Genomic DNA, 139,979 nt, shown 5'->3' with positions numbered 1-139,979 from the left:
AAAAACCCAACAGAACAACCAAGAGACGAGTGGGAGACTGGCAGTCTAAACCATTACAAATATGGTGCAAATATACCTGCAAATGTTTTTTCTTTAATTAAATAAATATTTCATGGCAAAATAGTATCTTCAGAAAATCCCCACTCAGTCCTATAAATAACATTCCAAGTCAGGAGGACTTCTGAACGTATTTTCTCTACTCAAGGACTTCTTTCTCTCAGGTTATATCTGTTGGTTGAGGCAGCTACTGCACCTTTGAGACAGACTTAGATACAAGAAGAGTGAGGATGGCTACATAAAAGCAGCTGCATTCCAGTATAATCATGCAAATTGGGTTGGGTTTATGCCCTAAAAGTTCTGTACCAATATAGACTATTCCATACAATGCCTATATGACCCAAAATACCAGCTAAACTATAAGTTTTCCAAAATGCTGTGAGGTTTGGGGGATTTTCACCCTTGAAAAAAACACTCTATATAACACTCTAGTTACCCATCTAGAGAGGTGCGTGATCACCCACTGAAGTATAAAAATAAAGTGCACATTTTCAAAGTCATAAAATGGAAGCATTTGGAACAGAAGTAATTAAAAAGACAGCCAGTACACTTCCTGTGAGGAAATTAATTTCTCTTGGTTGTATCATTGACCTGTCCTCACTGTTCCCTGTAATAGGAACCAAAAGCCAGATGCCTAATAGTGTTACTCTTGCTAGGTTGCCTCATCAGAAACAAATCTTTCCCCACGTATTGTTTGGTTTGGTTTGGTTTTTTTAAGCAGGCTGGTCTTTCTTCACAGCCAGACTGACAGTTCCCAGTGGCTCTTTTATAGCTGATATACAGGTGGAGCTCTGGGAGAGCTTCACCTCTAACTTTGGATGGCAAGAGCAAGAGGTGTCTGCCAGACCAAGTCATCCTAACCTCCTTTCCTAATTCACTGAGAGGAAATAGAAACTTTCCAAGCATGGTCCAACTGTCCTGCTATAGCGATCATTGGATCTTTAGTGCTTAGAAAAGAGTCCAGATGACTAGCTCAGATGAAATCTTCTGAGTTGAAAAGAACACCCTCTTTTGAAATTAAAATCTCCCTGTCCTTTGCTATTCTATAGTTTTTAGTATCAATGTGCTTCTAAGCGTAAAAGCAAAGCTTTTAGAGAACTACAACCTCTCAAACTGAAAAGGAAAGGAGAGGGGAAGGGAGGGGAGAGGAAATGGGAAGGGGAAGGAAAATGGGGAGGGGAGGGGAAAAGGGAAGGGAAGGGAAGGGAAGGGAAGGGAAGGGAAGGGAAGGGAAGGGAAGGGAAGGGAAGGGAAGGGAAGGGAAGGGGAGATAGCAAGTTTCTTTGACATTAAAAGCAACTGCATTTCTTTAGAAAATCATAATAGTAAGGAATATATTTAGCTTCCAACACTTCCAAATGAAAAAAGAAAATAGATACATCTGAATAAACATATTTAAGAGAATAGATGTAATCTCTTGCAATGTTGATATTAGCTATGCTATAACAAGAGAAAGGAGTGACAGCAACTCATTATGGTGACATACCTTAATTTTCCAGATCCAGACATTCTTAAAATAATACTTGCAGAGTAAGTACTAGATGAACTCAGAAAATATATATGAAATTATAAATTTCATTATATGAAATATAAAGTATTATATGCTTCCCTGAACATTTATTTTCTATATCCAAAAAAAGGTAATAATGCGGGATGGAAACTCTGAAATTGCTTCAAAAATTCATTAAATGAGTGCCTAAATAATTGCTTTGACAACTAAAGAAAAAAGTTAAACTTACTTTTTTGGTATTTCTCTTTGGTACAGTTACCTTTTCCATTTCAACCAATGTCTTGAAAGTGGCAATTCACGGCAATAATCTAATATCAAGAAAGCACAATTTAATCTGGGAGCAGAAAAACTACTGAGCTTTATTATAAGCTATTAAAAAAATGTCAGTGATATGAAGAATAAGATATTCTGTTTTGTAAGAAACTAATGGTGAGCCCAGGTGAACAAATTTAACAATGATTTGGGATGAATTTTCCTTTACATTTTTTGCTTTTGTGATATTCATTATCCAACTAAGATTTAGAGAGACCACAAAAATATTTAGAATCATCAAAATTTCATCGCAATTTGTAAAATAAATGTAAGTTGAAGATGTGCTTCAGATGCTTGCGTTTTATCTCAGCTATCATCGCTTGATTATTCAGGTTCATTAGTTAGTCAAATTACAGAAATGTCATTGAAGTCACCTTGTAAATGTCAAGCTGAATGTCAGCTGACAGCTGAAATGGTGACATTACTGAAATGCTTCATATGAGGGTACTTTTTGTCACAATAAAAATGTTTTCTGTCCACTGAGACAGCTGTGACTCAATGGCACCTAATTTTACATTTCTGTACAGAAATACAGAGAGGATGGTTTCTGCTTTCGAAGGCTGCAGGGGAAACAATTTCATGAATCTCAGTATGAAAATCTATTGTAGAACCTCTTCAACATTTCAAGTTGCACACTTCAAAATAATTAATTCGTGTGTTATTTAATATTACGTTGGTGACTTTCAATGAAATTAAATCAATAAGTTTATGTTCCAACCTCAATGTTTCTTTTTATATGTTAGTACAACCCCTAATTTGGGGATGAGGGGGTTAATTCCACCCTATTTATCTAATTGTCTACCCATGCTGAAACAAGCAGAGCAGCAGCACTGCACTTGACTGTAAAGTGGTGGAGTTCTTGATTCTGCTGGCACACTGGAAGGCTTTTGGGCCATTGTGCAAATTACAGTATAATGCAATACCCTAGAAGAAATAATTATACCCAGCCTCTGTGAGCCAGGAATCACCCACAAAAAATTTGAGCCTTTTAATTTGGTTACATATAATGTATGAAATGCAGTTCTTCCAAAGCTAGTGGAACCAGGGGGAGCATTATGATTATGACTCTCTTAATACATTTTTCCATTTAAAAACTCAGATCAGACCTGAACAGAACAAAAGGACGAAGTACGATTTGAATGGTAGAGACTGTGTGCAGGATAATGTGAAGGGAAAACCACAGTTAGCATGTGAGTAACTGCTCAGTGCCTCTGCATGTCCTGAGTATCTGCTCCGTAAGCTGCCCTTTCAATAGCAGTTTATACATTACGAGTATGACAGGGAATACTGAATCATTCTCTGGTTTTTTTCCAAATCTTTAGAAAGGGTAAGAAATAAGGTTACTCTCTGTGTAGTGGGGGAAGGAGGTCTTTGCGGCTCTTTTTACTATCTCTTTAAAATAAAATGTGAAAAAGCTACTTTGCTTTGTTATGGCTAAGTCAGATTCTGATTAGTTATATACCAATATGGTTCTCATGTCTTTTGAGTATCTTTTTTTTGACAAGTTTGTAGCCAGCACTGTAGCAGGTTCCTATATTGCAAAAGATGAAGGATATATTCTCATTAATTAAGTGGTATTGAGTTGCACCTTATTTAGCCATTAGCATTCTTTGAATTTAAAAGCAATATTTGGAGAATGAGGTGTCCCAATTTGTCCGTTTGCAAGGGAAGAATGCATCCAAGCCTCTGAAAGTGCAAAGAAGCAGCAGTGTTTCAAAGAGTACAAATGGGACACAGAGGCAGTGTGCCACACTGGCCTCTGAAACCAAAACTGCACTATCATCATGGTGTGCATGATGTGTGTGAGATGCCAGTAATCTCAAAAGGCTGAAACTTCCACACACTAACAACATTTTTAATCTCAAAACGCTGAAACTTCCACACAATAACAACATTTTAATTACACGTGATTCTCAAAATTAGTGAAATTACAGTGAAATATGTTTAAATTTCTATTCCTAAGACAAAAGAGTGGAAGAAACAGAACTTTGCACATCACAGGAAGGGCGCTCTCAAGCAAATTTCAGGTTATTCCATTTCACTTTCACAGATGTTGAGCAATTAATCCACACCTTTAATTACAGTATAATCAAAGAGATACAGAGAGAGAGAAATACAGTGTCTGTAGAGAAACAGAAGGGTCTCAAAAAAAAAATTGTTGACTCTCTCTGCATATCCAGTGGCAAACAGAAAACCTCCACATTGAATATACATTTACTGGAAGGGAACATACTCCTAAAGATGGTGTTTTAGAGGTGTAGTGCTGATGAGATGGCTCCTGGCTATTGTGGCCAAAACTTGCCTCGGAGCATGCCTAAGGCTGTGATTCACTGATAAATTAACCCTGCCTGCCTCCTTGCCTCTCTCTTATGCGGGTGTTGGTGCTCCTCTGATCCACAGTTAACCAGTTCAGGGACTTAAACATAGTGCTGGTTTTATGAACTGGATCTCCTCAGTTTGAACCATGCAGCAGTGGTAGCACAGGGGAGGGAAGGGGGACAAGTGTGGGAGGGGTGAAGGGTGAAGAGTTGCTAAATTGTGATGGAACTGCAGCATAAGTGAAAGTTAAGCCAAAAGATTATTTAGTGACATATTTTATACTTGTTAAGGTTAGAAGGGACCTCTGGAGGTCATCTGGTCTAACCCGTCTGCTTAAGCAGGGACACCAACAGAGAGTTGCCCAGGAACATGTCCAGAAGGCTTCTGAATATTTCCAAGAGGGAAATTCTTCTGTAATTATGCCATGAATAATTTTTTTTTTATTCCGTATTAAGTTTTCTAGGAGTAAAGTGGATTCATGTGAAGCTGACAGATAGATGGTATGTTACTCCCCTGAAAGGAATGAGTACATAGCCAAGTGGTTTTATGAAAAATGTTTTGAATATTTGCAGGAATTTTCAGATTTGGGACTCACAGAAGTTGAGCTTCTCCTCACATGGAAATGTTCCAAGAATTGAGTAGTCCAACTTTAGCTTAGGAAAACTGTTACCAAGGATCTGGATTTTAATCCAGACAACAGTGCTTTGGAATCCCAAATCAAGTCCTTCTCTAACATCAGCAATTTTCCCTGTAGGTACAATTAGGCCTGCTGCTGGTCTGGCAGAAATCAAGCCTAAGGGGCTGAGCTTGCAACATGACATCCCTCCTAGGAGTAGGGTCAGTGTTGGTGTTGGCATCCCCAGATAGCAATGAAGTGAGCATCCTGTATGGAAAAAGGGAGAGCATCGGAGAGGTTTTTTTTAATGGTCTTTAAAGGCTGTGTGTCATCCAGAGACATGCAAAACAGATTCCAGCCTGAAAGGGGAAAACTTGATAGCTTTTAACAAAGCAGACCAAGCCATAGGTTATAGACTGTTTAAGACAATTGTATTGAACAGTTGTCCATCGTACCTGAAATGCATTAGCTGAAATTCAGAGATCTCAGGAAATTAAGATTTGAATCATGTAAATAATCTCCTAAACAAGATAACTTTTTAGAAAATGACTAAAAGGGTTGAGGATTAAAACGCGTTAGTTACTTTGGATCAGCTCTCTAAGGGTTTTGACATTGGTGTGAAGAAAGAAGCTTGAACTTAAGTATTGAAAAGTCAACAGTGAAGGCTTTTTTGTACATGAACAATAAAGTCCTTCACTGGGTAAAGAGGACTGGGGTAGAGCAGTGACTGTGGCCAGCCCATCCTGCATGCCAGGATGAGGGGCTCCCGGCAAGCATAAAGCACTGCCTCTTGGCAGGAGGCAAACAGGAGCGAGCAAGCACAGGGTACCAGATTAGCCATATTGTCACAGACTGGCAAAGACTTGGTGCCCCGTTTGCCAGAAGATACTGATTCATGTTCCTGACTGCTATTTACTTGTATGGCCAATTTATTCTAACCTCTCAATGTCTGTTTTCCCCATCTGCTGAGTATCAGTTAATTAAGAAATCAACTGTAATTTATTCCATGCTTTAGAAAGCTAATATGATACATAAATACTAAATAATACTAGTAACTTCCTTTGGGATACTTTATAAACTTTTCCTAAGGTAGCAACAGGTCCCATATGTCCTGTCAGCTAAAACTTCAGGTTTCTCTCAGCAGAAAAATGCTCAGCAGGGAAAATGTCCGTTCTGGAAATTTCCAGTGTTGGGAATTTCTCCCCATCAGGAAGATAACAATGCCCAAACTGGTTGTTTCTAGCCTTAGAGATGGGAGGTGCATGGTTTCATTTAATTTCAGACATGAAGGCTGCCTGCTACCTCTTTTTTCACTGCAGCAGCTTCCCATGCTGTAGTCACCTGCTATGCACTGAGACCCTGCTGTATCCAACTTCATACTGGCCCCAGGGCTTTCTTCCTTTTGGACTAGGGCCTTTCCTTTAAGCCATGAATTTTCATTGCCAAGGCAAAAATGGTTTTGCCAAGGCCAGTGTAAGTAAATCCCAAGGCACCCAATGGATCTCATGCTTCTTTGGGTAAAATTCTCCTCAATCAGAGTGATGTTCCTGAGTAAAAATCAAAAGAACCAGTCCTCAGATGCTGTTATTCACATTTTCTTCACTTTAGGTACCAGCTTGCAGTAGTTTTACCATAGGATAGCTATTTTTCAGGTAGCTCTTTTTATCGGAATGTTTTTCAAGTGCACTTCTGCTCAAGTGATAAATATGTAATCCATGACACTTCCTTACTCCTCAGATGCTTGCTTTGTGTATATTTGGTGAGATGACTATTTACTGAAGTGGTTAAAATATTGTTATAGTGCTTCACTACCTCCTACAACACAGAGGTCATCTTTCTGAAAGGACTTTGGGTGTGACCAGAACTCTTTACTGATGTCCAGCCCAGTCAGTTCACCAGGTGAAGTCAATGAGGGCACTATTTATGCTGCTGAACTTTTAGTGTCAGAGATAAGTGGGGAAAAAGAGAAATCTTCAAATTGGAGGCTGACTTTTGAGATTGATCATTACTTTTAAGCTTGAAAAATTTCACCTGGACATAAAAAATACGCCTGCCTATTTATGGACAGTTTTCAGGAATGAGATTTTAAATCTTAAAATTTTCTATTCATGTGAAAATCAGTTATGAAATTCTCCAGGACAGTGGTGGAGCCTTTAGAAACTGAAGCTTTTAACTGTTTCAGCCATCAACTTTAATCCCTTGTGCTCATGTTATTTACATGGCTGTAATTTTTCACATATATGCTACATTCATCTTACATTTGTATCTATCCACTTTGTTAGACTGTTGCCTAAAATTGTTACAGCATCGTTTTTGAAACATTTGGGAATAATCTCAGGGCTGCAGTACAGAGAAGTTACTTTCTCCTGTAAGTTTCATAGGAGAATATTTTTATCTTTCAGTGTTTAGTATTGCTATATTCATAATTACTACTTAGGTATTACTGCTATTATTACCTACCAAGTGGAGTGGTATTTGGAAGACTGTTAGGAATTTAGTATGTAATCTCCTTGTGTACCAGCTGGGATACTCTAAAGCTAGACAGGGAGTACTGTCAGGGAACGGTGCCTGTGATACTCCTAAAACGTAGTGAAGAGCTGACCCGTGTAGCTCTCCATGCATGGGACAGAGGAGGTCACATTTTCCACTCCAGCCAGTTAGGGTTAACCACAGCACAACCACTCCTGTACCATATATTGTGCTCCTTGTCATGCAATTACTATTTTCTTCATAGAAACCAAATTAAGATACAAAAGACTACATATCTTTTTAAATAGTTCCTCATCCAAAAGATATTCTGACTTGGCTTTTTTCCTACTTTTCCTTAGAGACTGTTGGAAGCAATAATATTTCAGGTTTATTAGAATGCTTAGAGAAATACATCTTTCTCCTTGAGAGATTTGTTTCAAGCTAATACTACTTTTTGCAAGTGAACATAATGAAGGACAGAGCCAAGAGGAACCTGGTAACTGACAGAAAACATCCCAGTAATGGATAAGAAAGCAAATTAGTAAAATACTGACATGATAAGTTATACAAATTGTTTCTCTTCTCTGAGCAAAAGGGGAAACACAACTTGCTATCTGACAGAGTAGGTCACTTTGATGACATACTTCATGACACCGGCTGTCCCAGCAGAAGCTATTTAATTTCATTTATAAGGTAATTCTTATTTCAAAAGAACAGTCTCATTCATGGTTTCTCTGCTCCTTTTTCTTTTAATATCTAATGCTTAAACCTCCGAAGTAATTTTCTCATCACAAAGAGCATGCAGAAGAGGAAAGAAAACACCCACAGCTTCCTCCCTCTTCATTATATTATGTACTTGTCTCTCCTCCGTTTCCCTTTTTGTGAGCTCTTCATTGCAGTAGTCTTTCTGACTCATGTATTTCTGTGTGCCTTTGTGCAAGCACTAAATTACAAGAAATAATATTTTTTTTAATTTTTAATGGTGTCTTAACACTATCCTTTGGTACTCAGATAATAATCTTGAAAAATAGATTCTGCCTGACAATTAGTGAAAAGAGCTGACCTGCTTGCCATGTATAAGAATAGCTAAAGCCTCTCCTTTGCAATGTTCAGCAGCCAAAATAATACAGAAAAAGACACAAAAATATCAGATTACATAGTTATATTTACTGGTGTTTACTCTGCTTTGGAAATAGAAGAGATTCCACAACCTGCCCCACATTTTCTTTCTTCCCCTTTCTTTCCCAGCAGGATCTGAACAGAAACCATGTGGTCTGCAAACAGTGAGTAGAATGGAAACAGTTTCTTGCCCCATCACAAATATTTAAGCATGTCTGATTCTTATTTTTTTGGAAAATTTTCTGTGAGTAAATATTGGTTCTATAAGTGTCTGCAACAGTAAGTGTAGTGTTGGTCCAGTGTCACCAATACCTTTATTCTGTACTCAGCACAGCCTTTAGGTCTTGGAGCCTTTTCCTTCCATGGGTAGCTTAAAACATTTCTTAAACTTGAGCTCAAACCAAACTATAGCTATTCAAGGAACTGAAAAACACACTGGAACATGTGAATATTTCATTTGTAGACAGCCTCTGTTTATCTTTGCTTCAAAGCAAAAACAAAGCCTCTTGGCTTCCTTGTTGTCTTCTTCAACACAGGATGGGAACTCTGCCTTAATTTCTGCAGGACTATGCAGTACCTAACATCAAAGAGCTGTCATTTACATCAGTATGAAAACTCCTGCAGCACTGCACTTAACTCTGCAGTTTGCAAGCTTCTCAGCTACCCTTTCTGCTTGCCTTGCAGAGGAAATGTGGCTGCAGCTTCATCTCCAAGTGCAGAAACAGCGACAGCATAAGAAAGCTGAGGGCCAAAGTAGCTGTGGTTTGCGGTATTTCTTCTTCTTCTTCCATTTTCTGCTCTCTAGTCCTACCCACCTCACACACGTAAACCCATTTACTTTAGACAGCGAGCTTTGGGAGTACATCATTTGTTCACCTGTGATTTCAGTCCTTCCCCCCTCAATACCCCCCATCCCCACAATGAATCAATCACCAAGTCTACTTTAATCACAGATAAGATGCTCTCCTGGTACTAATCATTGTAGCGTCTTTGATTTTAAAGGAGCTATGTTTTTTTTTTTCTTTTGTGAGAAAAGGAAGTAGCTGGGCTTAAAATATGTTCTGTGCTTAGAAAAGACATTCTTTTTTGCTTATAGTAACTCACATAGATAATTCTCTACCCTGACTTCCTCTGTGTTATGTCAATTGTCATCCCACTCTGCTGAATTTTGCTCTCATGCAAAATAAGTACAAACTGGATTCTTGACCATCAAAAGAAAAAAAGTAAGGAAAGTAGTTAAAAACAACACAGAATACACTAATAACCTATTTTAAGCTATTATAAATCACATGCTTATATTGTGTCAGTTTAAAATAAAACATGACTCATATTATTTGGCCATAATTTTACAATTTTTACAACTTGCCCCCAGTGAAAAATGGGGCAAGTCTACTTTCATTTACTTGTCAAAACAACATCTGCAACGTAAATGGTGGTGGTCCTTGCCCTGGCCATATCTAGCTTTCCAAGTCCTCTACTACATATTGGTAATGATGTAACATAATCAATTTAGAGCAAACAAACTGATCCAGCTCCTATGTACAGCTCTTTTCCTCATGGGACCACTGGCTTTCTCCAAAGCTGAATTTCTGGAAATCATCAAGCTTCCCTAGTAAAACTGACAGAACCTAAAACCTGTTAGCTCTGATAACAAACCTGGGAGATGTGCTGCTAAAAACTGCTATGCAGTTTTCTACGATGCTGTATAATGATCAAAGCTTTGTCTGCACACAGGTCACAGTGCTTGAACAACACTGATAATCCCTGCTAATTAATCCCATTCCAGGGCTCTGGTTACTGACACCAAGCCACACATGCAGACTGAGCACTATCTTATCATCCCCATGATCACAAAGAAGTGCCACCTCCACTGCTAAAGCTTACCAAGGAAGAAACCTTGGGCAAAGAGGCACCTCCTCAGCTCTAGATTAGCTGTAATTATTCTGTTTAGTGTACTTTTTAAAGCCAGAACAGGCAAAGCACTACAATATCTGAGGCTAGAAGATGTCATACATGTAAAAAGGTGCTCTTACAGTGTAGAACAGGAAATAGCCTACCTTTGCTAGTAAAATGGTTTAGTGTAAACAGCTGCAGTTACCTCTGCACCTGGATAACTCTTTACATTAAAACGCTACTCATCTAATGACAAAACATTAGCAAAGAAGAAATGTGTAGATCAGGCCTCATACACGTGTGCTTTCAAACACGTGCAAGAGCAAAGAGTTTTAGTAAACTGAACAAAACCATTACCGTGGCCTCACATAAAGCAGTGGTGGCCTTGTGGCTTGCAGTTGCTTAGACCTTTCAAAGGTGAGTCCAAGTACAGCCTTGCAGCATATTACCATGCTCTCAAACACTTTTCTCTTTATTCAGGCCTACAGCATTTTGTGCAGTTTCTTGGAGATGTCACTAGATTCTCTTTTGGTCTTGTGCCTAAGCAGCTCTTACACCGATCTTCCTTCTGGTCTCATGAGAAATCAGTTTATTCTTCTCTGAAATTTGAGCTTTATGTAGTAATTACAAAGTAGTTAGACTGACAAGTATATAATTTGTTTTCTCTCCTTTTGTATTCTGGTATTTACCAAGCTGATTGTTTGCATTTATTTTATAAAAAAGTAGTATTTTAAATATCTATTGGCATCAGGAAAGTTTTTTAGTAATGAAAAGTGATTTAAGGAAATTACTATGTCTGGTTTTCATTTTCTTACAGAATATTTATTGGAAAATACGTATTTTTCATGTAAATAAAAAGAGTTTGAGACAAGATTGCTAGTTAGGGTAAAATTTTCTCTAGCAGAACCACATCGCAATTTACTGAAATGAAAATATTGCAAGTTTTTTACATTAGAATAAAACATTCCCATAAAAGAGAGACCTGATCGATTTTAACCTTCTAATAGCATATTGGGATCCATTGTAGGTTTTTTTAATTGACTGAAATAATAATATTTTACAAAGAAGCCAGAAAGAAAAAAGGCAAATACATATCCGTCTTTGAGATGGACGAGGAGAATTTGAGGCCATGCAGGCCACTCAGCTGAGCTGCACTCCTTGGGAATCTCCTACAAGCATTTCCAAACACAGGAAAGATAAGAAGGTGATTGAGAACAGCCAGCACAGAATTATCAAGGGTAAATTATACCTGAACAACCTGATCGCTTTCTGTGATGAGATGACTCGCTCTGGGATGAAGGGAGGAGCAGTGAATGTTGTGTACTTTGATTCTACCAAGGCCTTTGATATGGTCTCCCATTATCTTCTTAGAGCCAAATTAGTGGGGTATGAATTCAGTAAGTGGATGACAGCAGGGGTAGAAAATCAGCTGGACCACCATGCTGGAAGAGTAGCAATCAACAACATGAAGCAGAACTGGTGACTGGTTGTACAAGTGGCCTCCGTCAGGGATTCATAGTGGGGATAACACTGTTTTATATCTTTATTCATGACCTGGGTGGTGGGATGGAGTGTGCTCTCAGCAAGTTTGTAGGCAATAAGACATTGGAGGGAGCGACTGTAGTTCAAAGAATCTGGACAGACTGGAGAATGATATGACAGAAACTCATGAAGTTCAAGCGCAAATGGGATCTGGGATCTTGCATCTGGGACAGATTATATAGGTTGTATTAACAACAATGTAGCCACTTGTCTGGAAAGCATTTATTGCCCTCTGTTCAGTACTTCTGAGGCTGTATCTGAAGTGTCTGTTTGGGGGTACTCAGGATGAGAAAGGCATTGACATACTGGAGCAGGTGCAGTGGAGAGCCACCAGGACAGCTATAGAGCTGCATGACGTGCTTGTGAGAGCAGACTGAGTCATCTGGGTGTGTTAAGCTGTGAGAAATGAAGGCAAAGAGAAGGTCCTACTGCTGGTTCCAAACACCTAATGGGAGAAGAGCACAGAGAAGACAGAGCCAGGCTCTTCGCAGAGAGCCCGGTGACAGGACAAGCAACAGCAGCCAAAAGTTGAACCAATTAGATTCTTATTAGACATACTGAAAAATGTTTCCCCTGTGCAGGTGGCCAAATAGTGGAAAGGTTGCAGGATTTCCTTCTTTGGAGATTTCAGAACTGGAATGGATCAAACTGATGGGTGGTGAAATGATGACCATGGGATTTCTTTAAATGTAGGTAGGGCAGATGTTAACTTGTTATTGTGTTTAGATACTGTACGGATACAAGTGACGCCTGATTTTCACAAGGTCTACTAGAGCTTCAGCATTCAGTTACTGTTGTCAGAACTCAGGGTCTTGGTATCTGAGGTTTTGAAAGGAGGCATTCAAAATTAAAGGATGTTTCTGTAAATTGAGCTTTGAAAACTCTGTATCTTACTTTTCCATGACTTTCAGGAGAATCTCCAGGGCTAACCTAATTGTTATCAGCGTAGCGTTTCAAGGTCTCCAGCGGAAGAATGCTAGAAAGTCCTAAAGCAACACTGAAAGAATGCACAAGCATAACCTTTTCTCAAAACAAAACCTGCAGTTCCAGGGACAACTGTCTAAATTAAAACACGTGGGAACAACTGTAGTTCTGCAACAACTCTTCAGCTATTGTAATTGCTGTGATTAACCACAGTAAGCACAAAACGCTAAAATGGCTTATGCTAAGGAGCCTGTAATTCTGGGCTATGAATTGAAAATACTTCTGAAATTTTAACAATTATAAAAATAACAGCTAGAGGAAAATGGAGCCTGCAGTGTTTGAGGGTTTTTTACTAAACAAGATAAACTCTCCACCAAGCATTTTTTCTTAAACGATGTGCAACTAAAGAATTAAATACTAAATCTTATTTCTCAATCTATTATTCAATTGTGTGTCCTTTTATGTTTTAAGAGTTATTAAAAGCAGACAGAGGAAGCTTAAAATCTTTTCAACAAGATAAAGATATTTTGGGAAAAAAATAAAGCTTTTATACAGGCAAGAGAGCAATTAATAGATTATTCAAAATGACATTTATTACCTGATGTTGAGCAAAATACCTTTTAAGCTGAAGAGTAAACAAGAAAATTTATATACAGAATGTCCTTATTAAGCTTATATTTAATACCTTTTGTAAAATATCATTATTTTAATAGTGAAATCTAGTAAGTTCAAGGAATTTGCTGGAGAAAAAAAAAGGTTTCAATATTGTATATACTGCCCTCTAACCCCCCAGCTGGAGTAACAATGTACAGGAACAATTCTGCAATTTCCTAGCTGATAACACATGATAAAACAGGAGTTGGATCAACAGAGAGACACTAGAAAATCCCAGTTGCTCTAGAAAGCTGCACACAAACAACTCCCAAGGTTGAACTGTAGGGTCTGTGAACCTAAAAAGGGTTAAAAGCCTTTTCTACAGAAAAAGGAAGAGGTTAGCCCTTAAAGACCATATAAGCTGCAAAACCTGGCAGTTGTGGCTTGTTAAACTGCTGGGAGGTGGAACTGGCAGCTGTGCTGCCAAAGTGGGGAAGTCATAAAAGGGAAGCAGAGGGCCCCAGAGGGAGCAGGACAGTTGGGTTTGCATTTCTCTGCCTCGGAGAATTGACTTTGAACTAAAATGGACACTGCTACTGCTGGATGCCGGTCATAGGACGGTCTTAGTCGGCTTGTTTATGGAGAGCCAAACAAGGTGAAAATCAGCTGTCCTGGCTTCCACTGTTTTTAGGATTGTGACTACAGGAGCTGCACCTGGCTGTACTAATTTCCCAAGCCCAGACTAAAGTGGGATGCTATTTTTTCTCCCTTAAAAAAACCAACCAAACAAAAAAAAAGCAAGCATTACTTATGTTAAATGTCTGATCTCAAATTGGAGCTGATAATCTCCTTGCAGGGCTTTGGTTTAGTACTGTGCTTCCTGTTGAGAAACAAAAATAAACTGGTAGTGCTTAAAATGAAATATCAGAATCCTTTTAGCATAAGAAATTATTACGTTTATCTTTGCAAATTAATTTTAACAATTTTGAATTTGTATTTTAAATTTTGTTCCATAGACCATTTGGAATCTTCTGTAATAATGTGAAATTCTGTGACTCCTGTAGCTCTTGATGGCCCATCTAAAAAGTGCAGGCAATGCTTTCTGCCTGTAAACATATGTATCCATGTAATCATTTCCCCATACAGATTGATTTGTTCTTCTGAATATGGAGCAATTAAGGAGTCTGCATTTTAAATAGTTGGTAGATACTGGTTTTCTATTTCTCCTTTTCTGTTTTACAAATGAAGCAAAGTACATGTCTTAAAAATATTTGGTCTGGTCTTTTCGTATTTCCAAAAAAATTGTAATGGTTAATAATTTGACATCCTTGTAGGTTTTGTGCTCTTGTAGAATACTAACCCACTTCAGACATTATTTATTTTCATTATGTCTTTAAGATGCGTTCTTTTTAAAAAGTGACAGCATTTTATAACTACAGGGTAGATTTAAAGTAACCCAGCTTGGCTTGAAGTGACATGTGCCCAGACCAATTTATGGAGTAATGGAACAATTTATGAGTCTGCCTTAGCTGAAATTAGTTTCTATGGCATTTGGCCCAGGGAAACTCTGTGAGCCTTCTGTTCTTTGCAGCTGCAGAAAATAATTGTGAAGGGAAATATTACCTTCCAGTAGCTAGGCAAAGCCCCTCAAACTATGTGATATCCCCGTCCTTCAAACTGGAGACCTCAACTCATCAGCAGAAATCTGCTGGGTGACCAGTGAGAGAAAAAGTAATTCATATAATTTTTCATACTGAAATAAAGTAACAAATGAGTTTTATGTTTAAACAATAATGCTAAACAAAACTCTGTGGCAAGCATCAAAAAGAGCACAGGTTTTAGAAGCAAGCTTGCTAAATCATGGCTAATCCCAGGCCTTTCTTAAAATCGAAGGTGAGAGCTCACACTCTTGTTTTAATTTATTCTAACCATTGATGAAGTCAGTCAAGGGCAGACATTCATTAGCACTGTCTTGCTAGATTGTTTACAATCCTTCTCTCTCCCTTGTCCACCAGCTTCCAGTTGGGAGTATCTTGCACCAAAAAATGGGACAAAGCAGAAATTTTAGTACTAATGGCAGAAAAAATGGAGCAGAATGGACAATGCAAAATAAATAGTTTACCCCAAGCCGACTTTGTTACATTTTACAAGCCTAGAGGCTCTTCCTTTTGGTCTCCATCAATGCTTCGACATACACTCTGTTCTATTAAGGATAGTAAACTACTTCATGAGAGGCAGAGTACGTTCTCTGCTTGCAGAAAGATCTGCTTAGTGATCTGGTGGTATCACACCTCTTTAATAAGGTTTCCAAGCACTGAGTTGTCCCTGGTTGTGCTCTCTTATATTCAGTCCTTGTGGAGTGCAAAAACTTTACATTCAGTTATCAAAAAACTGGACATTCCAAGTCTCAAATGCCTGTATATATTGAGGGGTGGGTTTTTTAGAGTAGGAAGTGCCAGTCAGGATTTGAAATGCACAGTAACCCAGAGAATTAATCTCCTCCTCTATTTTCCTAAGTGCTTTACGCGGGAACCAGATCCTGTCTAGATTTGTAAGAGGCAGCTAAGGACTCACTGAAACTTCAAAACAGGTTGTACTTTCACATCTTGGTCTTTCATTTCACTGTCAGTGCCTGGACCATCATCACAACATCTAGAGTTAGTTTGCTCACCAGTTATCAGTGAAGTGAAACAAGCAGTGTTGCCTGCAATGCAGCATGAATGCAGTTGTGGAAATATGTGACCCAAGAGACAGAATTATAGAGTCATTTAGGTTGAAAAAGACCTCTAAGAACTAGTCCAGCTATTAACCCAGCACTGCTAAGTCCATCACTAAAACATGTTCATAATGGAGATGTCTCTCTGTGGGCATTACAGGCAAAAAAGCGCCAGGTTAGTCTTAGCTCTGAAGTGTTTTAATACTGTCCCAGAAGGTCTTTCATCTCCCATTTCTGTATAGGCACCATGAATGCTAACTGCAACATATATTCACTGTGTCATGCTATAAAAAAACTGTTAATGGACTGAAATACAACTTCCATGTCATAACAGGCTGTATGAATGAAACTTCCCCCACACCTGCACAAAAATATCCCTAAGGCATAAAGGAACAAAGAAAAGACCTGGATTGTGTACTCTCTCTCTGTAGAGAGCCTATCTCCAAGGCTTAGCTTCCAGTAAGGATTAGGGTACAGTTAGAATTAGGGTTGAGAGAAGGACAGCCTGCTGCTGCAGTTGGAATAGGTTTACAAAGCAGCTTCAGAGAAAAACAGCGCAGAGAGAATTTGGAAGGGAAAGAGTTTTGGTGTGGGCATTGGGGGGGTGTCCTGGTCTAAGGCTCACCCTGCGGTCATAGGGCTGAGAAAAAGAGAAAGCCAAGGCAAGGGCTAGACAGTTGGAAGGGGCTTAGAGGAGGGTTCTCAAAGTGAAGGGTGGGCTGCAAAGAGAAATTGGCTTCAAGAACTTCCTTCTCTGGGCAGTGGCTGAGGGTCATGTCTGAAGCTCAGCCCCTGAGATTAAAGTCAGGGTTAGGCTTGAGAGAGGGAGCCACGAGCTTCTGCTGCAGTGGGACTGTGAAAGAATGGATAACTGGAAATGTTAGCAGCAAGGAGATTCCCAGAAGTTTTCTGTTTGACCTAGCCCAAGGTGAATTGTAGCGGAAGGCTCAGCCTTTGGCTGGGTTTATTGATATGGCTGAGATGGGTTTACCTTGGTTGGATGCCCATCAAGTTACACAATCACTCTCCTCCTCAACTGGACAGGGGGAGCCTCCTTCCCAGGTTCAACTTTGCTCCCAATTTTATCCACCTTTTCCCCCCACTGGGGGCATGGGGATCTGTGGCCAGTTCATCACACACTGTCTTTGCTGCTCTTTTTTCCTTCTTCCTCCCCTGCTCCAGTGTGATGCCTGAAAGATAGGCTGGAAATAAATCCCCACAGACTGATGTCTATAGAGCAGGTATTTGTTTATTGCAGTGCTGGTGGTGAGGGGGATTTTTCCTCCTAACTTACCCGCCTTTGTCAAGTGCTGTGGTATATTTATACAGTAAATTTTGCTTAATGTTGCTCTGTCATTACAGCATCATCACATACGTGCTGGAACTAATTTACATAGCATGATCTCATGGTTATTAGATAATTCATTGCACTGCGCATGCACTTCCCCAATTTTGGGTCTTTGGGGGTCTTTGATGAAGGATTCTAAAGTCTTCGCACTTGAACTTTTCAACTTTGTCTTCGGGGCATGTGCAGTTACAATGCTCTTCGGTCCATCTGGTCTTAAACAGCCTAAATTCTTTGTTTTGTGGCTAATTGGCTTTGGCTTGTCAATTTCTCATTAGTACTACACTTATCTATCTCTAAAAGTATACACCTGGTAAGTTTTTTTGGTTTTGTTTTTATTTTTTTTTCTCTTTTTCTCTATTCTGCACATAAGCAACTGGTTAACTATATACTAGCCATTATATTGTATAAAAAGTTATTAATATTAGATTATATGGGTATCAAAAGTTATGATTCAGGTTATATAAGCATCAGGTTATAAGTATAGAAGTTATGATTCAGGCTACATAAGTAAAAGCTACGATTCAGGCTATATAAGTATAGAAGGCTTTGCTTCAGGTTATATTGATATTCTTCAGGTTTTATTGATAAAAAAGTCATGATTTAGGTTATATTGATGTTAAGGTTACATAGATATCTTGTAACTCAAGCTATATAAGCACTTTGTTACTTTGACCGAAGTTATATAGGTATCAAGTGTGAGGTCCCTCCTACAAGAGACAGTTCTCCGTGAACTTCTGCAACATGAGTCCTTCCTGCAGGCTATAGTTCTTCATGAACTGCTTTAGCATGGGCCATTTCTGCAGGATGCACGTCCTTCAGGAGCAGACTGCTCCAGCTTGGGTTGACATCTTCTCACAGAAGCCACCCCTATAGCCCCCCACACTACCAAAACCTTGCCATGCAAAGAAAGAGAGCCTAGAGCTGCACTGAGAGTTGTCTTAGAAAGGAGGTGGGCTGCAAAGAGAAGTTAGCTGGGAGACTGCTTTGTCTTGGGAATTAAAAGGGGGGGTGGGAGGAGGGGCATGACAGCATTTGATTATGTTTACATCAGGATTAGAGTTAAGGCTGGGAGAAAGAGAGAGCCTAACAGTCCAGCAGGAGGGGAGTTAGAGAGGGGCTTTTAAGGGGAAGTCTAAGTTCAAGGAGAGCTTGGCAGGGCTGCCTGGTCTGAGGCTCAGCCTACTCTTGTGGCTGGAGTTACAGCTGGGGTTATTTCTGAAAACACGAGAGAGTGTAGTGCTGCAGTTAGAACAGGCCTAGGACACCTGGGGTGCAGGAAGAACTTTGTTGCAGGAACTTTTTGTTGTGACTGGTGCTCAGCAGTCCTGGTCTGAAGCCCACCATACAGCTTGTGTGAGGGTTAGGGCTGGTGCTGGGAGCCAAAGAGAGCCTAGAGCTCCAGGTGGAGGGAGGCTTGGTGAGAGCAGCTGATAGGGAAAAGCTTGGGCCACAGGGATAGCTTGCCTGCAAAAACTTGTAGGTAGAAGCAATGGCTGAGGGGCCTGGTCCAAGGCTCAACCTAACTTCTAGGTGTAGGGTGAGGTTTGAGGTTATGTTTGACAGAATGAAAGAGAGAACAGCTGCAGCCGGCTCAGGGCTAGAAAGTGACAGTCCCAGGAAAGTGTAAGCTACCAGAAGAACTTGGCAGCAAGAACTTCCTGGTGTGGGCACTGGCACCACATCCGAAGCCCAGCATATGGTTTGTTTGAGGCTTAAGGTTAGAGCTGAGAGACACGGAGGACCTGGAGCTGCAGCTGGAATGGAGCTAGAAAGGAGCTCTTAAAAAAAAAAAGGTGTGGGTTAGAGAAAATGGGGCAGGGACAATATCTTACTGAGGGTACTGGCTGGGGGTCCTGGTCTAAAGATCTGTGTTAATGTTAAGGTGGGCATTTGGACAGAGAGAGCCTAGAGCTGCAGATGGAGGGGGCTTAAAAGGGAATACGTCAAAGGAAGGGGTAGACTGTGAGAAGAATGTGGCTGTGACAATGTTTTGGTGTGGGCAATGGCTGGGGACCCTGCATTGTGACTCAGCATAAAATTACGTTTGCCCTCAGGGTTAGTGGTAGAACCGGGGGAGAGGGAGCCCTGGAGCTCCAGCTGAAGGTGAGTTAAATGGGGTTTGAAAGGGAAGTCTAGGCTGCAAGAAGTGGACTAGAAAAATTTTTACTTTGGGCACTGGCTGGAGTGCCTCAGCCTCTGTTCTATTTTAAGAGATAGGATTACAATTGAGGGAAAGAGACATCCCAAGAGGAGTGTAGGCTGCAAGTGCAAGCAAGTTTTGTCTCTTCAAGTGATCCCTGTTTCCAGCTGCATCTATGTCATGGATTCAGTGGAAAACCTGTGCCCACAGTGGTTCCTACAGGAAAGGCAAGCACAGGCAACCATCTTTGTTTATGGTACTTAAAACTGAAGAGGACAAATCTTTGCCTCAGACTTTGTCATGTAGATAGCCTAGACCCTGGAATTTTTAAAATTCTGCTGTAATTGTTATGGGCAACATCTTTTGTTCTTCTGATAAAACAACCTTCTTTAGTGAGAACTCATATTTGCAGGGAAGAGCTCTTTGGAATCTAGGCCAAGATGACAAGAAAGTCTTCTGGAAAAAAGAGCAACTTCTTTCCTCAGCCTTCCCTATAAAAAACCTACTAAAATGTTTGCTATTTATTATTTATAAACCAAAATGCTTCACTATTTACTCTGCAAAGATGATGAAAGACACATATGTGGCAGATGTTAGTCATGTTGATGTGTGCAGCATTGCACGATGCTCAGCTGTCATGTTCTGAGCATAATGTAAAGGATAAAGTGGGTACTGAACTCTTCCGAAAGTCTGACTTCAAATCTATATTTAGGCATCTAAGTGACCTGCTTTTATTCAAAGGTGCTGACTACTCAGCTGCTTCCATTGACTGCAGCAGAATATAACGGATTTTTTTGTTGTCGAATCTATTTTCGAGAAAAAAATTACAGTTTAGTATCTTTGTAACTCCAAAGTAATTCTGCTAAAAAAAAAAAAAGACAGAAAATTAAATACATCTCTCTTTTGTCCTACTCTCTGTAAGATGAAGGGACGATATAATAAATCCCAGTAACTGTTTCTATGCAGGAGGGAGATTAAACATTACTGGTTTAGATTCCAGCATGATAGATAACTTTGCCATTGAGATCACAATGACAAAAGAAAAATAGAGACGTGCAACACATTTTTAAATTTATGTAAGCCTGTGTTGGGGTCCCAGACTCATGTATTGACCTTAGTTGCCCTGAACAGCCACACCTGCGAACACCTTCTGCCCAGGACCTCCACTTAAGCTCAGGTAGGGCACAGTTTAGGTCTTTGCCTGAGCTATGTTGCAGGAATACCTTTCTCCAGCTCTGTATTCTGGCTATACCTTGGACCTCTCTTGTAGGTGGCTTGCCTGCACCTCCGTTTCTGGCCCTGGATAGACCCTGTGCCTACATTGTGCCTTCCTGGAGGGACCTGGTTCATCACCTCAGCTTCTCTGGGACTGCTGATAAGACGTGTGCTGTTGCCAGCACCCTGCTCACTGAGTGTGGGCCCTTTGGGACCATGCCTTGTCACTGAGGGCACTGGTAGCACTGGGATGACCCTCACTGCGGGTTTGTCCACCTCATGGAGCAGCCCTGCTCTTGTTTCTGCCTAAGGATCTGGTTACCTTGCTGAAGTATCAACTGATGAACAAAGCAAGATCTACAGCAGAGAGGTCAGTTGATATTATTCAGAAGCGGATGGATGACTTATTGTAAAGGCACAGGAGATATATGCTCTGTGTAAGCCGTGGGTACTGACCCTGAACAGTGACGGCAGGGGTGTCATGGGGGTTCCTCATTATACAGCGGAGCAAAGTGTATGTGGTGTTTGGTATTTCTGAGCTGAGCAGATATGCCTTTGCAGGATGTCGCCTGTCACTGCCCACATCCTCTGTGGCCGTGGAGGCTGTTAAGAAAGATTCTGCTGTGGGTATAACGGGACAGTGAGGTCACAGGGGTGCAATACTCCGGCATAGGACCAAGCTTTCTGTATTAACTGCACGCCGGCTGTGAGGAACCGCTCTGCTCGGGGAGCCGAGCTGGGGCGGGAGCAGCTGGTAAAGCCCTGCCGCAGAGATCCCACTCATTCCTACAGGTCCCTTTACAGAGAGGGAACTGGAAACCGGAGTAACTATCACACAAACCGCATGAAGTTACGGTGTGAGGGACTAGCTAGCTAAAGACTAGGGCGACGACAGGCCTGGTTTCCCAGAGAACTGGAGATGGGTGTGAGGAGCGGACGGCAGCGGACGAGAACCACCTTCTCCCCCGGGCGGCACTGAGCCGCAACCCATCTCCGCAGGCCGCTCTCCCTGAGGGGAGGGAGGCGCGGGCGGCCCCACTCCCTCACCGCCCGCGGCCGCGCAGGCGCCGCGCGCGGGGAACATGCGCAGTGGGGCGGCAGAGCCGACACTCCGCGGCTCCCGCGGGGGCGGGGCGGGCGCGTTGTGCGTGGCGGGCGGGCGGCGGCCGCTCCCCGCGGGGGGGGGCGGGGCGGGGCCGCCGCGCCGAGCGGGGCCATTTCAGCCGCCAGGCCGGGATGCGTTCGGCGTCCCGTGGCTGCCGGCTCGCTGACCGCCTGCCCGCGGGGCTGCGGCGCTGATCGCCGACCGCCCCTGTCCTTCGGTCCTGCCCGCCCGCCGCTCTGCCCCACACCAGCCCCTTCCACCTCTGCCGCCGGCAGCGCCATGGCGGCCCCCAGCAGCATCGTGCCCGTCATGGCGAGTAAAACCAAGACCAAGAAAAAGCACTTCGTGGCGCAAAAAGTGAAGTTGTTCCGGGCTAGCGACCCGCTGCTCAGCGTCCTCATGTGGGGGGTCAACCACTCGGTAAGCGCCGCGGTTCGACGCACACAAGACCGCCCGCCTCGCTGGGGCATCGCACCCGGGGGCTCTAGGGGCACGGGCGGCACCGCGGCAGGCACGTGCCGCCAGGAGCCCCCCGCCGGCTGCCGCCTCTCGCCACGGCGGGGCCGGAGCGCCTTACCGAGTGCGGCGGGGAGCGGCTGCAGTGCCCTGCTCGGGCGCGGGTGATGCGCGGGGCCGTGCCGAGTGCCTGCGGTAGCCCGTGTCCGCCCTTTCGCCCCGCGGTTCCGCTCGGTGGCAGCGAGCGGGAGGGGACGGTGCTGTGAGCGGAGCCCGAGCAGCTCCGCTCCTGCCGCCGGCCGCGCGCGGGCGGCGCATGGATGTGCTGTAGTTGGGAAAAATCCCGGTTATCGATGGGAACTGGCCAAGTTCGTCCAGTGTCCCTGCAGTTTGTTTCGGCAAGTGTCCGCTGCTCTGGTGTGCGCGGGGGAGGGGAGGAGGAAGGGCTTGGTGTGGTAAGGCGGCAGAACTGCACCATTTGCGAAGTGCTCCATCACCCTGCGGGGACGGGCGGCCCGGGCTCCGGGAGAACCCCCGGCCGGGCGCTGGTCTGCGTTAAAATTAGGAGCCTGGTAAAGATGTCACATGGTTTGAGCATTATGAGGCTCAGGTCGCAGCTTTGCATCTTTAAATAGCCACCGTGGCAGGTTAAAAGTGTAGAGCCCAAAGATCGCCAAAAATCGGGTATCAGGGCAGTTGAGCAAAAAACGTATTCCCTTCTGCTGGCGGAGCGAAGCCTGTACGCCTGTGTCGGGTTTGCACGGGTTACATCTGCTGCTGTGTAACGAGCCTGTAAGAAAGTCAATGTGCAATTTGAGATTAGACTACAAATTTTGTAACAGCCACATGAAACCGGCAGAGCAGCCTGTAGTATTAACTCGCTGCTCCTTTTGTTTCCTACACATCCATATCTCATGAGGTTTTTTCCCTCTGTGGATGTTTCAGTGGTTTTTGCCCAAAGCCTGGAGTCTGTACATCAAGACTGAGCTCTGTTAGAGCTGTGTTGAACAGGACAGTACCTGAAGTGAGGATCACGGGGAATTGCTTGGGCTATACATACAAGACAGAGGAGAAGCTCCAGTGAAGTTGAATAGTCTGCTTAAGGTAGCTCTCTGAGCCGTAGGAAATGGTAACAAAGGATTTCAAGTTTTCTGTAGGTCAGTTGTGAGCAGTGACATCCTATGTCATGAACTGATAAGACAATAGTTGTTTATCTACAAAGCAGGAATATCTTTAATTGTCGATATTATATATATAATATAATGTATTTATAATATATAAAAATGATATTCTGTTTGCCTGAATTGGGCATAAATACACAAATTTCTTTTGCTCCTTCTTTAGTGGCTAGTGTTATTCATAGAAAAATTCCCAAACAGGCCTCTTTAATGAAAGCAAGCAAGCTGGTAATTGCAGGGTGAGTGACTTGTACTGAATGGCAGCATGTGCTAGCTGTTCACTGTCTCCCTGAGGACAGAGGAAGATCACTGATGAAAACAGAGATCTTCCTGTTGCAACGGCTCATTGCTATGTGAGTTCACACTGGAAATACCATTACTTCTAGAGGAAAGACCTCTTCAGTACAAATAATAACCAAGTAAATAGTGACAAACACAACACTGTATGTGATCACCATCCTGCAAACCATCTGCTGTAGTGTGCATAGCTGTTCCCACTAGAAAATGTAATAAAGTGTGTTGGTTCGTGCGCAGAAGATTTAAAATTGTGAACTGAAATCCTTTCATTGGAGAGGCTTGAAAAACAATGCCAGCAACGCAACAGGCTCGGAGAAAAGAGGCTTCATTTTCACATGAAGGAGATGGTTGTAGGTGTGAATATCTGTTGTGTTCTGCAGATAGCATTCCATTTCCTTACCCCATGCAAAATGTGGTGATGAGTAATGCTTGGAGGCCCTGTGGAAGCGAAATCCCTCTGAATGAGAGAGCATGGAAAAAAAAGTTAATTTGATACATTCAAATTAAACATCTTTTCTTGGCCAAAAGGCAGCATTGAAGTGTTGCAGGCTCCTCTGTTAGATGCCTTTCCTGTCATTTTGTACTGCTTCATGTGGCACTGTCCAGCAAATGAAAATAAGTGTGCAGCATGGTTTAACTCTGTTATCACAAATAAGAGTTTCTCATGGGAGAAATACAAACAGTGTGTGGATTAATTAGGAACAGGAATTAAGGATCCTTAGGTTTCTCAGCAGAATAAACAGAAATCTATAAGCAAAGGCTAGACTAGGAACTGAGCATAGACCATAGTTCATGATGATACTAATTAAACTTAGAACATAGTAATAATCTGAAAAATTGTATTTAAGACTACCTGCAGTGCCTATCTATTAATGAGACAATAGAAGTCTCTGAGTCTTACGGTCTTGGGGAATACGTATATATCGAAACAGTGACGTGAGATGCAGTTCCTACATTTCTGACACTGCTGCATGTTTTGGAAAGAAACACTTAGTGAATATATGAAGGAAAAAGATTATTTTTCTGTGGGTTTATTAACTTTTTAATCTCAGGACTATATTTGGTTGTTGAGTTTTGGAGGATTTTCAGAGTTTGAAATTAAATGTGTGAAGAAGTTAAGGAAAAATATAAAAACTGTTCTCTTAACTCTCCTGTCCTAGGAGACAACATGAGTCTAAAGGGAAAACTTGACCATTGGTGCCACAAAGCTGAGGGCTGACAGCAGAGGTGTGAATACTTAATGAGGGAAAAAATTTACAGAGGCATGTCTGTTACCCAAGGTCCTTATCAATTACCTCCCCCCCCCGCCCCATTCAGGAAACTGTAAGCAACTCTCAGTTGCTGTTTACATAGAAGTAGAGAGATACCTAATGCAAAATCCTGCTTGGTAATGCAGTCAAATTCAGTAATATCTTCAAAGGGCATGTGAGAGGAAAACATGTGAACATTACCCAAATGTCTTACAAAGCAAGAAAAAATGTGTTCGCATTCAGAGCCATAAATTCACTTCTCAGTGTTCTGACATATGCTGTGGAATGAAGCTTGCTGCTAACTGAAAGGGAAAGCAACTGTGTCCCATTTTGTAGATCTGATTATAATACTGATGACTTGTAGCAGCAAAGACTAATTGTCAGTGCTTGGATCTCGCAGGCATCTGCATCATTAACAGTTGATTTTATCTCAGTCTTTTACCCTGTGTCAAAGATAATCTGGCTGTGCTACTGAAATAAATATTTAAACTCAGTGGTTAGTATGACTTAAAGCTATATTTTCAACAACCTAATGTAATTGTATTTCATTTACAACTGATGTGGTAAATAACATCCCTCTCTTACCTTTGTATTGTCACTGCTGCTGGATTTCCAATAACCGTAGGAAGGAGGAGAGGGAAGGAAGGTGGCTGGATGTAACTTGTTGCCTAGTGCTTTTGGAAGTAATTCTTCCATCCTTATTTCCTGTGCCTAAAAATGAAAGCCACAGATTCTGTGTTTTCTGCATCCTATGATAATCATCCCAGGCACAATGATGGTGCGTGTGTAATTAGAATTGGTTGCCTGCTTCTGTTAGGAGCTTGTTAGGAAAGCTGGGAATTTGTAGGTTTAGGCCCTTCAAAACATCACCCTGAAAGATGACAGAAAACTAATACAAGTGGGATTTTTTTGTAACTGATTTTGAGATAAAGAACAGACTGCTGGAGAGCTTGCCTACTGTGTCAACCATTAACTTAAATGTATTTAGTAGAAGAGCATGAATGCCTAATGAAGTTATTGAGCATACTGTACAAGTTTAAAAAAAAAAAAAAAAGTCAACCAAAAACAAACAGCCCCCCCCACCCCAGCCCCTGGAATCTGTAATCGCCATCTGTTTCTTGGAAGATTACAAGAGGATCCAAAAATTTAACAGTGCCTGACTTCTCACTAGCACTTGCTGCCTAATAAGCAAGCAGAGCAACAAGAATACATGGATAAAATTACTTCCCCCCAGCATTTTGAGGAGTACATCAGAAAGAGTGTACTTTCTGTGTCTAGAGAATTCAACACGTAATAAACTCCATGACCTTCTTCAACTGCTCACATGAGGCGCTGTGAGCTTGATGCTACTGTTGCACTCTCACTTGTAATCTTGCTTGATCTTTTTAACAGAAGTGGAGCAACACCAGGACAGAATAATGAAAAGAGAGGTGCGGGACTCCTATCTATCAGTGTACCTCCTGGATTCCTTCATCTTTAGAGTTAGAAACTGGGGGGGGTGGGGGGGGGGAGGAGAGGAGCATGACAAGTAAATGCATCTTTCCTCCCATCTCATGCAGTAAGGTATGTTTGATCACATTAAGAATGCTTCTGTATCTGCAGAAAGCTACAAAGTGTCTGTTCTAGTCAGTTTTCAGTTTGGGTTTTTTTTTTTTTTAGCTAGTATGCTGATCTTTTCTGTTACAAACTTTTATCCAGACAAATACACAAGTAGTTCACTTATTAATGGCTGTCCTTATGTTCTAACATGTCAATGGAGAGCTTGTTAGGTAAAGCGGAACCTCTTGGTTGTGGCATAGATGACTTCGTAGTCCTGACTTACCTAGCATCTCTCCTAAGAACTTTCTAGCCTGAAACATTGTAAATGTAGGAAAATTATACTGAAAAAATGTTACCGAATTGTTCCACAGAAAGATGAAACATAAATAATTGAAAACTAGGTTATGCCCTTTGGAATAAAAACTACATGTTTATGATTCGTTTTCATTAAACAAAGGGTGAGATCAGTTGATGAAAACAAGCCCACAGCACTTAGTACTGATGGTATGCCTTCATAAGTTAGAGGAGTTGGTAACTTCTGTGTCCATATTTTTAATACAGTCTTAAATGATGGTGTGACTGGTGGCACCCTGAGGATATGGGACCATAATGTTGACTCATGGCTCTGGCTGTCAGCACAACAGGTTGGTTGGAAACTGTCTTGGGGTGGAGAGGGCTGCTTGTCACTTGACAGCTGTGTTCTTACTATTTGTATTTAATGCAGGACATCGCTGCTGCAGCTGTGTTATAAGTGGCTTTTCAAAACTAAGGCTAAGTAAAACTAAAGGTACTAATCAGGATTTTAAACAGTGAGCTTGGAAAATAAGAACATCTTATGAATTGTTTAACGTTGGACTGTGGGAGAAGGCTCTTTCTAAGAAGCCGGAAGAAACAATGTATTAAAAAGCATTGATTACATTAGAGCAGATAATAAAGCAATTAAAACTATTTTAAAAGTCAGTTGGGCACTCAGCCCAGATGTTTGCATATAGAAGGAAGCAGAACAGGAAGAGCAATTTATTGAAAACTTGGTTCTTTTTTGGGTGTCAAGCTCTGTGTACTGCAGAAATTAATTTGATACTGCTTTTGCAACTTAGTGGATGGACTAGTAAAAATTAAAAATTGTAAATATTATGGTTAGGTTAAGGGTTGTAAACATGCCTCCATGAAATACAAATGGGAGTGATATTTCATGTCCTTCTGTAAACTATTGAAAGGGACACATACAATAGCTTCTGTTAGGGATGAGAGTGGAGGAGCTATGAAAGAGCTCTGACAGCAGTTTCAAAATTGCTTTCTGTAGTTTCTCCCAATCTACAAGATAAGGTGCTGCAAAGGCTAGGGTCATTTTTTTTCCCTGTGGGTTTTTGAAACTGAATTTCATTAACCCCAGCAGAGAGGGCTGGACAATGTTCTGTGAAGCAAATAGGCAGCGTGAATTTGTTTTGCTGGTTCAATTTAGTTGTCTTATTTGAGTATCCTGCACCAGATGCCTTAAGAGTCTCTAGGGTATTATTTTTGAATTCCTTGCTCATTAAAGCAGACACTTGCATTATGCCCATTGGCCAGGGCCCGGTAGATGTTTATTTTCCTTCTGTAGTTTCATGGTGGCAAACTTTATTTACAATAACTGACTCACCCCATTTCTCAGTTCCTGCTCTACAGTCCTGTTTTCTGTTCTTCCTTGAAAACATCTTGTGCCTTAGGGATCCATACACTAGCTGTACATTGTGCAACCTCATGACAACTTTCGCGTAAGGTGAAACTAGTCATTATTTACAGCTCTCCAGTGTAATCTTGCCAAAACTAAGCACTCGGGAGTTGTAGTCATTTTGGCTTAGGGATATCTTGACTTATTGAGAGGTTAGTCATCTTGGTTGTTAACTATGAGGTTTTAAAGGTTTGAAAGTAGTACATATTCATATTCCAGTATGAACTCATTATTTTATGTTTACTTCCAAGGCATATTTCCGTGTGTTTCCATTTCTTTTACGTGGTAGTTACTATACAAATGTCTAACACAAGTTCTGGCTTCTCTTCTTCATTTTTACTGTTGGTAAACCATGTGTTTGCACTTAACAAAATAGTTGAAGCAGTCCAAGAAATTGCTGCCTTGCTATGGGATGGTAATGGCAAACCTTGTTAGTTTTCATAGTCTGCATCCTGGTACGTGGTGAAATGGGTTAGCTTTGAATTGTTGAGATGGTGACTTCTTGCATGCAGTTTGCTACGTGATCATCTGTCTTATGATCTTCCTGTAAAGTCTGGGTTGTTCTATAATAAGTTAATTAGTTTTGTGTTGAGAGATTGCTTAATAAGGGTGTTGTGAAAATTGTTTGAAGTAGCTGAATGCTGTAGTGATGGATCTCAAACTGAGAAGAAAACATTAGCTTTATCTTCAAAGGATGGGGTTGAATAGTTTGCAGTAGAAGTACCTAATGACCATACATCTTCTAGAGTACTTGATTTTCCTCAGGCTTGGTGAACAGCTACCTTGTGTGCTGAGGCAAGGTAATTAGTCTAGTCCAACTCTTTTGTGTGCATTGTAAGCTCCCAAGGCAATCCTAATATTCACAGCTGTGAATATATGCATGATCCTTTTAGATTGTAAGACAAAACTGAAAAAATCACATTCCCTTATGTGCCATTATTGAAAGCCTGTGGAGCTCCTTGGTGAGACTGAGACTTGCAGAACCACCTTTCAGCTGCTTGAGCTAACTGTCTTTAGTCTTTTACTTTTCCTCATCTCACTCCTTATGTCTTAGTCATATGCTGTCACACAACTCTGCTATACCTGTGTTTGCATTTTATCAATCAAGTCTCTGCCATTCCAGTCTTCCTGGTTAACAAGTTCAGCCATATCTGTTTTCCTTATCAGTTATTACTCAGCTCCAAAGTAATAATTCAATAAAAGTAATGCATTTTGAGGAGTTTTTCAGATGGACCATAATTAATTGAAGTTCATGGCCCAGCTATGCAAACAGCTGTGCCAGCAGAAAGAATGTGGAGTTGATGCAAAAACAGAAGAGATGGAGGAAAATAACTTCTTTGTAAGGAAGTGCCAGTTTAAGCTAGCGTAGGATTAGACAAACTACAGCCTCCATAGTACTGAAGCCTATTAAAGCTGGGGCTGCTGGTTTCCATTCTCTGGTAGTGCTCTGATCCTGTGGCAAGTTCATTTGGGGAGATATGCTAACAGAAAAACGGGTGCTGAAAAGTGAATGGGCTAGGGGTTGTATACCACAGAAGGCCATATTCATAAGTGTCAGTCCCAGTTTAAAAGAGGAACTGCAAACACTGCAGGGAGCATAAAGGGAAGAGTCTGATGTACGTGTACTTTAAGGTGATTTTTTTATAGTAGCTTAGGACAGTTGGAGGGACTTGTATAGCTCTAGTGTGGGCTCTGACTGATCTCCTATCTATAGCTCAGTTTCATGTGTAGTGACCTCAAGTTAAACTGTTGTCCACAGTAAAAAAAACCACACTTGAGTAGAGAACTCACTGTGGATTCTGCACTTTCAATGAGGAGACCTTTCTCAACTATTTTAGCCTCTTGAAATAGTTGTGTATTTTGAAAAAGACAGAAGTGTCTATATTGTACCCATTGGTTTCTGGTCATCTCTACATCTTGGTTTTTAGAACCATCTGACTCCATAACTTGCATGTCCAGAGATTAGATGTCTTCAGAAAAGTAGTAATGGTTTCGTAGGGGCTGGAGTTTTTGAGGTTTCTTTTAGAGCTAAATGCTAACATCTGGCAGAACTTCTGAACAATATCAATTCTTGAAAATCCTGCCTTAAATAGTCTCTTGCAGGCTATCAAGTATGTGGCTGTAGCAGTCACTGACTTTTTGGGGTTTTTTTTGGAGGGGGGGAGAGAGGAAAATACCCAACTTGGTTAGCCTAAGACAAGTTAAAAGAAAGTGGCTTATTAATAGTTTTACTATACTGAACTGAAATTGAGAAATATCTGATTAGCTTGTGGTGCCAAGCCTCAATAATCATGTTGCCTACTGTTTTGTAGACCTTTGCTAGATCATGTGGGTACCAAAAGTGTTTTTGGTACAGCAGGCTATGATGTCAGTGCTGCTGGCTGTGCTTTTTATTTATTCGGTATGCTTCTTTTCTCTCTCAGAAATATAAGTTTTCTGTAGTTAGTGTTTATTGGTGTTATGGTGTGGTGTGGCCCTTTTGGGTTGGGTTCTGGGTGATGATAACAAAACTTTCTAGAGGAGCTAAGAGAGAAATACTTGTTAAAGTTTGTGGTTGCTGGGCCCTTTACAATGTGCAAATCTCATGTATTACGGTTTCCTGGAGCTGAGCAAAAGTCAGAAGATTGACATAATGAAAGCAAGGTTGCTAATCTCTGAGCTTCCCACTTTGGTCTTTCTGACTTTTTGTATTTTGAGCTGAATATAGGGCTAGTTTTGGGAGACCAAGTTGCAAAATACCAAAAATTGAGAAAACAGTTGAGTTGAGGAATGGGATATCTATTTTTACTTCTGGAAGAGGAAGGACGTATCAGCACATGCTGTCTCAGCTGGCTATTCAAAAGAGCTGGTTGTCTCTCTGGGAAGGACAGCAGTCTCAGACAAGCTGACTTTACTGGAAAGTCCGTACCAAACCGTCTCAGTCACTGCAAACTTGCAGGTAGAGGACTCAGAAATGACTCACTCAGACTGAAATGCAGTGTCAGATGCTCAACACCAACTTCCTGTGCAGTGCCTTGGGGTTGATGCAAATTAGGGTCTCCCTGCTGCTCTCAGTGTGTGTTCCCCCCTGCCCTCAGCAGCAGAGGAGAATTGAAAAGAAGTTTTCTTGTTTAATAATTCTTTTCGGTCTTAAGCAGAATTGTCAGATTAGTGTGCTTCCAGTCTGACTCATGATTCACTTTGCAGTGTGTGGTATGTTAACCAGCCTTATCCTATGATTACACAGTGGACAGGACCAAACAAGAAAAGGTTTCTGGATATTTGTCAGGCTCAGAGAAGACAGGTGGTAAAAGTCATTTACAGAAACAAAACCTTAATGCTTGTTAACAAACCCACATACCTACTTGCAGGCAAAAAGCACTGCAGCCACTGATTCTGGAACCTCTTGCCCATTCTGTTCCTGATACAGCAGCTTTACCAGCTGTTATTTTGGGCTTCAGCTGATTCAACAATGCTGCTTTCTCTTTCTACCTACAGCTGCAGGCAGTTGTGGCTGGTTATTTCATTTGAGTGAGCAATGTCCTTCAGGCTATGTTGGCTCAGGGATGTTAATAGGGTTCAGATGTCTCTGAGCTCACAGAATCCCAAACCCCTTGTCCCTCCTCTACTTGTTCTGTTGCAGTACATCAAAGCAAAACGGTATAGAAATATTGAGTATCTTGAGTATTGCTAGTGCACTATGCCTTTTTCTTGGTGTGACTGTGGTGGATTTCTCTTCCTTCTCCACAATCTCTCCCACCTTTTGAGGTTATTTTCCCCATGTTACAACAGTTACCTGGGGTTGGTATTGGTGCTTTTAGTCCACTTTACAAGCTAATTACTCTTCAGATGGTTTTTTTTGTACTTGTTGAATCTTTCAGAGAAGTGTATTGCAACTTTCTCCTTGGAAGATGTCATTCAATAGGATATTTTTAATATTCCTGTCTTGTTTAGGAAATCTCCCAGACTTTCATACTTAAGTCAAGTTTTTCATTTTCCTGTGAATGACTTGCTGAGGTTCCTGGCTGAATGTGACTGACTTCATAATTAAAGGTTAAGCACCTAAGAAGTTACTGGAAGAGCCTGAAAGTAGTGGTTGCTCCTCCATAATGTGCTGGTCACCTGAAAGCTGAAGATTCATTGGGTTCTGATGGGTGATGACTCCTTTACAATGGGCTGCTTCTTGCTAACTACTCTGGAGCAATGTGTCTGAGGTCTTCTTTACCCCATTATAAATGCCCTTCAAAACGTAGAGACTCCTTCCTGAAAAGCCACGTTTCTGTTTTACAGTAGAATGTACGTAATGATAGGTAGTTTGGAGGGTGTCTGTATTGCTGAAGTTGCTAAGCCATCCTTATAGTATTTGATGTGTAAAAATGCTTGTTTTATCCATGTGCCTTAAGACTTACTAGGGTCATGAAAACATTCTTCTTGTTTGATTTTGTCACAAGATAGCATACTGTTCTTGTGGCAGTGCAATGCTGAAAAGTTCAGAAATGAAAAACAGATGAGGGATATAGAGATATGTCTAGCTGGCAGACAGTAATTCAGTCACTGAAGTTGCTGTTGCTATGTGCATATGATTATCTCAATAGCAAGGCTAAAATTCACTTTAAAACTGCATTCATTGCTTAAGAGATCCTGTGGGTTTTTTTATTTACAAGGTGACATTGATATATTTTAATGTACTACTTTATGTAGTTGAGTTGGCAAAGATGTCAGCTGAAACCTGGACACAAGGGCATAGACATCCTTGTATTCAGATGGTGGAAAGTAACACCTGAAGTAACCTACTTGCTTTTGTTTGTGTTGCCATGGGACCCCTTTTGAATTGAAGACATCATCCAGGAGATAGATCCGTGTCACATATAAGCAGGTAACTGAGATTTCAGGATTGCTTGTTCTTCAGTTAGACTTGTATTCTGACCAATAGTGGCCTTTTGATAAGCAAAACTGAAAGGAATCTGGATCATCTGCATCTCGCTGGTAGTCTTGAAATATATATAGCCTATTCCTCAAAAAAATAAAAGTAATAAAAAAGTGGGGGAGTTTGAAATGTTCTGCGAACATTGGACTTGCTGGTCAAAGGCTTTGAAAAGAGTTAATTTGGGACACACTAATTTCTGACATGGAAAGCACTGTATTTAAAAAATAAAAAACCTAGGCCCTTCATTAAAGGAAGAACACAGATTTTGTTGTGTGGAGTTCTCAACATGAAGTTGTATAGCTACTCATAAAGACAAGTAGTTTTACTGCAAACGTTTCCCTGATTTTCTTCACCTGCTATTGCAAACAAACTCAAATAGTGGTGCAAGCTGGTGTGGATCATTTGGATGATGAAGTTTAATACTATTGCTTCAAGTAGGTGGAAGAAGCACCCGAGAGCCAAGATAGTAAAGCATGGTCCTTGAGCTACATTTTCTCTGCAACTTACCATTGCTTCCCTAGCTGGCAAGTCTGAGCTCAGAATTAGTTTGCCAGATTCATGCTTGCTGCTTTTCCCCTTGACTTGAATATAAGTTTTTCACAGAAGTTGCTGTGTAACCTCCCATGCTAGGCAGCTCTGCTGAGGGATGCAAGTACACAGCTTTCTGGGTACTATGGAGTGTATCTGGAGCTTGGCTCCATGCTTTTGATGCATCCTGATTTTCTGTACTGTGCAATATGGACTGATAGTAATTGTTTGGGAAGTAGTGTTTTTCTCTCTCCTCAAGTCATTGATATGTCAAATACTTGAAATATTATTCTGTGAGCTGTAACCATATAGGGTACTTAGTTTATGGAAATTATCTCTCAGTTGTTGAAGTTTTAGTCCAGGAATGCTAAAGTTTGTTACAGCATAGTTGTTGATGTAGTTATGCCATACATCAATCTCTACAATTTGTGCTAGACTTCTTAACCGCTCTTTGAAAAACATGCAGTTTTTCTAAGTTTTATTTAAGTTTTCAGATATATCTAGCGTCTCAGAGCTTGAGGTGGGGTGGACAAAAGGGGCGAGACAAACCAGCAGTGAAAATGCTCAGCTTTTGGACTCCTTGAACATAAAATAAACAGTGTGCAGTGAGTCACAGCACTGTCACTTCATAACTGAGGGGAGCTTGCAAGTTTTAAAATTTTTTTAAATGAACTATCCAAAGGATTGGTATTGTTGAATTTTACTGTATCTCCCAGGACAGATAAGCTGATTTCCTGCTTAATTAACTTACTGCTTTCTGAAGTGTTTTCTAAAGCCTTGAGATCCTGTGCATTTACATGTATTTGCATAAGTAATGCACAAGGGAAAGTGCTCAGGAGTATCTGACTGGGGCTTCTGGTGGAGTTGGCAGCGCTCACTGTTGCACAAGGTACCTGTTTCACAGCTCCCCCAGTGAGCAGACAGCTTTGCAGCCACCTTGGAGGGGCGTGGTAAATGGAACAGTGATAGAAGTGCAGTCAAACAAATCCAGCCTGCAGCTCTGCTTTTGGGCCAGTCAAGCTGGCACAGGTCATGGATGCTGAAATCTGCTCTTAAAGCATCCAGGGTGACTGATTAGAGAGAGGTGCCCATGCTGTGGATGTCTGAAGTTTTGGAATGATAACTGCCACCAAAAATTTGAATGAAATAAAAAATAGCGCAAGATTACTCCAAATCTGAGCTAAGCTAACCATCAGTGAAAACTCCACAACATTGTTAGTCATCTTCAGTTATCCAGGCCATGACTGCAAAATTGTTGCACGACTATTGTAAATATAAAATATATCCTATGTGAGTATAAACATCTTCTACCTAAGTGACACTTTCCTTGTCACTTAGCTCCAGCAGTATGAAACCAAAGACATTTAATCTTGTTAATTTTCCATGGTGGTTTACTAATGAACTATTTAAATTATTTATTGGTTTCCCCCCCTTCCAAGGTGTACTTAAGGTCAGGAAGTATGAAATAACTTAACCTGACACCAGTAATACGGCACTGTAATGCCTTCACTCCTAAAGATTTCCAAGGATCTAAAGCTGGCATTGCACCTTCACACTCCACAGGTGGAAGGGGAAGGGTGTTTTGCAGACTAGAGGGGAATTTTCTTTGGGGGATTACGTGGTTTTCGGTAAAAAACTAATTTTTCTGATTTCTGGCCAAGTTGTTAAATATAAAAGCGTGGCTTCATTGTGAGTGTGGGCCTCCCTAAAACCTGTCCTTTCCACAGGTGAGCCCAGCTGCCAGCAGTGTGTGTGTGTCTCTGGTCAGCCAGGTCTGCTGCTTGCCTGCTGAAAACTAACCCAGTGTGAAGGCAGGCAGGGAGGAGCAGAAGGGACAGGAATGGGATGCCAGCACTGCTGGGAACAGTGGGCAAGAGAGAGTGCTGGGAGTTGAGCTGTTTGATGCCTTGCTGCAGAGGTAAGGCTAAGCCTTGGGCTCTGCCAGCCGTGAAACAGATCCTTTTTGGTATGCTGTTGGTTTCTCTTCCCTGCATGGAGGGTAGTGATTTTGAAACTTGGAAGGTTGTAATGGTGATCCTCAAGAGGAGGAGCAATAGATGAAAAAGTGAAATCTCTCTCAGCTGCTACTTGAAGTTTCTGCTTCTGTAGGTTTTACCAACAGCATTGTCCTAATAAGCGCCTCTATTCTTGAGCTTGTTGTCCTCTAACAAGAGATACCAAGTCTCTTAACACTTAATCAATATTGTACTTTCTATGTCAAGAAAAGAAGCAGTAAAATAGGACAACTCTGATTTTGGCAGTTTAAATATCCGTCTTTTAGGGGAAATGTTTTTAGATGTATATGCAGCAAATTCTAGGCAACTAAAATGTAAGGGAAATGAAGGTATAGTCTCTGGCATGGGATTTTGTAAAAATCCCTTTGGAATACAGATAGTCCATATCCATGGTAGCTTTTGGTATCTTGGAAATGCTTCTGTTTCTCCCAATGGGAGACATTGACACCAGTTTTAGTCTATAGCTGAACCTAAAAATGTATGTGTTGGACTTAGTCCATCATAGTATTCTGTCTGTAATGTTGTGAGTTTTGTAGTAAGTGATAAGGAAGCTTGAGAAAACTGTTCCCCTGCCTCGTCATCAAGAAATGGGAAAATTATTCTACTTCTTTTGATTAGTCCTCTGATGAGACTCCTTTCTGACATTATATGAGACTATGAAAAGTCTTCTTTACAGAAATTATATCCTTTTCTCCATGCCTAGAGTCTCTTCCCTTCTATTTTTGAATGTACATCACTTATGCCTCCATCGCTGTGTCCCCTTCCAGTCTAGGGTTGTGTCTCTAGTAAATCTTTTCCCCTGAGGGACAATTTATTACTTACTCTGAATAACAATTTTCCAGATAGGTAGTGCTATATTAGCTTGCTTGCATCTGTATGTCTTTAGGGACTCTGACTATATGCTCCTAGTAGGAGTCTTGGAAGGGATAACTTGTGGTTCGTTTTGAGATGTTGCTTCACTTTTACCTCCTTTTAGCAGCAGTTGTTGGTCTTGATTCTATTCTTTCCTTTTTTTTCCCCCCCACTGTTCTAAGTATTGTGCCTTTGGCCAAACTGTTTTCTAGAATGGAGAAAATACTTTTAGGAAATTAAGTATTTAGTTTCTGGCGGGATCTGACAAGTACTGCAGTCAGTGCAAAAGGGACGGGCAGAGCTGCCTGGCAGGATGCAGGAACAATGAGTCTGTCCCATTGTGATAGGAGCAAACTCTTGGCTTTGGTGTCTTGCATCCCTTCAGTCTCATCCTTTCCAGTTTTAACTTCACTCGTGTTGGGTACACTTATAAGACTCTCACAGCAGTGCTACTCTACAAGTATCTTGGGCAAGCAGGTATAGTATTTACATGGGAAAAAAAGAGAACTGTAATTGAAATTACATATGTTTGTGCAGCCAATGTGCACTACTGTGTGTTTTACATCTAATAGTTAACTGGCTTACTAAAAACGACCTTCAGCATTTACTATTGGTCCAACACGCTGTTTTAATTTGCCTTTGTTCAGAGACTGAGGTCTCCTCTCTCTGCCGCTTCAATAAGAGACATGCTTCAGATTCAAGTGGTTTCTCTCCTGAGTGACCTATTTGTATTTTCTCATGTGGTCTTTCTATTAGGCTGTGTCCCAGCAGTATGAATTGCAGCAGAGCAGCAGTGCTACCTGTGGCTTAAGGTACAGGGATAAATAACTGATCAAGCCCTTCGCAGCTGTGTCTGTGGCTTTAATAAAAGGAGGCTGAGTTGCTATTGCTTAGTTTATGCTGGCTCTAGTATTTGTCTGATGATCCAGTAAATCAATTCAGCTTGCTAAAAGACCAGAGACTAATCTGGCAAAAAGTCTGTGTTTTGGGCTTTTGTTTTGTTCTTATTTTTGCTGGATTCATGGGCTGAATCAACTTGTTTTCTGATCGAAGGGGTTGTTCACAGAAAGGGGAAAAGGAGGCAGGACTATTCCCACTTGCCAAGTGGCAAATCATGTAATTGAGCTTAGCTGGGAAGCAGAAGGCTGGAAAAACCACAGCCTGAGCTGGTCTTGATGCTGGCTACTGTCTGGGTAGGTCACCAGCTGAGCTCAACAAAAGGCATGTTGAATGCCAGGAGGTGGGAGGCTAGATCTGGCTGACAAGCTGGGTTACTCTGGCATAGCTACATTGGAGAAGGCAATGAGCAAAGTTAGCGCTGTAGTGCTGCATCGTATTGTACAGTAGTTTTCTGAGTTTGAAAGAGTTATTCTGACAATGAGTAGTCTTCTGAGTTTGGAAGTTATTCTGACAATGAGTATTTTCCCTTTCTTATGCTGTTAGGCTTCTGTACATCAAACCTGGTACCTGGTGGTACTTAGATACTTGGACTGATGTGCTTTCAAGAGCAGCTTCCAGTCTGTGTGAGTTGTAATGCACACACTTTGTGCAAATATTCTAGCTCTTCCTTTAATGATGGTAGATCTTGATGTGGGCTTGAGGAATTCAGAGCTGAGTTGACTCCATGTATGACATGTGCATCAAATACTTCCAAAGTATTCTGGACCTGCAGCTGAACCAGTATTGTGCTTTGTGGGGTGTTTTCTGCTTCCCTTTCTACCACTGTTTCTGCAAGAGTTTAGTCATCACTACCTACCTTGATTTTTATCTATTTTTCATAACCTGGATGTTCTGATATCTTACCTGAGTAAAATACTCTATCATATGAAGGTCTCCAGAGAGAATTATGACTGCATGGCAGATGTTCTTGGGAGATATTATACACGTCAGATTTCTTGGTATGTGGCAAACTAACTTCTCATTTTGATATTAAAGACTTTCAGGTAGTGTGGTTAGTTTTAACACTTCCTCCTCTTTTCAGGATTCTCTCTACAACACTGTTGTAAGAGCTATGTATTAGTGCATGCCATGACTAATGAGCAGTAGACTTGAATGAAGCTTTTGGGACAAGAATTTTGATGCTTGTCTCTAACATACTAGTAGATAGCTCTGCTAAATGCTTGAAAGGTTTCATTTTTGTCTCAATAGATTAAATTTCATACTTGAATTAAAATCTTAGATGCTGCTTATGGTTTGTTGATGTTAGGCGTCACTAGTGCCTTTCCTACAGTTCATTTGTAAAATGTACCAGAGTTGCAATTTAGGTGGCATTAAGTATGTCTGACTGTGTACATCTGTAGCATGCAAGTGTACTGGTGGTGAGGTAGACAGCTACTTTTTATATGTGCCACAAAAGAAAATTGTAAATACAGTACCAAGAGTGGAGAATGGCATATTCTAGTAAATCCTTGTAATTTCAGGGGACTTAAAACACAATCCGTGGTCTTGGCAGATGGCCAAGGACCCAGGCTGCTTCTGGAACTCTTCCAGCTGTTAATGGCGTGTGGGTTCTGATTAAATTTACTGTGGCCACCGAGTCTTGGTCTGCTTGTCTCTTAATGCACGCTTTTCTAACAATTAATATTTAATTTTAAAATCTGTTTTAATACTCAAAAGTGGCTTTACAGTATCCTCATGACATAGATCTCTCCTTTATGTTAAGCACAATAAAGATTGAAACACCAGCACGTGAAAGGCCCTACCATAAAAACTAGCTGTTGTAAAAGCCTTGAAATATTTGTGCTGGCAGCCTTGCAGCCTCCTAAGAAACACTACTGCATTAGTTATGTGAAATCTGTTCTACAGTTGACATAATTAACTGGTTACAAAAAATAAAATCTAATATAGTAGAACTGTGGCATGGTCAATGGGGCCTTTGACAAGACTTCAGGGTGGTAGTTTGGACATGAGCCTGCTGGACTGACTGCTTTTACATTTTAGTATAGCTGAAAATGTTGCAAAGAAATGGAATGGTGGGACAATCCCTTATACTTCCAGATATGTCAGTGAAAGAAAGATCATGTTAAAGTAAGGTGGTTTTAGGATGAGGTTATTCTTTTAATTTGGAAGAAATGGGCAGTTTGTTAAACTTCAGACCCCACAGAATAAATATGTAAGAGTTGCTAGGCTCAAGTTCAGTTCTGCAAGAGCACGCCTGTTAAAAGGCTATAAATGCTTTTTACATCAATAACACAAGTAGTTTGAGACAAGGGGAGGAGTAGATTACTGTAACATTTGTGTGAGCACTGGTATGATCCTACAGAGTAGGTGGCTATATATTGGATTAGTTCAGCTCTCTACATAGAAGTATGTTAGAATTTTTTGGTTTTTTACATTATGAGTTTTTCAGGTCAAGGAGTCAATCTAATTGAAGTCAGCAGTAAAAGGTGAGGTAATACTTTTCATGAAAAATATCTTAAACAATTAATGCAAGAACATAATTGTATAAGAGTCTACAAAATGAATGGCTATGCCTCAGTAAAATTCTTTTAGAGAATTGTTGATGAGAAATCTTCAAGTAAGGCTGTATCTGTAAGAGAAATAGAAGTCACCCATCTGAATTGTTTGAGGAACTTTTTAGGTTCTTGAGTAAGTGATTTTTGTTCCTAATTATTAATATATCATACTACTGGGATGTAACTGCAGTGATGTCATATAGATTGGTTTTAGTATCTTTGAAATGCCTTTTCATACCTTCAGTTTTGTTAAATTCTGTAATATTTGAAATGTTTTAATGTGCCATTACATGTGATATATTATAGAGGTCTATGAATTTTAAGTAATTACTTTCTGGTTATGAAAAATAAAATCTGATTTATTGCTGCATTTCTTTCTCCAGTCTTTTGTTACTTACACTGGTTAGCTTACAAATTGTTGGAAGTGAACAGACTAAGGTTGTTTGTGTAGCAAAAGTTCCTGCTAAAATTCCCAGAGTTTGGTGAGAGTCCAGCAATACTTACTATGTTTCATCTTTAAGCAAGACTCCTTTGTCTTCACTATACTTTTTTTCATGCTGAATAGATGGACCAAGACTCTGTAGTGAAGGGAGGCTATTATGTGCAGGGTTGATTCTTACAAAAATGGGAATGTTTATTGTGCAGAGGAGCTAAAAAAAATTCAATTCTTTTGAGGCTAAGGCTAAATCTAAGGGAGGTGAAACTAGGGAGCTATGTTCTGTCACTCAGTGAAAAAATGTAGTTAAGTGACTTGTTAGTTGCTATGATGTGGTGAGCATTAGATACACCTATTTCAGTGTGTTTTAAAGTAAGTGTTCTACTCTGAAGGAATATTGAATATTTGGAAGTGAAATGTGACTGCCAGTTGGATGTGAAATATGCCAAGTACTAAAATCTTGTTTTAAACACTGAGGTTTTGGAGGCAGACAGAAGAAATAATAATACTGAACTTCCATCTTGTCTTATGGGTGGATCAAGGTCCTGCCTTCACAATCTTGAACTACAAGGTAAACTGTTTTGAAATGCATTAGCCTCATTCTAAACACCATTATTCTGGAAACTGATGAGAACCCATTCTATAGCTAATGTAAATTTAATGTTGTGGTGTAAATTCCAGCTATTAATATCTCTTTTGTATAAGAAGTGATGCACAGTCTGCAGTCTGTGGGTGGGAAAATGAACAAAATTAAATCTGAATGATGCTGTTCAGTCTTTGTAGTTTAGTTCTTACAGCCTTTTAACTGTTGTTGTTCAGCACAAGTTTTGTTTCATAATTTGAATGTAATGTTATCAGTACATAAGAATTATTTATGTGGAAACTTGATTTATTCCAGTGCTGCTATCTTGCAATGAGAGAATAATCTGCTGAACAACTAAAGTTCAGCTACCACTCTGTGTTTTAAGCAAAACAAAAAACAATCTGGCAGACATTTAGGAGAGCCATAAATCTAATTTTATCAAATCCATGCCTCTGTCTTTTGGTTAGGTTTTTTTGTTTTTTTTTGTTTTGTATTGTCCTCCCTGCCCCTGTTTGGTTTTGGTTTTTTAAGGGTGTTGAAGTCTAACTTGAGTCAATGGAAGTGTCTGCTTGTGTAACATGTACACCACATGTGGTGTGGCCCAGCTGTGGTTATTGCACACTTATTGCTGCACCTCATGGCTTAAAGAAATGGTAGGTGATAACAGACTAATTTGCATTCTTTAAAGGAAGATTTAAGTCATTCCAGTCTTTTGTGCATCATCAAATACGTGTATCAAGGTGCATCTCATTCAAAGAGATGGTATAAAAAATAGGAAAAAAGAACTTCTTAAAAAGAACGTAACCGACAGCTCTTAAAACCTAAATCTCTCAAAGTGACCTGGAGCATAATGAAGGAGGTGGAGATATGACATGGAGATCGATTGTGAAACAGAGTGCCAGTGTGTGCTATCTAGCAGAATTACAGGAGAGCAGAAGAAGCCTGGCTAGCATGGAGACAGCTGCCTTCAAAACGAACAAACAAAAGAGCAGAAGGAATGTTCAAATGTGTTAAAATTATGAGTCTAGTAATCTTAATGTAGAAACGCAGTGAAAAGTTTGTGGTTAACAAAAGGCATCAATGATGCTTTCTTCTTGCAGATCAGAAGAGTTTCACTGCCTGTAGGAATTGCTGATGATGAAGATATAAACATATGATGAGGATGGAAGCATATATAGTAGATACAGCTTTTTCAGGGAAGTTAAATAACTTGTGTCTTTGTTCAGTGGGGGGGAAACTGGAGATTTCAATTTCTGAACTTTTCTTTGTGAGGGATTCCTCAACTGGTGGCTCTAATGTGATAGAGGCAGGAGAAGAGTTTGTGGATGTAGCTGATAACATTATGAGCAGCAAAGTACAAGGATAGGGTGGTATTAACTCTTGTTCTAAATACTCAAAGTTGAAATAGCAGAATGCTGATGATGTGTAAATTCTTGTATAAATCTGTGTTGCCAGTGCTATAGAGAATGGCAGGTGTGGTGCCAAAATTTGCAGAAGGGAGACTATAGCACTTGTAAGGCTCTGATGCTAATGTCTGACATAGTCCAGTTAGTAGTGTTGTTTATGCAGCTATCCACTACTGTCCTTGTAGTCTCTGCCTTCTCTCTTACAGTTAGTGTGACTTTTGTAAGGAAACCTGTCTTCCAACTTTATGGAGGCTGATGGAGGGTCAATAACCATGTGGATAATTGTGATTTAGGTGGCTCTAATTTTTAAGTGAATTTTGAGAGGGTCCCTCACTAGCTAATAAGCCATAGCATAAGAAGAGAAGGTCTTTGTGCTGATAAATAATTCCTTAATTTGTAAAGAAAATAAGGTGGAAGTAAATGTTTGGCTGTATCAGTAAAGAAAGTCACTTCTAGGCAGAACAAATTGCTGTGGGAATCTAAGACTTTGCTAAATTACCTGGAAAAGCCCTGGTGACCAGTGGAGAGGAAAGCTTGCTGCTGATACTAAATTAATTGGGATAGTAAGGGTCTGAAAGCTGAAAAGAACCACAGAAGAAGTCATATGACTGAATTTCTAGTGCTGTCATTTGTCAGGAGAACAGGTAGCTGCATTGAGGAGAACAGCTCGAGCTTTACATATAATGATGGGTGCTAAACGGGCCATAACCATGCAGGAGCAAGGTCTTAGTACTGTTATAATTTAGTAGGTGTCAAACAAGCAATTGTCAGTTACCAGAAGAGGAATACAGGGTAAACTAGAAAAGCTTGCTGTGTTACTGTGTAAATCCAGTTCGTATCAGCATTATGAATACTTTGTATGGTCCCCTTCCTGCTAAAAGGTATAGTAGAGCTTAAAGCTCAGTTGAGGGCATGAAGGATGATGAAAAATACGGAACAGCTTTGGTGTAGATAACTTGGCTAAGCATCAAAAGTTGTCAGCGTGGAAAATAGATCTGAATAGAAGGAGATCTGAAGTCTCTAAAGTCATGAGTTAAACTGAGGACTGGGCAGGAAGTGATTTCTGCCTTTTTCCATGAAAGATGTAGAAGTCAGGTTCAAAACCACCAAGTGGTTCTTCGTGCAGCTGATTTGAGACTTTAGAAGGTAAAAGCTAACAATCTTTATTTAATCTTAGGGCACAAATCATTGTTATGTACTATAGACTTGATGTCTACATTGCAAGAGAAGAATTGAATTTTAAACTATCAAGGTGATAGATGTCCACTTTGTCAATGACAAGCTATTGTTGCTACTCCAGTTCAAAAATAATGCGTATTTTCTATGTTCATTCTTAAACATATTACAGCACAGTAGAAACTGAATTGAATTCTAATGATTTTACTGTAGTGAATTTGAAACCAATCCAAAAATAATGCTACCTTTGTTTTTAATGTTTCTTTTGCTTACCGTAAAGCTGTTCCTAGCTAATTAGTTGAAGCTTGGTTATGTGTTTCATATTTGTTATTAAAATCTGAAGGAAAATACTACTGTTTGAGAAGTGTTGTGATTCGTAGTTGCTTGTATGAGTTTTTGTGGGAACGCTACTCTGACCAAGCTTAATGTTCTCTTCCTCAGTTTAAGCTGTAAGACTTCAGTCAGTTTTGTTAGACACTGTAGAAAAAGCTCATCACTATGGGGAAGGTAGCTGATAAGACCTGTGTTTAGTCTTTGCTTCACTATCTAATCTTGGTGCTTTCTGTTGCACATCTAAATAATTGAAGAGATGACCCTTCTAAAGGGACAGATGGAGGAAAAGCTCTGCTGAAGAGTTTATTATGAGAAGTAAATCTTGCCCTTGTCCTCAACACACCATGTCAGCTAAAATTAAAGATTGCTTTCTTTATTCAAATCATGTAGCTGGCAGCTTGGTTAATTAGTTTTTTTAAACACAGGATTTTTACAGTTGATGAGTTTCAAAACTTCGCCTCAATGCTGCACCATCCAGGAGTGGCAGTGCTTGCTTCCAGGACCACTGGCTTCCTTTAGCATGTATGTATTTGTGATGTGTTAGTTTTACTTCATACCGTTTTTTGAAAACATAACTAAAATCTGGTCTTGCATGGAGTGATACCATTATTTACTTTGTGTTGAGATATAAGACTGAGCTGTAATTTTAATTTTTCATACAACTTTTAGGAGATGAATAAAGTACAAAATTATGAGAAGTGACCTTTTATCAAAGTCTGAGGTTGCCACTTGTTCTCTTTGAGTCTTAATGAAAAAATGTAATGATGAAGTGAAAAAAGGAACTACAATGAGTGGTCAGAGGTGAAAACTATGCAATCTCTTTACAGTGTCTAACAAAAACAGTAAAATTGCTTTGATGCTTTTACTTTGGCTTTAACAGGATCTGAGCAGTTACTGAAATGACTTTATGACATAAAACATGAAAGCATTAAAGGAAATCAATTAAGGACTACTTACCTGCTTCTCTACATGATGTGTAGTTAAAGGCTTTCTGTTCAGTGTACTCTCGTTAATGTGAAAGGGTTTTTTTTATTATTCAGATGAATATTTTAATAAAAAGAAGCTTTTGTATGACAACATGAAATTTAAATGCCTTGCATTCATTATGTTCTGGTGGACTTGTAGTTTCTGGATAGTTTGTGATCAAATTCACTTGCCCACTTATAAAGCAGATCTTATGTGCTCTGTAAGACTATAATTTAAATTGCTTAGACTGAGCTTACAGGAAAAGATTACTTGAAAAATTAGTAATTGATATTGCTGAAAGTTAGACATACTTTGATATAAAACCTCTTAAATCTCGTTGATATGACCATATGCAGTCTCAGCTATAAATAAACTTCTGTGTATTCTCAGCAGCCTGTCAGTCTAATTGCTGTGCCTGAGAGAGGATAAAAATGTACGTAAGTTTATCTCTGTGATAGCTTCTCCCTTTCTTCTGTGTTTCTCACTTCTTATTTTATTTGGAATTCAAACAGTTGAATCTGCAAGCTCCTCAGCATCAAGCTTCATGGATGTGGACAGCATTGGTTCTGTTCCTTGATGAAGCGGCATCCCAATGTATTATTGAAATGTGCAAAACTGTTCCATGTAGTGGTCCTGAAAAAACACCCTCTGCATTGTTAGACTTGTAATCTGTAGTTTGATTTGAGGGTATTTAGAGTATGTTTTAGAGTCATTTGAGGATAATTAGAGTGTTTTAGGGTCATGAGTCTCATCCCTTTGTCTTGCCCCTTAATGCATACTCTAAGGCAGTTTATGGTTGTACAACGCCTTTGCCTTGTACAGGTCTGATGTGTTATGCTGTTAGTTAGCTGATAATGTTTATGCTCTTTGATGTAAATTTCTTTAAGGCTTCAGAGTATATAAAATAACTTTGGCTACAGTTCTGACTCCTGTGATTTACTCATATGCTGATGCATCTTGTTAGGTCCAGTAACATTAAGTCTTTATAATAATTTCCACACATACAAGGTTTTTTATTCTCTATTATGCAAGCATGTGGACTAGACATTTTAACTTTGCTCTTATATGGATACAGATGCCAGCAATGATCCTAGAAACTGGAACTCTCTGATAATACTTTTTATATAAATTTGCAGGAGTTACTAACTTCAAACCAATGTTGTTGCACCATAAAATTCAATAGTAATGGATTTGTGTAGGTAACCAGAGCAAGTAAGGATTTTGTTTATAGTATATGAAGCTATTGGTTTTTTTCTTTAGATCTTTGGAATACTGGATGCAATTTTTTTTTCTTGGGGGAAAAAAGAGACTTTATCTTACTTTTGGAAGACAGTAATCCTTTTAACCTCTTGCAACTATACCATTTTAGATATGTATCAAGAGATGAATTCACAAAACAGATGGTAGGAGTAAGTGCTTATGGCAAAACAACAGTGGAATAAACTGCAGCAAGCAATGGTTTTTGATTAGTCCAGGATTTGCCATGGTTGTGTTTTGGCAGAAGTTGTGTATTCACTTGATTGCCAGCTCTGCTGGGTCTTCTTCCTAGCAACAGTTGCCATCAGCTTTAAAGTGTAGCACTAGTGTCTGAGCTTTTAATATTAAAGAAATGTTCTTGAGCATGTAAATAAATTCGTTTTTGAGTAGGAGAATGAAGAATGTGGTAAGAGCATAAATATGGCTTGTTTTCTCTAATGAATATATACTCTCATTTGACATGCAGTGACCATTATTGGAGATAAATACAGTAGGAACTGAAAGGACAGAAAAATAGTAATTTCTCTGAGAAGGTATACCATGGCTTCCCAGTAGAATGAGCCATGGTTTGACTGAAGCACAGTAGAAAAGCATTGTTATAAAATCAGATATCTAAGGCTTTATCTAGTTTCCAGTTAAATCAATAAGACTAACTGATCTTAATGGAGTTCTGATTCTCACTCTGTCCATTTGCTGATAGCTTTGGGAACACAAGGGACTTGATTTTCTTCTCAACTCAATGTAAACAAATTATTTCTGGCACTCCCTTCTCTTACCAGATCTGACTCTGCTGCCAAATGGACTATCAGCAGCTTTGTCTGGACCCAGAATTTGGACTGCAAAAGCAAAGTGTGGCTTGGATGTGTGGTTGCTTTATTTAGAGCAGAGATGTGAAGGTACATTCCTGCTGTACATCCCCTGTGGCTCCCACCTGCCTTGGGAAGGTGGCCTCTCGACGTCAGGCCTAGTGCTCACCACCTCTCCCCACCTAGGCACAAGAATTTGTCCTAGTACTTCAGGAGGTGAAATGTATTGTTGAAGAATAAAAATAACAAAAAAGAGCTTTTGTCTAGGGTTTTAAAAATAGCTTGACAGGGAGTTGCCAATGAAGGCATCATCTAATGCCGCTGCACCAGTAAGTTACTCAGGCAAGCAGTTATCTCTTACACAGTAGGTTAAAACCCCATTTTAAATTGGGTTTTTTGTGTTTAATTGGTACAATAGGCAACACCATTACTCTTTTTCTAAAGCTAAAAGTGTTAGTGCCAGTAGTGCTATAGTACTTGAAATTTTAGGGTGTTGTATGCTTTTTTTCAGATTTTTAAAGTTCAGAATGCTAAACTGGAATAAAAGCTCATTTACAGCAAGTACCTTGATTCAAACTTTAGACTGTTAAAATTAGCTTTGTCTGGCAGAGGTCTACTTGTAGGTGTTAAGAGGGTTTTTTTATTTAAGCTTATTTAGCTTGGTAACTTAAAATTACAAGAGTCTTCCTTTCTTGCTCCATGTGTGAATAAAACCAAGGTATGAGAGTGAAATATGCTACCTCCAAAGTCTTGAAAGAAAATGAATAAAATTAACCAGGTTGGGTAGTGAGGCACAGATAACTTGAAAAAAGTAGCTTTGCTAAAGTCATTGGTCAAGATTGTTTAAGCAGTTATCATTAGCTGGTTTCCGTTTTAAAGTTATTTTTCAGTAAGCTATACAAATTCTGAATTAAAAAGCTACTTTATGATAAACAATTGTCAATTGCTGTTTTCTAATATTCTAAAAAGCCGAGGAAGTCTTTATATCTCTGTTATACAAGTTTACGTGTGTACTTGCATATACCCTATTATTCAGCAAAACATAAAAAATAGAATTAGTATAGTGGAAAGTATATGTAGTCACTGATCAATTAAAATAATAGTTAAAGCTCAAGCATTAAGATTAATAAGTATTATACAAATCAGAGGGTTTTTGATGTAGGTGATGCATCCCTTCATGTTATACCCATTCTGTTTTATGCAACAGTAGTCTTCTGTTCTGAAACTGGCTCTTCCTTTGACCTCTTATTCTTTTATTACTGAACAAGATTCAGGGCTACAAATGGTTAGTTGTGACATCCCAAACATGTTTTTCAGCTTGAAATAGTGCTAATATACTATTGGGGATTTACGTGCAAAGGCAAAAGGAGAAAGAACAAGATATGATGTGTTTTCTGTCTCCTTTTTGTAGCAAAACTAGACCACAGAAAAGCCTGAAGATATCTTAGAGACTTAATCCTTTAAGCATATGTAGGCATGAACTCTGTGATCATTTGAAAAAATTGTGGAATTGAAGTTTTGTAGAAGAAATGTCAAGATTGATCCAAATGCAATATGAATAGAAGTGTGCATAGTAAGGGTCTTAGAAAACTGCAGAAAAAAGGGTTAAAAATACGGCCTGTGTTGATAACCAAGGTCACCATTCCTAGCTGTAAAATGTGAGGAATGTGCTGTTTATGTCAAGACCAAAAGGCTAAAAAGAAGGCCCTGAGGATGCTGCATCCCAGCACCAGGAGAATAGTCATGAAGGAGCAGCACACGCTGTGTGTTCCCTGTCCCTCTTAACTGGGGAGGAAAACCTGATAATGGAGAGACAACCTGACCTAAAGCTCATGAGACTGAAGTTAATGATTTTGAGACAAAGGACCACCCAGTATTAATCAGTGACTCCTAAAGAATGCCAAAAAAAAGAGCCTAAAATTCATTTTTTTATCACCAGTTGAGGACCCCAAAAATTTCAGGAGGACAAAACTAATTGTTTTCCCTCTGTCAAAACTTGTGGTGGAAACAACATCTTCATACTTTGGGTTATGTGGGAGTGAGAGCGAGTGAAATCTGAAAGTGTGAAGGTGTAAAATCAACTTGCTTTTTTTCCCTTTTATTTTATCCATCCTGTAGTCTTGTACTGGGCTGCATGGTGCTAATTCCCCTACAATAGCTTTCTGGAAGATAAATATTTAACTTGCTGCTATTTTATTTTACTATTTTTGACTGCTGAAGCTGTTAGGGAAATTTATGTTTGTTAAAAAATGTGTTAAGAGATACCTGGACTTGGAAAAGCAATACAGTATCAGGTGTCTTTACTTACAATCCAGCTTTCTGCGGGCAGGGAGGTAGGTAGATATACAGAAGGATAGCTAAGAACTCTGTGGTCTTTATTATACAGAAAACAGAAATTATCCTACATTTGGGGTTCCTTGTCATGCTGATAGTACTTACCATTAGGAAGTAGCACCTCTTCTGCCATCCTTATCTAGGAATGGACTATCCTAGTGCTCCTGGTGAATCTTCAATGTTTGTCTTGACAGCACTTATGACAAAAACTGAGGGATAAGAGTGAGGTTAAGAGCACCTAAGTCATCACCTGAGTATGTTGGTTCTAAAAGATTTCTGGAGAACAATTTGCAGTAAAACATTGGAGGGCTCTGAGTTCTTGATGTGGTGTCCTTCTGCCCTCGTAGCTACAGCATTACATGAGGCTGCTGAAAGCAGTGAGGAGTGCCAAAGGGCATAACAGAGATATGCCAGAGGTACTGGTATGTGAAGCTACCACATTAAACTGTGAACTAAAGTGGATACAGGAACTTGCAAAACCTCCAACCTCCACAAAAAAAAAAAAAAGAAAGCTCTGATTTGCAGGGGAGACGAGGTGGTTCTTGATGGACCAGTGAGCAAACACTATCTGTGGGTCTGCATTTGCAAGACACTATATAGCTAAATATAGGGACAGGGAGAAAAAAAAGCTGCTCTTCCTTATAGGAAATAACCTTTTTTTTTCTTGCTGAAAGCAAGGACTTAACAGTATTTAATACTTCCATGGAACAGAAAGGATTCATATTACTACGTAAGTATGTAAAGATGGTTTATGAGCATAGTTAATTATTCATGGTTGATGAACATAGTTAATTCTTACTTGCTTATCACCACCATGATTGAGAAATGAGAAGAAAAAAGTAATCCAAAATTCTCTAACAAAACTGTCAGCCATTGTTCTCTACAACCCTGTGCAACTTTTACTTTTCATTTCCTTGTGTTAATAATGCATTTTTATTTAAAAGTCTGAAAGACCACAGGGCTGGTTTATCAGCCTGCATCAGGGTCAAACTGCTCCCTCAGGTGAAGAATTCCCACTCTTGCAGTGGTTACTCAGTTACAGGTGCTTGGTCTGCAGGTAAAGCAGAACTTGTGCTTGTGCTGTAGGACCACTGCAGCTCAGGTCCTTGTGCTGCTGCTCAAGGCAGAGTTTAGCCACTTAATCTCAGGGAAAGATCTGGTACAAACTGGTTAATGTGGGGGGCTCTAGTATCTTCATTTGTCACCAGCTGTACATTTTAATCCACATGCATTAGAATCTAAAAAGGTGTTTCTGAATAGAAATCTTACATCTTGACACTAGCAACATAGTCTCTTACTTCCAAGTTTTGCTGCAAAATTGTTGTCCGTGCAGGGCAGTTCTTATCATGGCACCTGACTCCAAACTGACAAGATTGGATTGTGGGGATGGGGATATTTCCCGTCAGTAGAAAAAATCAGACTTGTACCATGGTTCTATTTAGGATTATAATCACTTTACACTGGAATTTGCCATTTTGGAATGGAGGATTACAGTTCTCTATGGTTGCCATTTTGGAATGGAGGATTACAGTTCTCTATGGTTGCCCTTAAAACATTTCAATCTAATTTTGTTACTGACTGTTCATAATGCATGCCTTTGAGCTATTAAAAGGAATTTGATCTTCACATTTTTCTTACAATTTCAATTAAAATAATACTGCCAGACTTTTAAATGCATCATAAATAGCAGCTGTAACAACTTCATCATGCCTCTCTTTTTAAATGCTTTTTGCAAATGATGAATGTTTAGAAAAACATCCTTTTGGGACAGGAAAATTAGAAGAAATACGGCTTACAGACCAGCACTTAAATATTTTTACACATAAATTAGTCTAGATCCTACAGTTGCTGCTATAGTGACTGAGAAAAGAGCAGAAACTGGCCAAGCCTGTGTTTATGCAGCCTCAGAGCACTGTGTGTGACAGTTAATGACACCATGTTCCTCCTGAGATGGGAATGGCTAGTACAGATCCTCTGACAATGAAAAAACATCCTTGTGTAGGGAGGCAATTGATGATTTCATGAAAGAAATCAAACTGACAATAATTTCCACTGAAATCTCATTTTAAACCCTAAATATTGAGGCCCAGAGGAAACAATAGTGAGCCAGCTGTAGCATAACCTTTACTCAATGGGTTACTTGGGTTCTAGAATATAGTGCTTTGTTCACAAGTTTCTGTGGACACTTAAACACAGGAAATATTAAATTCAGAGTTAAATAGCTTGTAGAGACTTGAAGTCTAATGGAAATGGAATGGAATATCAGTTACTACTTGCTCAGAGAATGAATGCTGTCTTCAGGATAATGTTTCTGAAGTAAATAGCAAATAGCAGGGGCTCTTGCAGGAGCAATTGATGCAGCTGTGACAACATGCATGGGATTTCAGTGGAAGATTCCAGATCTGTGCAACAGGGGATCTCGCTCCCTCCTTACTCCTTCAAACACCTCCAGAAAGAAAAGAACGAGCTGTTACCAGCAGAGAAACTTGCTGCCGAGACTTTCCTTAGTCAAATAGTCTTTACTCATATGATGTACCCTAGTGAGCAGGTCAGTTTGCAATCTTAGTAATGGGTTGCATTTATGCTCTCTATCCTAAATATCTGTTATAATTTTAAAAAGAAATAAAAGGAATGCTAATTGTTCTGATACCTGGTTGTGGCTACTTCTGAATTAGATGAATGATAAGGTGGTTTTAGTTGTTTTTTAAGCATCTTGGAGATAGAGATTGCTTAGCAAGCGCCTAAGAAAAACTTGCTGCCTAGCTCTCTTGGTGCTAGAAACAGCACTCAATTTCTACTTTTACTGTTTCCTTAGGGTTTAAAAACATTAGTTAACCAAGTGGTATGTCTTAGTAATGAGGTTATTTGTGCAACTTTCTCCTTACTTTGGAAGTTTTATCAGTGAAGCATTTAATAGTTTTTCTTTTTGCGTGAAGTCGGGGGGGGGGAAATCAGTATGTTAATCTGTTTTTCTGAAGTTTTTCTACTGGAAAATAATGCATGTTGAAAAAGAGGGTAGTAAATGACAAAGGACATTGTTCCCATTACCAGCAGTAGATGTTTTAGGAGTGAATTTGCTTTCTGGAGAAGAACCTTGCTCAGTAGTAAGGTAGTTTGTGTTTTAGGAGGAGGTGTTCATTGTTTGAGAGGTGAATACTTATACCTTCCTCACACTTTAAGATACAGCTGAGATAACATGGTGTTTATCATTCACTGCAGCTAGACCTCAGGAGTTTCAAGCCTCTTGCTTTCTTGTTGCTATTGCTACTCTTCCATACACTTGTATCACAGTCTGTAAATGTTGGTTTCATTATATGATACAAATAACCAGTAAAGAGGTTTCTGTAGTTATCTAGGTGCAGAATGTAAGTGGATATTCTAAGGTGGAATAAGGAGTATGTGAGTGCTGCTGTAAGCTGCTGCTGAGCTGTAAACTTTCAAAGAAAAATAGGCAAGGCTCCTGTAATGTTCTGCATTTTTCCATGGAAGTGTTTGGAATATGTGATGGCTTGACCAAGCACTAGAGCAAGCAAAATAGACCTCTGTTTTTAGGGGCTGAAGAATATATCAAAAATAACAAATTCAGTAGTATCAATGAAAAAATCCTGTACAAGCACCATCATCTTCCTAAGAAATATCAAGTCATTCCTGTTGTGGTATCTTTCTCTTGTAAATTACATGCTTCCTTGTCACAGCAGCATCTATAGCTGATCTGACAACAAGTGGTTAGCAATTAAATGGATCCTTTGATTTCTATCGTACTGTCAGCTGATGATAGTTGGCTTGAAACAACAGAGATTCTTGTGGTATTGTGTGATCTCTACAGCTCAGGATTGTGCAGAAGGGAAGAAAAATGCTCCTTTTCCTTCTGGCATCGTACAGAAGCTGATCAGAGCAGCATAGTCTGCTTCTTTTAGCCCACACTCATCTCTGATGCTTTTAAAAAAAGTCACTGCTTCTTTCTAAGGTAATTTCTGGATATTGTCATTGTCCTTGTCATGATTCACTTTCTTCTTGTACCAAGACAAGCTGTAAGAGAGTGGCAAGTCAGGTGGCAGTGGTCCTGACTGTTCCAAAACAATTCCAGCAGCTTGCAGTGCTCAGTGGTGTGGGAGTTAATCTCCCAAAACTGCCCTTATCCACAGCCTTAGAGGAGCTGCACAAGCTGCTTCATTTTCCTTGTCATCACTACTGTAGGAGGAATGGGAATCTTGTCTGTAGTCAGCTTAGTGGTTTGGAAAATGGTGCTTTCTCCTCTAAAATAAAAACAGATCGGTCAGACCAATAGCCCATAACTAGAACGGCAACTCCTGCCCTGAGGTGTTGTGCTCGCTGGGAACTCAACCAAAGAGGTGGGACTGGGGGGAGCTTTGAAAAGCCTGGGATACCAAACTGCAGTGGTGATGGGGCTTCAGGAAGGAATAAAGGAATTTCCTCCCTGTGGAAGAAATGATTCATGTAATGAACAGTCAGCTTCTTACATTTGATGTGTCTAGTTTCTTTACCAAAGAGAAAGTGTGTGAGGGTGTTATAGAAGCTCTCTTTATTATATTTAACAGTTATTTGGTAAGATGGGACAAAAAACAGGTCTGCAGTATTTTGTTATATTGCCTGATCAAAATTTCATAAGCTGCACTTCAAAATGAATGTATTAAAATCTATAAGATACAGGTTTTCTACATCTTTGGTTTCCTGTTTATCAGGCACTGTTTTGAAAGTGTGCGCTGAGTAAAATATAGCCAAACTGCAGACGTGTACTACATCTTCTCTAATCCTAACCTCTGCAAGGACAGAGGAAGAGTATTTTGTGGTGTGACTTTACTATTCCTATTGTAGATATATAATTTGTAGATATATAGATTTGTTACTTTGAAATCTTTGGTGTAAATAGCAAAGCTTGGCATTTGTTCCTTTTTAAGGAAAAATCCTTAAACCTTTAATTCAGACAGAGTACATGTTTTGCTGCAGCACCCTGTAGTTGTCAAAAAGCACAGTAGGGACGTGTAAAAGTCAGGAGTTGGCAGTGTGTGCCAGTGTGCTCCAGCAGACTTGCACAAATGAGGTTGTTATCTTCTCTAGCAATTCTGGGAAAAAAATGCTGGTCTTGAATTCATGCTAGCTTTTTCATCGATCTTCAGGAAATGTAATGTGATTTGTATACATGAGAAACTCCTACTGAAAAGCCAAACAAGCCTGAATTAGGTGAGAATAGAAGGACTTTTTAGAGTAGTCCACTCTAAGGTTCTTACGTCTGTCTGCAGTGATAAATATTTATCATGAGAGCAAAATTGTTGCATAATTTCGAGTTCTTGAGTTGGAGGGAGTGTTACTGGTTTTTTAATGCACTAAAATAAGGAAATAACAATAGTTGAAGGCAGACTCAACCCTTCTGTTTCTGTCCTAATTCTTTTTGCTTTGAGGTTTAACCATCAATGTGAGATAGCATCTAACTCCAAGACTTCTCCTTGCTTGACTGGGGATTCCTAATGCTGTTACAGACACTGACAGTGGCGTTACTTAATTGGACTAATCTGTTGCTACTGCAGGAGCAACACACAGTTCTGTGCTTCCTAGAAGTGTGAGCTTTATAGCTTCTGGGATGGGTTTTGTGGCCTGGGTGAGGCTCTAAGTGGGCCAGGTTTCACTGTTGTGCAAGTGGGGCCTATTTAAATATATACCTGTGTGAGTTCCTATTGCCTCTGTGTAGACCTAAGTCAATTTTTGGGTCTGATAAGGTTGAAATCACTTACATGTATATTCTCAGCTTTGCAGCTCGCTTCTTTAAGTGCTGCTGGAGGAAACTTGAAAAACTTGCCTTGCGTTTCCATATCTTGAAGACCTGCTTTGGATTGATCTATTGGATCTGTGGGGCTTTCAATACATTTTATATTTTCAAGTTGGGGCACTGTATTTTTAAACTAATTTTAAAACTTGCAGAAAGATGAGTGCTATAATTAAATACATAATTTCTCATGAGAATCCCTGATTTCATTGTATTTTTCAGGGAAATAGTGGTAGCTTACTACTGGGGAGTGCAGTTTCACACTGTTTGGTGTTAAAGCTGTCTTTAAACAGGCAGTGAGATGTAACTGTTTAACAAAATGTGATTTTCCTAATACAAATTTATTATGGCTGTATGTAGGTTTATTATGGGACTTAATACATGAGTTAATATCAACCAATAAATGTGATGGCTCATAAGGATTTTTGTTGTCCAAGGAAGCAGAAATTATCTAAAGAGGTGAAGTAAAAAATTGGATGAACTGTAGACTCCATGTAGAGCACTGTTTAAGCAGTCTATAGAGTGGATTTGCTACAAACATTGGTTTTTATTGAGGCCTTGTATGGTTTTTTGTGGTTTTTTTTTTACCATTGAGGAAAAGCACCTCTGCATTTCTTGGCTAACTGAAGATACTCTAGAATAATCAGATGCTAGAACCTACTGCTAGCTTAGCAATACCAGATAATATGAGAAGAATTAGTTCTATTAATTCAGTCTTTGAAAGCTTTGAAAGCTCAGCAAACTCCTGGAGCTTCAAAATATATGCTATGTCATTTGCTTATTTATATCTGTGGTCCAGCAGTTGAGACTGTCACGGTCATGTCCCATTGGTCTCCTGGAAAAGTCCCCTTCAGTCTGAGGCAAGACACCAGTAGCTTAGATCCAGTTTATAACTTGACACAAATTAATGGAAAGCCTTGGTATGGACAGAAGGACTGTCATGGGGTCATGCTGTGCCTTGCTCAGGGTGAAATAATGTACAACAGTGTAATATTGTGCTTAATTCACTCCTTGCCATCGTGCCCTGTATCACCCCATCCCACTCTCTCACACTGGCTGTGGCACTGATGTGATGCATCGATGAGCCATTTCAGCCTGTTAACCACTGAAAGGAGGAGGAATCACAGTAGCTGTTCCTGTGACTCAACAAAGGGAGAGACACAAGGATGGGATGCACTAGATTGTCAGGCTCTTTGTAGTTCCCCACCAAAAAAAACTGCTTTGACATTAGGATTTGTATGAAAAGTGTTTTTTAGGAAAAAAGGAAATACCATTTTGAGGCTCTTTGCCATTTCTTGTTACTGAGGCTTTATAATTTTTGTTGTTCAGGTTATAGAAAAGCAGTTAAATTTAATTCAGAAAGCAGCTGACTTAGCTCTTTCTTGCAATAACAAGATTTGGGGCAGAAAGGATTGGAACAAGAATAACACTGTTGAATTTGCAGTGCTTAACTTACAATGCAGAATTGCTGTTTTACCCATATTATTGTTCAGTCTTTTGTTTCCCTTCCAAATCACTGTGTATGAAAGGCCAGGTAACCTTCTGTTGATTTGTTTATTTTAGAAACATGCAAAACTAAAAAGGTAGTTGGGCAGATGATGTGCCCAGAACAACTTGTAATTCCAAAAATAGCTGGTTTAGGTTGAACGTCATGCTGATACCTTGGGAGTTGCCAGGGTCTTTTTTTTTGTTTATTCCTTCCTACCTCTGAGCTTCTCTCTCCTTCATTTAGTTTCTTTCTACAGAGCTCTTGGCATTTCTTCCTCTTAACCTGTGGGTTATTTCCTTTAAGTTACTGTAGTTCCAATTCTGCAACCTAGCCCTCATTCTCTTGGATACAGGGAAGACAAACACTGAGTGTCTTTTTTTTTTTTCAGTGGTTTTATGAGGCAGCTCCACAGATATCATTGTAGGTATTTTTGATCCACAGCCTTTGAGAAAGAAAGTCAAGCAGCAGCTTATAACATGATGACTGTGCATAATGTCTGGTGTCAGGAGACACCAGTCTGCTACTACTACATATTAGCTGAGACACTCATGGTTGTAGTTATGTCAAAGTCAGAAACACTAAGGGTCTCTTCAGCACTGCTTATCTGTCTGAACTCCTAAGACTCCAGTCAGAGGTACTTCAAATGTCTTGTCTTTAAAGTATCTGTCCTACCTTGGAGGTTCCACACAGTATTAGGTTGTCTTGAAACTGAATATTGACATCAGCATTCATTCTATTGTGCAAACAATGGTGGCTTTTTTTCCCTTCTAGATAAAAGAATTGTTCTTTCTGTTTTAAAGGCTCTGGCTTGTTTTATCATTAATTCAATGTCTTGGTGTGGGATTTCAGAGAGAGAGGAAGGCTACCCACAAAAAACCTGCTGTGAAACTAGTTTAATCTGTTCTGCTTTCTTTGGTTACTGGTGATTCAGCAGAAAACCAAGAGATTATTTTGGAAGAGATCCTGACATGCATTTATAAAAGACGCCATTGAGATGAGTCCCCATTCCTGACTGCTGCGAAGTTTGCAAGGAATCTTTCTTGTGACTGTAAACTTCTACGCACTTTTCATAATAACTGCTTGCCCGACTTGATTATGTCTGCAGCCACAGATTTGTCACACCTGGTCTAAGGCTTCTTGTAGGGCACAATTTGAGAGGGAGGGGGGGAGAAGGAAATGAAGATGCTTGGGTTTAAGTGCTGCTTTGCCCAAAGGCAGAGATCTTCACTGGAGCTGTAACACTGGGAGGTGAATGACTACTGTGAACAGAGCGTCCTCCTGATTTGTTCTGGTCCTCTCAAAAAGCAAATCCATTCTGTAATCAATTAATTATTTGCATTGCATGTAGAAACTGTATTTATGACTTTCACTGTTGTTGCATTCTTCCTTTCCTGATTAGGCAGATTACCACTTCTGGAGGTTGAGCGTGTTGTGATTTTTCCAGAAAAAGAAAAAAGTGGATATTTTTAGCACAAGCCTGCTTTCCAGGGTGCTGTTCATTACCATGCTGCTAAATGGCTCCTCACCAATGTGGCAGCAGGTTTTTGCCTCTGTGCTCTTAGGATAAAGGCGTGTTGCTTTTTGTAAGAGTTGATCTAAGGCCTGTCAGCGCTTTCCAAAAGTATAGTTAAGCACCTCCAGTTCATTAACCATTTCTCAATGCTGTGGCTGCAACTAAATATTTTAATTTGGGCAGTGACTGATGATAAGAGCATAGTTTATCCTTGAATGGCAGCACTCTTGCTTTTTAGTAACTTAGATTTCCTAACTAAAAATCTCACAAAATCAAAGTTGATGTGGTTATAGGTTAAATAGTGCACCCAGGATTTTATATTTAAGGTGTTTAGGAGTCTTTCTACAGTGACAGTAGGGGCAAACTAGTGCATGAAATAGAAAGATTTCACATGGAAATTACATATGCTAATAATTATATACTGATAAAATTAGACTCACTCCACGTGAGGTGGAAAGTCTGGCATGGTTAAGACTTCAAAAAAGAGTAAATAGTTTTTGGTGGTATAAATGTATTTGCTAGTTGTTCTTTCTAGTCTAGGATTATTTTAGCTAATGACTGCTTTTCTTTTTTTCCTTTTCCCTACTTGTACTTTTATTAAAAAACAGTTAATAATCTGTGGCTAATTGTAAAATACAACTCTAAAAACATTAGAAAAATACTCAGGAAACATAATATATTTATTTAAAAAGAGAACAGATCTCAAACTAGTTACAGTATAAATGACTGATAATTCAGACTTGGAGCCAGGAAAATATTTTTTGTCAATAACACTGCATATTTCATGTTGAAATGTGTTGACAAGACACATGCTTATTTATAAAAGTCTCATCAAATTAAGTTTAAGAAACCAAAACTAAAGCTTTGTATTTTTTTCTCTTCTTTCCTTTTCTGCCCCCTCCTCAGCCTGCGGTGAGCATTACTGTTAGTTCAAAGCACTTGCAGAGGTATAGTTCTTGCAGAAGGAGTAGCTGCTTACAGGCCTTCTGCTTGTCGTGTGTCTGGTTTGGGTTTTTTCTCCTAACACCTTTGCATGTCCCCTTTGCTGTTTGCTTGTGTGCATTTATACTCTCTGCGAGGTAAAATGTATTTTGCATGAGAGTCAACAATCTTTGTCCTTGGTCTCCAAAAATTGTTCATACTGCATAATAATTCCCGGTAAGTAGGTGCTTTGCAAATATTTGAATAGCAGAGCAGCAAAGGAATGATAAATGAAATCCTCCGTGCCTCTACAGCAGCAGATGTCTAGAGCTGAACTGGTCACCCTCAACTCCACGGGAAATTAAAACACCCCTTTCTCTGTACTAAGGACAGTAGATCTTATGGCCTGTTTCAAACACTTGGCCATGACAAGATCATTCTGGACCCAGTTTATTGTTGACTAGGTCACTGCCGTGGTAAGTTGGTAAGTACAGCTGAGTCTTGTGCTTCATCTCATGTTATTTCCATTGTCAGTTGAATTCTGCTTAATTAATAGTTGCAAAAACCTCTTCTAACTTAAATGATTGCATTGAATCTTAAGGCAGCTTACAGTTAAATGCTTCAATCAATGTAATTTCTTGTCTTCTTGGGAAGACTAAGGTTTGTTGAAGGAGGATAGAGGAAGGAAAGTGAAGCGAGTGAGAAAGTATGTAGGTGTTTGCTGTATTTCCTGTACATCAGGAGTTGTTAAAGGCTGATTTTGGTTGGATCAGATGAAGAAGAGAGAAGGTTGAGGGTGTTAACAACTTAGTATGAATATTTGAGGTTGTTCTTGGTCACTGTATAGCTGGGAGCTGGGAGCAGGCTCTGGCAGGTTGGATCTTGGATTTGATTTACACTCATGAATGGGAAGTGTTTCATAACAATTGAAACAGCAACCAATCTGACAGGTAAGTAGATGCTAGTGAAGTGTCTCAGGGGTTGTTTTGGGAGTGCGGTGTTAGGGTATTTTTCTAGTAAAAGCACACAAGTAAGCTGCTTTGGAAGTGCCTCCACCTCAGCTAGTGAAGGCCAGATTTGCTTTTGGTTTTACTGCTTGCCCGGAGGCATTAATGTAAGCAGGGCACTTAAGCATACTGTTAAAAAGCACTTTGTGGCCAAATTCAGCCTGTTATTCAAATACATTAGTAGCACAAAGAAAGCAGGCAATCTGTAATTCTTATTAAGGTAAAAAGCAAGTTGCATAAATTTCTTTGTTGAAACAATTTAGTTAATGTTTTGAATATTATTTTCCTCTTTTTTGCACCAAATGCTTTCCATATGCTTTTAAAGTGTTAACAATGAAGTGGATGCTTTAAGGATAAATTATACTTGTATTTTCCCCTAAGTTCTATAAAACAACAAATTTGCAGTAATTTGTGAGCTCAGGAACATCTTTCCTTTAAGCACCCTCTTCTCAAAGAATCTACTGTAAAAAAATATTAAAATGACTAATTGTATAAAGATGGGATAGATCCTATTAAAGAGCCACATAAGCATTTCAACAATTTTACTACAAATGCGTTTCTTATCTGTGAGTGGGACCTTAAGTCCTCTGGATGTTTTGCTTCCTCCAGAGCACTTGTTAAAATAGAGCTGAAATGTCTGGTGTGTGAGGTGGTGTCAGGAGCTGAAAGAGAGGTTATTGCAGTTATACTGGTTTAAAAAATTGTTCTTGTTTTTTCAAAAACAAAAACAAAAAAACCTTATAGCTGGTGACAGTTTGTGAGTTAGCAGTTCTGAAAGGGAAATTGGACAATAGTTGTTTTCATATCACTCTCTCCAGCATTTGCTCTATCAGGAGATTCTTTAAATAGCAAAATTCATGCTTTTTCAAGTTAAAGTTGTTCCTGTTTTATGTCACTGACCTTTTATTACTTTCTTAGGCTGTAAGAGCTGTATATTTTACAGAAAAAACATGGCTTGTACAGTACCAATAGTCAATAGTAAATTATTTAATGCTAACTTATGTCTGTAGTGGATTTTTATTTTGACTGTAATGTAGAGACATCTCAACAACAATTGATGCTACCTCAGTTTGAAAGGTCTGACTTAAGCCTTGTCTGCAAAAGTTTATTTTTCCTGTTCAAACCTCAGTTAGAAATGTTGTCTGTCTAGTTCTTGGAAGAACAGACTTTCCAAAATTGAACACGAGTCAGTGGGAGCTGTTTCTGTTGCGCTCTCCTGAAAACCAGGTGAGAAGTACTCTAAAGTGGGCACCCAAAAATCTGTGTAAGGTTGGGTGCACCAGCCATCCTTTCAATGGGAATTGGTTTCTGACAAGCATAGTTGATAGACGAGAGCTGTTTTCTATTTTCAATTTTTTTTGTGAAACTGCACTCATTCCAAAACAGCTTGTACTGATGTTTCCAGCTCACATGAGGTGAAGTAAGCTACACTGGCAGAGGTGCAATTTTTTGCTGGCATAAATTAGGCCTGCTATGTGGTTTACTGATGACATTGTCAAGTGCAGAGCTAGCTCTAACTGCATTACAATCTGAATAAAACAAATTTCCAGATGGTAAACCAAAGTGAAATATGAGAATACAGTATTCTGTATATATGTTTCATGTGTACTAACACTTCAAAAGAAGTAACTCAAATGCCTTCCTGGTTGGTACTAGTCCTTAATTCCACCCAACTGTTGAGGAAATTGGGTTGCTTCCCTTGTGGGATTCATCTGAGCTAGTTTTATTCTCTTTGACATCTTTTATTTCATTAAGAAGACACTGAGAAATAAAACCTCTGCTTCTTCAGAGAGAGATGAATTACCTTGATTCTTTGTGAATGCCTATACATTGGTTCCTCTAGAGCCCATTTGCACTACAGGTAATGTTCAGGAGCCCTTGTGTTGGAGGAAACGGAGGACCTTTCCTCTTAAGTAGTGGGCAGACATGAACAAGATACTTGTGCTTGCTTTTATATCTCAGTCCTGCGTCTGGTAAGCACAATCACTGCTGTGGTTGGAGAGATCGCAGTACGACAGCGTCTGTTTATCCATCATTCAGTATTTTAAGAGATTAGTACAAGGCTATTCTTAGCACTGGCAGATAGATGGTATGTTATTTTAGAATGTGTATTTATTTAATGTTTTCTTTAATGGTATGTGTTAGTATTTGAGGTCACTTGAACTAGCCATGGCTGTATGAGTCATTTTTATCCCTTTGGATTTAGACATTGTGGTCCAAACCAGTTTTTTTTACCCTTTATTTTTTCTTTTTTTTTTTTTTCTATTTTCCAGTGGTGTTTTTTCCCCCCCACCGGCATTATGACCCTATAAGAACGACATATTCCTCATGTTGTGCCAAGTGCAGCTCTGAAAATTGGCTTTAGTTGATCTGTATTGCCTTCTGGGCTTATCTACTACTAGACAGTAGAGGTGGGAGGGAGACAATACAGGGAGCCTGAAGACAAGAAGATGTCCTTACAGTGCTGGCAGCCTTCCTGTGTTTGAAGGCTGCAAAGATGTCTTCAGTCTAAGGGAAACAGAGATGAGAATTGGAAAGATAATCTTCCTAGCCAAAAGTTCAGCAGAGCTTTTGGTTTCACTGCTGTTTGAATTCAAGTTTTAAAGTTTGTGAAACAAAGTTTGTTGGCTGATAAAGAGTTTATTGGCATAACTGCTTCTGTAAGCCTAGGCAGAGATGGTGTGCTTCACTATTTGTCGCTTCAAACTTTAAAAAGAAAAAACTTTAAAAAGAAAAACTTAACACTAGGTTTGTAGAACTTCAGAATCATTGGAGTAAATGATTTTTTTTCCCTAATATCTGGCTGTCCAAGAAAGGATACGTTTGTCTTGCATTTGATAAATATGCAAAATTTTTTTACAAGTCATCTTTTATATTCAGACAGTAAATTTACCTGGGAAAGATATGTAAATATTGAAAACTTGTCATACAGAATTGAATTAAAGAAGGACAATATTTAAAAACAAAAAGAAACCTAATGTTTTTCTTTTGAATGATGTATACTTTTTCAGTCTTGTTGATGCTTAGGCATAGCAGTTCTTAGCCAAGAATTGAGGATTATTCTATTTTCTTGATGACTGCTTAGCAATTGTACATATCCTTGCTGTGAACAGATGAAATTCTGTTTACTTGGGCATCAGAGAAATCTCATCCATTAAGGTTCCAAAAGGTAGCATGAGACAAAAAAACATGTCAAACCAGGCTCTTCTTGAGTGGCTCTGAGCAGACTGTAGTGAATTCTAAAGCAGAAGTTTAAATGAAGCTTAAATTGATAAGCAACTGATTGATATTGATATGTAATTGATTTTAATTCTGTTTTGTATTTGTGTTTAATGAAGTTAGCACTATCTTTCTAAGTAGGAAAGTCCACTGTGTGCCAGTTTCCTCTGAAGATTCTTGACAGTGGGCTGGCAGGCAAAAGTTTTGTTTTTTAAGAGAGATCCTTTTTTAAATCCCCTTTGTCAAGCTCCATCTGATAAATTGCAAAGCAATGCACTAAACCAGCATTCTTTTTCCTAAGTTAAATAAAGCAACCTTAAATATCCTGGATACACAAACTGGAAAATAAATTAATCAAACCAAGTTTTATACTTGACATCATAATATTTTTTTTAAACAAAGGAAGTATTATCTGAAGACTATAATCAGTTCAACTCACAAACATGCTTTAAGATTTCAAAACTAGATCTCTTCTTTTGTAACACTTTTTAATTAGGGGGCCAGAAAAGGAAACCAAGTCTTTTTTTGCTATTTTGACTCCCAGTTCGTTTCTCAACTCTGAATGACCTCTCTGTTCAACTTTGTTAGCAGAAAGCAAGAAAATATTCTGTTTGCACCTGAAAAACAAGTTAGTTACCTAAAGCTGGTTTTGCAGTTCAGCAAACTTGGGGTTTCCTAAGTACTTAAATGTTGGCAGCAAAATCAAATGTCAAAATAGATTGGTGTGCAGGAGGTTTAGTCATGAGTTCTGGTTACTGTTATCTTTCATTTTGTCATATGTTTTACAAGGTATTGAAGTACATTTTTTGGATGAATTTTTATTCACTTTGTGATGATCACATCTCAGACTGCAGGCAGCACTCCCAACCTGAGGGGCTTTAGCTCATAGTCCAAACACTTTAAGCTGAGGAATTGCAAAAGGAAAGATTTTCTCTGCTGCCTCTGCTTCCCTGCCACCTTGCAGTTAGCAGGTTTGGCAAGTCATCCAAATGAACAAAAATCCTTTTTTTGGCAGGTTTAGTTTGGGTTTTTGCTCTGCTTTGTCACACAACTGACCACACACCTGTGTAGGTCAGAAGGGGAAAAATTTTGGTGCAAAAGCAGGCAAAAATGGGGCAGATCTAAAGTGTAACTTTTATGGGGATAGTGGCAACACTGTCTTGTTTGAAGCATGGGCCTTTGTATGTTTTTCTGAGAACATCTGTGGCTCACTGAGCCTGTTTTCTTCTCAAAAGCTTTCTTGTAACACATGTGTCTCTTCCAGATTTCCTGGAAATTGCCCCGGTATTAACTGCATATTTTTTGTCAAATTTGTATAAAATCATAAATGCTTTCATAAATAATGGGGAGGGATCAAATACAAGAAATAAAAGCCTGAGCTTACAAGCTTGAAGTAGATACTTTCAATCCATCCTGGGTTTTGTATGTTTCTTGATGGATTAAAAGCGACAAGCACAGTCCTTAACTTGCTGCATGTGAGCTTCCCTCCGACTCCTTATGGCTTAGAGGGCTACACCTCACACCTGACCCTACAGCCCCTTTGCTTTTCTGCTGCTGTAGAAATTAATAGTAGCAATCAGTGGCTGTGTTGTCATTAGTGCAGGTTACTGTTACTTCTCATTTTATGATGTATTTTACAAAGGTATGGCTGCTTGTGGTCTCAGTCTTCTTGAGAAAAATGCCAGTGTCTTTTACTGTGAGTTTCTCTTTCAAAAAAAAAAAAAATTAAATATGCTTTTCAGATCTTTATATCTAAATGAAAACTAAGGGCAGTATTTCCTTCTTAACACAGTTTTTCAGAAAATATTTCTCAGACTGAAAGTGGAAAAATGAGTGTGTGTGCACAGAGGAACGTGGAGGGCATGAGGGTGCACATTCCAGATTGCCTGTGCTGGTGTGGTGATGCAAAGCAGCTGTGAGTTGAATTAACTGGCCCTTGTGCTGTGCAGGCAGCCTGCTCCTGCCTCTGGTCCCAAAAATATTGCTTGGTTTGATACCATGTGGCTTCAGCTCTTCAAAAATGTAATGTTGTGCTCACTGTGGGTGCATTATTCAGAACTCTTAATTTTGATTTTTTTTTTTTTTTTAAATTTGCATTGGAGAATTTCCTGTGTTCAGATTAGCATTAATGGTTGAAAATGTGTGTTGGTAGCTCAGGGCTTTTTTTATTAAATTATTTATGTGTATATGTAAGATATACATGTATGTATATGAAATTCTTGCTTAAGGGATAAATTAAATCATTAAATGTTTTGAATTTGGATTTTCACGTATGGAAATAATCAGAAAGCTAGACTTTTTCTCATACTGTTCATTAGCAATACATAACCTGAGTCAAGTGTCAGTGATAGAGAGTTTCTGTGGGGTGGTTCTGCTCTCTGAGTCTTGGAAATGTGTTTCCTGAGTTCAGGAGAGGAAATGAGTGGCAGCTGATCAAATACTGTCACCAACCATCTCATCATGGGAAATGCTTTTTGACTGGATTTGGAGCAGTGTTACCATGGCTAGCATCATAGAAACTGCTGTAGAAAACCTCATGTCATTACAGTTTGGTTTTGTCTTTACAGTTGAAGTGATGTTTTGTTGTCGCTGTGCTTACTAAATGACAAAGTTAGGCAATTTCTGTTTGATCTTCTTTCAGAGGTACTGTGGCACTGGTGCATGTTCAGATTAACAGCACTAAAACCACTGGGGTTGCTCTTTATTTATGGGCTATAAAAAGTATAAATAGAAAGCAGATTTATGTCATCTTGCCTATTGAACATGTCCTATTGTCCCCCTAAGCTTATGAAATCCTCTGATCACAAAATTCTGGCCTGTAAACTGAGGAAAAAGGTTGTGCAATTATATTATGTTGCTTTTAACAAATTACATTTTATTTCATACCAAGGGATAAAGAAGATATTTACCTTGAGTTGTATAATTATCTCAACTCCCAATTTAGTTGGACTAGGAGGGTAACAGGGAGCCAATGAGCCCCTGGTGGGTCTGCTCCACCGTCCCCTTACACCCCTCCTCCTATGCAGGGCTGGGAAGACTTTCTGGGGTTTTGAAATAACGTGCAGTAATTTAAATACTTGGCCTTCAGCAAAATGAATATTGCAGTTGTTATATCTGGGCAGTTAATATCTCATAAGTAATGATAATAAATTAATGAAATTTTGTGTATCGAATTACTGCCAAAATAAATTGAGATTCTGTGAGGAAAAAGGATATCCAGAGCAGAAGCAAAACCCAGCTCATTATAACCCCACCAGGATACTGGTCTTTCCCAAACACTGAAAAGGTGGTATGTCGACTCATTGCTTCAGTAGCCAGGAGCTGCAGAGTATATATCTGAATGAATGTGTATTTTAATGTCTGTGGGGAGATTAATGTGTGTTTAGAAACTGTACATAGGAGAAGTCATTGACCACGAGGTGGACAGGAAAGTGCTGAAACAACCTCTAAACAATCCCAGATACCTGTTCTGAGCTTGCTACTCAGCTTGAGCTCTTTTTGGTTTCCTTGGGACTTAAGGCCTTTCATGTCTCCTCCCGATGTCATAGTGTCTTGACTAGCAAGAGCTTCTGCTTTTGCTCTGACAGCATTTTCGTAAACAAAGCCCGTACAGTGGCTTCATGCAGCAATAACTGTCTGGATGGCACTCTGTTACGAATGAGTGTTTGAGATCGCTTTAAAAATCATCGGCAAGGGTATCAGCAAAAGCCAGATTTAATATTAAGCGACAGCATGACAAAGTTCATTGGCAAGATTCACTCTACCACTTACAGGACAGTTAAGGCACAACAAGGGAAAACAAGCAACAACAAAACCAAACAAAATCCAGGCAATCAAAACAGAAATGAACTGACAACTATCTAGGGGGGGTGTGTGTTTAGATGCTTGTGATAAAAGAGAGTGAGGGCAAGGATGGCCTAAAATATCCCTTAACAGCACTCAAGCTTAACGGTACTTTAACTTATACCTTAAACCTAATAATTTAACAAAGGAACAACACTTAATTTATACCTAACTTAAACTTAATTTATAACTTAACCATGACAATTTAACAGAGGAATAACACTTAATAGCATTTAACCTAACTGTAACTTTGAAGTTATACATAGCAACTTAGCAACAGATCAATACTTAGCAGTATTTAAGTAAGGTTAAGTTGTAAGTCAGGCTTACTTACAGGCCTAACTCACTTCAATATCCAAGGTACTTAAACATCTAAGAAAGCAGCATTTCTCTCGGATTTGCTGTAGCATATGCGTATGTGCATGCACACAGATATAGAGAGTCAGTGCAAATAAGGTACCTGTGAAAAATTCCCCTCAGAGGTCAGTGAAATACTTGCTTCGAATGCCCTGCATCTCCTGATGGGTGAAGGGTTGAGCCTCAAGGAATGGGGCTGTAAGTCCAAGACTCATTGTTTGGCAATCCTCCCAGTTTGGCGAACATGAGAGTTCACTGGCTCTGAGAGGCCCCGCTCAGAGGGAGATCACTGGTTGCAGCCCAGAAGAGCTCAAAGGACTCTGCTTATAGGGCTGCAGGCGAGTGGGCTTTAGCCATAACAATGTTTCATCCTGGGCACTTTGGGTCGGCACTTTCTTTTAAAGCGTGAAAACAGGAACATTTTGCCATTCACGTAAGAAAAAAATTTCCAAGGCTATTCCTAAGGAAAACAGGAGCTCATCAGCAGTTCCTGGGAGCAGACTGTTTCTGATAAGCTTGGGAAGAGCTGAACCCAGGTGCTGTTTTCAAGGCTGAGGCCTAAGGAGCATTTCTCAGATCGCTGTGTGGCCTGGAAAGGGGGTGGAGGAGAATGCACCACCACACATCCTGATAAAACCTGGAAAGCTGAAAACCCTCACAGGTGACTACAGACCTGTTAGCCCAACCTCAGAAATTACACTACTTTGAAGTAAACGATTTTATGGTAAATCTGAGAGGAATACAGTGCAACCGAGGTGCATCACAGAGGTGCATGGAGGGATTTCTCTAAAGCGAGGAAATGCAAGTCTTACCCATTTGGACACCTAGGGAAGTATTTTACATAGTGCTTACATGTGAAGTTATTACTTTTCCTGAAGGATGTAGGTTGAGGCTGGAAAAAAAAGGCTCGTTTAGCTGCAGGCTAAGACATGCTGGCAGAGCAAGTTCTGTCCCTTGTGCTCTCCAGTTACTATGTTGGTCCATGTTACCGAGAGCAACTGCTGCACCACTTTACAGAGTGCAGAAATATGGGTAGTGTGACCTTCATGTACTTCCAGTGTCACTCTTGGTCAGTTAATTAACTTTTAAAATTAGATTTCTATCATGCAAATAGTATTGCTGCTGTTTGCAGAAAATTTGCCTCACAGCTCCAGCCTTCCCCTAATGGATAGTCAGAAATGGCCAGAAGGAATCATGTTTTAATGTCATCTTTTCACAAGTCAACAGTTTTCTAAATAATAACATATTTGTGAGGTTGGAAATATGACAGCACATTAAAGCTCCTTCACAACTGGTCTTCCTCCTCCTTTAATACTCTTGCTACTACTAATAATAGTAATAATGTGAAATGCATTACCTTCCTTATAGCAGCGTAAAAATAGGCAAAAAATTGCCTTTTCTACATTTGTTATAACTTGTGAAAAATAATGAGGCCCATCTGATGCCTTAAATTGTTGGTTTATGGCATTTGTTCTGCATACTTCCCAGTTTGTTTTTCTTAGGCAGGATGCTCTTAAAGCCTTGCTTTTTATTAAGCAGCCAAGTATTGTATGCAAAATGGTTCCTTGGGTTTCTTTTCCCATTATACATTGCCTTTCTTTGTTGAAGAGAATTTTTTTTTTATTTTCATTTTTGAGTTACAGCATTCGGGTAAGGCTACAGCATCTCCATGTTTGTTCAACTGCTTCCTGGAATTTTGTTTAATTTCATGGACTCATTTTTCCTATTCAGAAATATTATACTTGAAAAATATAGTCTTAAAAGCTGTTATGAGATGAGCATTATTTAATAGACTCCTTTAGGTTTGTTTTCTGGTTGGTTGGCGAGTTTGGTTTTTCTCCACAACTGAGTAACATGATTCATGGAATATAAGTGTAATTTTATTTCATTTTGTTCTTCCTTGTTGAATTCTTCTAGAATCCCCAATAAATAGGCAATTTAAAAACTTAGCAGCGCATCTGTCTGTGAGTTGTATATTTTACTTTGTATATAGAATTGAACTTATCTTCTTTAAACCTTTCCCTATGTCATAATAAACACTTGGTGCCTCCTACCATCTTCTTTTTAGTCATTCTCTTGTGAAGCTTTTAGGACAAAGCCAAGTGAACTAAAAGTTTATCTGTTGCCAGATAAGCATTTTGTTTTTTAATTAGAAAAATAGAGACCAGATGGGTATCAGACCTTGTGACAAGTGTGTGTATTTTAAATCAGTATTCCAAACAGTAATTGAGGATGCCTATTGCTGTGAAAGATTGTGAAAGTGCATCAACTTCCCAGCATAAATATAAGTTTCAAGAGAATGACTTGATATTTTTGCTCAAAAAATAAAATGTTCTTTTATCAGTTTTGTGGCAAGCCCACTAGCTAATAGCTTGCAAATTATTGTCTGAGCTGTGTCCCTTACCATCTTGTCGTCTTAACAATTGCATTTGCAAACAAGGATGAGCTCAAGTGTAAAGCATGCCTCACAACTCATCGAAATATGAAGAGCCTACAGGGCTTTACAATTTTCTTTTGGCTTGAGATTGGATTTTATTTTTGTGTGCTATTTGCTACTAGAAGTGTTTAGCTTGTCAAAAATCTCCACTACGAATAAGTCATATTTCTATTATTCTATTTCCCATTTCATTAATGGGCATAATATATTTGTACATATTATGACATTTGACCTATCTTTTAGGAGAATGAGGGATTATCATGGCAGACATTATATCTGAGCTGCTTAATTTATTTTTGGCCTTTGATTATTTGGCACATTATGAGGTGTTAATTTTTGCACTCATTGAAATGTGTAAGGAGATTCATGGTAACTTTAACCAAATCTGTAGAAATATGACTTTACACTTGTCTGACAGTACACGGCAGCTGTTCTGGATATTCTAGACTGTGCAAATGTCCAAGAGACTTGAAAGACTTAAAAGCTTGCTTCAAAACAGTTGTGACAGGAATGTGATTTCAGTGCTTTTGTTATAGGTTCTTTAAACCCTGCCACTCCAAACTCTCTGAACAGGAGTGATAACAAAGCTATAAAACTCTTTGTCTGGATTTTTGGATCCTGATCCTCTAAATTTAAAAACAAACATGAATGCTCTTTGAAAACCATTTTTTTTTGCCCTGTTTTAGGACTGTATTTGGTATGTCACAATATCCTGTTCAGGGCTTTGTTGAGTATGTCGCAATATCCTGTTTTCCATATGGATGCGTGTACTACAGACCTTCCCTGCCTAAACAGATCCTTTTGCTGTGAAAAACAGCAGCTAAGAAGTCTCATGAAAATATCTGGGGTCTGCTGTGAAATTCTTTGTTTGCTTGTTTTAATTCAAATGGAGATCATAAGATTTCAGAAAGGTCTTGCTGTTCTTTTTGATAAAAAGTAAAAGCTGTAATTGAGGTGTTAATTTCTCAGTATTGCTAAATACGATACGTATTTAATACTTTTGCAGAGTATTTCAGATATTCTGTGGTTAGTACTTTAGGAAAAGTATATCTTAAGGCAGTTTGGGATACTTTTGGTTCAGTTGGGCCTACTTTTCTAGTATTAAATCATTGAATTTCATTGAAAGCCAAAAATCTAATTACAGGCATCACCTGAACTGTAAAAACACAAAGCTGCTCTGGTAATTTGTTCTGTAAAACATTTGTTCTGTAAGACATGTAAAACTTAGATTCTTTTATGTAGCTGCCTTTTACCTGGCAACAAGGTGGTTCAAGTTGGTTTTTTTGAATTTTTTTTTTCTTTGTGAACCTTAAATTGAAATTATTCTAAAGACTCAGAGAAGGTTAAATGCTTTACCCTCTGTTTTTCTTAGTCATATAATTGCATTAATTTCAGAACTTGACTCTGAATAGGTAACTGGAAATTCCTTATACAGAAGTTTTTTTTATGCCTTCTAAAGTCTAGCACATTGTGAAATTAAAAAAAAAAATGAAAAAGCCAGTATAGTTTTTACCTTGCAGGGTAGCGGGGGGAGGTGGGGGAAAGAGATGAAGTTTTGTGTGATTGAAACGATGAAAACCTCATTTAAAACAAATTAAGGAGTATTTTGCTGAACTGATTTATTTCTCTACAGCAGAACTTGGCTTAACCTTTTATTTCTCTTGCAAGAATGGGTTTGAGTGTAATTTAAACTGTCAAATGACATTTATCAAATGATGGTTTTGCCCTGTAACAGGCAAATGTATTCCACAAAATTGATTAGCTGCTGACCTCATCCACCCTTTTCAGACCCTTCAAGGTAGATTTCAAAGAGTTGTAAAATAATCACTTCGCTTGCAGTTTATACTTCAGCACAAGGCGTTTACTGTCCTGGTAGCAATACCTCAGTGTGTTCCACATCTGGGAAGGAGAGGATGTAAATGCCTGCTGATAGCGCTGCCTGTCACCACTCGGCCTGTTGTGCTTAACCTAAACCTCTACTCCTTACAAAATAGGAACAGCTTTGGAAATGGCTTTTTACAATAGAATGAGTAAGTTTAAGAAACTTTATCTTCTGGGTGATTGTGCTCTAGTGATCAGGAAAATACTCTTGTTTGGTAAGATCTGCAGTGTGTTCAGTATCAAGGTGGTGCTGGAAGAATGAGAAATAATAATCTCCTAAATGTAAAATTTTATACCCCAAAGACTTTTCCTCCCTTGTGTTCTTATTCTGCAGCCTTGTTTAGTAAGACCAATTCATTAGAAGCCCAATAGACTTGCTTTCATAAGCATTAACCTACCAGTAAATGAATTAACTGAGCCATTGAGGAAGTCTGTGGCCTGTTCAAAATGGTGAGTTTGTGTCTGAACCAAAAATATTGTTTCATATTTTTTCTCTTCAGATTTCTGTGCAAGTTTCTTTGCCAAAGAAGCTGTGATGCAGAAAGTAGAACCATGAACACAAAAATCTCAGAACTGCTGCTGGTGTTAAAAGTTCAGTTCTATTTTTAGACCCCAATAATTTCTTTCTTCCGAAGAAGTCTCTACCACTCCCACTTCTTCCAAAATCAGTGTTTAAAAATACACAAATTTGTGAAAAATGAACTTGACTTTCTCTTAGAGTAACAAACCAGTTGTAGCTTGTTTGTCTCAGCTGATGAGACTGGTGTGAATTAGCTTTCAGTACAGAAATAGAGCTGGGAGATAAACAGCTGAAAAGAAAGTAGCGCTTCCACAACTTCTGCCACATCCAGCATCAGGAGCAGCAGGGATTTTCCTGTGTGTGAAACTGCCAAGAGCTGTAACTGCGATTGAGGCGTTTTATCAGGCTGTTCGGTGTGAAAACACCTCGTCCCTCCATAGTTTCAGCGAGTCTGGCGGGCTGATATGTTAAATTAAAAGCAAACATGTATCTATCTATATATATCTATACAGTATCTATGCTGTATACTAAAGCTGGAACATTAAATGTGAAAAACTCCATAGAGGATGGAGGCTTTAAATAATAAGAGGGTTTCAAAAGAAACCGGTAGGCATTGCTAAGTAATCTCAGTGTGATTTGTGGTCAGTGGGAGATTAAATTTTGGATGTTGTGCATGGCTTCTTTGGGTTTTTTATGGGGTTGTTTTTCGTTGGTTGGTCGGTCAGTTGGTTGATTTGGGTTTTTTAATGAGTAATACCAGCTGTAATGTGTTACATAGGTTTCTTGCTATAGGATCATAGCAATAGGCATCAGCTTGTATCTGTTGGAGAACAGGATTATTGTTCTGACTCCTCTAGCTAAACATGTAATATGTGCTGTAAATTGCCTTTATTATATGCTGTTTAAATATCTCATTGTCTGCTTTGCATACAAGCAATTTATTGCTGCTTATGTTCTGACAGAATGAAAACTAATGCTTAATTATGCATTGCCTTAGTAATGTGGTGTTTAAGGTGAATGTATCTGAATTAAATAAGGGCCATTAATAATGCCTAACAATTTATGATATATTCATTTCTTGATTTCAAATCATATAAATTAGAGAAGCTTATTTGAAATGTCACCAATATAAGATGGCTTTGTGGGAACACCTCTCTGTGTGCTAATTTCAGAATCATTACCAGCTGAGTCTTACTATTTATTCAATGTCCAGTAGGCTTTTATTATTCCCTTATTTGCAGTTTAATTACACCCTCTGTTTTCCTGACAGTGTGAATTCAATCCTAAACCTGCAGGAGCAAAATGAGTTGCAATCAGTTGGTTTTTGCTTGAAAGCTTCTTTTTGCTTTGGCTGCCTCCCATGACTGAGCGACCACTCTGAGCCACAGGTTTTTTTGTATGTGTGTTTAAAGGGGCAATGGCAGTCTAAGGCTTTTAAAATTCTTCTGTCCTAAAGCTTGTAAGTTGTTGGGAGATGTTTCCAACTCACATAACCACCTGTGTTTATACTAATATCACAGAAGATACTGAATTAATTACTTAAAGGAAGATTTCTGGGTCGCTTATTAATATTGTGAGTGCATGAGTTTAGAAATGTTATTAATGCACGAAGTGTTTATACATAATATGCATGGTTACTGTGCAACTAAAATTTTAGTCATTCATATTTAAAACAGTACATTCTCTAAGGCTATTATATGGGATTTAAATTCCTCAAAGATACAGCAAGCATTGTCCATTTCAAAAAGGACAAAGTGCAGCAAAATTTTGCATTGGCAACAATAATTCAAGGCAGTTAAAGGATGCAGGTTGCAGGACTAAAAGAATTTTCCTTTTCAGTATGATGCATGTGCATTTATTCTAGAGATGCTGTACATGTGGGTTCTCAGAAGTAATTGTAGTTAAATGAATGTTTGTCCAGTGAGCTCTTTTTGCTTCATTTATGCTTTGCAATTATCTCTTGTGGGGAAATTGTTTCTTCCTTATGATTTTATTACATTCAAAAGCACTCCTTAGAGGAAAATGGGTATTTCTTATTTCTTAGGTAATTATTACAGCTATTGTTACACAGTTTCTGTTGTAATTGGAGTACTGAACTTTCATCCTTGCACACACATCTCATTTGCTATTGCTAAGGGAAATAGTGAATATGCTATATATAGTAAGTATAACTGTATTTAATGGGTAACATAATACTTGTCAAAGGTATCACATGCATTTTAACACATTTTCTGTTGTGCTTAACTTTCAAACTCAGAAAAAGAAGCAAAATACTCATTTGAGATAAGTTGGCAGACTCCAAATGTTTTCTTTGCATTTCATATTGTGTCTTTCAGATGTGACTGTTTCTTCACACAGTGATGGCAAAGTAGAGAATTGATCCCTCTGACCTTTCCCCTTTTCTTTTAGCTTTTCAAGAGCCTGGGGGGGGGGGGGGGCGTGTCATGGATATTGTTTCTTCTGTCTTCCCCCCCCACAACATGGTTCCAGTTTCCACCAAGATCTAATGACACGGGTATTCCGTTCTGTCTTGTGCGCATTTTCCAGTCTGGCCTCATCAAATTTATCCAAAAATGTGCTATTGCACAAAGAACCAGACCTTATACTTGAAAGGTATAAATTAATTTTAAAAGGTTTAAATTAATTAATGGCCTGTACTGCTGGGATATGCCATTACTCAGCTGGTGTGCTATACCAAAGGTCATCTCTGCTGTGTGTTCATCACCTGCTTTTTTTATTTTCCTATTCTGCTAGAAAGGAATTCCCAAAAATATTAGAGAATTTACTTCTACTTACCTCAGAGTTGGATGAATCTTAAAAAGCACCCCGAAAAATTCACTCCTCCTGTAAAAAAACCCGAACTGTCAAACCTTCTGTTAGTGTGCATTTTTCTGCTTGACTGGGGAGTGGGGAAGAATATACATTCACATCTTGTAGGGAACTTCATAGGAGAAGTATTTGGGGATTTTTTCCTAAAATCAAAGAATCCCCGAAGTGTGCACATACCAAGGCTTTTTCATTCCACTGTGTAGATGATGCTTATAAGGCCTACAGGCACAAGTAAAACTGTGCCATCATACAGCACAAATTTAAATATCCACAGCATGAAAACTAATATATAGATGTATGCAGAGAAACTTTATATCAGCAAATTAAGAAAGCGAGTACACATAAAAATTTGATCAATGCAGTTTTGTTAATCTAAAATGTAAATTTGCAAGTGAACTTTCTGTTGTTGTAGATAGTTGAAGATATTTGAATTCAGCATTTTTTGACAGTATTCAGCAGAAGGTGTTCTTGGGATCCCTTTGATCTGGATTGTGTATGCATGTAGGTTTCTGCTACTCTTCGTTCAAGTGTGAAATTTGTTGTGTGATCTGGCAATCTGAAAGAGATGGTAATTCTGTAAAACAAATTCAGAATTTCATATCTCCGTAATGTATCTACATGTCCCTAGTTTTATTGGTACAGCAGCTAGACTGGTTCTGCAGACTTGTGGCTTCAGGGTGAGATTGATGTGCGGCGGTATCAACTTCAGTAAAGAGCATGTATGTTGGATGTAGTGATTTTTCAATCAGTGTTTTGTTATTTTGTTATATTTAATGATGTGTCATCATGATTTGTTAGGCTTGTACAGCTGTGTTTTCAAAAATTTATTGGAGTTTCCTCTTTCTCTCCCTTTGGAGTGGGGAAAGAGTGTTCTCCCTACAACTCCAAGGAGTGGAGCACTTTGAGCTAATCCCAGACATCTTTCTCTTTCCTTTCTCTGCTCTGGTTATAGCTGCCATGCTTCTGTCTAGACCTTTTCAGGGCTTTCCAAAGAAGTGTTCTGTAAAATTCAACAGATCTTAGCAGTTTTCATGTAGGTTGCAAGGATCTGAATGATAAAAATTGAGACATGGCAGGGAACAGTACTGAGGCTGTAAAGTATTGAAAGGTAAGGAGACCACCTGACCTGCCTGCCTGTATTGGTTTCTTTCTTCTGCTTAAGAGTTAGAAGACTCTTCACTCTTCCCTTATTTTGTTTAACTTCAGTTCTGCTAAAGGTCGTACTTGCAGGGAGTGCAGTTTTTTCTCCTCCAGTATTTTTAACCTATAGCTGCTTCAGTGATGGTTTCTCCAAAAGCTTTTCTTAAGCAGGGTAGAATTTATCAGCAATTAACATCTTCCTAGTTGAAAAATAGTGGATAAGCAGTGCTAGGGAGCAGAGGAGCACGCCTCTGTTGCTACATCCAGCCCCAGTGTGCATTTCCATTAACAGAGAGTGGGGCTTCCCTCTAAACCATGTAGAAAACTGCTGAGAAAAAATGTGCTCTGTCTGAGCAAAAGGATTTGACTGGGTAAATTGAGATGCATGACCAGGGTGTAGAGTGCCATAAAAACATGGATAAAATGTGTGTCATGGGTATTTTGTGACTGTTGTTGTAATGAGTATCTCATTCCTGGTTTGGAAGGACCATTGCAAGCTTAAGAATTCTCTGTCTTATATTTATCATGTTTTAGTTAAACTTAAGTAAAGTAAGGGTAGATTAATGCATGCAATACTAAAAACGTGCCAACAAACTAGGTCATGGTAAAGTTGTCTACATTTTATAATAGCAGTGTGGTCAGAAGTAAATTAGAAATGTAAGTGGAAAAATCCTAATCTGGAGAATACTGACCATGTTCATTTCAAAGCTAGAAAGAGGAGGTGGTCCACATAAATGTAAGAAAATAAGGAAAACCTTAGGACTTGCATGCACATCTATTTCTAAGCAAAAATGTACCTATTTAAATGGTTTGGCCAACTTGAACAATCAAAGAAATGCCTGAATACTGTGACTTATGAAAACTCGTCTGAGTTTTGCAGTATTGTAAGCAACAAACCTCTGCTTATTGAGCTGAAAGTATGTGCATTCATGTGGATGTGAAATTTCACTTTGTTTTCTATAAACAGTTCAAGATGCAGGTGTGTAAGATTACTTCATAAGTTGCAGGGGTAAACAGTCATTGGAAATAAAGAAGGTGAATCATCTTTGGAAAGCACAGCTTGACTGACAAAACAAGAACAATGTGTTGGTATAGGAGACCATTTTGCTGACATTGTCGTTGACCTTCCATAAAAAATACACTCCAGGTGTGCTTTCAAGCACTTTTTTTATTTCTGAAACAAGTATAAATATGGAATGCTGTTTCTTTTCTTCCAAAGTGTCACTCTTGAGATTAGTATTTGATCTGGAAAGAATAAAACTGCTTTTGCATTCTTTCATTACTTGCATTCACTCCTGGAACATATACACAAGAAATAGTAGACTTTCAGAATTAAGACACATATGTAGCATCTTCGCAGAGACATCAGCAACTAAATATATTCTGTTTTCTCTAGATCAATGAACTGAGCCATGTTCAAATCCCTGTTATGTTGATGCCAGATGATTTCAAAGCCTACTCAAAGATAAAGGTGGACAATCACCTTTTCAACAAGTAAGTACAAGTAACAATTTTGTGTAGAAGTAGATAGTGGCAGTGATATTTTTATGAAGTACTATGAACTCTGTTATTTTTCAGTGCATGGGACTGAGGTTTTGATGATTAAGTTAATCCTGAGATAAACATAACCATCTGTGCTGTTCTAAAAAGCAACAGCAAAGGCTGCTGGGTAGAATTTTTCCTCCATATGGTTTATTATTGCCTTATGAGTATCTTAGATATTGAAGGTGATCCTTTCTTGGTGTGATTATTTATGGCTGATATAAGCATTTATTTGTGAATTTTTAAAAACATAAATTCATGTGCACGTGCCCTTTATGAAGGGTAGTATTTGAATAAGAATGAGAATCTAAAGGATATATCAAATGTGAATAATGTTCAGCTTTTTATTTTCCATCATACAAAATCATACCAATTATATAGAAGCTTCGAAAGTATTAAGGTCATTTAATGTAATATCTATTGTCTCTTAAAAATAAAATGCCCCATGAGCAGTATGTACAGACGTATAAAACTATTAGTATTGGTTTGTGTATAACCTGAATTTTTTTTCAAGAATATATGTGGAAAAGAAAAATTCTGCTACTTTGTGTCTTCTGCTCTGTGACAAAGGTCAAAATAACTTTTCTCTTGTACAAGTCTAAAATGAACACTAGGATATTAAAACTAGTTCTGTATTGAACAAGTCAAATTTTCTTGAGGTTTTGGCACTGTTATTACTTTTTGGTGTCACAGATGGTATAGTAATTCTTGTATAATCCAATCTAATATTCCACCTTTGAAGTAAGTTTAGGGCAGTGGGAAAGCATTCTCTTCTGCTTTTGAGTCCATGTTTCAGAATTGTCAAAATACGATTTGTGTTCATTTCATCATTGTTGTAGTTCCTTAGCTACAACATAATGATGTTATAGCAAGCTAATAAACATTCATTAAATATTGTGAAGAAAAACAAAATAACCCAATCTCACTGAAAAAAGGAAAGCATTAGAAGAGATTATAAGAGGATTGTTACCCTCAGCTTTCTATGAACAGCGTTGAGACAAAATTCTCTAGAGTTACTTATTATATATGCACAATAATGAAATTGAATTGGTTTTATCTTCTTTCAGAGAAAACATGCCAAGTCATTTCAAATTTAAGGAATATTGTCCAATGGTTTTCCGCAATCTAAGAGAAAGATTTGGAATTGATGATCAAGACTTTCAGGTAAGTTCTCTTTGAAAAAGACTAAACTGGTGAAATAAATGTTTCTGTGTTACCTCTTGGCCTGCCCAAGCTGTCGTCTGGTTCCTTCTGCCATATTTAGTTCTCTGTGTTTCCCATTAGAGTACCTCCATATAAGCCACATTATTGAAGTTGCAGGGTAATATCTCTTGCAATAAGGAGGAAAAATAATGTCTGGACACTACTGACAAGAGATTCTATATTCAGCTGAATCACTTACTTCAGTTGCTTCAGTGGTCTGTCTGTATGAGATGTGGTTTCTGAAATGACCACAGATTTTTTTTTTGCTTTTTTTTCGCTTTTTTTCCCCCCCTCATGCTCTTTTTGGTTAGAAGAGTGACCTATGGCCTGCCAGCTTCATCCTGCTTCATCATGTCTTATTTTCCCGTTGTTAAGAGGATCTGGAAACAAATTGCTTGTGTAAAGCAGATACTGCAAACCAAGAAATTGCTCTAGATTTGGCAGGGTTGTTCCATGCAGTCAGTTTCTTTCTGCCTTTGCAAAAGAAAGTCCTTGAACTCTGCTTCAGCCTCATTTGCCAGTTCTCACTGACAGTTCCCTTTTCCATTAACAGTTCCTAATGCACAGCGTTTCAGTCCCAGAGATAATTTCTTCTGCAGTCACACTGCAAGGTGTCCTGTCCTAAAGAATACTTGCTGTGTAACACAGTACTATTTCTTCTCATGCTCTTTTGGTCTTTTAAACTATTTTGATGTGAGCTGCAGTTGTATTTATAATGTCACTAAGATACATTAAAGAATTTTTAAGAAATGGTTTAAAGTAATTAAACAAATGGTACAAAATGCATTTGTACAGTAACACTCCCATTCTTGCCAATGGAGCAAGCTAAATGTTGCAGCCAAAATCTATATCTGAGTCCTTCAACAATCCTTTTTACCAATTTTCCCCTTTTCAGTATCAAACAACGTGTTAGAAATGTGTAGGTGGGTTAAAATGTGCAGGGACATAGATAGAGATTAGGTTATGGACCTCACCATACAGCCACTGTAACCTTGCTAAGACATTTTGCCAGTCGGGGGAGAAGAGGATTGTTAGTTTATTTTGGTGGAGCTGTCATGATTGTATTCCACAATTTTTTATTATCCTGTTTATGAAGAACTGTTTAAAAGGAAATGCACCAAGACTGAGGCCAGCAGTTTAAACAGGTATATCAAATTACATCCCTGGTTCAGTCCTGCTCATGGACCAAGCAGGATCCTATTGTTTGAGAAGTTACTTGATCCCTTTATATGAAGATTACATTTTTCTTGACAAAGGAAAAGGCTGAGTGTCAAAGAAAGAAGACATGTGATTGCTCTTAAAATTGTGATGTCAACTTATGCTTGCTATCTTTAGAACATGGGCTTTTGACATTACTAGACAATGGAAGTTACAGTTCAGTAAATATGTTGGAAGACTTAAGATGCTATAGTGAGTTAAAACTGGCAAACTTGGCATAATCAAAAATGCTGCATTCCACAGCACTGTGAAATGTTTCCATCTGCACTGTTGTTCTGCAACAGAAATTCCTGTTGTAACTGTTACAGTGCTGTTTGGATTTATTAATGATAACAATGATAAAACCGCATTAAAGAACTGTCACTGGATAAACGGTCCATATTTTCAGATTAAAACCAAAAATACTTCTTTGTAGCTATGTGTTGTGGGTTTTTGGTAATGTAACCAATCAACAATCCAAAATAAGAACAAGTAATTACATCCTGGTTTTTGATACAACAAAATTATGTATTAGAAAAAAACATTTATGTCACTTAGTATTTAAAGTGTATTTAGTGAAAAACAGAAGATAGTGAATATTAGTTTTAACCTAAGGGAAGACAATGTTTGCCTTTACTATTGTTTTTCTCCTCAGCCCAAGCAATTTATCACTCTGTATTTTGTTTCTACTGGACTAATCTGATTAAAAAGAAAATAAATTAAGTGCTCAAAGTATTAATGTATTTTTAACTCAGTTTCAAAATTAAATTATTTTTACAGAACTAAACATAAAGAAAATTTGTGTCACCCCATGTGCAAGATAGGGATTATCCCTATTAAAAGTAGGAGTTGCTTTCATTTTAATGTTACAGTCTCTGTGATTTAAAAAGGGAATCTAATTTTGACAAAAGGAGTTTCAGTATATGTACTTACTTTCAGATAATCTTTATCTTCAAGGAAGTTATCCCAATTATTATTGGTTAAAATGATTGTCTTATACTCAGAATCAAACCTGAAATTGAAAAGTTCTTTGCAGTGTAGAAGTGAAGGTAAGCTTATGGAAGAAATATTAAGTTACTTTCTCTGGATAGTTTTTCTTATATAATGGTTTTCAGGAATGGAGTCCTAGTCAATTGTGAACAATGTCATTCCTATTATTGAGCCAGAAAGGATTGGTTAAGATAAATAAACTCAATTACCTTGTTCATTAGTCAGACACATCAGTCACAGTCTCAAAGAACATTCTTTTTAAATGCCTTTGTTTTCAGAGTGTTCTGCTGATATCCTTGATGAGTTGTTCCAGAGGGCAAATAGTCTTTCCTTATGAGTAAACACTAAAAAAACCCAAAAACCTACCTCATGAAAAAAATTGGTAGAGTATGCTCTAAGTAGTCAGCTATACTAATTTGAATTCTTTACATTGTGTTTCTCATTCTGTAGTAGTTTTGTGGACTGCTTAACCCATAGACTTAGTTCGCATGTGGAGTAATTAAAATATGGGACTTGACTTACAGAGACCTCCTTTTCTCTCTGAAGAGAGATTTAAATCTCCAAAGTACATGTTTTTCCTGCAAGTCGTCTTGACTTTACAGTCAAAGGAATTCCTTAAATTGTATATGGTTCATGCCTTACAGGAAGCCATTTCTAGCAATGGCAATTAGAGTTCCTGGGATGAACTCCCTTCCTTCACATGACACAAACCAGCTCCCTTTTTTGAGATGTTTTTGGTAATCTGTCCTGCATCTCTCTATCTTTCATGCTAGTTGGGCATCTCCAAGAGATATTTAGTACTGAACTGGGATTGAAGTTTCATGGAGATACATACATGGCTGCTAATACTGAGTGTGGACTTCCTTGTGATTCATGCTTTATTATGGACAGCAGTGTAGAAAATATAGCATGAAGTTAATGAAACTTTGAGTCTTATTCAAAGATTGCCTGTAGAAACTTGTTATGATAAACTAAGTCTTTAATCTGTGTTACGGAATTTTATTCTTATATAAAAAAAACTTCTAAAACTGTTACAGCATCAAATTAAAAACTGGTCTGGCTGTTTTTTCTTAAAAAGGGGAACACAAGTGATGATTAGTCAGTATGAATTAAAATTGCATTTAAATGATGGAAGAACTTTGAAACCATCTTACCCATTTACAAAGACTATAAATTATCAAAGGAAAAGAGACTATTGTTTTGCTTTGTACTGTTGGATGTTACAAGAAAAGTATATATGGATCTCTGATTGAAGATACCTTTTTTAAGTGCCAAAATAATTCCAAGAGCCAGAGCATTAAGTAATGACCAATTTTGCCTTGGTAGGGTAAATTATGTATTTTTGTTAGTGTTTTCTTGTTTAATTGAAAAAATCCGTCTAAAATTCACAGGACAATACTTGAGAGCATTAACTATTTCTAGTAGAAAAGAAAAAAATTTATTAGAAAACACATACTGTAAAGTCCCTCACTACAGCACTAAATTAATTTTAATTTCTGCATTCCCCCTCAGCTTTAGACATTGTAAAAGTTATTCTACAAAAGATTTCTCCCCCCCTACCCCCTCCAATTAATGGGATAGCTGTTTTTATTTAGGGTTTCTTTTCAACTCAGTTGACATAATTTTTTTAGCTTAGAAAATCCATGAGTAGAGTTCTATTAGAAGAATTAGAGGATTAGCTTCTGTAAACTGCAAAATTATAAGAGATTAGCAGACAGGCAGCTCACCTAACACCCCCCCCAACAATCTGTAGAAAAATAGGATCTACTACTGTTACAAATGCTTCCACTGCTGTTGCTCTGGGAAGGGAAACTTTTTTTACTACATTCCAACACATCTGTTCTTGCTTAAAGTTATTGCTGAATCCTACATCTGGATTCTGCTAGGCAAAAGAGGAAGACTGGATTCTTGCCCAATAAAGCACAATTGCTCATACCAGAGGGCACCAATGTCCCAGGGTACCTAATGAGCCTTCTACTGGGGATGAGGGAGAGCACAACTGACTTCCCTTGAAGTTTTAGTACTCAGTGTAATAGGAGACAGGCTCAGACCTGATTTTTCATGTCTGCAGGAGCAGTTTGTAGAGATTCTCTGTACAGTACAAAGAATTCATAAAGAACTTTTAGCAGATGGGTCTGTAAGTTCTTTTTAATTTACTTATGCTTGATATTTCTCTAAGCATTTTTCCATATAAAATATTGAAATCTAAAATAATAATGACAATTCCTGCTTTTAAGCAATTTCCCTAAAAACAAACCATATGAACTCAGTATCTTTCACTTCTTCTGATAAAGCTGTTAAGGAGACTTTTCAAAATCTCCCAGAGCTCTCTATGCAGAAGGATTTGTAGTCCGGACTCATAACAAGGCATCAGGAAAACAATGCGAATTCTAGGCTTGTTTTTAAGATGTCAGCCTTCAATATAATTTTCTTTTGAGGTATCTAAGCTTCAGATCATCAAAATTCTTACCAATCTCTAAATATTTTTGGCTCATTTTACATGACTTACCCAGTCCTAAAACCATCATCTTAAGAACTTAAAAACTACTTTGCAATCCAAGATGATTCTTCAGACGAACAAATATTAATCAGAGCTCTCAGCTGGTGCTTCTGCACTGAAATTCATGCTTTTATTTCTTGGCCCTTGCTTTGGGAAAGAACAAGCCACCTCTAGCATCAAACTACAGACAGCAAGGTCAGCAACAACTATGTTAGGAGCTGGAGCTTATTCCTAAGACAATCTCTTCAGTTAATTCAATAAAGTGCATTAAAAATCATTGGAGCAACAACTGTCTTGTAAAGAAAATACCGGTGCTAGTAATTTTATTTTAAGCATGGTAAGTCTGTCAGTGCATGAAAAGTTCTTGGGCTTATCTGTTAGATGAGATTCCTGTAGCAGAGTATTCAGTTTGTGGATCCCAAATGGACATTGACACCAAGACATTCAGAACTGCTGCCATCTTGCTTGACATGGGTATAGACAGTGGTGGTAGTAAATTGTTGAACCAGCCGTAGTAACAAAAACTGTGCTGTTTGTAGTCTTTCCAGCACATAAAAAATGACCTTTGCAATCTAAATCCAATGTTCTAATACTTGGTGCCATGTCAGCCCAAATAATAATTTAGAGGTGGTGGAACTTAACCTTAGTACATATGACAACAGAAATTCTAACTTGTGGTTTCTCTCAGTTTTCCCTAGAAAACATTTAATTTGCCTTGCTTTCAGCTGTTCCTTGCCTAAACTGAGTGTCATTCACAACCAGGCATTCAAACTAGAAAACAGTAATTTAGCATGTGCTGGCAACATCAAAAGAACAAACTGATAGGTGCTCCCCGAGTTCTTACAGACACAGCTATTGAAAGGAAGGCATCAAGCCAAGCTTTGCAGGGCTGAAGGGAAAAGACTCCCAGAAAAGGAGCCCTAACTCTTCCCAAAGCAAGTGTATGCCTTAAGCTGACAGCTCCAAATCCATATCTATGGTCTCAATAGGATAACTTGATTTAGGAAAGACCCTCATGTTTTATTCATTAACTCTCATTCAGAAATGTTAAGGAACCCATAACCTTTCTCTTGGAAGGATAGCTCAATGCAAAAAAGAAAAAGTTCGTGTTTTTCCTTTCTCTGTCAAAGTTTTTCACATCTTTCACCATAGCAATCACTCCCTGAATACAGTTTTCTTATAAAAAAAAGGTTCATAGGTGTTTGGGTGTGTACATCCACATCTTGGCAAGATCGTAGGAGAAGCTCTATATTTCTGCTGCGTGCACCACAAGACCAGTGGTATCCTGTTCTCATCTTTTGGCGCTCCCATGATATTCACCATATGCCTTTTGAGAGCCATGCTTATGAGCTGACAGAAAGTCATAATGCAAAATTGTCCATACTTCTGGCAAAGGCAGGGGGAGGTTACGCCTGAATGTGCTTGTAGCATGTTACTGGTAGGTCAGGTATGCTTTGCTCCATGCCAGACTCCTTATACACCTTCCAGTGTCAGAGATCAGTGTTCCCTGGTCATGCTTCCACAACAGTGTTTCCAGATAGGAACCTGCTTAATGGAGAGAATGCACAGTGCCAGAATACAAAATAGACCCAATATTTTGTCTTCCCTACCTGTCCCTGTATGACAAGCCAGACATCTCTGGGTTTGGTGCTTCTGTTGTTACATTGAAACACCAGTGCTTTGCCTTTCTTCCCTCTACAAGTCACTGACAAAACACTGTCCTGAAAATCATCTCAGAAGTGGGCCGCTTGTTTCAATTTACAGCAAATAACCTTGGAGCATCTATGTCAGTTGTATGACACTGTCTCTCTGATGTCCTTTGTAATCAGTAATCCAGATCTAATTTCCATATCCATGATTCCTGAGGTCTTGTAAAAAAGATTAAAAAAGGCTGGGGGGAGCTCCAGGCTTGTCTTGTTGAGAAGCTGTGCCTGGGCCAGAGAGCACCACTGTAACGGCTGCGGCAGAAGAACAGCCAGACCGTGTGTACATCATCCTCCAACAGTGATGAGCCACTGCCAGGCTTTTCCACTGACCTATGATTTCAGTCATCACAGAGCATCATCTGTGCACTTGTTTTTGCCTATTTGTTCATGCAAAGCTTGCCCAGAGGCACTCTTAAATAGTCTGGGATGTGATCTGATTTGTCTTTAGGGTGCGTTGAGCTTGTGAAGCTCATTTTAGTTTTCCACAGCTTTTGGATGAGATCACAGCTCCAGAAACTGTTGTTTGCCTTTGTCCAGACATCATGAAATGGGGAAGATTTAAATCAATGAAAAGCTGTTAAGCCAGTCAGTTTGAAAGATTACTGTTGTTCTAAAGTTCTCTATGCTTTACCACCAGAATTTTCCTATTGCCCTTTTTCTTAGGTAAAGCTCTGACTCAATGACAATTTTTATTAGGCTTCCTTTTAAAATTAGTTACACAGAGTATTTGTATTAGATCCAACACATAGTTCACATGTTCAAAGTTTCTAAAATACAATCTTGTCTGCTAAAGTAGCAGTTAGAAAACAATGACATTTACATCAGGCGTGCGAGAGATTAGAATGAGCTAATTAAATTGACCTTTAAATCTCTCTACCCTCTTGGAGACTGGGGCTAATCCTTGGCCTCCCACTGTGGAGATAAAAATTCGTGCTGTGAACATTTTAAGCAAAGTGGGCAGACGAAGAAGAGCCTCACCAGCAGTTTGAAGAGGGGGGCAATACTTTGCCAGTTACAAGTATAGCTTGCAGTTATGGTGTGAGTAGGGGGACAAGTTCTTCCTGTAGTTCAGGGGCTTTGCTCCACGTGTCTTCTTCACAAAAATAGTTTCAACTGGAAAAAATAGCTCCAAACAGCTTAACTTATTACTCTTAGAAACAATCAAAGCCTCTCTGGAAATTAGCTTAGTTTTTTTGATATCTGCTATTGGTATAACTAACATCATGAGTAATGTCATTACTGTTATTTAATTACAGTAAGTTGCTATTTGTATTGACCAATGTGCAACATAACAATAGACTTCCAAATGATAAAGGATTAGGTAGTGTTTTAGCTGGTTTCTAAGGACTCTTGAGGATGGTTCTTACGAAGTATTTGCTTTGATGTTTTGTGTCTTAGATTTTTAAAATTCTAATTATTGCAGAGCTTTGTAATAAAAAACCCCAAAAATTATATAAATAATGGATGATTAAATTACAACAGTCAAAATTTAATTGTCAACGAGCAATTGACATTTCATGTAGTGAAACCTTGAGAGGATGCAAAATCCATTCAAATGTCAAAGTGGAATAAAGACAAAGATTTTGTACAAAATCCACTTTGATCACCGGGCATTCTGAGCCTGTCCAAATGAGATCCTTTTTAATACAGTTAGATGAATACTTATATGGATAAAAAAGGAGTACAGAACTACAGAGATGAGGGCTGTGTTCAGGGAGGTGGTAGCTCTGAGAAGGAACAAGAGGTCAAAGAGGACAAAAGAATTTAACACTGGTGGGACCTTCAGACTAGAAAGAGTAAACTGCACCCTAGGGTAGATAAATTATAAGGCATAAAAATAAGATCAGAAAGAGTACTAACTTCTTTTTGACATCTGTTTGTTTTATACCTGAAGCTAATAAGCATAGTTTTGATGCTAGCAGTCTTTTAAAAAGGAAGGTGGAATTTGGATGTAGAAAAAATAATGAAAAAGTGTGAAAGGAATTTAAGGACAGAGAATGCCATGTGCTTGGGAGTGAAAGAGTCTGACCTGCTGCACTTGAAAAGATTAGAGTTAAGAAGGAAGTAGTATGTGAGTACCTTTGCAGAAAAAGAATACTAGGTACTTCAAGAAAAAAAATAAATATGAGTCACCAGAAATGGAACTAATTAAAATTCAAAATTAGACTCACCTTTTCAGCAACACAAATGGCTGAATACTAGAAAATCTACAGTGGTGAATCTAGGTCTTCTGAAAGTGGAAAAAATCAGAACTGCCTTTCTGGAACATGCCTAATCCAAAAGTAGAGATTGGAGTTCAGTTTAGGAACTGCTGGGTGAAATGAAATAACTTCCAATGGGTAGCAGTTGTGTTGGATTCTAGTTTATGAAATTTTGTTAAAATCTCCAGAAGAAGTTCCTGTAAATGTCAAAGAATTGTGGATCAGGTCCTAAAAGCCCCTGTGGAAAAACCTTTTTTTCTTTCCTAACACATATTGTAGGAAATAAAACTCTGTGCAAATTGCTAAGTTTGGGAAAGAGGAGATAGAGTGGGTCTATAGTGAAATTAAACAACCTTTCAGGTAATTTGCTAAAGAATATGCTGTTATTGGGTGAAATTATGACATGTAATTTAGGTGTGCTGATTAACTTTTTTTTTTAATCAAGAACTCTCTGGGAAATTAAGTACTAGTAAATGGTGTAGCTTTTAGTAATTTATATTTAAAGCTTTTTTTTTAACTTCTATTATTCTATCAGAAATTAATTCTGTGGCATGGGACAAATTCTTTGTGATTTGCAGCCTCTCAGCACTGAAGGTCAAATTAATATTTCTAGTTGCCTGCTAGTCAGTGCAGTATGGGTGATATTTTTTATATTCATTTATGTAAGGGCACTTAAGCTTCCAGCCAGTGACTTGTCAGAGGTAAATTATTTGGGAAAGAGGGGGATGTATGGAGAAATTTATCTAGTAGAGGTATCTGTGAGCTTGGCATGTTAAATGTGTCTTCAGTTGTATAAGTAATTACACAAGTAATTTAGCGTAGTCTTTAAGTGACCTCATGAAAGTATTCACACTTTAAAAGTACAAAACCTTTTCTTTCTCCTGAGACCAAAAAACCAGCAGGCACAAGATTAAAACTTCACAAAATGAGAAGTGAATCGGGAATTGGCAGAACACGCACACTCGGAGCAGGAGACTTGCAGTGAGTTGCTAAGTGAAGCTGTTAAGTGGAACAGGGTATGCGTGGCTGACAGATGTTTTAATTGTGCCAGAGAACCAAGGCACACTGTGGAAGAGTTGGGGAAGGCTGGGAAAATCTGAAGAGGACAGGGCAGTCTGACCCTTGTTTCTTTGAATTTTGAGGTCGCTAATGCTATTGTATAAGCAGCTGATTTTTATTAACTTAATGGGGTTAGTGCCTCCAACATTGTACAGCTAGACACATGCTCTGCTGGCTCCTGGCATGGCAGGGAAGTGCTGTGTCGTAGCAGAAAGTAATGATACAAAGGTTGTTAGATCATCAAACCTGTGTCTCTTGGAGGGTAAGAGTTGGGCATTTTTTGTCTCCATCTGAAGAATATCCTCTCTCTTCTCGCTTTGTGGCTCATAGATATGTCTGTACTAAGTGAGGAGTGGCTCTTTTCCCATCTGTTCATATTCCACTTAGTCTTCCCCTAATTAAGAAGCAGAGCCAGAGGGAATTCAATCTGGTATTTGCCATGATCTCTCTCTCCATGTCTCTCCTTTCCCCCTCCCTCAACCCCGTTTATATTTTCCTTTTGGAAAAGGGAGATGCTTAAGTTTCATTATTTATTTCCTCCTAGTCCACTAGAGATGCTGCACTTAAGAAGGAGATACTGCTGCCAGGGATCCCAGTGGGTCTCTCTTAACTGAGTTTACTGCTGGACACAAGGAAGCAGAGGAAAAGCCCTACAGTAGTCTCTTTAGTTCAATTAGCTTTGCTTCCAACGAATTTGTGCACAGATGTCTACAGTGCAACTTATCTTTCTTACTTTTTTTACAAATCATCACTGAAATTTATCTGTGTCCTGGCAAAAGCTGTCTGGATCCCAGGAATGTTCTACCATGTATCATCTCAAAAAATGCATTCAACAGTAAGAGAAAAGTCTATACATTGTGTCCAATAGCTGTCTGAACAACAGGATAGTACAATTCAAATAAATGGGTATCTTTAGTCTGTCTAATGAGCACTACTGCATAACTTTCTTATTATTGTCTGCATTAAGATAAACTTCATTGACATAAAAACTTGCACAAGATAACCCCAGAATAAGTTAAACTTTTTTACTTACCTGAATATATCTAAAGCCTAACTTAAAAGTGAAATTTGATACCACATGTGGTGTTTCTGATATTTCTTCCTGGTTATAGGTTTTCTAATGGCTGCGCTTCAAAGCGGCTTGAGTGTGGGACCTTCTTGGCTGTTTTTTGCCTTAATTTACAAAAGAAACATTTTCTAATGAAGAATCTCTTCAATTCCAATATATGTATTATTAACTTGTTAGTGTTTGGCTCCATGAGATGCCTGAACAGTCTGAGTCCAACAGTAAGTTAGCTTCACCTACATCAAAAGGGAAGAATCACAGTGGATTTAAAGAGCCATATAATTTCCTCTTTGAAGCCCCTAAAATCTCCTAGTTTGATCCTTTCAGTGAAGCTGTTTCCTGATCTTACTTGTTAATGATGATTTACCAGTGCAAGCCAATTCTTGTCATCTCTCTACTTAAAGATTCATTTTTGTCATCACCAGGCAACAGTAGATGTATTTTACTGAAGACTGATTTCTATCTATGAACAAATGTAACTAGTATAGTTGAGAGACAGGGTATTTTGCAAGGTACCTGGAAGCTTTACTTTAGAAGGAATTTGAACTTTTCTCTGCTCACAGAAGTGAGAATTAACCATTACAAATAAAATAATCTACATACAAAACTTAGCTGTGTATTTATCAATACAAAGTGGCAATTACCAGTAATTGCACAATATTATATAATTAGATTTATCTTTCTGCTTTTTAAACTGTGCTTATTTAACAAACTTGAGCACGTATCAAAACAAAACACAGAAAACAGTAATATTAAATGTCTTCAATGTTCCACATGCTTTTAAAGCTCGAAGTAACTACATTCTGTATCTGAAAAGTGCATTGTACTGAGAGACTTATCGCAAGAGTGGGGAGTTAGTAAAAATAAAGTATCAAAGAGGTTATTTAATTAGATTTAATTATTTAATTGTTTTTATTTAAACATGTTTAATGTTTAAACATCTGATCTTAATTTATTACTAGAGTCAAAGTATTGTAGAGAGGGCACTTGGGTTATCTGTGCATGTATGGAAAGATGCTGCTTAGCATAAAGTTGGTTGGTTTATTCTGACAAATTAATATGCATGGTAAAATGATAGCTGTGTGCATTCTTAATTAATCTTGATATAGATAACTCATAATACAGTAGCCATCTACTAAAAAATAAATGTATCACTATTTGTAACCCATTAAAACATTAAGAAAAAGTAAAGTGCAGCTACATCATTATCCAGATATATATTATATTCTCTTGTTAGTGACATTTTTGGTATGATAGTTGTATTTGCAAATTGACTTTCATTATAGTTAGCAATCAGGCAGAATAAATTTTCATTAGGGGAAAAAAGCTACTGCTGGAAAAACAGGCATCTGTAAAAAGTCAGTGTCTTTTCAAGGTTTTCTCAAGATGATTTAAAATACGGCTTTATTAATTTCTTCTGGTGGAGAAATATTTCCTAATACTTAATCTAAACCTCCCTTGGTGCAATTTAAGGACATTTCCTCTTGTCCTATTGCTTTTTACCTGGGAAAAGAGACTGAGTCCCACCTGGTTGCAGCCTTCTTTCAGGCAGTTGTAGAAAGCGATATGGTCACCCCTGAGCCTCATTTTCTCCAAGCTAAACCCCCCCAGCTCCCTCAGCTGTTCCTCATCAGACTTCTGCTCCAGACCTTTCACCAGCTCCATTGCCCTTCTTTGGACTCTTTCCAGCACCTCAGTGCTCTTCCTGAATTGAGGGGCCCAGAACTGGACCCAGGATTTGAGGTGTGGCCTCACCAGTGCCAAGTACAGGGGAACGATCACTGCCCTGGTCCTGCTGGCCACACTGTTGCTGATCCAGGCCAGGATGACATTGGCCTCTTGGCCACCTGGGCACTCGCTGGCTCATGTTCAGCTGCTGTTGACCAGCAGCCCCAGGTCCTTTTCCAGCTTGCATCTTTCCATCCACTCTGTCCCCAGCCTGTAGCACTGCAGGGGTTGTTGTGACCCAAGGGCAGGCACAGGCACTTGGCCTTGTTGAACCTCAGAGCTCTGGCCTCTCCCCATCAATCCAGCCTGTCCAGATCCCCGTGCAGAGCCTTCCTGCCCTCCAGCAGATGAACACTCCCACCCAGCTCAGTGTGTCTGCAAACTGACTGAGGGTGCCCTTGATCCCCCCATCTGGATCACTGATGAAGATATTAAACAGAACTGGTCCCAGCACCGAGCCCTGGGGAACAGCACTGGTGACCAGGCACCAGCTGGATGTAACTCCATTCACCAACACCCTCTGGGCCTGGCTTCCTGACAGTTTTATACCCATCCAGCCAAGCCTTGAGCTGGAGATGCTGTGGGAATTGATGTCAGAGGGTTTCCTGAAGTCCAGGTAGGCACATCCACAGCCTTTCACTCAACCACTAAGAAGGTCACCCTGTCTCAGAAGATCAGGTCAGTCAAGCAGGACCTTTCACAAACCTCTGCTGACTGGGCCTCATCCCCTGGTTGTCCTGCACGTGCCATGTGATGCCACTCAAGAGGATCTGCTCCATGACCTTCCCTGGCACCGAGGTCAGACTGACAGGCCTGTAGTTCCCTGGATCTTCTTGCAGATGGGCATCATGTTTTCTAATGTCCAGTCAACTGGCATCTCTTTCATACCCAGTACAGCCCAGGCCTGTATTTTACTTAAATATGAAAATGTTTTCATGAAGCATATTAAAATACACCTTAAGAGTATTTGAAACTTTGAGTTCAGGTCCTTCACATTTGCTGCCTTCTCCTCCTTCAGATGTTCATGGCAGACTAGCCAATACCCTCTTTTGTAGCTTTTTATAGCTAAATAACGTAAATCTCTTGCCAGGTTAATTGCTTTCAAGGTTTATATTATTTGGATTAGAGTTTGAAGACTAAAGTTCTGTGGGAAAAATACATTCAGAAGACTGTGGTTGCTGCTTTATTGCAATAGTTAACCTCAGAATAACATACCCTTTTATGCTGAGAACAATAACAAGTAATTACTTAGTAGCCTTTCTTATTACTAACTGAATTATAGCCTAATAACTTAGCAGTAGTTTAATTCACTACATACACTAATGGTTACCCATGCATTCACTGTTTTAAAAATTAAAAATAATTATTATATTACATTGTATTTCCAATTTGTGATGAAGGCAACTGAATTTATCCTCTTTTTTTGGTTTTTAACTTCTATTATCAGCTCTTCATCTTGAACTATTAAATATAGGCCTGGAAAAGAAACCAAGTTCTGACTGTAGAGCATAAAGAAAGGGTTTCTACCACTAACTCCACAATTCAATTTGAAAATTAATGGAGTACTGGTATCAAGTGTAGCATTAAGAAAATTTAATTGGTTTATGATACTTGTTCCCTTGAATAGACTTCAGTACATAAAAACTTTTCAGTGGTGAAGTGGCGGGAAATTAATTTCAACAGAAAACATCTGAAAACAGGCAAAGAAAACTGCTGTAATACTTAAATTCTCTACTGTCTTCAATATCATGTGAGGTGATGGTGTATCAGGACTTACATCTGTTAAAATGTTTTGCTGTCCAAAAGCCAGTGCAGAGAAGGAACTGCAGTGTCTGCAGTGGTGTCCTTAAAGCTCTGTTCTGATTAGTCTAGGAAAATTGTTGATTTATAAACCTTAGGGAAGCACCCCCATCCTTTCTTTCACTAGTGAATAGAGAGAATAATGGAGAAAGATGTCAGTTTTTATCATAGATGTTAGTAATTATTCTAGTTCATTGTACAAGCCTAGAAATACACAGGAAGAAGAGCAAAAGATTTATTTCTCCTACATGTCATAATTAAGGTTTTCATTCTAATAAGCCCTTGTAGAGCTGTGTGCTTTTAGGTGATTTACTGTTATTCCTGCTACTCCTGAGTATTTCTGCTGAACTCGGTAACCTTGTGGGAAAATGGTTTTATTTCATGTTAAATTGATTTCAGAAAGCACCCCGCAGTTGGGATAAATTTAGCAATGCTTGAAGGCCTGTTGAAATCAATGGATCTCCAAAATACAGAGACATAATTGTATGTGTTCAAGTGTCTTCTTAAACTGGGGGCTATAGTTGCCCAAACTTCTTGGTTGAGGTTATTACTTTATAATAATTACTGACCTTCTGTCGCAGGGGTTGAATCTGCATGTCCAGCTCCTGCTGAAGTCCATAGAGTGTGTGAACAGGTTTAACAATGGTTAAAACTTCCAAATAAAATATAGGTCTTACAAAAATAAAATTGTGTTGGCTTGGTACCTGAGTGTGGTAAATGAAATGTATTGGTAATTACTCTCTCAAAGCATCATTATTCTTCCAGTGTAAATCTGTTTTGTGACTTAGTTCATGGTGCCTTACCACACCACACAAACATTAATTCTGTAACTGTTGGAGCTGAACTTTTGCTGTTTAGGAATCTGCAATGTTTGCATTTATATATAAAATTTTATTTAAATTATCTTTAAAAATAAAATGGCTTTTCACCTAGCAAGGAGAACATTATGCTGTGTGAATGTGGAAAGAGGGGAGGTGTATTTCAGTTTAGCAAGAGCTGTTTGTGCAGCATGGTACAATGAGGGACGATAGGAGGAGCTGGGGTTTTCTGCTGTGAGTAGGGATATACCAGATGGTTACTGCAAGTTTGTTTTATAAACATAGAAGTGTTCCAGTAGTCTATAATTAACTTGTTTAACCTTTTCAGAGTATGTCCATATTTATGGAAATACACGAGGGGTCCAAGAACATGGTTGTTTTCTCATGTGTGTTGCTGCTTATTTTTATTTTTAAGTGCAATTCAAGTAGATAACAATTGGCGTAAGTTCTTACTGGTAAAGAAAGATGTTTCCAGGCAAAAACAAGTTGTTATACTTAGCCTGATTTTTTTGTTTGTTTTTATAAAGATAAAGAAATGTTACCTGAATACTACTTATTCTCTGAAAAAAGCAGAGGGCTTCTCCTGCTTCTGTTCAAGCGCCAGTAATTTTAAACTTCACTCTAAAAATAGTTCCTAATCTCTGGCAGTTTTTCTTCTAAATGCTATACAGTCATTAATTAATTTTCCCCTCTTGAGACAGTATGGAGGTAGGTCTATTTTACAAAAGGAGGTATTGTACAATACTATTTGCTTAACTCTATATATGAAATCATTGGAATAGCTCTGGTGCTAGAACTCAGAAATGTAACTGTGGTCTTGGTTATGTAACAGATCTTGGTTATGTACACTGTTTCAAGAGCAAATCCTCCTAGTTTTAAAGTGAAACTGTAATTATGGATGAATCCTCTATTTATAATTATTGTGGTGTAACGCAGTGTTCCTTCTGGATTTTTAGTTAGTGTATGTTGTATTCCCAAAAGCTGGTAATGCATACGTATCAAAGTCCAGTAAATTCTCATTAAATGTTGAGAATGAGTTTTGAACCACTGATGAGCAATACCTTCCTCCTCAAATATGCTTTTCTTGTCAGAATATTTTTGAAGTGTTTTCTCAAGATAATGTAGTCTGTGAATACATGCTTTGTGGAATTCAGCTTGGTGCTTATGTATTGAAAAATATTTTTAATTAAATGTAAATTGTTTATATTTGCTCTAATTAAAAGTTACATACTTTTGTCTGACGTGATGCTTTTTTTGCTTTAAATCGATTGACAGAATTCATTGACAAGAAGTGCACCCCTTGCCAATGATTCCCAAGCACGCAGTGGTGCCCGCTTTCATACATCTTACGACAAAAGATATATCATCAAAACTATAACAAGTGAAGATGTAGCAGAAATGCACAACATACTGAAGAAGTACCATCAGGTAATATATGAACTCTACCAAGGTGTGGGATGTCGTCTTAAATATTATAATGCCAATCTCTTTTAGTCTTAAAAGTTTTAAATTAATAATTATGGAAAAAGAATCACTTCAGACTTTTTCCTGTTTGCATCAGCAATTTATTGTATGTCTGTAATTCACAAGGATGGACTTTTCTAAATATCTGCACTAGCGTTTCATAAAAAGATATGTCTACATGATAAAGATAACTTGGAGGCTGTGAGGTCCTTTGCCTTACTAAGAAGGTGGTCTTTCTTTTGGCTAGTGGACTCCCAGGCCTGAAGGTACTTTATTCTGGGCTTGCTTGGAGATATCTGTGTACATGTGTATAAATGCTGCAGGTGACCTCTTCTTTCTAATATGATCAGTGAATGTTGTGTGTTTCACAACAGATTTCAAAGGAATAAAGTTGTATTATATAAGAAATTAAAATTGGATATGATTAATGTAAAATTCCTACTATTAAAAAAATTGGTTTTGATAATGTGAATTTTCATACACAACAGTAAAGTTAAAAATGAACAGTGGAGATCCCTCAAATCAGCCTTGATAGCTGCCATACTGTGCTGGTGTATAGTTTGTCTGGTTGGCACAGAGGAGAGCAGAACCTGGGAATTACAGAAAGCCTTAATAAAATCAGTGCTAGTTTTCTTAGTCCTACATGTTTGAATAAGTTCTAAAGCTGGAGAAGTCAGAAAAGCCTCTAAAAAATCACCTAAAATATGCTACATAATAGGAAGGGGGTTTAGTCCCTCTTTCCATCTTCCTTCTCTTTTCTGTGAGTTGGAATTCCAGGTAAAGACTTAAGGACTTTTGGGGTTGGGCTTTTTTATTGTTGTTTAGGTGGTTTATTTTTTGTTCTGCAATGTTCTTGTTTGTAGTAGGTTCTTTTTAATACATTACTTTTGTAAAACCATTTTTAACTTCTGAAGCGGGAGGCCGAAGCATTCTTTCAGGGTGCTTGGAACTGAAGGTATTGCCACCCATCTTTATAAATCTCCAAGTCAGATCTCTGAAGGCCTTCCAAGTCCAGAGTACCTTGGGAAGCCTTCAAGGAAGTTAGATGTGAACTCTTCTCTCTTCCTGTGGTGTTCTTCTGTTTAAATAACATGTAGGACCATCATATGTTTTTTCTAATGTGAAGAAATATTACTCTCAGAAATATTCTTAAGACATCTTCTAATGACAGTTTTACCAAAGAAATTTTTAAACCATTATCTAATAGTATTTTGGGTTTTTTTTTTAAAGTGAGTTTTCAAACTTATCATTTTAGTTTTGAGCTGAAAGGGTTTGATCTGTGAAGCTGTACAGCAGAATCAAAGTTTTAGTCTGTTTCATGTTTGGCATTAGAAGCTGCTATTAATGATACAGATTTTGAGACTCAATCCAGCTGAAAAGTCGTTTTGCTTTTCAAAACAGTAATCTTTCAAGACTATCAATGAAGCCAGTGCTAACATGAATTAACTTAATAATTTGGAATCTTTTGTCATTAATGCTTTCCAACGTCAGAGTTCATATTAGGCTAGGTTACAAGGAAAAATGATCTGAAATTTACCTCTACCAGGCACCTAATTTCACTTTATACTGGAAAATCTTTCATGTAAAAAAGCTCTCATTGGTGCCTCCAAGAGATTCATAAAGACACAACTTGTATTTCTTCGTGTCTCGGAACTTGAAAGCACTGTACAAAACTGTAAGTACAGAAGCACTCAAGTACAAAGACAGTTCAATAGCTGGACTTTTTATTGAAATAAATTCATTTCAGTATATTCAGCAATGTACTGAACAAGACCTACATTAAATCCACGAGCTGTAATGACAGCTAACACAGTGTCCTCTGTGTTGCTGCTGGAAATTGAATGCTTGGGATCACTAGATACAGCAGTTTGTCCTCCCATTTCTCTAGATGTTTTTCAGGCATGTGAAACTTATCTTCACTTGCTTTTCAAAGTCTAGAAAACTCCCATTATCCTGGTGGGAAGGTATTAATAATTCCCTTGACCAAGTTGTCCCACACAGACTGGCCTTAGCCTACCTTTCTGCTAGCAAACAATGCAATGTCAGACACCATCCACTGGCACTTGAGCTCATTAATGGTCCCTACTGTGTTTTTGATTTGGGCCAGTTCACTATCTCCCAAATAATTCTGGGCAAGAACAAAGGCGTTAATTAAGGTGAGTTAATATTTCTACTTAGGAGTTTGAATATAAGCATCCTTTTTTTAGAGGGGAGCTTTATAATTTAGATGTGAGTTTTTCCATTCCAGCTGGAACTGATGCCTGAAGACAAGCCAAGACCCTGTCTATTTCACTGGTGTGGATGTAACTCTGTGGTTCTGTAGGATGGCACAGTTGCAGTAGTACAAGACTTTTCAGATGCTGCACTGGTACTCGTGTAGAAATCTTTGTTAATAAAACAAGTTCTCGTGAGTTCAGTTTCATTTTGGCATCCTGTTTTCCACCAACAGAGGAAGTGTCAAGTTCCTTCTATTGATTTTCATACCTTACTGTCCAGTATCTTTCTTGATTGTTAATAATAGCACACTAGAGTACCAAATATGGGATTTTTAGGGAAAAGTCTGATAGCTAGCTTTTCTCCAATTTCAGTTCACTGATTGCCAGCAGCACTCACCACATATGTGAAAATTCCTGGCCGAGCTAAGTGTGTTTCACAGCCCTAGTGTGATTGGGAATGGTTTGGAACTTCTGGAAGCATGCCTCTGCAGCATACCCTGTGCCAGTCTGCTTTGAGAGCAGAGCTGTATTTGAAAGGTTTGGCCTTCTGAGAAAGGGAGTGTGCAGACCCAATTATGTAGTACAAGGATCATCCTGGAAAAAACAGCCTTTTTCAGGTGCATGAAGTCTAGAGAGGTGATCCATGTGAATTTTAGGCTTTTTCTCCCTTGTTCCCCCAAAGGAACTGAAGTTAGATCATCTGTCCATTAAGAACAGTGGCTTGTAAACTTTCATTATCTTGCACCCTCTTTCACCTGCCCAAGAAGGCAGTAATTATCTTCTATTACTTCTGACATAAATATGAGTGAAATTCATGCCATTTATGACAGATGATCTTTCAGGTTTTGTTTTTTCCCCTCTGCAAATTCATTCCAGGTTTCTTCCCCAGGCTGAAACTGTGTAAGTTTCATTTAAACCATCATATTTACTCACCTGTTTCCTTATTAAGGCTAATAGGACCAGGCTGATAGAATCATTCTAGACCTTGAAAGAACCTTTGTCCTTGCTTAGGGACCAAACAAGCCTTATCAAATATTTTCCAAGACAGCTTGAACTGCTTAACAGTAAACACCAAAGGAGACATCTATCTTGAAACTAAGGATGCTGGAGAGGGGACCATCACAAGGCGGAAGTGTGAGACTGGATGTGTCCTTCATTCACCAAAACAGTTTTCATCCTGGCATTTGCAAAAAAAGCTGTTGTTTTCCTTGCACCTTTTTGAACTACAGAGCTACCAATGAAGCATCTGGGTGTTTGTGTGATTGGCAGAGAAATGTAGCACAGCAGCTTTTCCAAAATCTAATTCCAAGTACTAGTTATTTTTTTTGTCAAGTCACCAGAGGGTTAGATAAAGACATGTAGAGTGCCACTGGCAAGTAGAAATAAAGGTTATTTTATCAGTAACTGGAGATCATGGAGAGGTACAGTTCCCAAGCCCATCCAGTTCTTTTAGTCCTTCCCCTCTCCATCTGTGTGAAGGTGTAATAATAACCTGTCAGCTCTTTGGAGCTTGGAGGAACCGAGGTTGTAGTTATACAGTCTGTGTATGTAGGAGATTAGAAAAGGAGTGGGAATAGTTCATGGCCTGTAGACACTTGTAAGTTTAAAAATCCCAAGTCTAGATTGGTATTTTTAAATCATCAAAGACGATCTGATCAAAGATAATTTCCAAGCCTAGGGCTACATGGTAGAAATGTGTAAATAACTGAAAGTGAGCTGGGCTTGAAGAAGTGTCAGGAGAAGTTATAGAAATAGCACATATGTATACATAGTGATTGCAACTTAAAATTGTTGAATTGTAAATAATAATCTTGACAATTGTAAATTATACTTGCTATCCAAAATGATGAGTTGCATTAGTTCATTTCCCTGTTTATGATGCCTTTTTTTAGTGGCAGTCAGGCCCACGACCTCAGACAGATGATGAACACTTCAGTCTAAACACTGACTCTTTCTGTCAACTCATCAGATGAGTCTGACACTTTTAGTATTGAGTAGAAACACTAAAGATAATTATTTTCTTTCCCAAAGTTAAAAGGGAAAAAAAGCAAAACAAACCACTAAGCAAATAGGAGGAATAATGCCTTTCTCCATGTTTAAAGCAGCAAAGCATCCTGTGGTTTATGACTAGACTATAAAGTCCATCATGCATGGATCAGCCTTCTATCTACATTTGTAAGACAAAATGTCCTAGAGTTAGGTTTTGAAGTGTTATGGTAAATACAAATACATATGTGACATGCTAGGTTCTTAAGTGAATCTCCATGCTAGTCAGGTTCTAACTACAGTAATATTTTTTGATACATAGTTTGAAATACTCCTTTTAGTCACATTTTAATGATAATTTGCAATCAGTTTGGGCTGCTTGTGTTATTGGTATGTTGTCAGTTATTAGTAGAACTCTTCTCATCACTCTTAGGTGTTACTCAGCTGAATGTCATTTACTTATCAAAGGCAGTAGAAGCATTGATATGCTCAAATGGGTCAGATTTTCAAGTATTAGGAAAACTATTGCTGTATGGGCTCACAGATTTAGTTGGGCCATTTAAAATTGTGTGAATTAATCAAGCATGTTTATATTAAATAGTACTTGAGAGCAAAATCAAATATTCATTGGAAATACCTCCAAATCTAGTGCGATTTTGTTTTTAACCTAGGATCCTGACCCCAAGAGAATGGACCAGAAAAATGGAGTTAAACCTACTGCTCCCCTTGACATTGTTAAGGGCGAGTTCAGCGAAGTCATCTGTGATAAGTGTATTGTCAGGATTTCACCCTGTTTAAGGAATGGGTAATAGCCTGCTTCTTCCTAAAGGAAAACTTTCTATTTCATCATATATTCAAGTTATGTTTATCTGTTTCTTTTGCATATATTGTCAGGTGCAAAAAATTTATAAATTTATATAAAATATGTATTGTATATGTTACTGTATTCGTAGGTATTTTCTAAAGTACAAATATTATTTTCAAAGGCAGAAATCAGTAACAGTTGAGTAAAATTCTGAAGGTAGATTTTATAGTATCTGAAATGTCAGAATCAAGACATCCTGCCCTTTCCAGTGACATAAACTTGTTTTAAATCTTAAATTGGTGTAAATTGGTCTAAAAGAGGAGTACTGTGCTCTTTGAGAACAGATGATAGGCAGGATAGAAATTTTTAAAAATAAATGAAAGCAGTTTTAGTGTCTTGGATAAACCAACACCTTTTAAACTCTTTCTTTCTTTTTCATTAAAATTACTTCAAAAGGGATGACTTATTCCTCAGCGCTGACACCCAAGTAACTTTAGTAAAGAAAAGAGATGCCTTCTCAAAGCAGATGAACAAGAGGGAATTGTTAGCGTACAAACCTTCAGCATAAAGCTCCTCATGAGTGCAGGTAGCCTTTAGGTTTTCTATAGGCAGCTGTTCCTGTTGGTGGCACAGTTCTCTTCCCTGCGCAGGTAATTGTATGCAGAACTGACACCTATTGCACTGCCTGTCTCCCTGGCAACAGCAGAAATAGTGAATAGTGGTAAAGGAGAGGGACTGCCCATTTACTAAAGGCAGCAAATAGTGGAGTGATGGGGAAGTGAATGGAAGGAAAGAGTAGAATGAGCAAAAAAGGGGAAATGGCAGCATACAAAACAAAACAAAAGCAGAAAAATATGACCTTAGCTGCTGGAGGGGAAAAAAATATGAAAGAAACAGGAAAGCAAATGAAAGGGGGGAAAATGTAGGCAATCAGGTGAAAATAGAGGAAATTGTACCAAGAACAGAGTTCAGGGCTGCACAGGAAACAAGGAACAGCAGAAGATTGTTGTGTGGAACATAGGAGAAAAATTAAAATCATAAATAGATAAATATTGAAACAGAAAAACATAGTAGACTACAAACAATTTTGTCAAAGAATTGGTGACAACGTAGGCTGGAGAATATCCCAGAAAAGAAAGTGGGGACTAGGTGCCTAGGAATTTGCACTGGCATGGGCTGCTCAAGCTGGTAGGTTGCTGAAGCAGAACTACATTTAAGTTTGTATCATCGTCCCTCGACATCAATGCTTGCACAGGTTCAGTGGCTTCCTCCCAATCCCCATCCCTGCTTTTGCTTCATGAATTGCATCCATATGCATCACAAAAAAGGGAAAAGGTTAAAAGGCAAAGCAAGGCACTATAATGTAAGGTTATTTAAACACAAACATGAATGAAGAAGGATATATGCCATGTAATGGTGACCCTGACTCTGTATGTCCTGAAATAGTAAGAGATGAAGATTTTTGGGAAGTTTGCAAAGAAATGCAGTTGAAAAAAGCCTTTCAGCAGTTCTTGTAAGAATCAAGAGGCAGCACAACACACATCCTCTGCCCTGTGCAAAGATAACTGACTTGTAAAGCATCTTTGATCTGAAAAAACAGGAGAAGCAGAAAAAGTAGAGATGAGAATGTATGTGTTCTCATCCAAGCAGTCTACATTTCACTTGCATCCATGAGGCCCACTCTTCCCGTAGAAGACATGACCCCGAAAATGAGAAACTCATTAGAGTGGTTGTCAGATGGAATTGCAGAGGGGTGATATGCAAAGAGACCACACAGACTGGAACTGTAACCAAAAAACACATTGAAAGTCTTCCCTGAAAGATGCAACATTTCATAGGTAAATAACTACGCAAAATGGCAGAATGGACTTGGCTGCACTGGCTCTGTTGAGGCCTGGGTTTCACCAGCAGATGTTTTCTATGTATTTATTGGGTTTTGTATATATAAGCTATTGCTGCTGTGCACAGCACTTTTCAGAAGAGATTAGTCCACACAGTGACTCAATTGCATCAATAACAAGTATAATGTTCCTGGTAACAGATCTGCACCCAGGATAGTCACCTGTGGTGGTAACATTGAGATTACACTGCACTTCGAAGTAAAAACAACTGGCCATGTCTGAAACAATGTGAAGTGTAAGGCTGTGAATCACAGAGCTTGTATATAAAAACCTGTATATTTATTGAATATTTCTTCAAATTAAATTACTTTCTTACATGGCTTACTTGAAGAAAACAGCTTTATACGCCTTGAAAATCTGTAACTTTCTGGTGTGTGATGTAGTTTGGCTAATTAATCCTTGCAATACCTATCACATAAGTACCCAATGCATAATATTCAGTTATTAGGGTACAGGAAAATGGCAATAAGTGGAATATTTATAACTCTTAACAAATTCTCAATCCTTTTGGAGGGGAGTGATTCCACATACCAATGTTTGTGCACAAAATATATTGGTGAAGGATATTTCTGATTGCAGACAAGAGGATATAAAAGAAAAAGTTGAGTGCAAAAATTACTATCAGTGTCTAGGCCTGCACAATGTCCAAAATGGTTTTAAATCTTTATGTAACTTGCTATTCAGTTTCTTTAATGGAAGTATCTAGGTGCATGTATAGCATGTAAAAGCATTTGATAATTCAAGCACAATTGCCTTAATCATGATACAGAAAATTGTGAAAATAATATATAAAGGGGTAACAGAGAATGAGCATGTTGTATATTTCTGAATTAATGTTTGCAAAATAGGGCTGTGAGAAATAGGAATGTTGACTTTTCACACAGAACAAAGATAGATATAATTCAGATTTAACCTTCACTGATGTCAAATCATTCCACAGATGATCTCCAAGTGGAGGAGGAGAAATGGTAGAAACAGAAATTTTACTGTTTTTCCAAAAAGAGCCAAAAGTAGTATAACTTCTTTGCCAATAAATGGTATGCATTATGTTATCTTTTTATGTACCTTACTAGCATTGCCATACGGAAAGAAGAAGCTAATGAGATAGGAAAAATTTCATTCTTACTAAGGAATCTTGAAACTGTATTTATACAAAAATTAATGAGAAAATAGGGTCATAAAGAATTTCTTCCTAATTTTCAACTTGAAGCATGGGGTTCAAGAGAGCTCAGAAATTTCCTTATTTGAAACCTGTGCTGCACAGCTGATAAAACATGTCAATATGCTGATGTTACTTTACTATGTTAATGATAATATTGTCCTCGTGCTGTGCACAAACATGAAAATTGTCTGAATTAATAAAAAAAATTATGGGGTGTTTATTACAACACTCATTTAAAAAAAGATGGATTTTGTTACTGCATATAAAGACTTTTAAATGTATTAGCTGAGTATTACAGTTTTATTTAGCAAGTCTGCGTAGTACAATTGTTTAAACGTTCTTTTCAGAAAAAATTAAAGGAGTGAAGGTCTTTTTCTTTCACTGAAATTTAGCAGTCCTGTTAAGCATGTACTGGCTTATTTTCTAGGCTCACTTTTTTTCCAGCTGTGAGTGGGAAACTTCAGGAAATCATTCCTAAAAAGCACCTTGAGGTGACTAAATTGCCACTTCTTTATATCAAGATGGACAAATTGAAAATCTGCCAACCACAGTCACCAGTGCAAGTCCTGCTGGACTCCCACCCAAACAGATGACACGTTTTGCCTCCTCTGTGATGCAGATATGGGGGATTGATAGTTTCAAAGGTAGGAAGTTCTAGACCAACCTTGTAGATGCTGAAAGCAAGTGGCATTCCTCCCTCTTTCCTTTGTCCCCCCATCAGGATAAGAAATACTGTCATAGGAAGCACTGAAATAATTTTAGAGGCTTTTCTTTAAATTGCAATGGCACAAGTGTCCCCAGTCAGCAGCAAATAGGAAACAACTGTGCAGTACCTGGCCTGCTTTGAGAGGGTCTCTTAGAAGTCTGCAAGAACATGGCCATGTCCCTTTTTATCAAGAGGAGTGGTACTAGCAGAGCTTTTCATGTCTTGTGTTGCATTCTGGTAACACTGCCCTTTCAGAAGGTTTTGTTTGCACACAATGAAAATGAAACAACAGTGCTAGCAAATGGCAAACCCTAACTTAAAAATAGTACTGAGGCAACTCTCATTAGTGGCCTTTTTGTCCTCATTGCATAATACAGAACAGTCTGGGATGGGGTTATGTACTGCTAACCAAATAATTTATTTTCTGATATTACAGTGGGTGTGTTGCTCATGTTCTGTTAATGGCATTGCCGTTTTACAGATGGGTACACTCAGGACCAGAAAGGTTAAAATCTGAGCGTTAGCAGCAGCTAGGGTTGAAGGGGTGGTTTAAGTGTCAATACTTGGCAGTCACAGCTGAGAGGAAGGGCAGGGGGTTACTAGTCTGGTACTCAAGATGCCTAGCTGGCATTCCTTCACATGGCACAAACTCTCTGTATGATTTCAGATAAAGGTTCTGCATCTCAGATCCTCATATGGAAAATTGGAACAATAGTATTTATTTTAATTCAAATTCTGTAGTTAAAAGCTGTAAGATTAGGAATGGCTGGGTCCATTAAAGAGTTGAGTAGCTATGAATTCTATGACACTAAACTCTTGTTAGAAGCTAGATTCATTTTCATCATTCTTGTAGAACATAATCATCTTCAAGTAGAAGTCAGTAAATATTTTTGTAGAAACAACCCTTCCTACTTTTTATAAAGCTTTATAAAAGTATTTACATTTAGGATATATGCCAAGTACTTGATGTTTATAAAAAAAATCAATGTATTTTTGCTAGTGTGGATTAGTACTTTAATGATTGGATCTTTAACAGAAATGATGGTCAAAATAAGCTGTGTATCCTGTAATGTATTATAACTGTTTTATGATGTTGTTAACAGCCCTATGACTGAAAATCTTCCAATTTGAGAACTCCAACTTAAAACTTCCGTATCTTTTAAATACAGAAATCTTATCAGGTGCTAACTGATCAATCTTTGCCCACCGCTTACGACTGACATTGCTTTTGTGGCCTTTTACTGCCAAGCTTTTGTTTGCATTTTGGGGCATTACAATCATACTCCCTTCCTAAGATTCTGATTTGTATTCACTGAGTCTCTACAGCGCCTTAAGATATTTTGCCTATTCAGAGGCAGTTTGAGCTTAGATGTGCTTTGCTGTGAAGTGGCACAACTACATCATGACTTTGTTCTCTGCTTCAGGGCTTGAACCTCCAGTACAGCTCCAGTGCAGCTCCAGTGCAGACAGAAAGGAGAGTTACAGCCCAAAATGTGCCAGCAAGATTCAACAGGGCTCATGTGTCAATCAAAATTAGGTTCAATTCACAGTCAACAGTTTCTGTGTTGTTCATTTCCTTTGTTTCTTGGTGGACAGGATTGTTTCAGGATTCTTAAGTCTTTCTATTTTTATTTTGCCAATTAAAAAGTCTGTCTGTGATATGTGCAGATTCCCATTTAAAGTTAGTGAGAAAAATTCCTTAGAATTAGCAGAGGAACCCAAAATTGCAAAATCTCCAGGATTCCGAGAGCTTTGTTACATACAGTATTTGTTACCAAATACTACCTGCCTTTGTTAAACAATTCAAATGGCTTCTTCAGTTAACTTGTTCTAAATGCTTCTAAAATGCTTCTGTGTTTCTAATAACTGGGTCACTTTGGCACAAAAGAAACAGCAGCTTCAGTATTCAATGAAAATTTAAAAGCTGACTGTTGGCTAGATTTCATGTTTCCTATTTGGGCCTTGAATTTTTACATTTTCTCCAAGTTCCTCTATTTGAGACTTGGTACTAACAGAAAGGAAAGCTGGCGAGTCCTTTTCTGGTTTGCATCATTGTGGCTTAACTTTTCCTTGGTTCCACAAAATACATAAGTGAATGTGGTTGAGTAGGATTAATATAGTATGGGCATTTTTATTCTGGGAATTAAAATTCATCCTTCAATAGTTCTCATCATCAGTGAGTGTCCTCTTTTTCTGCTTCCTCCAGTGGTCTTTCTAATAGAACAATTACTTGTAAGGCAAGTGATTAGAAAAAAAAAAGCAGGTTGCAGGTGGCAAATTTTTTCAAGGTTAATAGCCCATTTGTAATGGAATATAGTGACCTTAAGGAAATATAAGGATTTGTAAATAAAAAAAATACAGGGAATTTGCACTTCATTGCTCAGCTCTATTGACCCTGAAATGCAACCACCGCATAGGAACTAGCAGAAAGCTGGTGATAATAAATAATACCCCATGCTGGTGACAACACCATAAATGTTCATTATAATAAACAAATACTGAGAATGGAGAAACATACAATTTAAATATGGTCTGGGACAACACAGTACAAATTACAGCAGTGTGATATTAAAAAAAAATATTTGGGTTTTGACATAAGTACCAAATATTCTATCTGCTTAGGTTTGCTTTTTGTGTTAACATAAGAGTTAAAAGGTCTGTCAAATGGAGTCTCCTCTTTCTGTGAGATTGTCTGTGGAAGTCAAGAGTTATAAGTTAAGCAGTTCAAGATTTTCATTTTTAAAAACTGGCCTAAAAGCAGAATAACTTCCTGATGAAGGGGTTTGGTTTTGCATAATTTTTTTGAAGGTTTGTCACCACACAGATGCTCAGCAAATAAATGTGTTGTTTCGCGGTATTTTATGTCTAAAATCTAAACATAGATTTATATAATATATGTCAATCCTCATTTCTGTGTTTTCTTTTCATTCTGCAGTTTATTGTGGAGTGTCATGGGAATACACTTCTTCCCCAGTTTTTGGGCATGTACCGGCTTACTGTTGATGGAGTTGAAGTATATATGGTTGTTACAAGAAATGTGTTCAGCCATCGTTTATCTGTTTATAGAAAATATGATTTAAAGGTGAGAAATAACTGCTGATTAAATAACTGACAAAGTAGCTGAAAATCTTTACTATAAATGTTAGATTATGCTGATGCTTGAATATTGCTCAGAATTTTAATTAATTTAAAATTGTGTTATGCAAGAGCCAGCATAACTGATTTAATTCTACACCTAGGTTTATCAAAACTAAAGGATGGTTTCATAGACATTATACAAATTTATTTGTTTTGTGCATTTTTAAGGACAGCAGTTTAGCCCAATAGGTTTGCTAAATGTTGCTAGTGGTTAAAGGTAAAACCTTCACACTAGTACAATGATAATTCTGCTTCTTATAGGTTTTTATCAACATTATGGAAAGCCACAGTTGATTCTACAGAGGGCTTTTATAAAACAACTAAATAGCATCATTTAAGCCAATAAATGCTACTAACAAAGTACATCACTATTGCAAAAGCTTAATAATTTATGTTATTTTTTAAAAATAATTCAAGTGAAAAGGAGAAGAGTCTTTAAAAAACCAAAACATCTGCTTTTATCATAAGATCTGTTTTAGTTTTGTTTCAGAAGCTTTATCTGCTCATTGTAATTTTGACAGTAGTTAATATACAGTGCTTACAACAAATACCCAAAATGTAGTCTTAGTCTTTCTACCTAAGGGATTGTATTTTAATTTCCTTGGTAAAGTATCCCCTTAGAAACCTACTTCTTTCTAATACATTTCATTTCTATGTGCTGAAGTTGCTGATGCACCACTAAGTGCATCTGCAAGCTTGGTTTAAGATGTTCATTTATCATTCTATATTAAGAGATTTATAATGATATGTAGTGCACCATCCTTTTCTACTGTCAAGTCTCCTTAGCAATTGCTTGGATAGTTGACTGAACTTGATTTATAAGAACTGATTTCCAGATTGTCAACAATTTACTTTCTGATATTTAGTATTATTGGCAGCAGTTGTTACCAGAGAAAGTTGTTTCTTTTAATTTGAGAGAACTGTGATTTAGATCATCACAACGCCCAGATGCATTAAAAAGGGCATGAAAGCACAACAGAAAGAAACAGTAATTATATACAGTATGTTCTTAACATTGGTGTCAACAGCTCTTGCTGTTATTTACCTCTGTGAATGCTTCTGTACTCTATTCAGTTTGTCCAGCTGGACAGCATTGCTTTAACTTCTCATGCAATTCTAATTTAACATCAATATCATATTCCTCAAGACAAACTCCTTCACTGAACAGATTTATAATGACACTGCATATATTATAAATTACTTTTTCTTGATATTCTTTGCTATGGCATCTGCAGTTGTAGATTCAGAGTCCTTTTTTGTACAGGAATATTTTTGACACCAGCTTAGAACTCGCTTTGTAGCGCAAGTCTCTACCTCTGTAGATATGAGAAAAAAAGACCACAGATCAGCATAGGATTTCAAAGGTATTTTCTTGGCCATGGATGCATTTTGTTATGATGATTTCAATGTCATTTTGTTGCCAAGTGTCAAATTTTACATCCTCCTTAATTTTTACTATTGTGACTCTTTTTTTCCTTTTCCTTCAGTTTGGTTTTCAGTTGATCTTTTTTCTGGCCTAATAGTCTGTTGGAGCACAGAAGACAATATAAAAAGTGTCTCCTGAGTAAACTAAAACGTTAGGCTTTTACCAGGCTTTATTATCAGTGGAGAATAATTCAATGAACTCCCTGCTTGCTGGGCCATACATAATAACCAAGGGATACTGTCCCATACATCTTTTCTCTTCATCCCTTCTGAGTTTTCTAAGTTTCTTTCTGTAAACAGAGTAAAACATGCTATAAAAGGATGTGGTTGGGTATCCTCACATTCTTTAAACTAGTAGGACTCCACTCCAGCACTTCTTTACACAATGCACGCCTAAAAAACAGTAGAGCTAATTTAGCAATCTTTCAGTGTCCAGTTACCATATTTGTAGTTACTATTTCTTGCAGTGCTATTATGTGATAAACAAATGCTGGGTATTTAAAGATGTGGTCCTGCTCCAAGAAATTTGTAAGGAAACATATACAGTCCTTTTTTTGTCAGCTCCAGGTTATTCAGAAAGCACCATATTGCCTACTAATTTTAATCTATAAAATAAATATTAAAAAAATCCAAAATGTCTTTGGCAAGCACTGTAAGTCTTGTGAATCCACAGTTGGTCTCTTCTTTTTACTACATGTTGCTGTGAGATGCATTGTTCTTGTTTGTACTTTATGATCTTTTAAATACTTTTTGTGTTTATATTGTGTGACATCCTTTTCAAATGTGTATTACAAATGTCCGAACAGTTATACAGAATAGGCTGTTCCATATCCATGCACCTAAATTGGCACAAAAAGATGAGAAGTCTGCCAAGCAAACTGAACTTCCAGCATGATACATTCAAAATGAGGATGAGAGATGAGGAAAAGCTCCAGGAATTAGGAGGACAATAGATGTAGAGCATTTGAGGATTTAATCCATCTTTCTTCTCTCATGATGCATCTTCTTCACATGATTGCAGCAGTTCAGCAGTCCTGGTCATTCTACCTACTGTATCACCTTTCTTTAAAACATTTCTCAAGTTCAAAAGGATACAGTTCATCCACTTTTTGACCTGTTATCATAACATTTTCAAATTAGTTTCTGACATATGCACATTTTTAGATCCATTTTTTCTGTTTCAGGGCTCTACTGTGGCTCGAGAAGCCAGTGACAAAGAAAAGGTATGGTGCATTTCTGTTTCTTTTTCAATTAATTAACCTGATAGCTAGACTCAGAACAAACATAACCAGTGCTGTTCTGTCCCTTTCCTTTTTTTCTGCCATATTCTTCCCTCTTGAGTTCTACCTTAGCCCTCCTTTATCTTTCCTCTATTTCCTGCAGACCTTTGAATATTGGTTTGCAAAGGTGTTGAAATTTCAGAGGTAAGTGAGCCAATCCTCTACCTCCTCCTTTTCCTTTTCTCTTCTCTTAGTTTCTTCAGGGCCTGCCCTGTGCTAGGAAAACATCAGAACTTTGTTCCCTTCTCTCCTGCTTCATCTTCTTTCTCTTCCTCTGTTAATATTGAGATTTATGAATACTCTATGTCAGTTAATGGAATTATGTGATGGGACACCACTTCTAAACTGAATGCGAGGATGAACCACACCTTGTATTATGAGAACCTTTGGGTATGTAAAGTTCATACAAATGAGCAAATGACTGACAGATTTGGATGTACATGTAGCTATAATGAGAGACAGTCTCCCCCAAATTCTGGGCTGAAAAGTTCTTTGCTCTAACTTTGCTCTAAAAGGAAATAGGTTGCTTTGTTTTTCTTCACCTCCAACTTCAGTTTATTTGGGAAATTTAATGTTCTCAAAATCAGGTTTTCTTTGTGGTTTTAGCAAAATAGCCAGATGGCATTTTAGGAGAGGTTTCTCTGGAGATTCTGCAGATAATTGGAAGTGGAACATAGTCTCCATCATCTAAGACTTCTTAGAGCTCAAATTTGGGTAAGGTCTAACAATCCATGGCCCTTGTTTTCTTAATTTGTCCAAGCACATTCCTCCTGAATTAGCATGAGATCATTCAACAGCTTTTAAGAGACTTCATTTTATGTTGTCCCCAAATTCCATTCAGATAATTTGGTTTTTTCCTAAGCAGTATTTGTACCATACCTGCCTCTCTGAGTCTTCTACAGATCACACAACTGCACTAAGAAGTAAGGGACATGCAGTAGCTGTCAGTTCTTGCTGCACGAAAAACTCTGTGCCAAGTTTTTCCACCTTTCCTAAGGCATGATGGAACACTTAAAATTCTTCTTCCAGCAGTAGGCAATACCACACCCCACATGCCATCTGCAGCTACAATTGTCAGCATTAGCTCTCTTTTGCTGTACCAGGCCCTCAAGATCATGTCTTGAATGGTCTCCATTCTTTCCTTGTCATCTGTTTTTGTTCTTGTTTAGTGGTGCAACTGTAGTGTTTTTAAAGGGGAGGGATTAACCCTTCAGTGTCTTGCAAACAATACCTAATGTCATTGAAAACCTCTGCTGTACTATTAAAATAATCTGACAGAAACGAGGAGGATATTATTTGGATGGGACTGCTTCAGGTTGCAGCATTAATGCTTGGAATAGTAACATAAAATTTAATGATATTATGTATAGTCAGCTATACAGGAGCTGATACTATACAGATGTTTACTGAAGTAGTTTTGAGCAGTCTTAGGAATATGCCTCATAATAAATAGATTATTAATAGTGCACATATACTGTAGTTAATACATTGCGTGAGAACCTCAAAGAAACAGTGCCTTAATTTTGCTCCTGTGTAAGTTCATGGCAAAATTACTGTTGAATTAGCTTATAGCTAAGTTGAAATGAAATTACGTAGTTTTATATAACTGCATACAACAATTATTCTCTAAATTTTATGTGAAACCATAACTTATCAACTTCACATTTAGAACCTTCCCTTTGATTTTGAGTACTTCTCTGAAAAATATACATAAAAACCTCACCCCCCTAATTCTTATTTTGCTATTTTAATAGTTTGATTTCTTGGGGATGGAACTGCACAATGCTTATTGATGTTGAAGCAGACAGTCTGAGGCTTTCAGAACAGCTTTCTGTCCCTCATCATTCCCCTCAAAACCCCAGTGCAATGCAGCAGGGAAGTGACAAGCCTGCATTCAGAACAAAGATTTCTAAGAGAGGGAATTATTGGGTAGGCTTCTATGTTCATAAAGGGAACAACATTTTACACATTGAGACTCTTAGGGATTCAAGCAAGGGAAAATTAGTATTTTCCTTATTACATGGGTTTTGTTTAAGTTTTGGAGTCTGCTGTTTGATTTGAAAGGGCCAGAATACATTTTGCCTGTGGATTGCAGATGTTCAGAACATTTGTCATCACTATGATCTGACTCTCCTGCAGTAGGCATGACAACAGATTTACTCAAACTACTCAAATGTTTCTAACACACAGTTTTTAGGCTTAAATAAAAAGGGTGTTGTATATTTATATGAACAGACAACAAAAGTTTGGTTCTGAAACTGAGCAGTGCTAAAGAGCTGCTGTCATGAGATGTATCTCTGCACATGTGCCACTGATTTCAGGACCTTGAGAACTCTCGACCTGAATATGTAAATGGTCCATTATTCCTGAGTGGCAAGTGGAGCCCTGTAGCATGTTTTTTTACTTCCATTTTCTCTTAAGTAGATGTCAGTATTTCAAACCTTTTGATGTTATCTATGAGAATCTCAAATCAATCTTAAGATTTGAAAACAACTGGAAAAATCTGACTTGAAAAGGGGGTGGGCGGGGGTGGGGGGGGGAAGGCATTTTAGCAAATTCTCTGAAGAGATTTTGGCATCTCCTCTCATAGAAGAAATTGCCCTGAGCGATTAAACAAAACCAGACAATCTGAAAACCTTGGCTAGTGTAGTAAATTATTAGCTAATTTTTAGCCAGATGCAAGCTAAATCATCAATTTATTATCTTGAAATTACATTAATATTAATAGAATTTCAATTAATGATGGTAAAGGTATGGTTATTCACATCAGAGAGTAATAAAAGAAAGGAAGCTTTTGGTGCTAAATGTATGGCTAAAATGTCTGGCAATGGCTAGTTTTTAAATGGGCTTTTAAGTAATTAATATTGAGTTTCAAATGACAACATTCAAGTAATCAAATGGTTTTCAGAATATCAAGAATAATATGTTTACTTCTCTTAAAACTGCAGAAGTCAGAAAACAGAAGACCTAGTCTTTCAGTCACATTCTAATGCAGACTGTAAATCTTAGATAAATTATTTTGTAAAGGCAAATTTGGTGAAATTTATGTTCTCAAGTCTTCTTCCTATCAAACTAAAAGTTTTATTTAATTAATAAACAAGAGACAAATATGCAAAAATATTTAATGGATAAGAAAATGGAGAAAAAAATATGATTCTACTTTCGTTTGGTAGTGTAAAATAGGTGTTAGTATTCAAACATTTTTTAAGATCAGTTTTTAGGATGAAAAGTCTGATTGAGAATGGTCCTTTTCCATGCTGTTTGCAGTTTACCTCCTGTTTGACTGTCTTCAGCTGTTTAATATCCTAACATATTGATGAGTAGCTCTGAAAACTGTCATTTCAATATTTCGTGATAATCAGTGCAGAAACAAGCACCATTCCTTCAAATTTCACCTTAACACACAATTCCTTTTATTTGTGTTACAAATGATACTTTCAATAATGAAGTCATTACTTGTTTGGCAGCATGTATCATAACATGCACTTACAGATGCCTTGGATTTTGAAAGAACAGTATGTTTCAACAGTTGTCAAATTCTAACAGCTGCTACTTTTTATTTTTCAGGCTTTACTACTTTTTTAAAATTTTTATTATAGTGGGCATTTTCTATTCATTCTTTGGACAATTTTGCCCTCTTAAGTGAAACGAGGATAATGCAGAACTCCCCTGGTGGTCTGGCTGCTCACAATTATGCTGTACTTGCAGCAGAATATCAAATTAGCAGTAACAGCTGAGTCTACTTGTACTGATAGAATCTAAGCTGTTGCTTGTGAGTGAGCAGCTTAGAAAGAAATTTGAAGAAGAAAAATAAAACCTAACTGAACTGATACCCACCACATTTCATCTTACTCAAGCAATTTCAGAGATTATTACATGTTTTTAAACTATCTAAAACTGGTTGCATTGCCACCTCTTTAGCATGTGTTGTTTCATAAATCACCATAAATGCAGAAAAACTGTAGTAAATACAATTGAACAAAGGATTTTCTATTTGAGTTTCTTTTTGGAATAAGATTGCCATAGTGGACAGCTATGTTACATCTTAATTAAATTGTGTGCAGAATACTTAGCTGTGATAATTAGATTGGAAGTTGTCACTAGACATTAGCTTTGTGTTTTACTTTATATATTACAACATATAGTGATTAACTGATTTCTGAGGGGAAAATATAACCCAAGGAAGAAGGGCTTTAGTAGCAGAGCATAGCAACAGGATCACTCAGTCTTGACTCAGTTTTTTTTTACTTTTGGTGTTACTACATAATACTTAATTCAAGGTAGATCATTCCAAAATCTGAGCTATATTTTCCTGCTGGTTTAGAATTGCTAATTTCAGAACAGCATTTTTTTACTTATCTTATTAGTGTTTTCAGTCAGCTTCATGTGCTGATCTCACACAACAGACTTGTGAAATGTCTTAGATTTATCTGTGAAATAAATCTCGAGGTTGCAATGTACAGAGATTATAACTTTCAAAACATCACACTGCAAAGACAGGAATAGACATTCAGGGTCTTGGTTTCAGCATTTAGCCTTCTCATGACACCCAGCCCCATTACAGTTTTTCAAAACAAATCACTAGTTTGCATCTGTTTGGTTTTGGGGGGTGAGGGGTGTTTTGTTTCATTTTTGTTTAGAAGTCTGTTTTCCATGTGTTAAAAGATTTTTTAAAATAACTGGAATTCTGTGTTGCATTTTATATGTTGCAAGTTCATTTTGCAGCAGGAAGACATTAATGCTAGGGGTAATTCTGGATGCATTTGCTTGAGCATTGAAAAAGACAGTTTCTATTTTGGTGCAGGCTTGAATACCTAGCTAATTCTACAGCATCCTGACAATTTTTTTTCTCCTACAAAAATACTTGTTGTACTGGTTAAAGTCATTCCAGTGTTTCCCCTCAAGCCCTATTTTGGGGTTACAGCTCTATTTCCATTGCCTTTTATACTGTGATGTCAAGTGGAGCTGCAGACCCTTGTTTGTATAGAAACCACTGTCTAGGGCAAGGCAATTTGTACAACAAATTGAACCCAGCTCATAGAACTACTGGAGGCAAGAAGCTGCATAATTCAGCCTTCCAAAGGAAGTTATTCTTCCATCTTGTGTATCTAATGATTCCAGACTTTTGATTCAATTCAAAATCACCTGTTCCAAATTATTGCAAACTATATTTAGCATTATAACCTTATTTTTTTCCAAATACTGCCTTCCATATATGCTGATGAGCCCAGTACTTTAAAAAATTAAAGTGTATGTGGGCCATTTGCTGTTAAAGAAGTCCAGAGTGTGGACCTTCACTTTTGGCAGATGTTTTACATAGTTTTCAAAAGTTATAAATTGTAAGCCAAATTTTTCCATGGTTAGCTGTGCAAATAATGTGAGTTGTGACTAGTTCCAAAGAAAAAATAAGGCTGTTGTGCAATGTTTCTCCTAAAACCTAAACTTTGCCTTTGTTAGATGAGAAATTGCTTCTGGGTTGTTAGGACAATTAGTCTTTTTCCTTTTTCAATCAAACACTTACTTGGAAACCTACCTGACCTACAGCTATTTTAGCAAGCTGCTTCCAAAATGTGTCAGCATTAATGTTAGCTAAGACCATTATTTTTGATGTCACGATGCACACAAAATCCTTTTAGGGAAACAAAATTGATAATAATAATTTCAACTCATTAGGATAGGATGCTGAACTGAGATGTGCTAAGAAATATGCAAAAACTATTTCCATGTTCATCTAGAAGTAAAGCTTCAGCTGGTTCCTACATTCCAAGATTTTTTTAACTCAAAACAGTATCAGCTCTTAACCGATACTTTTATTTTGAATAAGGCTTTACACATTCTGTCATCTTAGTTACTAAGAAATCTTTATTGATTTTCAGCCTCTCAAAGGCAGTGAAATCTTCCTGCCATTAAAATTCTCTGTGACCATGGTAAAATTTGGAATGCAAACCTGAAGTGTGCCAATAACATGCTTTTTTTAATAAATAAATATTTAATATTTATAAAATCTGTTATGCCTTTCTTGTATCTTTAAGTAGGGGATTAAAAACAGTGGAGGTGGTTCAGAAAGAAAAGCTATTATTAATTTAGTGGAAATAGTTAGATGCTCATCTCCTGTGCAGCTCTTAAAATATTTAGTTCTTTAATGACAGTAATATGTTCATTATAATGAATTACATTCTAGGAGAATCTTTTTCCAACAAGGATTTTGCTTCATTGGAAATATTTGAGACATCATAAAAAATTAACCGTATCAATTATTTCATTAAAGCAAAGTCTCAAATTTTTTTCATTCAGATAATGTTTTAAACTTCCACAATGTGATTCTATTTGTGTTTATTTCAGTGTGTAAGAAAATGAACATAGTAGGATTTTTAATAATAAAAATAATAATAGTAGGATTTTTAATTAATAAATGTATTATTAATTTTGCATAACTACAAGAGCGCCTCCTAGTTGAGTATTTCTTAGGTTTCGATTCTTAAATTCACAAATCAATTTTAAGACAAATTTCAGTTCAAGTACTACTAGAATCACTACTACTGCTGGCTGTCATTGGTAATATATGGGACTACAACAGTATCCTAGGACTATTCAGCTTTAAAGGAATAGGGAGAATAATATTGCCTAGCACACCAAAAAAAAAAAAAAAAAAGTTTTGTCTAATAACACCTGGAAAGAGGGAAGAGAACAGGCTGGGAGGCATCATGCAAATAATGTGGTGAGGGCAACCACACACTGGCACAGAGCTTTTTAGCTTCAGTTTCTTAGATGAGACCCATTGTTTTTACTTCATCTTTTTTCTTCACATGCTTCAGAACTGGCTTTTAGCTTATGTGGTTCTACACTTGCCAAGTCTTTACAACTCTGGATATTTGGGTGAATAAAAATTACCTCAGACAAATATCTTCAGAGGTATTACCATGGACTGGGGGAACCTGCATACAAAGGCGGTGGAGAGTCTGGCTTTTTGGGAGTGCTGACTCACTGCCCTGACCGTCCTTGGGAGTACCCCTTGGGTCTTGTGATGGCAGGCAAGAACTGCAGCACTGTCAGCTTTGCGAGCTCACTTTTATTAAAAATAGATCAGAGACAAGGTTAAAGTGAAGTATGGCACCTGCACAACTGGCTTACCATCCCTAGCATCTTCCAAAAAAGACACTGCTTGTAATTTAAGTTTATTTTTACTACTGTAGGGCTGTTCTCAGTGGCGAGGCAGCTTCCCCTCACACCCCCCGCCGGTGACTGGTGCTGTGCTCTGCGGGAAGCCTGCGGCAGAGCCTAGAGGCAAAAAAACGTCTCAGCACCTTAACCACAGGCACATCCTTCCTCTGTGCTCACCCCCCAGCTTTAAACGACACTAGTAGGGTTCTTTTCCTGTGTTAATGGGTTTGTTTCACTTTAACCTCTGCCTAATTTAATCAATAACTTGGATATACTCGGTGGAAAAATAAGCTGGGGGGGGGGGTGTGTTTAGTGATTTTGGGCTAAAAATGAAGGAAGCTTGGTTTCCTGCATTCTTTTTGTTATTGCTTCATCTTAAATTATTTCATCCAAATCTCCTCTCCATTCTCAAGCATCCCACGCACTGGATTCCATCCTCCGGTGTTGGCAACATCCCGGGATCCACAGTCCTGCCTCTGCAGAATTATCCCTGTCCGTGGGACAGTATGCTAGTTTGAGTATGATAATCTCTACAGCTGTTAGCCTGGAATGCATATCTGATGTTACCCCTGCTTGTTTGTGTCCTAAACCTCTTACTGAGTAGGCCAGAAAGAAAATCAATGCGTGATGTGCAGTCATATTGTGGTAAACAATTCATTGTGAGCTTCTAAAAGTGTCCAGCGTTGTTTTTGAGTAAAGCAGGAGAGAACTGCTGAACTACTCCTCCATGGAGGTGGAGTCTGGGATGAATGAATGGTTATAGCTCCATCTCAGCTGCTTGGGTGTTTGTTTTCCTTTTGTCTCAAATATAAATAGAGGATCTCTATTAGAGGGTATTTTAATGTATCAGAATGTTCTAGATGGAAGACAATAATAATTCAGAGCAGCCAGACTAGGACCTTATTTTTTTCCAAACTTCTTAGGTATTAGGATGCCATTGATTTAATAAATGATTCATAACTATTACAATGTTACTAATTTCTTAAGTGGTTTTGAACAGTTATTGGAAAAAAAGGATCACTTTTCAAAACAAGAGTAGCATTGTGGGATCTCAAGCAATTCACAAATTCCAGGTCCAAAGAATGAATTCAGACAGGGAACTGAGTATTTTGGCCACCTCAGTGCACACAGCCCAACAGCAAAAAGAACGTTTGGCCACTGTGAAGATCTATAAGGGCCTTTCAGAGTCTGCTGTGGTGCTCGCATTTTAATACTGTACTTTCCAATATATATTGGAGCAGAGGAAAGAACCTCTCAGATTCTTTTCCTTACTATGTCATAAGAAGAAAATAAACTTTATGAAAAATACCATCTCTAGTAAGATTATAAGCAATGTCTGACTAGTTGAACTTCTGGAGGACATTTCTGTAAACTGATGTTAGCTGCCTTTAATTCCTAGCAGAAGGACTTTCAGATTAAGGGGAAATTACTTATTCGGGATACTCACTAGTTCATGGCCACTGACAGTTCATAGGAATTGCAGCACTGGTTGTTCCTTAACGTTTTCTTTGTAAAGAAAACCTGTTCTTCCATACTATTGATTGAAGCTGGGGTGGGGAGAAAGGCTGTTCATTGCTCTTAATGGGCCAATTTTTTAAAAGCTCTGATTGCAGGAGTTACTATTGCCACTAGTTTGCTCGACCAAATGCCCTGAAGGAGCTGCTCTTTTGTTTGTTGGCTCACTGTGGTTTTTTGAGTAAACTTCCAGTCACTACCCTTTAAAAACTGAGCCCATCGGAGCTGTGTTAGTACTGAATCCAGTGGTTACTCTGACTTTCCTTAGTGCTGTTGCAAATCACTTCATGGGGGAATTGAAGATGATCAAGTTGCTCCAACATCAAGAATATTTAATTACATATTGAAGAGGCAGTGGTCTTTTCTGGCATTTGCTACTTTTAAGCAGAATTTCATAATTCATGTTCATTTGATGCTTTTCAATAATTATTTGGTATTAATCACTTGTAAACATTCACAGTAGTTGTGCAAAATGCAATCCAATCTATAAGATCTGATGTAGGCTCTTTATGAGGTATAGATTGTGTTCTGACTTCATTTATTGCCAGTCACTTTGGCAAATGACATCTTGGAAGAAACTTGTTGCAAATCAGTGTTCAATGCAAATCCAGTACTGAGTTGGAGATTTTGTCGTAGCTGCATTTGCTGCCCAGTAAATAGATATCTTCTAGGCTGTTTTCAGGAGGGATAAACTAAGGAAAGAGCTCCGTGGGTGCAGTTATGGAGAGCTTCATGCCGTGAAGGAGAGGCAGCTTGGGGGTGCCCTCTCAGGTACCAGGGATCTCTGGAGGCCCTGCTGCCAGCTGGGGCTGCGCCGGGGCAACGGCTTCACCACACTCCTCTTTGCAATCCTGCTCTTACAGGAATTTTTATTTGTTTCAGGCCAAAGATCTGCCGACGTTCAAAGACAATGATTTTATTAATGATGGCCAAAAGATTCATATTGATGAGAGTAACAAAAAGATGTTCCTTGAGAAACTCAAAAAGGATGTTGAGGTAAGAATGTGCCTGTTCAGTTGCATGTGATTAAAATGTGTGGCAAATTACAGATATCCCAGGAAATCATACCTGTGATTCATTAATGAAAATTCTTGTTTATAAGACTGTAAGCACTGACTGTTTTAAATGAAACACAATTTAAACTTTCAGGAGTTGATCACTGCTTTGCTGATGTGATAAATGGCTTGCTGCCATAGCTGGTTGCCATACATTGTTCCTGCCTTGATGATGTGATGTAAAAATGATGGCACTGCTTAGTATTTAAATGCTTTACAAGCCTAGTGCTTCCAAATGCCCCTGAGAGAGAGGTGAGTATTGTGGGTTGTATTTTACAGGTGGAGGTCCACCAGGGCTAAGGCCAAATACAGACTGTAGTCCGTAAGAGAGGAGGGGCTTCTCCCCCTCTCACAGCTGTGCATGTCCTTTTTGTTTCATATTAGTAATCCAGTTTTAAATCATTCTTAGTATCACAACAGTAGAGTGCTTCAGTAATCTGAATACAGCAATTGGATTCTCATTATCTAAATGTAGTCTTTCATATAAATTTGTAATTTGCTGAATATTGTAAATACTTGAAAGAAAAGTGTTAATGTATGAGTTTAATGTATTATTTTTACTGATTTTATTCAGCTAATAAAATAAATATCAGACTAACTTGTTCACACAACTTGCCTTTAGTTTGCATAATCGAAAATATTTTTCCTAAACAGAGTGTTTTGCAGCTTTATACTCAAAGCCTAAAATCTGTTTTCAAGTAAAAAGGCAGAGACTTGGAAGAGACTTGGTAGGAAAATGTGTCTGTGACTTAGTAAGACTTTCAGCTATTTATATCAAAAGAGCTCTGTGAATTGACTTTTCGAATTCTTCAGATCTGTGTCTCATTAGTTGCACAAAACAAAATACTGTTACTTTAGAATTTACCCAGTAATTTGCTTCTGAGGAAATCTAATTTCCCATCATAGTAACAATGGGAAATTTATGGTGGTGAGGATGATGAAAACGTAAATATTTTGTGAAATATCAGTGTGTGTTTATTTTATATTTAAAATACTGTGCTCTACTGATATCACAGCTCTAGAGATAAGTTTATTTGGGTTAAAATTTTGTGCTCTTTTAACATGTACTGCTGTTGCTGACTACTGCTTTTACAGTAAGTATGTTGCAGATGATATCTTAAGTGTGTGGAAGGAATGTGGAAGATACTTTCTTACCCCAAAAAGTGGATAATGTATGATCTGTATCATTTACCAGACTGGGAATATAATGGTAGATTCCAGATTATGTCTTGAGAGGCTGTTTTTATGGGTTTGAAGTTTACACAGAGAATTGTTTAATATCCATGTAAACCACTGGTGTGAAGTGATCTGGCTCCTGATTTTGACAATGGCAAGCTGTTCTTTAACCTTGCTTTTCTTCTGCTGGTTCTTTTGCCCTTATTAGATAACCGATAGACACACTTTGTAACCAATGTATAAATGCTCACATTTCACTACAATGAAAAGAAATGCAGCAACACTTAGTATATGATTATCCTATCAGACAGTATTTATAGTTAAACGTATTATGGAGTACCATTCTGAGTTATAAGGCTTTATATCTGTTTTTGTTTTTCAGTAAGTTTTGTTTCTATATTTCTCTCCTAATCAAGTCATATGTCCCCTTTCTGTGTGAAAACACAAATTATTACTGCTGTTTTGGTGTCCCCTTGTCTATTTTCCCACCTCCTTACTCCATTGCAGGTGTCCATGGACTACATATTTTTTCCATCTAAAATCAGATTTTTTTTTCCTTGTGCTGATCTCCCTAAGTCTTTTTGTTAGCAGCAGCACACTTTTTTCCAAGAGCCATTCTCTTCTAATCTGTAGCTCGCCATTTTTTCCCAAGAGCCCACTCTCTTTCGTGCTGTTCTGTATTATTAGTGGTAGATTTTTTTCCCCTGTATTTAGCAAGTAGTGAATAATATGCCTGGAGTTCTTTCACTCCATCACCTTTGGCTAGTCTCATCTGTTTCTCTTGTATATTGTTGTGCATCATCTCTTCAAATTTAGATCCCTTCTAGTCTTGTGAAGAGTCTATTGTTGTATTATATTGAAATCATTAAAAAACAGTTTCTTCTTCTTAAAACTTCTTCTCAATCTCACAGTATTTCTTCTAGCACTTGAATTTACAGCTATCTCCAGCTCACCTCTTTTCTCAAAATCAGATTTTGACAAACTGGAGTTTCTCATTACCTAGTATTTTATACTCACTTTTTTCATCACCATCACTATCTCTGTGCCGAAGTCTAGCTTAAATGCCTTCTTCCCTGGTCTGCTGTACCTTCCTTTTTATAACCATTTAGAGTTTATAAAAACTGAAGCAATTTTTATTTTCAGCCACTTTCTCTGCATACCATAAGCATGGACTTCACAAGTCTGAAATCACAGTACTGCTTTTAAGCTGCAGCACAGCTCTCTCCTGCCTATCCCTCACCCCCTTGAGCTGTTTATCCCATCTTTCTGCTTTTATACCTTCCTTATTTCCATCCTCCTCTTTCTGCCTCATTCTGTTCTCCTCAACTAAAATAATTTTGTACACAAGTGTATTCATCTTTTAATTTTCTAAAATCTCCGATTCTTATTCTTTATTCAAAACCACCCTTTCATTCACATACATGTTTTGCTTAAGTGATGTAAATCATGAGCCTGTCACTGTGAAGAGAATACAACATCATCTCCTGTCTTCAGGGTGTAAAACTTCTCAGCTTTCCGCTGCAAGAATAATTGAACGCTTTTTCATTATTCTTTAATAAGACTTGTAAGGGATTGAGAGGATACGTTCAGCACCAGATCATAGCACACTGTGCACCTGATAGCACAGAAGCTGGTCTGGGCACTGAGCAGTGGCAGAGCAGTCCCCACCTCAAGTGCTGTGTGTGGTCTTGGGCACCACAACATAACAAAGATATAAAGCTGTCCAGAGGAGGGCTGAGAGGATGGTGCAGGGCCTTGAGGGGAAGCCATATGAGGAGTGGTCACGGCACCAAGCCTGACAGAGTTCAAGAAGCATTTGGACAATATTCTTAAGCACATGGTGTGACTCTTGGGGATGTTTCTGTGCAGCAGGGCCAAGAGTTGGACTCGATGATCCTTGGGGGTCGCTTCCAACTCATGGTATTTTGTGACTCTGTAATTTAACTGAAACACAAGACAGGAGTTACAGTCATTGGTTTACAAGCACACTGCTCTTCACTACACACAATTTTTTTTTACCTGAGGATTTTGGAGGAGTGGGCTACAGTATAAGTTTAAAGTCATTTGTGTGCTGTTACTACGTTTTAATAAAATCAAGTATCTCTTTGCCAGCTTTATCACTTAATCTTCCCTTTTGCTCTCTGTCAGAAGTGCCTTAGAAGTTTTCCTCAACTGGTGACACCTTTGTGTAACTTCTGTTTGTAAGTAGAGGTTATGCTTTTCAGCAATATTGATAGATTGCTTATTATCACTTTCTAGTTCCTTGCTCAGTTAAAACTCATGGACTACAGCTTGCTGGTTGGAATTCATGATGTTGAAAGAGCTGAACAGGAAGAAATAGAGTGTGAAGAGAATGATGGAGAAGAGGAAGGTGAAAGTGATGGGACCCACCCCATTGGAACCCCTCCAGACAGTCCAGGAAATACACTGAACAGCTCACTGCCTTTGGCTCCAGGGGAATTTGATCCAGCTATTGATGTTTATGGAATAAAATCCCATGAAAGTAAGCAGTAAAAGAAATATTTTTATGTTAAGGTGGTTTGATTCTTGCATCAGAATCCTAAAGCACTCACACCCATATAAAGGCAAATGTAAACTGGAAAATAGAAGTTTACTCTGTGGAAAAGGAAACTTGCTCTTTGGTGCAGCAGAAAGGAGAAGATTTCTGTAATGCTTAGCTGTTCAGCTTCACCAGTTTTCAGCAGTTAATTCATGGGGTTTTAATCCCTTTCAGGAAGTCTAGTATCTATAATTGGTCTTTTCTGGCAGATAACACTGTTAAACACAGTCGAAAATGAATGAGAAAAGAAGCATTCCAGATTATATTTCACTTTTTTGGTTGCTTTTTGAAAATTTGTGCACTCATACCCAATTTCTATGCTCCAGCTAAGAACGTCATCATAAGAAGTGTGTAAGAAGCCTGAAACTGAGTTTGATATTAGTGTGTAAAACTAAGTATAACTAGTTACCTGTGGCTGTTTAAGACAGGAGAGTTATGTGGTTTTTTTCCATAAGCACTGACACAGATATATACATGGTTTTATTCATAAAGAGAATATGATCTTTTTGTTGACACAGAAGCATTACCTTTCATATAACACTTCATAATTTTTCCACAAAGAAAGATGTAATCCACATTACTTTAACTGAGCAATAATTCCTATTTCTGTATGCTATTTTTTTCTTTTACACTCATTTAGGGGGTTTTGCATTATATATGAGTGCAGTTAAACTCTCAGTTAAGGAGAGCTTGAGCCTGTGGTTTTTACCGATCTTCATCATGAGTGACATTGACCTGTCTTAGCTGCTGATTGTGTCTCGCCAAGTCTCCTTTGTTAGGAGGAGGACTTGTTGTTTTCAGAAGTCATTCTTACTGCCCTGTGTTTGCCTTTGCAGATGCACCCAGGAAGGAAGTGTACTTTATGGCCATTATTGACATTCTTACTCATTATGATGCAAAAAAGAAAGCTGCCCATGCTGCAAAGACAGTAAAGCATGGGGTAAGTATCTGGGTTGGTTTCTTCCTCTTACTCCATTTATATTCATGCAATTTTGCTTACAGGACAGTTCAGTAAATCTAGGGAAAGGGGAAGTAGATCAGAATTCTTTTCAAGTTTAATGTGCAATAAAAATGTACAGAGTAACTGCTACACATGACATGCTGAGAGTGGAACTCCTTTTTCAGCTGTATGCACAGCTTTCTCACCCACAAAGAGCTCTAGTGACATGCTTTTTAAGATTTTGTCCTAAATTTGTGACATGCACCTTATTCTTGCAAACAGAGCTGTTCACTGCTCTATGAAAGCTGTCATGAATCTAATTTCAGGTGCAGGTCCTAATGATGGTTTCGTTATTTGGTACAGCCTGCTGAAAGTTAGTTCTTCAACATATAATGTGGCTCACTCTAGAAGACTTCTTCAGAAAAAAGAAGTACAATTTGCAAAATTAGACATAAAAATAAAATGTACATATTAAATATTCAGAGACTGTTCAGTGAAGGCTTCTGTTTGACTGCCATTATTTAATTTTGACTGAAATTGCTGCTTAGCAGCAGACAGCAAAGAACCATGGTGAAACAGCCCAGTCTTCCAGATTTATGATTTATATCTACCATTATCACTCCTGTGGTGATTTAAGGTTCAAATTTCATAAACTTTTTAAAGGAGAGCATATTCATTCATGAGGCTAAAATCCCTCCTGTGTCTAAGTATCTAAAGAGTCAGGGCATTGTGGGAAGTTTTACGCAAAGGGCTCAGGGCTTTTTAATTACAGTAGAGAATGATGTGACCTGCAAAGGCCTGTAGGAGGTATTTTTTTGTCTCTCTAAAGCAATGCTTTCATTACTCTCTCTGCTCTCTGGGCAGCTGAAAGTTGATGCAGACCATATGCAGCCATTATCTGGCAATTATTATTGAACTTTGAAAGTAGCAGACTTTAAAAACTCACACTTCTGGCTTAAATAATGGATAGAAATACGTTGTGAGCAACAGCTATGATTATTGAAACTGATTGCGATTAGAACTTATTACAGAACATTACTTTCAGATATCCATTTTGTTTATTTCACTGTCTCATCCTGAGCCACATGACACTGAAGTTCATTCATGAATTGCATGCATGCAACTTTCCTCTTTTGTAAAACAGGAAAAATATAAATAAAAATGTGGGTAAGGCTCTGAAAAACTCGAGTAAAAATATGAATGAAATAATGACTTCATTGAGATAACAATTGTATGGTTTATTCAGTGAGTCCAGATTTAAATGCATAAACGTTGAAAAAGTGTTAGTGTTACCATGTATTTCAAACCAGGCTATTTAGCATTCAGATAACAGTACATGTTACACAAGTGCTGACATGCCAGATCTAAGTATGGCAATTCAGTCTTCTCTGTATGAAGGCACTGCTGCTCAAGAGACCAGAATCTGCTGGTGAATCAGTGGGTAGCATGGCTAATTGTACTGTAAAAATTCATATAGAGGACTGAAGTACAATAAAAGTAGAGAGAAGTATGGAAAGTAAAAAGAGCATATTTCAGAAATGGAAGATAGCTGTTGCAGTGGTGAGTACTGGCTATCAGTGTCCTCCTGTGAAGCCTAAAAAGGCACCAGTAAGATTCTGCTTGAGGGCCATTACAATCTGTGTTTCCAGTCTTTGCTTCTGAAACTGCGTATGAAATTTATTGAGTAACATCCTCAGTGACAAAAGCATGAAATAAAACACTGCTTCTTCCTTCTTTCTTCTCTCCTCCCAATTCTCTGTATAGGCTGGTGCAGAAATTTCAACTGTTAATCCTGAACAGTATTCAAAGCGCTTCTTGGACTTTATTGCCAACATCTTGACGTAACCTATCATGTTACATAGGACAGACACGAGACCTGGGGACAGCAGCAGTGGCTACAAGTGTAGGGAAAAAATGGAACTCAGAGAAGCGCTCATCTTACAGAAAGAAACCCCTTTGTTTACATCTGCTGGCAAAGATGACTGAAGTGGGGTGGAGTACTCGCTTTAACAGCTGCCTGATATTCCCAGCATAGTTCTAGCTATTTCTGACTCTTTTGTGTGTGCAAAAAAAAATTTTAAATAATTTAAATAAATAGAACAGCTTACTCAGAGTGCACTGTGACAGTAATACTCTGATGCTACCAGCTGAAGTGGAATAAATGAGTAAAGAGGCGTGGGGTGGGGGTGGGGAAGAGTAAATGCATGTTAAATTTACAATATTGATATCAAATTGTAAACTGTGGATCAGTTTATTTTTTGAAAAAAGATACATGACAGTATTCTTCATGATGATGATGACGATAATAATGAAGACCTTACTGCGAATGTTACACTTACACCCTGCACACTGGCACTCCTTAAAAAAAGTATCTGGTGCCAGAGGCTTTTCCCATTTGGTTTAGCAGTTGGGTTTTTTCCTTTTCTTTCCTCCCTCTCCCGTTTTTGTCTTCTTTTTCAGCACATTGCGTCAGGAAGTTCAGCCTCTCAGACGTCTGAGAGCTGGCATCTCTTACCTTACAAAGAGCTAACGTAATTCATGCTATGTGTACATTTTTGCTATGGTAAACTTATATTAAGGGAAAACTTTGCTTATTTCACTTTGTTACCTGAAGTTTTCATTTGTTTTATATTCTTGCAATATAGGAGCTAATAAGGTTGCAAGTGTAAAAAAAGCTTATCTGAAGAAGCACATAGTTTTGGGCAATAGTAGCTCCATCTGCTACCCATCCTGAAAGATGTGCACACTGATAGAAATTCCATTCCCTTGTAATTTACTGGGAATTTGAAGTTTAAATGCTTATGTTGTACTGTTAAAACAGCGGTATTTTATTATAGATTATCCCTTGAAAAATGAATCCTGAATTTTACTGTTTACATTATTAGGAAAGCAGGGATATTTCTGAATTTCAGAGCCGTGTACAATATATGACTTTTGAGTTTACATGTAAAGTTATTTTGCAGTACAAATGAAGTAATGTTTGTCATCTTCCAAGAGGTAATGTGCAGTAGTGTACTAAAGTGAATGTCTCGCTCACCTCCATCATAGACTCTTTCACGATAAAATGCGAAAGGATATTTCAGAGGGATTTTTCCCAAGGTTGTCTTTCAGCATCAAAATGACCTGTCCTACCATTTACTCAATTTTGATTGTATAGTACATTGCCTGAAACTGTGCTGATCATGTTTAACTTGTTTAAAATTTTTAAACATTGTATTCCTTCTCCTCTTGTATTTTCCCTGAAAGACTCCATGCTTGAAAGAGACAAATTTACATATGCTTAAAAGTTTATCTACTTATACACTGTGCTAAAGCTGTGCCTTTAAAATTTCTTTATTGAAATTGTTAGATTTTGTAGGCAACGTAAGAGAAGTCAAACCTCCCTCTCATCATTTCTAACTGGGATCAGGAGTGCCAGCATGCCTTCTCCGTAACTAATGTCAGTGCTGCTCAGCTGCAACTGTGCATAACCTGTGTTGTGGTTCACTTCAGATGAGCCCATACAACAGCAACCCCTTAATTACACTCTCTTCAGCGGCCAAAGGCAATACTATTCCTGTTGCTGTGTACTAATTTTTTTTCCTTTCCCTGACCTTTCCCACAGGATTTTTTGTTATGTTTGACTTAGTGATGTCTGCAGCACTGTAATGTATGTGTATACTTTTGTATTGTATGTATTTAAATAAGTTGGTACTGCGGCTTGATTTTTTTTTTTTTGTCCTCTCCCTAAACACCCTGGTTGTCTACGTTCTCACCCAAGTTTCGTTTTCTGAAGCTTCTGAAGGTATGAGGCCACAGGGAGACCTTGGAATAAAAATAAGGTACTTGGAGTACATATTTAATTGCGGCCAATGAGTGTACATTTTTAAACCATTTAGACATTTACAGCAAAGCATTCCTTTTGTCTGTGTAGCATTTTTGTCACTCATTCTTGTTGATAAACTGTTTATTTGGACGGGGCAAGGAAGACTCATTATTGTGTATGTTAGTGCTTAGATTACACTCCAAACATGAGCAAGGCTTTATAAAATAAAGCACTTTGATGACTCACTAGGTAAATCCTTTGTTCTTGTGTTTCACCTATGGTTTTGATTGCTTACAGGTGAATTTTGGATGTTAAATGCCTGTATAACAAAGGAAAAAAAGTAAGACAAAACATAAACTTGAAGGTTTTCACTAGATTTTAACATGCTTCTTCCATGCTTATTTTAAGGGGTTTGAAACATTTAGTCTCTGGGGTTTTGGGCTGAGACTGCCTCTGAGAGTGAATACTGAGGTTTGTAATTGGCAAATCTGTGGACTAAATCCTAGTATTAACAACAAAACAGGAAGATCATCCACAACAGTTAATTAATAGAAGGATTGGCAGAACTGTGCTATCTGTGATCTTATGCTAAAACAATTATTTTAAAAGTATTTGGGAGTAAGTCCAAACTTTCATGGGAAGGCGGCAGGGATTTTTGGTCTAGAGTTTCAAGACTTTGTCGGGGCTTTCAGTGCGTGAGACAGTCTCTGCTGCACATCGTGGGCAAATGGCAGAAAAGTGTCTTTTTGTCTTTATTCTGTCTTAACTTTTAATTCTTTTAATACATTTGTCACTTTCTGGTCTTTTCAATTTATTGCACAGATGTAGCAAAAAAATATTTTCAGCAGTATTACCCGTAAAATACGTGACTGAATTAATGATAGATATACCCCAAAGACGAGGTGGCTGAGGAGCTATTCTATTAAAAGTAGGTGAAATGATAGAGAGTGGAGAGATTCAGCTTCTTAATTACTCACTTAATGATGTCTGTAGTAATCCAGGGTTGCACTTCACACAGCTGCTCCAGCTGTTGAGGGTTTAGTGTGAGCATGGTGCTCAAGGAATGCTGCTCAGGTTACGTGGACCATTAGCCACGGGGGGCAGCAAGCAGCTGCAGGACCCTGTCTTTAGCAGAAGTGTGTATATAGCAGTGTGTAAGGAAAGGTTATCTTTCGTGAAGGCAGTGATGATATTCCACGTAGGAGATCCAGCTGGCTTGTTAATGCAAGACTGCAACAGCAACAAAAGAAAAATGAAAAATTCTTGGAAACAATAATTTTCTATGTCAACTATATAACCTAAACATATAATCTGAATTTCCAGCTCCTTCCCTTGTGCACACTTCTTTTCCAAAGTAATACTAGTTGGCAAGTCCCTGCATGAAGTGGGACGATTGCATTCTGATGGTCTCAAAGCCTACCTTTATCCAGTGTCTGCTCTCTCTATGTGCTGTCCTTTTGGTTTCTCTCAAACTCATATATTTAATGGGGGGAAAAAATACAAAAATAGAGAGCAGTAAACTTAGAGGAGAAATCTGTTTCATCTCTGTCTGTCCTGATGTCTCTATGGCAGGAATTGTTTCTGGCAGTCAGCATATCCCTTACAATGCCAAGTGACAAAGGCCATTTGTGTGAGATGAAATCATTAACAATTGCTTTATTAAAACTGTTAAAAAACAGGTCTGGAGAGGACTTGAAAAGGTAGTTGTAGTGTGTCCCAGAGCAGTTCAGCTGTAAATAAACATTGGTGAAAATCAGGTTAATCTTTTGCAGGGAGGGTAGTTCCATGACTTCCCTGTGCTATCTCTTCCCATGCCTCACTAGCTCTATCATTATGAAGATTTTTTTCTAAAATCTTACCTGACTACATTACTATGCTTTAAGCTCATTAATATTTGTTCTGTCTACAGTGGACCCTAAGAACAGTTTATTCTCTTCCAGTTTCTCTTAATGTGATCCTGCCTCTATGTACTGAACAATGTAAATATTAGCTTTTGCACATATTAAATTGAACATTCCCTCTCTTATTTAACAAAATTATCAAAATGCTTTGAGCAAGGCAGAATGGCCTATTCCATTTTCTGTAATGCCTAATTTAAAAAAAAAAAAAAGGTAAAATGGTGCTTCTTGAATTTCTGTTTTGAGAATTTCTTAGCCATTCGTTTACCATCTAATAAAAAATAATTATCATAATTGCTGTTTGCACGAAATGCAGTTTCAAAATGAGCACAGCTAATGCTTGGCTGTGGTTGTTGCTATAACTGCAACTATACTGCTTTTCTTTTTTCCTAAAGTAAATAATATCATGATCTTAGCTTTTCTCATCATATTCCCTTTTCACAGCTTCTTGTCTCATCTCCATTAGTGACAATCAAATAAAATAATTATTTGGCCATAGGTATTAAGATACAAAAAATACTTGTTGCAAGGTGGCATAAATTCATTCTTACCCAGTGCTCTTAATATTTGTAGGCATTTTAGTTATTGCCCAATATGCTTTGAGCTTATAAAAAGCTTCTACTTTGTTCCAACTTGATCTGATTCATTCGTAGTGACTCGTTTTATTTAGCAATGTATGTCCTGTTGGAATAAATGGTGTTTGTGTAAGAACCTTCTGTTTTGAAGACGTTTAGCACTTCCACACAAGCCTGGAAGGTAATTTAACTCATTGCATTTCTGGTATTTCACCTTGCCCAAGGCCAAAGCACTCTGCTTTCTTTTCCATTTTATGTATTTTTAAGTGGATGCATAAAGCTATTTTGTTATGAGGATATCTCAGTCGCTATAATGTCTAGAGTGCATGTGTCGTACCAGGGCAGAGAGAAGGGCTGGCTCCAGTTGCTGGGCTGACAACAATTCTAGTTTGTCTTCCACCACCTGAGGATAACAGGGTCATGTTTGATTCTGGTTAGGAGAAAGTCCTGTGTTCCCGAGATGTGCCTGTTTATCCCAGCACCTTGGATTTGAGTGATGCATAAGAATCCTTTCTGCCAAGTAGGTCTGATTGATTAGTGCCTACTTTAACCAGACTAAACTGAACTTTACACTCTGGGTCAGGGCCCTATCTTCCTTCACACTGTGGAATTGCATAACAAAACTAAATATTTTATGCCTTGAAGGGCTTTACTCTTTTCTCTTAGTTCTGAAGTAAGTCTTAGATAGAAATTTATTGGTACATCAGCTGCACCAAAGACTTTGTATTTAAGGTGTTAAAATATCAAGTCGTACTGTGCAATGATGATCATCTCTTCATAGGGTAGAATGGAGAGAATCTGCCTTTAGTTAAGCAGTGACATGCATGCTGGGCTGCTTAGTACTGCTCTGCTGCTTCAGTGAGCAAAGATCTGTGTGGAAGGAATTACAGTATTTGATCTGATAACACTGTGAAGTGCTCTGGAGCAGAAGTTTGCAAGTTGTGTTTCACATGCCACAAGCTGCCGCATCACTGTGCTGGGCTGCTCTTTCACCCCAGGATGCAGGAGAGTGGGATGGCACTGAGTCAGTTGGAAGGGAGAAAGCTGAGTGCATTTGTGACCTTGAAACTGGACCCAGCAGTACAATGGTGCTTTTGGAGGTCCTGGTCTGGAGGGAGAAAAACGTGCTTTCTGTACAATACAGTCACTGGTCACAGCCAGCATGGCTTCATGAGGGGAAAGTCCTGCTAATCAGATGTGATTTCCTTTTGTGACAAGGTAACCCACCTAGCTGATCAAGGGGAGCCAGTTGATGTGATCTTTTTTTGGATTTCAGTAAAGCTTTCCATGCTGTCTCTCACAGTGTCCTTCTGCACAAGATGTCCAGCTCACATGTGGATAAACACATCATGTGGGGGGTGAGCAACTGGCTCATGGGTTGGGCACAAAGGGTTACAGTGAATGGGGTGACGTCAGACTGGAGTGGAGGCCTGTCATTAGTGGGGTTCCACAGATTGTGGTAACAAGGATTTTGGGTAAGAGGAGAGCACAAACCAAAAAACCTTTTCTAAAGCAGCAAGGAAGAGACAGTACTGAGGCCAGTAAATAAATAAAGCTGAGAATGAGAAACAAAACACAAGCTACAGAGAACATACTCCCTGGGTTTGGCATCATCTGCATCTGCTCTGGGGTCAGGGAGGACAATCCCATATGGGAGCAGAGAAAAATCTCAGACCATAAAGACTATAACGCAAAAGGAAAGGCATAAGATATTATGTTGACAACACCATAAAAGCATTTTACAATAGTTCCCTTCTCACCTGAAATAATGGGAGAAGTGCTATGATGTAGGATTGGAAGTAGAGCAGTGGAACAAATCAGAGAGAACTGATCAGCCTAGAAAGTAGACAATAGCAACCCTAAAAAACAAACAAACAAAAAAACCCACCCAAAACAAAAAAAAAAACCAACCCCACAGCATATTTGAAAGCAAGGCAGTAAAAGCTTCAAGGAGATAACCCTGTAAAACATAATTAAACTGCTGGACTTGTATCATATGATAGTATGCTAATACAGAAAAGACTGAGCAGGAAGATGGCCACGTGAAACATTTCCATCATCAAAATAAGCTTTTTCTGTGACCCAAACCAGTCTGTGGAAACACTTTGTTTGGATGGGATATTCTTCTGGCAGAAACATTTCCTCAAGCACTGTGTAGCCTGTATCTCCCACCGTTCTAACTCAGCCTCTTCATCAGACACAGTCCCCACAAGCACACCTTGTGGCTCCATTCAGAGTGCTGAGTTGTCTGGCCTAACACGATTGTTTTCATGGGCACATTTGGGCAAGGGAGAGCTGATAAAAGGAACAGGCTCTTCAGATGAGAAGATGGGTGTGAAAACACTCTCATTCTGTTAAGGTCCACTATGGAGCAGCTCTTCCTTCTCAAGTATTGGGGGTTTGCTTTGAACCCTCAGTTCAGCCTTTAAGTTATCAAGCAGGGCTCTAACTTGCCCTCTTGGGGAAGGTGCATCAAGTGTCTCTCATCAATTCATTACATGATGCTGCAGTGGAAGAGCAGGTCACAACTCATATCCTAGAAGTCACTCAGTCTGATAATATCCATTGCAGTTGAAGGCTCATGTTTTAAATGTATGGTTATTCTGAAGAATTGGAATACAAATGTTTTAAATACAAAATGCTTTCCCAAAATGGGGTTCTGTACTTAAAACCATCCAGAGATGAGCTGCTGTTGATGCCTTTTCCTGGTCTTAAAATCAAGAGTCAAATAGAAGGGGAAATGGGATTTTACCTTGGTATTTATTTTAAGGATCCTTAGGTACACCACATCCAGGTGGAATGCACCCCAATGCACACCCCAAAAGATTGGGTATAACATTATAGGTCTTACTAATTAGCATATCTATCAAAGATTCCCCAATGAGAGGCTCAAGTGAGCCCCCCTCCCCAAGGAGCCTTCCCTTGGATGGTTCTATCTTAGTTACAGAATGTGTTCTGGAGAGGACCTTGAGGTCTGGGGCACACTGATCCCTAGCTACAAAGCTTCTAAAATGTTTCGTCTCTCAGCTTAACAAAGTCCAAGAATGTAGGCAAAAAGCACTAAGAATACAGAAGTTGTAGAAAAGGTGTAACAGGGGTATAAAAGAAAAGGCAAAAAATCTTCATGGCATCACTGTCATATATTTTCTTGTGCTGGTGAACAGGGCTCATTATCCAGACCCTCTCCAAAGGCACAGTGCCCTACATTACCACTGAGCAGCTGTGCATTTACTGCCAAGATTATTACTGAAACAGCATTTGTTGGATTCTTGACAAACATGGCTTCACAGAAGAGGAGAAAGAAGTTACAGAACTGTTGTTACTAGTCAAATTCCTTTACATATTAACACTAAAAAATAAGCTTTTTCAAACAGGTGAGAAACAAAGCAGGTTGCACCCTGGTAAGGAGGAGTATAGATCTCTAATTTTGTGCAAGAGGGTGGGAAACATACACAGATACCCAGAAAGTGATGGCTGAAGATGATCTGCAAACAGCCAAGCATTATGCTGTTAAATGCTTTATAGATCAAAATTATCAGCTTAAATTAATCTGTGCTTTATAGGCAGACAGTGTAAAGAATGCAGCTGGGACATAATAGGATCAGAGTAACCAAAGTCAGGGAGTAAATGAGTTACACAAGCTGTGAGTAGAACAGAAACCCTGCTGAAACCCTGCTCAGAGAGAATTGTGCTTGCTGGACCTTGTGGGCACCCGGGCAGGCGTAGCTTTTGCAGCCACAGCCCACATAAATACAGAGGCTGTGTCTGGGAGAAAGGAGCGGTTGGAAAAACTGTTGTTATGTTTCCAAACGTACATTCTCTCATTACATGGAGCAACTAAAGAAGAGAGTTTTCATAAGAGAGCTAGCGGACTTGCCAGCTCCTAGAAATCTAATTTCACAACCAAGCATAACCAGAGGGCTACATTTCACAGTTTCTCCTGAAAATAAAAGGTGGAAAAGTTTAGATAGTTCAGAGAAACCAGGCAAGGATCACATACAAACATATTTCCAGATATTCTCAGGATTTTTTGACCAATGTTTGGGTTTAGGTCTTTCATATCATACAGATATTTCCATGAAGTCTCAGCTAGGAAATTAGTTTTAGATGTTAACAGCCAAACTGTTTCTAATTGTAATTGTTGCTTTTTTGCTAAATGAAGTAATTTTAAACAGACCTCCTGTGTAGCTTAATGTGGTTTTCAAGCAAGCTGCTCACAATAACTGCTTTAGCCCCTTCTTGTTTATTCCACAAATCAAAATGTTACCTTCCAAACTAATTCACAGCCTGGAGTGCACTGGTCTGGTTTTTAATCAGAGTAATAGAAAATGGTCTCATCAACTTCCTTTGCACTGCCCCCTGTGCAGTCACAATCAGGTCTGGCTTTAGCTATGACTTCCCTATAGCAAAGATTTACCGTGGTAAAAAGCAAGTTGTACTATTTCTGAAGTTCCCTCTGTCAAGCACATGTTATTCCTTCAAACCATTATTCACTTTGGAACACATTCAACACATCAAAAGAAATCCAGAGGCATTTGAAATATTTTCTAACTTACAAATAACTTGAGTTGGAAATTATAACTTGATCCAAAGCCCAGAAAAGTCTGCATCTAAATTCAATAGTTATTGAACCAGGTTCTTCAAGCATAACCTTTTCATCATCCATGACTCACACAAATTAGTCCCTGTGAAACTAAAAGGTGTTGCTGTTTTAACAGTGCCAGCATAAACTCGTATTTCCAATCTTTGTTACCATGGATCTAGATACATCTTGGTAAAAGTACTTATGTTGTTAGCCCACGTCCCAGTATTTCCTTAGGATGCTTATTGAAGTTATTCTGCTTTGTACCAGCATAAGAAGTATGACTGTTCTTGTACTAAAAGCTTTACAGCATAACTGCAGCTTTAAAAGGAGAGTCAAACTTCTCACCAAAAGGTTTACTGACTATAACTATATTGAGTATAATTAGTTATCAAGACAGATGTTTGAGCAGACCTTCTCCTGAACAGAATCTTCAGTCCCATTTGCCTAATGCTCCTGTAGTACTTAACAGCCAGCTCAAACATCCTTTCAACTGTTAAATAAATTCCCACAGACCAGATGAGAGCAGAACAAATCCAGCTCCAGCACACACACAGAGTATGTGCTAGTTTTCCTACAGTGTAATTAGTACCATGCAGCTTCTCAATGCAACAGGAGAACTCTCTATCCTAACCAAGGGAAGGGAAAGCAAGCTCCCTCTGTCTGTGTTACACCTTCTCAATTCCAAAAGATGCTTAAATACATAATTTAAAACACAAGCATGACCATTTCAACTCTAAGTTGACTGAAATGGTGTAGTAAGATGATGCTCTTCAGCTTTAGTTGCTCTGAAACCTTGCATGGGAAGTAAGACATAACAGAAGCTTGGTTTACAGCCAGACACAAAAGCTTTAATGCAGTGTTTCTTTCACAAATGTATAATATGAAGCAATTTTTCTCAAAACCTTTTCAATATTACTCATTTTTGACCGAGAAAGAAATACCACAAAATCAACTCAAAATAATTTTATTGGAAAAAAAACCTGGGAGAGCAATTTTAGTCCTAACAATGTACGTGTCAGTTTGCACCACTGAAGAACCTATTCCTTTGATAAGTATCTTACCTGTAATGTGGACCTATGTCAAGGGACTCCTCCTCCAAGTTCCAATACAGCAAGATACAGAAGAACCTGCCCAGATGTTCTGCTGACTTTCCTGCTGTCTTGCTCTGGTGAAGATGGAAAGAGTACCAGCAGACTAATAATTACAGTTGCATTTATGAAAATAAGTTGGAACAAGAATCTCAATAATTGTAAGCATAAAACTCTTTCACTCACCAAGTTTCATCATGCAGATGAACAAAGTATGTGGGAGGTGAGCAGAAGAGAAATGAAGGGTGACAGCTGTTAATGTTCTTGGATGTCACACACCAGTGGATGTTGTTAAAGAGCAGAATGGTGTCAATTCCCATTTTTGCAGCTATGGCACACCTCTTTATTCATGCAACACATGATACACAATTATCCTCCAGAGGTCACAGAAGTCAGCTATCCCTTTCATCTCATTCACATCAATTAGAAAAATATGCCAAGGTTCATTGAGATTGATTTTTTTTTACTTTTTATGGCAGTTAAAGGACTGATCCTTGACTCCAGAAGTTCACAGCCTACTATCATGTCCTCAGGGCAAGGGTGGGGGCTGCAAACGGGGAAATATGCAGCTGTTGTGGTAACAAAATGAAAAAAGTAGATACCTTTGGTGGATGCGCCTGGGAAATGTTACTAAAGATGCCCTGTAAGTCACTCTAGACAGAAACAGTAAGGACAAAGAAAAGGGGTGTTCATGGCCTGACTTGATTTTAAGGCAGCAATTTCAACACCCACAATCAGCTGCTTGTAGGGCAGAAGTACCAATTGTGCTGGTTCTGGGACAGCTACCAGCTATTGTGCCTGAAAAATCCATCTGCAGCAACAGTATTAGCTGTGAGTGCATATTTCCCAACGTGGTGACATTCCTTCTGCCCTCTGGCTTTTGTTCAGGCTTCAACCTTGTGACCAGTGCAAATCTATCTGCACCAGTGCAACGCACAGGAGCAGCTGGAAGCCATTGCTCAGCAGGAAAACTGTGACATATTTGCCATGACAGAAGTGGTGGGATGGCTCACACAACTGGAGAGCTGCAATGGAGGGGTACAAACTCTTCAGGATGGATATGGAAGGAAGGAGAGAAAGTGGGGAAGCCCTGTATATTAGGGGCAGTTTTGACTGGAGCTTAATGATGGTACCACTGGCATTGTCTTTATGATTAAGAACCTGGCAGGTATCATGATGGGGTCTGTTACAGACCTGCCAACCAGGCTGAAGAGGCAGATGAAAAATTCTATAAACAACTGGGACAAGTCCTGCAGGTGCTAGTCATGGTTCTCCTGAGGTACTTAAAATGTGGGAGTTGGTCTCTATTCCCAAGTAATACGTGATAGGACAAGAGGAAATGGCCTGAAGGTGCACCAGGGGCAGTTTATATATTGGCTAATAGGAAGAAAATCTTCACCAACAGGGTTATCAAGCATTGGAACAGGCTGCCCAGGGCATTGATGGAGTCCTGTTACATCCCACCACAGAAGGTGAGGGTAACCCAGGTTCTTGTTAATAGATCCCTTTGGGCAGATTAGAGTGAAACGACCCTGAGTGATCTGTGTCTGTGAACATACCTACATAGGATTTGTTGTAGAACAGTTTGGTTGCAAAGGAAAGCAGGTGTGTAGCCATTTTGGTTATTATTTTCTATAGTAAAATAACAACATAAAAGCATTGCCACATGAAAGTGCAACAACATCATCCAAGGACATGCGCAAGGGAAAAGAGAGAGGGGACAAGAGCGTGAAGCACAGAATAAAGGAAGAGAGACAGGAACAGAGTGAAGATCTCATCACCCACAGGCCCCACAACAAGATTTGGCTGCTTGTAGTCCTGGTCACAGAGCAGATCCATCGGGTGGAGGAGGAAGTCCTGAAGAAGTGGTGGGGAAAAATCTCTGGAACACACCATCTGCTGAGATTATATCCACTCAGGTTCAGGTGGGAATGCCCAGGTACCTCCTCCAGCGGGGAGCTTGATGCAATAGTGTTGATGATGGGATGCTTGGAGCCCTTGACACCTTCTAAGACAGCACAGCTGCCCATTGCATCAGCGGCTGTGGAGTCTGTTACGGCCCATCAGCAGAGATGAGTACCCCAGGCCACAGCCAGTGTCCCAGTATTTCCCCAGGGGCAGGAAGGGGCAGCCCCACAACCCAGTGGTTTGTGCAAGGGAGGACAATTTAGCATGAGGAGAGGCACAATCTGTCTCCACAGGATCCATCTCCTATCTTGCTCAAAGCCCTCATTCTTTCACCCTCTGTTTTACCAGATCGGAGGTGTAGCTATCATATGCCCAAAAGCTCACCTCCATCTCAACAAAGCACCCTTACACACTCCACAAATAGGGGAATGTTTTGAGCCATTATCACTTAACAGTTCAGTCTTTTACAACTCCCCATCCCTGGAGGTATTTAAAGACATGTAGATGTGGCACTTATGGACATGGTTTAGCGGTGGACTTAGCAGTGCTGGGTTAATGGTTGGACTCAATGATCTAAAAGGTCTTTTCCAACCTAAACAATTCTATGATTCGATGATTTTCTTCATTGTTTTTAGGAGTCCATCCTCAGATCCCCTCCTGTCCTTTGCTGGGCAGTTTTTCCTTGCTTCTTCTCCAAGATGGTTTTTATGCAATATGTGTATTTCTACATATACAGCGACATTCTGGATATAGATAAGCAGTTGGAGGACTGCATGGGATCCAAGTATTTCTTTGGCATGTAAGTTGTAGTGTAATGTTCAAAACCATAAATACACATGCAGAAAAGTGAACAACTTTGGATGTGTAAAGTTAACAATTTCTTTTCAAGCTTCCTTTTTGTATTACTAGGCTTGACTGTAAAACAGAGCTGAGTTAGACCCTCCTGTGCCGTTTTAGGTTATCACCTCATCAAGAGAGAAATCCTCTTAAAATTAAAAATAGCCTCCAAGTTCAAGACTAGAAAGCAAAATTATTTCCAATGAGATTAAAAAAAAGAAAAAAAAAATCCATTCTTCAGCTGATTCATTGAAACAGGCAGAGCATACTTTGCTTTCTTGGATGCACACCTGTACCTGTTTCCCCAAAATACTTTGTCTCCAGAAGCTCCACATTCTCCACTCCATCACTGCCTCATACACAGCTTATGGGAAGACAGTGCAAAGCCATAATGAAAAAACCCCACTTTTTAAATTTTTTTCTGGCATTACACAACCCTCTTAAAGGAACAACAAACCTAAGACAAGGCTGAAGTCTCCCTGATTGTCAGAAGGCACTGACTAGCTCTGCAGCAATCTGCACTAGACTGCCTTAGCCCAGATTTTCCCAAACAAGGCCCCTTTTCCAGCTACTTGTCATTTGAAAATGAAAAGCATTTCCTGAAGTTTTTGTCCAGATCAACTGTGATAGGGCCAAGGGTGATGGCTTTAATCTAAAGAGGGAACATTTAGATTAGGAATAA

At 38.5% G+C, this 139,979-nt stretch overlaps 1 protein-coding gene across 2 annotated transcripts; it reads left to right on the top strand.

The window, feature by feature from the left end:
• The first annotated feature begins 21,964 nt into the window (after positions 1 to 21,964).
• PIP4K2A (phosphatidylinositol-5-phosphate 4-kinase type 2 alpha) lies at positions 21,965 to 128,651 on the top strand. Of its 2 annotated transcripts, XM_042043444.1 has the most exons (10): positions 21,965 to 22,299; positions 77,698 to 77,795; positions 78,911 to 79,007; positions 95,387 to 95,539; positions 107,287 to 107,433; positions 110,099 to 110,137; positions 119,753 to 119,866; positions 123,361 to 123,604; positions 124,498 to 124,601; positions 126,366 to 128,651. In XM_042043444.1, the coding sequence occupies exons 1-10, from the start codon at positions 22,159 to 22,161 to the stop codon at positions 126,444 to 126,446; spliced, it is 1,218 nt and encodes a 405-aa protein (XP_041899378.1). In that variant the 5' UTR covers positions 21,965 to 22,158; the 3' UTR covers positions 126,447 to 128,651. The 2 variants fall into 2 exon arrangements, with proteins under 2 accessions (XP_041899378.1, XP_041899379.1); XM_042043445.1 differs by lacking the exons at positions 107,287 to 107,433; positions 110,099 to 110,137.
• The last annotated feature ends 11,328 nt before the right edge of the window (positions 128,652 to 139,979 follow it).

The sequence above is a fragment of the Corvus kubaryi genome, unplaced genomic scaffold (assembly GCF_017639235.1).
Source record: "Corvus kubaryi isolate FWS band 111438036 unplaced genomic scaffold, C.kubaryi_AGA036_p1.0 37398, whole genome shotgun sequence".
NCBI lineage: Eukaryota > Metazoa > Chordata > Aves > Passeriformes > Corvidae > Corvus > Corvus kubaryi.
The sequence above is the reverse complement of the archived record's forward strand: the minus strand, read 5'-3'. Positions and strand labels throughout refer to the sequence as shown.

Coding starts and splice junctions, on each gene's coding strand:
- PIP4K2A (XM_042043444.1), top strand. CDS start 22,159: ATGGCGGCCCCCAGCAGCATCGTGCCCGTCATGGCGAGTAAAACCAAG. Junction 119,867..123,360: donor AACTCAAAAAGGATGTTGAG/GTAAGAATGTGC, acceptor ATCACTTTCTAG/TTCCTTGCTCAGTTAAAACT. Junction 124,602..126,365: donor CAAAGACAGTAAAGCATGGG/GTAAGTATCTGG, acceptor TTCTCTGTATAG/GCTGGTGCAGAAATTTCAAC.